General features: G+C 39.4%; 2 protein-coding genes across 4 annotated transcripts; both read left to right on the forward strand.

Moving 5' to 3' along the window:
* Positions 1–6209: 6209 nt before the first annotated feature.
* Positions 6210–75271, forward strand: LOC121517332. The gene is made up of 9 exons (XM_041799036.1): positions 6210–6477; positions 53159–53372; positions 58253–58307; positions 58443–58533; positions 58640–59067; positions 60881–61045; positions 64021–64182; positions 67658–67792; positions 72315–75271. Exons 2-9 carry the CDS (start codon positions 53212–53214, stop codon positions 72825–72827), a joined length of 1710 nt encoding a protein of 569 aa, XP_041654970.1. The 5' UTR covers positions 6210–6477; positions 53159–53211; the 3' UTR covers positions 72828–75271.
* Positions 75272–79694: 4423 nt separating this feature from the next.
* si:rp71-79p20.2 (zinc finger protein 704) lies at positions 79695–136423 on the forward strand. Of its 3 annotated transcripts, XM_041800246.1 has the most exons (9): positions 79695–80153; positions 81773–82008; positions 111676–111776; positions 115187–115425; positions 120231–120331; positions 121997–122270; positions 123223–123363; positions 125457–125584; positions 127685–136423. In XM_041800246.1, the coding sequence occupies exons 1-9, from the start codon at positions 79893–79895 to the stop codon at positions 127794–127796; spliced, it is 1593 nt and encodes a 530-aa protein (XP_041656180.1). In that variant the 5' UTR covers positions 79695–79892; the 3' UTR covers positions 127797–136423. The 3 variants fall into 3 exon arrangements, with proteins under 3 accessions (XP_041656180.1, XP_041656182.1, XP_041656183.1); XM_041800248.1 differs by lacking the exon at positions 123223–123363; XM_041800249.1 differs by lacking the exons at positions 79695–80153; positions 81773–82008 and adding an exon at positions 105140–105269.
* Positions 136424–137716: the final 1293 nt, after the last annotated feature.

Below are 137716 nucleotides of genomic sequence, written 5' to 3' on the forward strand. Positions count from 1 at the left end.
AAACATCGTGATGAATTTAAAGCAGCTTGAGCATCACAGATATTCCCGCCTACACCTGCTATGATGTAACTTTGTATATATTGATGGATTGTATACACCCCAATAATTTTATTCAGCAATTTTTTTTCTCAGACTGTTCAATGCAAAGTAAAAACTTTGATATGGCCTTGTTTTATTACACAAAGTAGGGGAGAGTGGGGTAAGATGAGCCAGTGAGTAAGCTGGCCCACCCCCTGTATCTACTGGTAGCTGGCAAATGTAATGGTATAGTTAATAGGCAGTATCACGGTGACAGAGGCATCTCAGTTTGGACATATGACGGTCTCAGACGAGTCTTCAGAGCAAAGTTACCATCGGCCCTTTGTGCTCCATTCACTTGATCTAACAGTGCGAAAAAGGTGGATGCAACAAGTGGCGAGGGATAACCGAGTGAGAGTTTTTGAGATTGTGAAAGCTCCAGCAACTTTTAAGTAATTAACTAGGGATGTCAATGCATATATCGATTCACAATGAGTCTTCATAAGGACATAATAGATAAAGAACAGCTCCAAAAAAAAGCACCTTTTTTAAACAGCAGATATCAGAGTGCAAAAGCTTCTTATTCTTATAGTGCCAAAGAATAATTTGTACCTAACCTGACATGCCAGATCAACTGTTTCAAATATCCATTGCATGGATATATTTCACATTCATCTGGGAAAGCTCCCTGAAAAAGCGTTTGAGGGGGCATGACTTTTTAAAAAATTCTCAGAAGGTGATTGGAGGAACGTTCTGTCTGTCACATTCATGACAGGCCACTCAGAGCAACAAGACGAAATGACGTTGTACACATGCACTTATCTTGAGCTGACAGGTTATCGCTGCCATAGACCATGAATGGCAGAGCTTCTCGGTGAATAAAACTGGTGCCAAGACTGATTGGAAAACGTGCAAGAATGTCTACTGTGTCGAGACAAGCTTTCGTTGTGGCTCTTTGCTCTTGTTTTGAAAAGAAATGTGGTTCCGTTCCGATTAAACTGCCACTTTCCCACTGCTACAGCGGAGCAAACAGCCACCACGGCAGCAGCCATAAAATACACAACCCACTTGTAAAGATTGCAAACCCATGCTGAAGCAGACCAGGAGAAGAGTGAAAACATCATGCAAAGCTTTCAGTGTTGCTCTCTGCATTTCTTTTAATAAAATAATGTTGTCTAGTTCTGACAAAATTGCTGCTGTGGCTAAGTCGAAGCTAATCACTCCCTTAGCAGCCAGTGTATACATCCACTTACACAACAGCCAATCCCTTCCCCCTATAACTCTACCAAACTCATCCTGAAGCAGGTCGGCAGAAGAGCAAAAATATCTTTCTCGTCATGAAAAGCTTTTAGTATTGTTTTTATTCTTTATTTAATGCAGAAACATGGTCAAGTTCTGGTAAAATTGATGCTATACTCGAGCTACATCCAAGCCAATCACAGCACTATAGGCAGCCATTGCAAACTGCTTTGAGTACACCTAAACCTGCCTGTTACTACGGCCTTGTTCTCCTCAGATGATGCTAATTGGTCCGAACAGTGTTCAGTTCGGCACAAATTGGATTGGATCTTTTTAGGATGGATTTGCCTGCTGTCAGAGATGGAGTCATGAAAACCAATCTGCTTTGCAAGATTAGTGCCAACAACAAAATTTAAAAAATAGTGAGAATGGTCACAACAAAAAACATTAATCAAGAGAGACATCCTATGACAGCAAGATCAATAACAAGCGGAATATACTATAATTTGAGCAAACTATTAGTATTGATCTCACACCAAAAATAGGTACACAGGTCACCTCACTATAAATGCAAACAAACATAATAATGATAGACAAAAACAGAGCACAGAATCAGTCACATCCCAAACTGTGAAGACAAAGGATTTTTAATTACATTAAAACACCTCCAATCTTCAGTTTTGACTTCCATTTCTATTATAGACTATATTTGCAAATAATCTGGCAAGTCACTCTTTCATTTTTGCTGTCTTAAGTTTGTCCACCTACCCTGAAGAGAACCTGATTCCGGTTACCTTTTACCGACCCATCCTCCTCTCTCTTAACTTTCTACATGTCAGGAATAACTAGAAAAGCACTCAGAGAGCACAGACCTCCACCATAAGCTCTATCTCCCAATAGTGAAGAATCCTTTATAAAATTCCTGAACCCATCCCCATGTGTCCCCCACAATGGCATTCACCAACTGCCTACTCCCTGCTGGGGTGAAAACGTGGCAAAGCAAAGCTTTGGCTTCCTTATGAGTGGGCCGTCATGGTGGAAGTATTGCCTACCAGTGCCATCAGATGCACTGACTGTCTCACCCATGATCTCACTGGATGACTGGAAGTCATGGAAGAGGGTGAAAATTCCTCTATTCCATCCAGCATTGTGAGTATTCACTGTCTTTCTCTCTGTTATGCTCGGAGTCATCTCCTTAACTGGGCGTGCCTCTTTCAAACTCTGTAAACTCCAAAACTTTGAATAGAAATACACCCAAAATGCTGCTAGGTTATGAAGTTACTCATGTCTGCCATCTCCTGGTGTAAAGTGGTAACAGCGCAGCCCTCCGCCATTAGCCCTATCTCCCAATAGTACAGACTCCTTTAAAAAATTCCTTGATCCAGACGGTGATCCAGATCAGTCCCCAAATCTAATCAGTTCTTCCTTATGCCATTTCTGACACTTCCTGAAAATTTCATCAAAATGCGTCCGTGATTTTTTTGAGTTATGTTGCTAACGAACGAACAAACCCAACCGATCACATAACTTCCTTGGCGAAGGTAATGACTGTTATATCTACGGAAGCCCATTTTCACCACTTAAAAAAGAAATATGTGGAAGTGAGGCAATTAAAAATAAATAAATAAATATAATAAATTAAAATTTTATCTCATAATTTTATCTCAATATCCAGTTCTTATCTCATATTTATGATTTTTTACCTCATAATTTCAATTTTTTAACCCAGAATTTTGACTTTTTATCTCATAATTTTGTCTTTTTGTCTCATAATTATGACTTAGGATTTTTTTTTCAAAACTAGGCTTATGTTCACATTTTTTTTTTCATTTGGCGAAAATGGGCTTCCATATATATCAAAGTAAGTTTATCCATGTCTTAAAAATATACTATATTACACCATGTAAATTACTTGCAATTACTTACTGAATTGCTACAGATTAGGCTGAATATATGCATTATTTTCCTAAATGGTAGCCATGGGGCAAAGAAAACCTTTTAAATGCCAGATAAAGTCATAACAGCCACAGAACTTACGTGCCTACAATGATGACAAAGACTGTGTAATGGGTAAAAACATTAGCAGTTGTAAGTGCACATCAGCATTTTACATCCAAATCAAGGTTGCATGTTTGCTATCTTTTTAAATATCTTAGCTGTTATGCCCAAAAGAAAGCAGGCTTCCAAAAGCTGGTTACACATCCTGAGATGGTAAGAACTGACCCACTGTCGGGGGCTAACACTCAAACCTTTGGTTTAATGTAGGAACTATTTTTGTGTGTGCAGTCAGTGGCATTAACGAATTTGCTCATAACATCTGTCATGTTTTACAGTTACAACTCAAGTAAGTGCAAGGGTCTACTAGTAGAATCCATCTGTGTCCTGCCCTTCTTCCATGCATGAAGCTCGCTCATTCACAACTGCATATCTTATGAGTACATGCTTTCTGAATGTGTGCCATAAAAACGTGCTTGTGTGTGTGCTGGTTGGTGGAGGGGAGTGGGTGAGACAGAAAGAGGAGAGCCAAGGCTAAAACAGGGTCACTGTTATAGTTCTATAGAAGACTTCATAGAGGTTCTCCTCATGTTCTCATTTTAACCAACACCTTCTTATCGACTCACTCTGTGTGTGTGTGTGTGGGGATTTGTGTGTGTGTCCAGAACATTTCTTTCATGACAAGTGTGTCTCAGCCCTCAGGGCGGCTGTTCTCCACCAGGATGCTAATGTGAAGTGACAGGACAGCCAGTGGTTCGCTGCTCAGAGGGGACCTGCTTTGTGGAGGAGACCCAAGAGTCTGGCTCATAGTGGACAACAATGGCAAAAAGACCTCAAAAGGACAAGGCCTTTTCTCTCTTAGAAAGCATCTTAGGCTGTCGCTTCTTGTTCCCGCTCCTTCTTTTTTCCCTCTCTGTTTCTCTTGTCACACACTTTGGTGCTCAAACATACAGAGCCAAACATAATATATGCTTTCTTAGACTAAAAACAAGTTAAATTATTAAATTTCCCAGAATATCGAAGTAGAAAATAGAAGTTTTCTTTTTCTGCTGCCTCAAAAAATCCCATTATTCAGGCGGAAAGACCCCCTGTCACCTGGGGAGCCACTGTGAATAACAGGACAACCTAAGAATATTTTGCATTTTTAAAAGCAGCATATTATGTGTCAAATAGAAACACATCATAACCAGCCTAAACTTAAATCAGCAAAATGAGAAGCTGTCTTCATCTGTAAAGGACATTTATCAACACAAACTGCCCTACATAGCTGCAAATTACAGCCACCACTGCCTGTCTGACAAGCATATGAATGCTTTCTTTATTTAGTCCCTTGCTCATAAAAATTTAACATTATGCATGTGCCCATGGAGCCACGGTCTCATTGCGTTTTCTCTTCACTATTTCTCCATGAAGAAAGTTCCAGACTCAATGAAGAATAAATACAGAGGCTATTATGAGGAGCATGTCAATAATTTATTGCAGGATTATGCTTTGGTGAAGAAGTAATGGTCCCCGAATCATTTTTTGATGTTATTTTAACGATGACCGTTTGGAGGCACTCGTCTGTGAGGTCGGATTTAATTGAATTGCCCCACTGAAGCTTCAAGTCAGACACAAACTTGGCACATACAGGAAATGAGTTATATATCCTTCAGAATAAAGGCATATCACGTGTTGTTCGTTTCTAATAAAATGTTGCCCAATAGTAAAATGCATCTCGTGAGAAGTGGCAAAAAACATATAGCTGCTTTGAAACACTACGAGTAAAAACTCCTGAGGAAACAGTCACCCACACCATGCTAATGAATGTTCATCTGGCCTAGAAAAGCAGACTTTATCCTTGCTTGATAAATTCAGACTTTATGTGAGGGAATATTTTGCAGTTTTTAAATCTAAACATTTGTGTGAACATATTGTGGATAAAATAATTTTCTTTTCATCAAATTTGATGCCTAAGTGTACGTTTAATGCGTTTTGGTCAGTAAAATGTTACGTTTGTGACTTGTATTGAGTAAATAAAGGCCCATCTATTAGGATACTGCAACTCACAATATTATAATGATTATAAAGACTGGAATATACATATAGCTTATATTTTCTTCTAACCGTTCTGGCTCTTTTAAACAGCCCATATTGTCGCAAAAAGGCTAAAGGACTCACTTATGCTAAAACTAGCTAGACCATTACATTAGCAGACACATGTTCACACAAGCGAGTGCTTTTTTTGTTTTTGTTTTTGTTTTGTTTTAGAAAATGTTGAATATTCACTCAGTTTCACAGGTATTTTGGTTCTGGATTTGGTCTATTTGGATAGTGGTATAACTCATGAGGGGCAGTTTTAAAGTTTTTCTTTAGTTATTATATCTTTTTTTTTTCTTTTTTTTAAAGAGTGACGTTAGCATCGTTAGCTCGTGTGAACAAGCTAATATAAATAGCACCAACACAGTTTACTATTTTTTAATTGGACTGGCTGATATTGACTTACATCTAAGTATTGTAAGATATTTAAACATTTGACATGACCTTTTAAAATGCTACTTCTCATATGTCCAACGTCACATTCACTTGATTTATTTTTTTTTACATTTTGAAATACCAAGTTTAAGGGAAAAAACAATAGCTGTTAATGATTTATTTTTAACAAGAAAAGTTTTCTAAGTTACGAATATAGTGACAATTTGAAACACATTGTCGTTGGTAAAAGCTCATGCAAATATTTATTTAGTGGTTTCAGTTCATTTAGATGTTATTGCTCTTTTTCTAATTATCTCCACCTGGTGCTTTATGACAACTTATTTTGTCTGTCTTATTTTGAAAGCCTTCACCGGAAACTATGCTGACATTGTGTGTCCCTTCACAGTGGTTTCAGTCACATGGTGCTGCTTACTGAGAGCTGATGGAGCCAGATGAGAAAAGCAAGAGGCGAGCCCCTCCGGTTGCGCGTCAGCATCCCCTCAAATAGCAACCCGCTGCTGTCACTAGTGTTCCACATACTGACAGACGGACGACTACAATCCCGAAACAACAATTAGAGGCGAATTTCATCCGGCGTGCAGCTGTTTTCTTCATGTGATGTCAAAAAAGAAGAGGTAAGGTGAGGCTGTGAGGAGGCTGCAGCTCTGCAAAGAATGATAGTGAGGATCAAGGCGCGCTGTCCCGGGAGAACTCATCTGAAGAGCTGGCCCTGAGAGACCGGGATGCTCCTCTAACACACCTGGGGGGCTAGTGAGTACAATCCACACCATCTGTCTTTCTCTTTTGGCTTTCACTTTGGTGGCATCTGTACAGGTTTGGAGCGTTTAGCGTACCCTCCCCTCTTTATCGCCGCTGGATTACTCTCAATCCCACCTGTCTGATCAATCATTCATGTGCTTCCTAGTAAGGTGCTGCATAACCGGTTGGTCAGCGATGTGTGAAAGTTGCCTTGCTAATTTAGAAATGGTGCGCTTGCATATGTATGTAACTTAACGCATGCACGCATCAAGGTTTAATATTATGCGGTGTATTGTGGTGGCTGATTGGGAGGCTGATCGTGTCCCTTTAAAGTTTGGATTAGAGGGAACATGTGTTGCACACTGCGACCACAGTGTCAGTGCCAGGCTAATTAATAAAGGCTTTGTGAGGGGCTCTCCTATCACATGCACTCATCATTAATCCGCTGATGGCCCAGAGGGCGTGGGTAGCTGTACAGTACGTGATGATAACAGAAAGGCAGCAGTCCTACTTATACAGCAGGGACGATTAATTATGAAGCCAGATCTGATGAACTCAGAGACTGTTAGGTGCACACAGAGGCATGTCAAACAGAGAGAATGCCCTTTGATATTGATTTAATGTTTCATTTTCCACCGTTGATTGGTGGCACTGAGGGTGTTTTCCCCCCTCCAGAATGCAACTTGAGTCTGCTAAGATACATGGTTAGCATATTTTAAGTCTGTCTGCTTTGAAATGATGTGACTTCTCAGTATATAACCCTTGCTTGTATATCTAACTCTGTGTGTAATGATGCTCTCACCTGTAATAAGCTGCGGTGTGAGATCCTCGCTGTGCTGCCGAATGTGTGGGTGTGAGTAGAACTTCCACAGCAGGCTCGGTGCATGTAGATGAATGAAACCCACTTACTATGCAGCAAGGGTTCCCAGCTCTAGTGTGTATGTGTGCGTGTATGCCAACTTGTGTGTGCGTGTAACTCACCTCATTACACTCATTGTGTTGACTTAAGCAGGAGGGTCACCCCTGGGGCCCGTTCTTTTGCCTTATTGAGGTGTGATGCCCTGAATTACATCACGCTTGACGTAGAGGCGCACACTGGGAGAGGCATTTCAGCTCAGTGCAAGACTGTTAATTTGACTGAAATCATGTATGAATATGATGTATATTCCCTGCACACATAAGTTAATGCACTGTACAGTCAGCGGTATGAAACTGTCTGCCTCTCACGACAAGTGTGTGTTGTTGAGAGGTGCTTAACTCCTGGATCTCGTATATTTCGAATTTGCGATGGAGCTCCAGCCCTGGTTCGAATTCTGGGCAATTATGTTCACAGCCTGCCCACGCACACTTTGTACAGGAGCTCCTCTATTCTTGGGTGTTCTACAAACCAACAAAAAACCTGTCTCCCTTACAGCATGTGTACGGCATCCTCCTGAGGCATTCTCAATACTCTCCCTGTGTATGTATTAAACATTAAGCATGTCCAACTGCAGGCGTGGGGCTGGGCACTTTAAGGCAGAGTCAGCCTTCTGTGGAGGGTGACAGAACAGTCAGATGGCCCCCAGAGGGCACACAACAATCCTGCTGCTGATGCACCCAAGGCGACAGGACTGGAGCACTCCTTCCTCCTCCCTCCCAACTCATCTACCCCTCGATCCCATCATCCTTCCCCACCTTCACGTCATGGAAGTAAACACGCTCTCTCGGGTTCACCAGCACACCTGCACATCAGACTCTGCACTCTATCTGTCTCCTTTCGTCTCCTGCACATGCAAGCATACATATACATTTATGAAACATTTACTATCTCGTAAAACACAGATGCAGACATGTGCCTAAGACGTAACATTCATCAGTGTCACTTTAAATCATACGTAGACAGACACAAAACACTTAACTTTCTGATATACATCATCATTTTTGTGCTCTTTAATTCTACATTCATGACTGTTCTCTCCAAGACACAAATGCTCAATAATCACCAACAATAGCTCCACATGTCCAATCCAAGTCTACAATTAAATGGCATATTATGTCTTTATCAGGCCTGTTGGCATTAATGCATTGATTTGATTAACTAAGATCCATATAAGTGCATTTATATTTTTTATCCCATTAATTGCATGCTTTATTGTCCCTTTGAGCCTGGGTCTTTGGTTAAGCTACTGCAGCGCCCCAGTGATGTTAATAAAGTCCACCACTACGTCTTAATGTCTTATTTCACTTTAAAAGAAACATCACAGACAGCTCAGCTCAAGTCAAAAGTCATCCACACTGCATTAGCAAACGTATACTCTTTTACTGTTCCCTTATTTCAATTTCAGTCCATAACAAGTTCCTTTTTCTGTGTTTAAGTGCATGCCATAATCTTCGAGCTACCCAAAGATGAGCTTCTGCTGAAATGAGTGTCGCTCTTTTACTGAGCTCCCAGTGGTAGCTGGGGCTGCTGAGGCCTCTTGAAATTTGTTGTGCCTTCCCAAAATTATAAAAATGATTGGCTGTTTATCTTGTCAGCCATTAACGAGTCATTTAAACATCTCCAAGCATTTAGCATATCTTAACTTACATTGGATTGGTATTACTAACTTCAATATCCTTAAGGTGAAGTATAAGAAAGTGGCCCAAACGTCCTTATATTTTTCTGTATGTGGCCCCTTAGTGGGCACCTCTGGTCTAGGCAGTGCAATGTGAACACAGTGATAGAGACAAGACATAGAAATTAATGGATGCAAGTTAATTAATGATTCATCATCAGAAAAAGAGGAAATGAGAAAATTCTGGTGATTAAATATGGAGGAATGATAACTTTCTTGTGCATTTTCAGGTCAGTTAGATTCAGAATTGTTGTACATACCTGCATGTCAGCTGACTCAGTGTACATGTGTTGCTGTTAGTTAGCAAAACATAGGGAAAGTGTATGGATGAAAATGATTATTCAGTTATTCCTCTGCAGAAACAAAACCGAGCTCAGTGCTCATAAAGCTATGTGTGGCTGCTGGTTTGTAAATGCTACACTAGCTAAAGTGTAAACAGACCGCACTAACTAACGCAAAAAAGGCTTCCTAGTTCTGCTTTATACTATACAGAAGTTGATGTCTCAGTGCCATATACACATTTTAGCCAGTTTGTTGAATATTTTTTAATGAACGAAAGCTGTCAGCACCAACTGATGAAGAGACAAGCCTGGGTTATACTTCTACATAATGCCATGTAAGAAAGAAAACTGAGGGGAGAGCAAACAGCTATTAATGCTATTAAGCCCTCTGCTGTCTCTCTTGAGTACAACAGACAGCAGCACATTGTGTTGATCAAAATACAACTGTCTTATAATTAACATATCAGCACCAGAACATTGACTGACAGCTGACAGGAATCCTGATATCATTGTTAAGTAATGTTAACTAGTTATTTCTTTCTAATTAGCACCCAAACTTTGCTGATGAAGACTTCTTGCCCTTTACTTCCCAAATAGCAGCATTATTGACCAAACAACCATAGCTTTGCACATTTTCATTCTGGAAGTTGTGTAAGGGGAAAGATTCTCCACTACTGTTGACATAGCAGTATGTAAACATCATTGAAACAAAGTTCTGGCTCAGACTTTCAGATTATAGTGATTTAAATAGAATACCAGGTGCTTTTAAAGGGCCCAACGTGACAAAGATGTTTATTTTTAGATAATATTTCAGTCTTTCTGTGGTTTTCAGATGGTGTAAACATGTAACCTGACATGCCAGATGGATTTGTTTCACACATCCATCTGGTAAAGTTTCAATATGAAATGTTTGGGAAAAGGCAGAGGCTTTGAAAAAACACTCGGAGTATGATTGGGTGAACGTTTTGTCTGTCACATCTCTACGGGCCAATCAGAGCAACAAAACACGTGACGTAGAAGCTATCAAGCTGCGCGTGCGCAGCTACTGAAGAATAATGCGAAACATGGTGACTATAGACAAGTACTCGACTTTTGTCATTTTTGAGAAGAAAACAACTCACTGCTGTTCTTTGTTCTTCTTTTAACAAAGAAATGTCATCAAATTCTGATAAAACTGGCACTTTAGCAGCATCCACGCTGATCTCTTCCTCCATAACTGCACCAGCTCTTGCTGCTGCTTGTTTACGTCACGACTCTGCTGCACCTGAAAGTACTGCCCCTCATTGCTGATTGTCCTGTCACTTTCTAATTGGGCCCAAACAATTCAGATGGGAGCTTTGCAAGATGGATTCGCCATTGGAAAAACAAGGTAATGGGCGTATCCATCTGCCTTGCAAGGTTAGTAAACATGCATGTTGTTTTGAAAATGCTGGTGCCGCAGAGCTGTGTTCAGTGGTAGCTTCCATTGCTCAAAGCTTTGTTTTTGGCCTCCAGGTTATCAGGTTATCAGTGAAAATGCAGAAAAATGATACTTTGGAAGTGTGTGTTTCTCAACTAGGAACATAGAGATATTAACCCTCTGAGTCCTAAGCTTTTTTTTTTTTTTTTTTTTGTGTCGCCTGGACTTAATGTCATAAAAAGCAATTAAAGCATCAACTCTTTGGTGCACATTTAAGCTCTTTTTTCAGGACAGCCTGGGTGTTAAGAATATGTGTGCTGCAGTAATGTTACTTTAATTCTAAAAAAATTATGGGACTATGAAGACAACACAAAAAACTACATGGTAATGAACAATAATGACAAAGCCTTTCTGCACCAGAGAGTGGACAAAATATTAATTCTGATACTATATATAAATATATATATGTTGTTGTTTTTTTAACAGAAGACGTCCTTGCGCTTCTTTGTGTTAGCTAAATTTGTGCTGCTATTTAAAGCAATTCCTGTCTCCTGCAAATATGCCCAGCCAGACATGTGCAGTTTGGGGTGATGCAACGATGGAACAACCTGTTAGGGGTTGTCACAGCCAATCTGAACAATATGGTGACTAATGCTAAGCTAAGCTGAAATGATCAAAAAAGGATTTAAAAAAGATATTTAACACAGGAGTTACTCATGTTCATTTAATCTTTAAATGCCCCAAAAAGTCCCTCAAGTTCCAGGCTTGCTAGAAAAGGTACCTTAAAGGCTATGAAGGCATGGATAGCATCATTAGAACAGCTCAATGGTAGGCTGCAAAAGGGGGAACAGCAAGTGGCTGTGATTTATGGTTCAAAAGCTATTAAAGCTTTTGCAAACTTTGTCTTTTCTTGTTGTATATGACAACAACGGTCTCACAGTTGAGTGATATTAAAGAAAACTAAATAATAAATAATGTAATAATTTCCATTGCATTGGTGGCACTTTTGTAACCATTAAGGCTTTTCTGCAGGTATTTTTGTGGACCTCTCAAGTACTACTGAATACTAAAACAATGGCAGCCTTTATAAAACTAGAAAAGCACTCAGAGAGTGCAGACCTCCGCCATCAGCCCTATCTCCCAATAGTGAAGAATCCTTTAAAAATATTCCTGGATCCAGACGGTGATCTGGATTACTCCCAAAATCTAATTCGCCGATTACTGTCTCCCCGTTGGGGTGGAGACATGGTGAAGACAAAGCACTGGCTACGCTACTTATGGACTGTCATGGCGGAAGCACCCATGGTCTCACTGGACAACTGAAAGTCATGGCAGAGGGTGAATATTCCTCTGTTCCTCCAGGCATTGTGAGTATTATCGCTACAATTCGCTGTCTTTCTCTTTGTTACGCTCTAATTCGTCTCCTCAACCGGGCGTGTGTCTTTCAAACTCTATACACTCCAAAACTTTGAATAAGTTACTCATGTCTGCCATCTCCTGGTGTAAAGTGGTAACAGCGCAGACCTCCACCATTAGCCTTATCTCCCAATAGTACAGGATCCTTTAAAAAATTCCTGGATCCAGATGGTGATCTGGATCACTCCCAAAATCTAATCAGTCCTTCCTCATGCCATTTCTGACATTTCCTGAAAATTTCAGCAAAATCCGTCCATTACTTTTTGAGTTATGTTGCTAACAAACAAACAAACAAACACACCTGATCACATAACCTCCTTGGCGGAGGTAATTATGCAATTGCATAGCCTAACATTGCAATTGTGATTAGAGTAATTGTGCAGCACTACTGTGTGGTCACATGATTGAAAGCTATGAATACCAGTCGACAGCATGGAGTGTCTGTTTTTGATCGAAACAAAGGATAGTATACTTTATCTAAGAGTATATCTTAGATTTGCTGTTTGAGTAAGAGATTGAAATGTAAATAGTGTTGCACTTCTAGTTGATGCTTGACTCACTGTCTTTTAAACCCCACAGTGTTGAAGGTATGTAATCAGAAAATCGAATGTTGGTGACCTTGCTATTCTAACAAAGTTTTGAAGTCGTCCTTAAACATTCTGCAGCTTGATTTAAATTCTCCTTCAATCCTGAGCATAGCTAGAAATGCCGCTCAGAAGATAGGAACAGGTTGTTTCAAGAAACTTCAGAAACTTCTTAAACAGTTGCTAAAACAGTCCTTCCCTCTGTCTTGGAGGTTATTATACTCTCTCACATAATCATAGTCTTTTACACTCTATCACTGTGCCACACACCTTTATTCTCTTAAAGACACTGCAGTTCTTTCTTTTACAAACTATCATTCTGACTCATAAACACTGTATTGAGGGAGCAGGATAGGGTGTTTGTGAGTGAGAATTATAGAGGACACAGTGCTAAACTGTTATTTAGGTTTTTGTAGATGTCAGTCATTGTCTCTGGTCTTTGGTTGCTGGTAAAAGGTGCAACAGTGTGACGTAAGCTTAACAGATAGTTGAGTAAATGGCGTGTGAATCCTCCATGTGCGCACATGTGTGTGTGTGCATGTCAGCTGTGTGCATAATAGTTCAGGGATCCAGAGGCAATGAATTGGCCAGTCAGCCAGACAGATGTGCCCCGGCCTGGACTAGGAGGGCACAAGGGCCCTCAAACTGGCCTGCCACCCAGCATTAATGCCATGGATCTATGACCAAAGAGCTCAGGGCACCAAAACTCACTGTCTGCATAAAATGCTTTCAATTATTAATGTTGTGTATAGGGCGATGCACGGGCAGAGAGAGGGAATGAGGAAATGGGCACTGAAAAGGAGAGGATAGAGTTAGAAGAAGTCAATGAGAAACCATGAGATGAATGAATTAATGTATGAATGAAGGGAACATTTTTTGAATAGTGTTTTTACTTCAGGGTCATCACATAGAGGAATGAGCATTGATGGTTTTGCCTTAATACCATATTTAAAGAAAATAAGATCCCCATAGTAACCAGAAATCAAAAAAGTGATGTGATGGTACAGCTCTTTGTTGATGCTCTGATTTCTCTTGTCTTTGAAACACACTCTTGTGTCAGACCATCTTTTTCACATCGCAGTACCTGCATTTCTTAGAAATCACCCACTGAATGTCTTGATTTTTCAAACATTAAAACCTCACAGAACCTCACTCATTATTAATTGTTGAATGTACAGGTAGTTTATTATCCAAGATCTCTGTTTGCACTAACTACATTTCAGCTCTCGGCACAGCATTGCAGTAGCTTGCCATTAGAGTGGGAGCTCTGTAATTCATAAGTATTGATTCATGTCTGAGCGGCATTACAGCACAATGTTCCTGAACACGGCTGTATACAGAAGCAAGCACAATAAATAAAGCAGCAGAGAAAAGACAGTGATTTACATGAATATGCTATCAACTGCCCATTATGTCTAATCTGGTACCATCACATGAGCATGCAGTAATATGCGTCTGCTTATGTTCTCAGCAGTCCATTATATCATGTTGATAATGTGCTCCATTTTCTGCTCCCATTTAGCAGCCAACATCATGAACCGAGAGACTCCTGTCCTGAAAGTTGTGCCAGGGTTTTTTTTTTTTGTGCTTTATTGACAACAACAAATTCAGTGTGTGAGGAAAAGGGAGCACAACATCAGGTGAAAGCTACAGTGTCTACGTGCACAGGAACATAACTTTAAACTGACTGGTTTTGAAAGGCTTTCAAGCCTTCCAAGGTCTTAGCAGCAATTTAAGCTTGAGCTAAAAAATATGTTCTCTACTGAGGAAAAAGCCCTTCAACCTTCAGCTCATATTCAGCATCGCTTTTTTATTTTTCTGCCTTAAAGTCATGCATATAAGCTTCTTCAGTTCACACATATGTTCAAGTCATTATTGATTGTGGTTGTTTTCACCCATGCTTCTTATCATATGAACTTTGAGCACATATAGAAGCTGCTGCAGCTTCATTTTGTGTTACAGGAAATACAGCCCCAGCTTTGATAAAAGTTAAAATTTCATTTTCTGTTTCTACATGTTTCCATTCAGATGGACAGAGGAGGTTTTGGTGCTACAACAGAGGAAAGTGTCCAGTATTTGTTGTTAGTCACATGGCCTTGTGACAGACGTGCTTTAAAGCACAAAGGGAAAGAGGTGTTGTGGTAAATTCAGTATAGCTTTGATGCCATGTCCAAAAACATCAGAGTCAAAACAGACATACGGTACAGACGAGGATTAACTCTTTACACAACAAATGCTTCCTGGATTTTCTGAAAGCCTTTTGTAACAGCATAAAGCCACTATTTTAAGCAATGTCAGATCAATCTTTTAGTGTTTATTGACCTTGTAAAATTTGACTTACAGTATCCTGACCTCTTTCAGCTCTGTGAATACAAACCACTGTGACCTCCATGTCCCACTCTCTGTCACTGCCTCAGTGAAAAAGCCTCCCAGCTGCAGTACAGCGGGGCACTCTCTGTATCTCTTCTGAGAAAAGAGCCAGATTTGTTTCCATTCTTAAAGTTTGTCACTAGCCAGATTTGTTTCCATTCTTAAAGTTTGTCACTTCTTGTGGGCGGAGAGGTGTTTATACCAACAACAGTTTAATCTGCGCAAACACAGCGAATCATTGGGGTCTCAATAGCAGAGACAGGATGCTCCTCTTTGCGGCACTAGGGCTGGGTGTTTTATCCTGTTAGATCGGCATACTTGAGCATGAAAATAATGCCTGCTCTTGCTTTAAGGAACGAGGAGAGTTATGTAAGAGCTCTTCATGCTCTGATTTTGGTTTAATGTCATAACCTGGAACACTCTGGCTAAAGGTGTGTTTCCTCAGACTTTGCGTAACACGTCTGTCACACAAATCTGAAATCAGAATACCTAATAATGAACTTTAAAGCCACATGATCAGCAGGCAAAGACAGCTGTAGTTAGCATTAGGCCTGTTGTATCATAGTCAGCAGCTGGACTACAGCTCTCTAGTGAGTTAATATTAGGGCTTAGTCCATAGCCAGCTTTTTTAGCGCTGATGGCGCTTATTTTTAATACAAGACCAATGTGATCCAGTGTTCCGAGCAATCAATGCCTTGGGCAGAAAATGTCTTCAGCTGTTTTGGCCATGCTTAAAATGCTCCTGGTTAAAAACCGTTCAACTTTTAGAACAGAACTGCACTTGTAAATGTCACTTCCCCCTCACTTGCCAGTGAAAATCAAGAAGGAGCAGGACTTCTGACGTAGCTGAAGAGAAATCAGGGTAACTCATCTTTCTTTGCCTTTTTCCCAGGGAAGTTTTTAGGTCTGCAGCTGCTGCCTGTGTCAGGACAGGATTCCTTTATATCGTTTGCATGTCTTCTGTGTAGCATTTCCTTGAATTACAGAAATATGATGTTGCATACTCTATCGAGAAAAGTGGAATCCTTTTTTGTAAAGTAGAAACAAGCAACACTGGTGAGAAGTGCTCTGAAAATGAGGTTATCTGCGCTGTCAGCACTAAAACAAAAACAGCAATGGACACAGGCCCTTAAGGATGGGTCATGATTTTTCTAATAGTCATTAATTCATTTTTTTTTACATGCATCTCTTATCTTCTTCTCATCTCTTATATTCTGTTAACGCCTCTTAACTCAAGAAACTATCAGTCATACCAAACATTGTTTAGTGAAGTATGTCGTTTCATAAGTAAAAATGAACTTACATATGCTGCTAAATCTGTTAGCCTGTTAAAGGAAATTTCTTTAATGTGTTGGCATTAAGCTAAAATCCTTAGATAAACATCCCGGTCCATCTTTGAGTAAATGAGTCAAAGAAAAACACTTGAATTTTTCTTGAAAAATTAACCTTTTAATCATGGGAAGACAACAATTTGAGAGAATCAATCCAAATAGGAATGGTAAGATGTCTGAATGTTTTTTCCTTTTTTGGACCACTCTCCATTACCCCATAGAGATGGGTGTGCATGAATATCCCAGTAGATCAGCAGTTTCTGAAATACTCAGACTAGTCCGTCTGGCACCAACAATCATGCTGGTAATCAATCATGCAATCAATCATGCAAGTTCAAAGTCACTTAAATCCCCTTTCTTTCCCATTCTAATGCTCAATTTGAATTTAAGCAAGTCTTATTGACCACATCTACATGCTTAAAGGCACTGAGTTGCAGCCATGTGATTGGCTGATGAGCTATTTGTGTTAACAAGCAATTGAACAGTTATACCTAATAAAGTGGCTGGCGAGTGTATAAGTCAAGAGTTGAGTAGAAGCCTGATCTCTGGGATGATTTTTAAAGGTGGAAGTCATGAAAATGACATGTTGTAATGATAAAAGTTATTTAATTACTTAATTATCACTTTTATTTTCACTTTACAGGAAATGTCATCACTTAAGATTTTAACTCACATGCATTTTTGATTTATCATTCAAATCACATTCATTTTTATCACCTTGATTTTTATCATTACTTTGTGTGACTTTCACCCTTGAGGCCAATTTCCTTAAATAATAAATGAAAATTTTGCACTGTTAATGATAAATGATGAATGAAAAACAATCAAAATGATATAATTTGACACTATTTTCATCAAATTGCAAAAATTTTCATGAAATCAACTTCAACTTATCACTTCACTTTTCTAATTTGAAAGCATTTTTATCACGCCATTATTCAGTTCATGTGAGTTTATATCAGCTCCACTTTTATCATCTGATTTTTGTCAGTTTCACCCTCCATAGAGGAAGTATGAATTTGTGTCACAGTGAATGAAATAAGTAGGAAAATCTGTTTATATAGCTGTATGTCTTTTAAATTAATTTGACGACCAGCAACCTGAAACTGTATCAAATGAGACAGGACTGCAGTATATTGATATTTTGTCCCAGAGCTAGATGCCATAGTTACATGCCTTGGTCAGTGTTACAAGGCAACTTCTTAAACACTGAAATCAAGAGCAGGCAGGTAGAAGAACATTACATCAGTCATATATTGTGTTTATTTGTGTAACTAGCATGTGTGTTTTCTGCACCTTCCTGAGCCATCTGTCTGTGTTTGTACATCAACAGTGTGTGTTTTTTCACTAATGGGCATCACACTTTTACTACTTACATACTCTGTATGAGGTGTGTCACTATGCCATAAATGTCCCTTCCTTTTAGAGATGCAGACGTCCCGCAGTGTGCTAGCTGGTGGCTGAATACACCTTTGCAACAGTATCTGTTTATTGATTCGTGTGACAGGCGCACAGGTGTTAGCGATGGAGGATCAGCCTCTGCACTCAGAGAGCGCGAGGACAGCGGGGCGTTCATGCTGACTGCCGTGTTTATTTATTCATTAACAGGCGGTTTGCTCCTCAGCGCTGCCTCACAGGACCGTTTTCACCTGTTTCACCTCCTGAGGTTTGAGATAGCGCCGCATTTGGTATCAGATGGGTCTTGAGTTTGCAGAATCACAGGAGCAGCATCCAGCCTTCTTCCTAGCATGAATGAGTGAGTGCAGGGACAGCGAGAGCCAGAGGAAGCAAAGAATAAAGGGTGGAGTCGAGGACTCCAGGGGCCATGGCGAGGCAGATCCTATATTGATTGGTTTAGTAAGAGAATCCTCCGGCTTTTAGTGGTGCTTCTTAATAAGAGTGGCTTGTGGAAAGAGAGATCGCATCAGCTGAACTCCACTCCAGAGGCTGCCTTTGCCTTTAAAGAATAGTTCACAGCAAATATCAAAACATAAACCAGAGATGAGGCTAATCCTTTTCGATTACCGTTTTCTGCACTCTGTAACTTCAGAGATTTGGAAACATGTCTTTTAAATCTGACTTTTTTTGTGAGACCAGATGTAGTTTTAGCTTTTCAAAAGTGATATAAAGGTCACAAACTTTTTCTGCAAGGCCTTTTTTGACAGGTATGTGATCTTCCTATAACTCAAGTATAGCAGCAAAAACTCTGCATGTACCTATCACACCCACAGCGGGATCACACAAAGCCAATCTCCAGTGTGTTTTTACGCCTGTCGCAGCATGGAATTTTTTTTTTCTGTTGCATTGACACAGTCTCTTCTGCTGCACGCACCCTATCTGTCGATCTTGGTGTTAAGTCGCGGCTTCAGAGAAACGCTGAGCTATTTTAGGAGGCAGCAGATTGTGTTAAGCGAGGAAGTGAAGTGACACAACTAGGGTTGAGATTTGCTCTTGCCTGAAAACCTTGAAAATATCTTTATTTAGTGCTCTGCTCCCCAGACACCTTGCAGATTGCACCTTGCCTTGCTACCATCAGGTAATGGGTTGCTACAGAAGGAAGCAGCGCATCAGACCACAGAGAAATAAAACCACACGTCTGACAAGCATTCTGCTTCTTTATTTAGTAAAACAACATTTGTAAAACTTCTGCCCCTATAGGTCAGTTTAATCTTTGTGTTGTATGCGCTAAGAAAAGAAATTTTTGTCATCATCTTGACATTTTAATGTACACATTATTGGACTTGAAGACACAGAGCAGCTCACATAACTTTAAAGACTGTGAAATGTATGATTCTTTTTCGTGGGTATAATTGAGAGTAGAGCTTGTACTATTTTGGGCTGTTTTTGATGATTTAATTTTATTATTTATGTATTCACCTCCACATGAAAGAGAGCTGAGGTCCCTAGTGGTCTCTGTCTTCTTCTCTCTCACACATTTTTCCTCTCTTTCATGCAAACACACACTCACAAAAATCCATATTTATTGAGACATTTTAGATTTTATTAGTTATCCGGCTCTATAGGCTCAAACATACGACCCCATCACTGCAGCAACTTTGGATGTAATCTGACACATGTGCGTCTCAGTTCGTCTTGTGCTTCTTTAATGAAAGCACCTGCTGTGATTGTGCCCTTCACTCACACACCTGATTGATTGTGAGCAGGGGTCTGCCAGCATGTTAGCTGTCACTGGATCACTGCTAAACCAATTAACCAAACTGTGCAGCAGCCCAATTAGTAGGACCTCTGCACTGTATTAACCTAACACATCCTGTCACACAGTGGCATCAAAAACATGCAGCGCCAGGAGGTCAAACACAAGGTGTAAACATATGATTCCTGTCATTCACAGTGTGCTACAACGCCTGTTAAATACGCCCTGTAATTTCATGTTAATCAGAACAAACTGAACCCAAATCCTTTTTGAAGATAAATTCAATTATATTTTTTTTTTCAGTATGAATTTGTGCAACTAATAACATTTTATTTTAGAGGGTATGCATAAGACTGACATGACATGGCACCTGTCATTCACATAAACAGAAGGCTTTATAAACCTTTATGAATTTGGTTATTAAATTGTCGTTTGGTCTATTATGTCACCTTTAGTGCAATAAATTACGAGCATACCCATTTCTACCCACACCCTTGCACGACTGGAAATCCTAAATTAAGAGTGGGAGTTTCCAGTGTACCTTGCACTCAGTCTGGTTGCCCTGCAGCTTTTTTTCTTTCCTGGAGAGCCACATATATAACTGGATCTCAACCCCCTTCCTCCCTTTTGTTTTCAGTCTTTATGCTAGGCTAAGACAGCTTCCTTACTGCAAAAAGAAACAAAAGGGATCAAACAACATGAACTATTAAAGGTAATAGGTAAAGGTAAAGGTGATATAACTGACCAATTGACACTTCATGACAATATTCATCAACATTCATAAAACCTTCTTGATGTTAGTGGCAGGTGTCATGATCAGGACAGTCATGTCAGTCTTATGCATACCCTTTCAAATAACATGTTACCATGCAACTTCTCAAGCAAGAAGGAAAAAAGGTTTCTTGCTTATCTGCTGTGAGGTTTTTTTTTTGTTGTTGGACAATGGACGTGGACTTTTTGATGCCTTTTACAACTACACACTAAGTGTGTTATATTCAAATAGAAAAAATTGCCCTGTAACCCTATTCACTAGTTTACTTGTACGTCTACACAGTTTCTCCTTTTGAACCTTTATACGTACTTGTTGTGAAGTTATATTACATTTAATGTTTTGCTACTATATTTTTATCTGTTTAAGTTTTTAGCCACTGATTATTTTTATTAGCCTCATAATATTTTTATTCTTCATTCGCTTTGCACCTCGTCAGAGTCCTTGACTGTGAAAATGGTCTTGACAATAAAACCCATTTCAAATGTATACATTTTTAAGTTTATGACTTGAGAGAAAAGAAAGAAATCAAATCAAGAAAATAATCTTTGGGACAATAATGCAAATAAGTAGGAAATAATCATGATAATACACTAATTAACAAACTTGTCCTTAATATAGGACAAGATTTACAGATGATATAGGTAAATATTTAAAGATGATATAGGCCAAAATTTATTGATGAAATAGACTACCATTAACTGATGATATAGGTCAATATTTACGGATGATATAGGCCAATATTTACAAATGATCTAGGCCAATATTTACTGATAATATAGGCCGATCTTTACTGATGACCTAGGCCAGTATTTAAAGATGATATAGGTCAGTATTTAAAAATGATATAGGCCAATATTTATTGATGATATAGGCCAATATTCAAAAATGATATCGACCAATATTTACTGGTGATATAGGCCAGTATTAACTGATAATATGGGCCAATATTTACAGATGATATAGGCTAATATTTAATGATGATATAGACCAATATTTACTGATAATATACGTCAATATTTCCTGATGATATAGGCCAACATTTACATATGATATAGGCCAATATTTAAAGTTGATATAGGCCAATATTTACAGATGATATAGGTTGATATGTAATGATGATATTGGCCAATATTTACTGATGATATACGTCAATTTTTACTGATGATATAGGCCAATATTTCCAGATGATATACTGTAGGTCAATATTTACCGATGATATAGGCCAATATTTACAGATGATATAGGCCAATATATATGGATGGTATAGGCCAATATTTACAGATGATATAGGCCAATATATATGGATGGTATAGGCCAATATTAACAGATGATTTAGGCCAATATTTACTGATGATATAGGCCAATATTTAAAGTTGATATAGGCCAATATTTACATATGATATAGGCCAATATTTAAAGTTGATATAGGCCAATATTTACAGATGATATAGGTTGATATGTAATGATGATATTGGCCAATATTTACTGATGATATACGTCAATATTTCCTGATGATATACGTCAATTTTTACTGATGATATAGGCCAATATTTCCTGATGATATACTGTAGGTCAATATTTACCGATGATATAGGCCAATATTTACAGATGATATAGGCCAATATATATGGATGGTATAGGCCAATATTTACAGATGATATAGGCCAATATATATGGATGGTATAGGCCAATATTAAGAGATGATTTAGGCCAATATTTACTGATGATATAGGCCAATATTTAAAGTTGATATAGGTCAATATTTACAGATGATATAGGCCAATATTTACAGATGATATGGGCCAATATTTACAGATGATATGGGCCAATATTAACAGATGATATAGGCCAATATTTACAGATGATATGGGCCAATATTAACAGATGATATAGGCCAATATTTACAGATGATATAGGCCAATATTTACAGATGATATAGGCCATTATTTTTTGATGATATAGGCCAATATTAACTGATGATATAGGCCAATATATACAGATGGTATAGGATTAAGGATTTAAGGATTATGTATTCCAGTATTTACTAATGATATAGACACATTTATAGATGCTAGAGACCAAAATTGACAGTCGATGTAGGCCAATATTTAAGTTAATAAGTATGTTCTTTTTGACAGTTATCATTTTCTTTTATTTTGAGGCAGCTTTGGTTTAAAAGATGATGGAAGATCTGGTTTTTCTGAAGCACTGGTACTTTTCGAGATCATTAACCATTAAGATAATGGATATTGTCTCATCTTAAAACACAGGGTCTGAAAAAGTATTGAAGTTTCAGAAATTTTGACAACCTTAGTTAATGCCTCCTGAACTTCTGTCAAACTTTTCAATTACATAATGTTGTGATGTCCTTGGAAGTGAAAGCTTTAGATCTGAATTGAATTATGTGAATAGCAGCAAATTGAAATATGTGTAACCAGGTTATATATCACCCAACATCAATAAACAGGGGAAACATTACATTGTGATTTTATCCGCTCAATAAAACTTCTGGCTTTCTGCTAAAAAACACACTGAGTGGAGCAGAAGGCATTTCAACCAGATCAAATTAGTCATCTGTGACTTTTCTTCAGTGTCAGAGCCTGTGAGGAGTGTAATAGATGAGAAAGCGTAGTAACTTGGCAGGAGCTGTGCTGGAGTGGAGGTGTAAGGTAGGTGGCCTTGGACAAGAAGTGCAAAGAAAGGCATCATGACTCACCTCAAGAGGAGCCTGCGTACTCCATTGAGAAGCAGCCCACAGATCTCCCCCTCTCCCTCTCTGACTCTTGTCTCCCCACCATCTGTGGTGCCGTGCAGGGTAACATGAGAGAGAAGACAGAGTCGGAGAGTGATGGCAAACATGTATGTAGGTTAACGTTTCACAAATCACCTGGGGTAATGGTTTTTCCATAAGCCGCCATTGTTGAGGCTGACCCGGCTTTTAAGACTGAATCAAATCGATGGCTTCTCCGTCTGAGGCTGGGAGGAGCAGGGGAAGCCTCTCTCTGTCTGCACTGGCACGATAACGCTGCTCAATGGGCACTAACCACCTTTCAAATGGAAATGGAATATCCAGTACAAATTGGACGCAGTCATCTGGATTGTACTGGAATGTGAATGGGAGATGCTAGCGTAACGGGTTAGGGGTGTGTCGTGCTTTCGGCTTTGTTGTGCCGGAGCTTAGCTAAATGAGTTTCATGTTGTGCTTTCTTTGGGGTTTGCAAAAAAATTACACACACAAACAGAAACTGTCGTGCATATTGAAGCATGTGAGATTTGATGCAAGCTTGCAAGTGCAGAGAGTGACTCACCCAAAACCACGGGGGCTTGTGCTTCAGAAAGTATGCTAACTTACAGTATGCACTCATCACAGCGCCACAGCATCATCTCCCTCTGCCTCCCCTCCTCTCTCTCCTCTCATCTCTTTTTCTACATCCCTCTCTCTCCATCCCTCATTAGCTTGCTTGCAAACACACGCAAACCAAGACAAACTCAGGCTGAAGGGGAGGATTCATAAAGTGCTGACACAGCGCTGTGATCAGATTGAGCACCGGCTCAGTCCCGTAAAAACCCCCAGGGAATAGTTGAAAATAAATCACTCATAGATCCTGCCTGCCCTAAAGATTAAAGTGAAGGAAAGTGTGTGTTAAGACGTGTAAACTGAGACAGCTGGGTTTGTCTGTGTTTGTCCTTGTGTATGATTTTACAGTGTTTGCGTGCAGTGCTTGTGTCCATGTACGACTTACTGACTGTAAAGCTAATGAAAAGAGCCACTAGGCGGGTGTGTGGTGGTAAATGGTTGCATGGAAGTGTCGACATGTGTAACTGCTTCAATTGGCTCTCCGGAGTTTGTCCTCTGGGAAATAAGGAGAGCAGCACAAGCACAGATAGGCGGCCACTGACAAAGAGTTATAATTCTGTCCTCTCTGTGCACGTTTTCACTTGTTTCAAGTCAAAAAGACATGTCAGGAGGTCGAAGCAATCTGCAAACTGTGCAAAACATTTTTTAAAACACTTTCTCTTTTTCTTCTCTTTTCTCTCTCTTTTATTTTAATAACAAGACCAAAAGCTACACAGAGCAACAACAGAAACAATAACTTGATACCTGGACAATTAAAATAGAACAGTTATTGATTAATGATGAAAGTTTGAAGTGGAAATAATTTGAGATTAAGAACAAAACATAATAAATTAAGGCATATGTGACCAATTATAAGAGTGTGCATATTCAGGGGAATGTGTCAAAGGCAGATATGTTAACTCTTAGAGCTCATGCAGCATGGATCCGTGCCACAGGCACACCCCTTTGTAAATTGCTTTTTAACTTTTAAACCGTAAGTCATAGACACCAACTTAATTTTTCCTGTAGAACCCCTGTGTTGTGCCTTTCTAAATATGTACTTCATGCATGTATCTCTTACGGAACATTTTCTAGTGAGCCTGGAACTTGGCTAACTTCCTGTGGTCTCTGAGAATAACATTGTCATATATAAGAAGAAGTGAAACAGTTTTGACAAACGTTAATAACTTTTGAACCATAAGTCAAGACATTTACTCTGAAAACTGATCATTTTGCCGTTTGTTTGCTACCCTCGATGTCTCTGTAGCCCTGAAGGATGCCGATCTAGCGAGCCCCGAACTTCGGTGACTTTTCAGGGTTTTTAAAGATTAAATCCACGGCATCCGATAAAAGCATATTTTTGTCCATTTTTAATCCATTTTCGATCATTTACTTTGGCTTTCTTGGGTAGCGCCATATTTGTTGAGGGCAACATTTAAATGCAATGCATTGTGGGAGGGGCTGTCCTCCAATAGCAAGATGTTGCGTCTTTACTGCTTAAAGGAATGGCACAACTGAATCCAACTGCAAAAAAGCCGTGGACTTTTTTTGTATAGATGTAAATATTTTGAAAACCGTTAGTCACAGAATATTTTTTCTTTCACAATTTTGTCCCAAAGAGATACACGAACAAGTCGTTGCAAAAAAAAGCTTAGTCACTAATGTTTACTGTGTGTTATCAATAAATATTTGAGTTTCATATTCCGATTTGTTTTTTCTTTTGTCTTTAGAGTCCTATAACTTTATCAAAATTCATGTGAAATTACTGTACTAGATATATTCTTAAAGCCCAGGTAAATTCAGTCTGCAGATTTTGGATGGATGGATTCTGAGTGATTAGAACAACAGGCTCATCCTCACATCTTATTTTCATTGCAGAATGAAACGTATCGTATTGCATTGTATCATGTCATGTTGTATCATATATCATGTTATACCATATTGTGTCACATCATCATGCATCTGATCTTATCTTAGCTTATCTTACCTTATCTTATCTTGTCTTGTCCCTCCCCTATGCATCATCATTCTCTGTACAAGTATTTAAATTCTGAAATGAGGATTTCTTTTCATTTGCTGTGTTTTTATGAATATGCATTTAACTAGGTGTCATTTTTAACAGTGTCTATGTGTATTTGTTTTTGTTTACCTGCAGCATGTGTGCATATGCAGGCTTATTTTTGTGTCTTTGGGCTCTGTGTTTGTGCGTTGTGTTTATTCAAGACTTTCTGGGACTCCATATGGTGTCAGGGGTGATAAATGTGCTCTGGGGGCAGCACTCAGCAGCTGTTTATGGACTCATGGCAGAACACACTGAACCTCAGCCCGCGGCCTGTACACTCTGATGTGTAAAGGTCTGAGGCCAAGTGGGTGTTTACCTGCAAACCGCATCACATACTGCACAGGAGACTCCCTATGTTGTGGGTGTATTTTCACCCTTAGTGACATCTTAATGTCTTCCGCCAATGAAACACTGACTTGCAAAAGGCACTGAATAAATAGTGTTGGAATAATAAGTAGCGGCTTAAACTAGTGACTCAGGATGTTCTGCTTTAGTTTCAAACCACAGGAGCAAGACTGTACAAGGTGCTTAAAACCCCTCCTGTGCAGAAAGGTTAGCTGAGTTTCAGTTTTGCTGCTAATTCAAACTGTCTTTTTCTTTGTAACAGTTTATTGAGCTAGAGAGGATTGGAAGCTGCAGTTGGCTTAGAGAGAAGATAAGGGAACTAATTCCTTCCCTCTTCTGCTGCTGCTCTTTGATCCTCACCTCCCGCTTCATATCTCTTTGATTGCCATGTTTATGACAGCTCCTTTGCCTTTTTTCTGCTCTTGCTCTCTTTCCTCTCCTACTGTGTGGTGTGGCATGTCAGCGGTTCATCTTCTGCTGGTGGTCCTCTCACACACGTGCACGCACTGTGAGGCCCTCATAGACATGCATGCATAGAGAATGCACAATCTGAGCAACACACATCAGGCGCTCCCTCCCTCATAGAGGTAAAGTGAGTGCACCAGCATCCATGATGAATAATTGAGTTATCTGGCTCCGCGCAGAAATAGCAATCTCCTCGCACAAGTGTGAAAACATCACTCGCCACCCGAGACCTGGGAACGAGTGATGCCACGTGGGTCTGCACGTGCATGTTTCTGTTTGTGCTCAGCGTGTCTGACTTTTGTGTATCTGTTCAATGTGAACATCTCTATTTAAAAGATTTTACTCTGATGCTGTGACATTTGACTGACACGCAAGGCTAAGAAGCAAAAATGTCAAATATATTTTAAATTAAAAATAGGCAGGTGCATACTGAGCCTCTCCCATGAGCCATTATTTTTTTCATTGTTCTGAGTAGTGATTGTGATCCCTGAAGACTGACATAAATGATTTGTGGGAGCATGGGACTCTGGGAATACTTTTGACTTTGCAGCAAGCATTGCGGATGTATTTTTGCAATTTAGGCATGACGTGGCTGACAGATTTGGATGTGCAGATGTTTCCTGAAATTGATTGATTCATTCCTCTCTGACATATTTGTACTAAACTGTTGAGTTGCAGGACTTTCAGTATGGTTCAGACATGTACTAATCTGACCAAGTATGAAACAAACACTTCATATCTTAGTTTCCACACAGACTGCAGGAGTGCAACAGACACAGCATCATGGCAACCACAACAAAAAAGAAGCAATAGCCTGAAGTTACCTGCTCTTGTTAAGGCCTCCTGCTTTAGAACCCTTTGGTTTCCCAGTGAAATGTAACAACAGACAAAGATGGGTGCTGGTATGATCAGTTGGTAGGGCAGGCACCCATCTACAGAGGCTACAGTCCTCAATGCCAGGGCTTTCTGTTGCCATTTTTGGGCCCTAAGCAGGATTACAATTTGGTACCCCCATCCCCAGCTCTTTGCAAGGAAGTTCACTCTCTAATAAGATTTTTGTTCTGTTTTATGCCTGTAGAAAGAAACATTTTTCATGTGAAATGATAAACAGGATTTCAGTAGAGACCTTTCATCATGGTTTGAGCGAATGGGTGTGCAAATACATGAGGATTAATGGGCCCATTTACTCTGATATATGACAGGAAGAGACACAGGCTACAAAAAGTTAAATAACTTTTGAATCATAGCCACTTACTGTGATGTATCCCTCTGTGTCACTGCAGACAGGAACTGCTTTGAATAATAGCTCAAATAAAGCTAAGACAAAAAAGCACAAGGTCTTATTTTTTAAAAGTGCAAGTATTTTGAAGGCTTTTGTCACAGAATGATTATATTTTAACTTTTTGGCCCCCAAGAGATGGAGAAAAAAGTTTGTGCGAAAAAGTCTTAGCCAATATTGTTTATTGTATGTCACACATAAAAATCTTTCAATTTCTGTTTAGTTTTTTCTTTTGTCTTCATATTCCCATAACTTTTTTAATTTAAGTGACAGTACTGCAGCACACATATTCTTAAAGCCCAGGTTGTCCTGAAAAAGAAAGATGTTTGGAGCAGTAGGAGGTCTCCCCAGGATTTTTTAATTTGAAATGTGTACCTGAAATTTGCTTCAGATCCTGTATATTTTAATTTTTAATGTAGAAAGTTGGAATTTCTATGCATTTCTTTGATCACTAGTATAATGAAATACATTGTAATTATCATTATTACCTGTATTATTTATTATCCGTAGCTGACTTTCCTAATTCACAGGCACAATGTGACACAGTGTTTTCCTGCAATTTTTAGCCTTTATCAACTACCACTGTCTGTTTTTCATCCCTTTCTTTATACTGCACTGCTCCATCTCTCTCCACTGTATCAAATCTCAGTTTAATTACAAGTCATATAAGTTAAAAAATACTCATTTTGTTGCGATATCCATTTTTCTCACACAATAAAAAAACTCATTCACTGCCTACAGTAATCCCAAGATCAGTGTTAGTAGTCCTATCTACAACAAAGGGCTGAAACATGATCAGTAATGTCTACTATCATCTGATGGCAGCAGTGTGTTTTTTGACTGCATCGTTTGATCTCATAAGTTAAGGTGCACTTATTAATATTAGCACGTATGAAGATAATCATGACAGTTTAACATACATAACATCATTAATGAACCTCATCTATGCTAGTACTCACTGCTGTTTTGAAACAGTCAGAGGACACTGGGTTGTTTCTCTTTCAGGATAAGTGATCACTCTGACACTCTGCTCTGCTCTCACTATTGCGGGGAGGGTGCACGCGCTTGGGTGTGTGTGTAATTGAGAGAGAGAGAGAGGCAAAGTGAGATTGGGCGGGGGGACGCAGGGAAGAGACGTGCAGAAGTTGACAACCTGTTACACTGGTGCTTCATTCAAAGTGTTCAGCGCTCACGTCCGCAACCTCTTCAGTGTGGCACAATGGGTGACTTCCTTTTTCTACTAAGCCCAGAACCGGCTCTGCTAAATGCACTGGTCACAGGATATTTCCTGTCTCTCTTCAGCTGTTCTATCAAATAATGGTAAAAAGTCCAAAAAATAATCTCAAAAAAATTATTGGGTGGGGATCAGGTATGTTGCTGACACCACATCCTACTAATTAATGCATTTGAAGCATGAATATCAACCAGCAGTAAAACATCATAGAGCAAACACAGCTGTGTTTGGCATTTAAAATCCCTTTGCTGGTAGTTTTGAGGAGGCTAAAGCTGTAAAAATAAGCATGGTTGGCATTTTTATAGCAGTGGAGCTATGACCATATCACTCCTGGAGATTTCAAGACTTAAACACATTTCCAGGGTAACTTAGATGTTACATATAACATTTGAAGTAAGTCCCATTAGTAAGAACTGGTGATTCAATTTTAAAAACTGTAGGAATTGGCGGCATGATAGTTAATTAGCTGACTTAAGGAGCTCACACCTACTTGGATGTTTTACCCTTTTATTGATTTTATAAATCAACAATGGTCAACACTGCTTTTTAACAACAAAATAAAGAAACTCTTTAATGTCAAAGTGAAGACAATTTGTACGAAATAATGCCAATTTTGTACAAATATGTAATGTCAGGCGTGCACATCTGGACATTTCAACTTTACTCTATCCTCCTCTGTGTGAACAGCCCTTTTCAAGTCAAGGTTTTGGCTTTGACTTCTGGCCACTCCAGAACATTCACCTTGTTGTCTTTAAACCATTTTTGTGTAGCTCTCACTTTATGCTTGGGGTCATTGTCTTGCGGGAAACTATATCTTCTTCTAAGCCGTAGTTCTCGTGCAGGCTGAATAAGATTGTCCTCCAGGTTTTCCTATATTTTGCCATATTCATTTTACCCTCTACCTTTACAAGCCTTCCAGGGCCGGCTGCTCAGAAGCATCCCCACAGCATGATGCTGCCACCACCTTGCTTCACAGTGGGGATGGTGTGTTTGTGGTGATGTGCAGTGTTTGGTGTCCATCTAAGGTAGCGTCTTGTCTGATGGCCAAAAAGCACCATTTTGGTCTCATCAGACCAGAGAAGTTTCTTCCACTTGGCCATGGAGTCTCCCGCTTGCCTTTTGTCGAGATTCGTTAGGGGTTCTCTTCAACAGTGGCTTTCTCTTTGCTACTCTCCCATAAAGCTTTGACTGGTGAAGAGCCCAAGCAAGAGTTGTTGTATGGAGTGTCTTTCCATCTCAGCTGCTGAAGATTGTACCTCTTTCAGAGTAGTCACAAGTGTCTTGGTGGCCTCTCGTCTGTTCTGTGGGCTTCCTTGATTTTCTTCCCCACAGCAGATACATCCAGTGGACAAACTCTGCACTGTGTGTTTGTGTGAGCTAAAGACACACACAAAGCAGAGCGTGTGTGAGCTTAAGATGCACACAAACTAGAGGAGACTATAAGTTCAACACAGGGCTCTCTCTGCATGCTCCCTCCACTTAATGCTGTAGGACTGGCATATGAAAGCACACTGCACCTATATGTACACGCTTCCACCGTTTCTGACTGTCACACGTGTGGGATGGTTGGCATGGTACGTTTATGTAATTATTATTTTGGTAATATCATTTTCATGTTGAAGCCTTCCTGTGAGCGTGTTATTATAAAGACTGAGCATCCATCAGACGTATCACTTAAAAGGAAATAAAGATCAATTTTGATAATTAGCAGATTTAAAACATGATCAAAACTTCTTGCACCCAAAAACCTGTTCAATTAGAGAGAAGGAGAGAGGAGGATGTGTAAACAATGTGAAACACATTATTTTATTTATCAGTTGTATCTAAAAAATAAAAGGGATAAACTTAGTGTAAATCCTTGTAGAATGAGAACTTATGAAATTAAATCACATATTATTCAAATACATAATTCAATATAATAGCAAATTAAAAGTTAGTTTAATATCAAACATATAAAAATATATTCTGGCATAAATTAGAAAATAAAGGTAAAATGGAATAAAGGATGTAGCACACAGTTTTCAGGTGGAATTTAGTATCTGTTAAAATTGGAGATGATCATGTAGGTCACATAACCTACATAACCAGCTTTTAAGTTTGGGACCAGTTGGTGTTTTATTATTAGTCAGTCAGTGATTTATAGTGGACCTTAAATTGAACAACCATTGAATTAAGGGTATTAAAAGGTTTCTGATTTGATTAAAAGTTTTTTAAAGGACAAAAACCGGTATTATCCAGAATCTTTATCAGGAGGGCAGACCAGGAAACAGTGGGAATTTGAATTGGTTAGTTGAATTTGAATCAGTGTGTCTCTGGTTTAAGTGGCTCCAAGAGCACAACGTTATTTAAAGAAAATTTTTAAATAGATTTTGCCTCTTAATTTTGCTCTCAAAGTGCACTAGTTAGTAGTAAACTTTAAAATGTAACTTTTTTTTTTATCCTGAGGGAGCACGTTCAGTGTCTTGGATTTTTTTTGTTTGTTTGTTTGTTTTTTGTCTCCTTCCCCTGACTTGAACTTCTCAATAACATTTTCTTTGAGTTGATTGTAGAGTTCTATTGCCTTCATGGTGTAATGGTAGCCAGGATACTGATCAACCAGTGACTGGACCTTTCAGACAGGTGTCTTGAGACACACATTAGCACTCAGCACAGCACTAACTGTGAGTCTACTAGCACAAATTGGCTGGACCTCTGTTGAATAAGATCAGTCACTTTAAAGGGGGTGAATATCTATGCAATCACTTTATTTTACCTTACATATTTTTAATTGACCAGACAGTTAAAAACTGTCCATAATCAGTGCTTTCCCACCAGTACTGTGTGCATTTTAAAGGCACTAGTATCAATAGGGAGGAACATATCATTTGTTAAAGTCTTAGTTGTAAAATCTGTATGGAAATGATATCAGAAAACATCAATTAAAGCACTTCTTCTGCAGTGCGAATAGGCTGTTTTTCTGCATATGTGTACTGCATCCTTAACAGTAAATAAATTGCAGATGCTACTTGAAGAGTGAGACCTATTTTTACAGAGCGCTTTGCTTCTGATGACAGCACCTCCTGAGATTATCATGGCAGCTTAAATCGGCATAAACTTGTGTTATTGGTGGAGCTTTGGCATCCTTGTCCATCTCTGTTCAAGACTGACCTGATGTAAATCAGCTCAGAGTCCTGGCATATACTCTCCATGTGTGTGACTCCTGGGAGCCCCCGAGAAGCAATCCGAACGGTGACACGACAAAGCTGAGGGAACAGAATCACTGCAAACTGACAAATAGGGCCAAATCTGACAGGCGAATTCTCAGAACAGCTTCGCAGTTTGACGGATCCTTCAGCAAGAGGAGCGCGGAGAGAGCCAACGCCCTTCACAGCAGCAGAGGCAGCAGCGTTCATTAATGCTATTTCATAACTCTACAGTAGGGATGATCACACAGGAGTGAGGCTGCATGAAATAGTGAACCCTGCTTCACATGTCAGATGTGATACAGACAGTGAATCATGTACAGTGTTCATGTAGAGAGGGGTTAAACAGTGAGAGATTCTAGTCACTGCTGTATCTCAGACCTGGAGTGGGGGGGGGGGGCACTACCAGCTGTTTGGGCTAAAGGCTCAGAGCTCCGTTGTGGGGATACGACAGCAGATTAAACAGCAATCTGACTGATCCAGCCCACACACTCGCCCTCCTCACACCCCTTCCCCCCTCTCTGACACATCCATCATGCTGAAGAGGTGCTGCTGTCTTTGAGTGACCACTTTATCTTCTGCTGAGCTATGATGCTAAAATGCATCTGGCCTGGGTATGTGACAGCCTGTGCCATTATAGGTAACAAACCTATGAAAGGGGGGCTCGGATGAGACTGTGTGAGGTTAAATCTGGGGCAAGCTGTCCCAGGACAGACTGAATCAGCAGCTGCCATTGTAGAAGCAGTGATAGAGGTACGGTCCAGACATTATGAAGCAGAGGCGGACTCAAGATGTGTGAGGAGTAGAGACAAAAATGATATAAAAGGCATCAGTGCAGGAAAGTTGTAATGCAGTTATAGTTTAATACTACAGTATTTTGGCAAAGATTAAACATTTTTAATATATGATTAAAATTACAGCACTGTAATAAAACAGATTGAATATTTAGCTATTTAACCAATTATTGTATCTATATATAATTTGTATTAAGTTTAACTTCTCCAATTTTGGCCACAAAGGATGTACCGAAGAGGGCACCCTATCACATTTAATACACCTACAGGGAACCAAAGATGGCACTTTGTCTAATTTTGACCAGTAATAATGATCAAAAGAGGGCATTTTGTCAAATTTGACCTCCTACAGAACACCAAAGGAGGCTCATTATACGATTTGTTCAACTATAGGGAGCTCAGGAGGGCACTTTTTCAAATTTTGTCCAAATATAGGGCACTAAAGTCGGCACTTAGTCCAATCTTCTCCACATATAGGACACTAAAGATGGCACTTTGCCAAATCTTCTCCACATATAGGACACTTCAGAGGGCACTTTGTCCAATTTTCTCTACGTATAGGACACTAAAGATGGCACTTTGTCAAATCTTCTCCACATATAGGACACTTCAGAGGGCACTTTGTCCAATTTTCTCTACGTATAGGACACTAAAGATGGCACTTTGCCAAATCTTCTCCACATATAGGACACTTTAGAGGGCACTTTGTCCAATCTTCTCTACAAACAGGACACTAAAGATGGCACTTTGTCAAATCTTCTCCACATGTAGGACACTAAAGATGGCACTGTCAAATCTCCACATGTAGGACACTAAAGAGGGCACTTTATCATATCTTCTCTACATGTAGGACACTAGAGAGAGCACTTCATCAAATTTTCTCCACATATAGGGCACTTGAGAGATTGCAACACTTTGGCCACCAAGATGTCACTAAAGTAAGCACTTTGTCAAATTCTCTTCACATGAAGGCGCTAAAGAGGGTACTTTGTCAAATGCTGTCCACTTACATGGCACTAAAGAGGACATTTTTAAAAGTTATACCCATTTAGAGGGCACCAAACTAAGCTCTTTCGAAATTTTATCCACTTAAAGTGGCCTATTGGTTAAGTCGCACTCCATGTACGTGGGTGGCCCAGGTTCAAGTCTGGCCTGTGGCTTCTTTCCTGCATGGGTCTCCCCCACTTTCTCACCCCTTTTTACAATTCTATCCACTGTCCTTCTCTATCAATAAAAGGCCCTGAAATATGTTTTTTTTTTTTAAATTTTCCACTTACATGGCACTACAGAGGGCATTTTGTTAAATTCTGCCCATCTTGAGGGCACCAAAGAGAGCATTTTGTGAAGTTGGGCTTACTTTGTGGGCACCGGAGGGTACCTTATCAAGTTTATCTGCTATAAAGACATCCAACAAGGCACTTTAGCAGCACCCCATCTGCCCCCCCCTCTGGGTCCGCCACTGTTATAAAAAGTCTACATGATGGTGAGCTAACACTTAAAGTTTCTGGCATCCTTTTGTACTTGATTAAATTTTGCACATGTGTTGTTTTTGCATGTTAGTGCAGCGGGGGAGATGCAGCAGAAATGCACAGTTTCAGGTAAAAAAGCAGCGAGCTTCAGGCCTGAGGTCTTTGCTTGCTCTGTGTTTTCAGCAGGGGTTAGGAGTCTTTAACATGGAAATCATCATTAATCTGCTCAAGACGACTCAGGCAGAACTGGGAATATCAAAAAACATATAGGGAAAAGTCTCCCTGGATCATTTGAAATCCTGTTTGGATATTTCACCACATTGCAGCTGAGAGGTTGAGCCGATCCCGCTCCCGTTTTTTTCTCCCTGCGTCTGTCTCACTATTTCTTTTGTTCTGGCGTTTTCCTCTCCCTCTCCTCCTTCCTTTTCTTCTTCTTCTTTCTCCTTTTCTGACATTCTTAGCTTGTGACTTCGTTCTCTCTAGTCTGCCTGTCTCTCTCTCGCTTCTCCTCTTTTTGGTGCATGCTGGGGGATTGGGAGGGTTCCTCCAAATTGGCACACAGATGAATAATGCATCTAAAGCAAAAGCAGAGAGCCGGGGTTGGATATATCTGTCTGTCACACTCTTTCTCTGTATTACAGTTATGTTGGGAGTTAGGCTGATACTTCTGAGGAGAAAAAAGATGTTTGTCGCTTTTCACCCGGCGTCCCATTTGCACTCCTCTCTGTCATTAGCTCTCATTGTTTGTGATATTTTGTGCATGCGTGGTCACAGAGCCCTATGGGTGTCATGCAGCTAACATGCTGTAAAACATCTTTAAATTTGGGAAGTTTTTTCACAAGGCTGCTGTTGTTTTTTTTCTTTTCCTGTTGCAACACATTCATAATGCATATGTGGGATTTCATTTGATTCTCTGTCGCTGTATGCATGAGTTTGTGCAATGCGTGTGTGCCTCACTAATTCTCGCTATTCCCAAACTGCTGTGTTGAAAAGCAAACTGCACTCGTGAGCATAAGCTCGCCGTAGCACCATCATTAAAGTAATGAGCAGAAAGTTAGCACTGAAGTCAACCATAAACAGAGAAATAGAGAGAGAGAGAGATACAGCGAGAAAGAGGGAGAGAGAGATCCCCAATCCCATAAGGATAAATCTTAAATCCTGAATGTTGCTTCTGACTCATTCTGGTTAATTAAGTCGAGTCAAGTGAGAGGAAAATGGGGTCTTGCCTTGGCTGAGTGTGTAGGATCAGCACTATACTGTATTTGCGGCTTATGAAGACTCTCACTGGAACTGTCCTCTGTGCACCCAGAAAGCACAGATAGAACAGACTGTATCCAGTCTATTCCTCCGATTTTTATTAGGTTGACCCATACCGCCTCTTCACACAGGGAAAGTCTCACACTCACTTCCCCTTTGGTTTTACATTTACATACAGACTAAGAGAAAACCCGTCTCAGAGTTTTATTTATAACACTTTAACCCTCATTTGGGGCAGTTCTTTTTTTTTGCTTAGTGCATCCTGCGGTTTAAACCCCCCCCCCCGCCCCCCCCACCCCACGAAAGTCAGAGCAACAAAGAAATCTGTACAGCAACCTTTGGGATTTTCTTTTGTTGTTTTTATGGTGGAAAGATTTCGCCATGCGACACAGGATGAGGCAAACGAGTGAAATGTCAAAAATCCTGTGTAACTCCAAAAATAACACAACACAAGGGTTGCCATTTGAGCACATCAGAGGCACACGACCGGGTGTGGAACAGATAAAACAAACAGAGCTTTATACCCAACAGCAACCAGAGTGGAGCTGCCAACCGTCCTCTGCTGAGGATAGAGAAGAGTGGGTTTTTACAAATGTTTATGTGTTTAACACCACAAGATCTGAAGTTTGATTTTACAGCACTTATCGTCAGTGCATACGCAACAGATTAACTGAAGAAGGCTTTGCTTGGTTAAAAATAGCATCACAATGTCAAAGCAGGTAAATGTGCAGATATACAGTACCTATAAAAAGTATTCATCCCCTTAGATGTTTTACCCTTTTCTGAAAAAAAAAAATCCCTTAATGTCAAAATGAAAACAGATTTCTACAAAGTCAAGTCAATTAAATAAAAACATTTTAGGTAAAATAGTTGACTGTATGATTATTCACCCCCTTCAAGTCAGTGTTTAGTAGATGCACCTTTGGCTGCAATCACAGCACTGAGTCTGTGGATAGGTCTCAGTCAGGCTTGCACATCAGGACACTACAGTTTTACTCCATTCTTCTTTGCAGAACTGCTCAAGCTCTGTCAGGTTGCACTAGGATCAGGTGTGAACAGCCCTTTCCAAGTCCAGCCACAAATTCTCTATTGGATTGAGGTCTGGGCTTTGACTCAGCCAGTCCAGAACATTCACCTTGTTGTCTTTAAATCCTAATTGTGCAGCTTTTGCTGTTTGCTTCAGCACATTGTCTTGCTGGAGACTAAATCTTATAGTAGATAATAGTTCTCTCGCAGGCTGAATAAGATTGTCCTTCTTCTTTTACCCTCACTTATACAAGCCTTTCAGGGCCGGCTGCTAAGAAGGATCCCCACAGCATGATGCTGTCACCTTTGTGCTTCACAGTAGGGATGTGTGTTTGTGGTGATGTACAGTGTTCGGTGCCCACCAAACGTTGCCAATCTGATGGCTAAATGAACCATTTTGGTCTCATCAGACCAGAGAACTTTTTTCCACTTGGCCTCCCACATGCATTTTGGTGATATCAAATATGAGTTTTCTTCAACAGAAGCCACTGTCCCATAAAGCTTTGACTGGTAAAGAGTCTTCATGGTGTAATGGTTGCCAGGAATACTGATTAACCAGTGCCTGGACCTTCCCGACACACTGTGTTTTTATAAACATTAAATTCTTCCGTGTTTGGTGTTTAGTGGTGAAACAAGCTGACCAAAGAGCTGTGTAGGCCTAAAATAAATTCCAGAGCAAAGGATACACTTTACAGGTGGTTTTGCTTTGCATTATCAGTTTTGAGGCTTTCTATAGAGTGCTGGTTGTTTTTCTAAATCATGTCTAATCAGTTCAGTTTACCACAGATGGACTCCAATCAAGATGTAGAAACATCTTAGAGGTGATCAAGAGAAATGGGAGGCACCTAAGTGAAATTTCAAGTGTTCATGCAAATCTGTTCACTGTATTGTTTAGTGATATGCACTGTCCCTTTTTAAATAAGCATCATTATTATTATGATTTGTTCTAAATCATGGCCTTTGGTGATGAGATCAAGCTGTAACCACAGGACAAAAAGCTCAGCAGGTGTTTTTTTCACTGGATCTGTTATGTGAACACTTGTGTCAGGTCACTTTGGGAGAGGCACTGAAAATTTCTGCCTGAATTTCTGAGTGCAGTTACAAGGCCTGAGTCCTCGCTGGATATGTGTGTGAGGCTTAGAGATAGCCGTTGCAGCTGATGGCAAAAAAAATGTCAGAGGGTTAATCCGTAAACCCCCCCCCCGCTCCCTCCCTTCCTCCCTCTGCTGCCTCACTGTCTCTCTGCCTGCCTCGCCTGCTCGCCCTTTTTTTGCCTCTCTGTCTCCCCATCACTCCATGTTTTTATGCACAGTGCAGCGGTGTCCCGCGGGGCTGCAGATTGCCGTGGACATGATGTGATTTCTCGTCTCCTCTCAGATGTAATATGCTGTAGTCCAGGGCCTCTGATGAACTTGCAATGTTTGGAAGTCATGTTGTCCTCTGCCTGCTCCCTTCTTTTTCATGCTGTCATCGCCATTTTTACTGTCCGTCACAGATTATGTGTGCATGGTTGCCTCATCTTTGGACGGTGTGATGGATTGATTCCCAGGTGAAGCAGATAGAGAGCAGGTCAGTGTTGAAGAGGTGATGCCATTAAAAAGGTTTCACACTGCCTGATGAGCATTATTAGCCTGTCACTGATGTAAAGGCAGTGTTAAGCCTGTGACGTTTTGTGTACTTCGTTAATCTAATTCAAGTAAGAGCAGCGCTTTATTCCCCTCTCACACACATTCACAGCCGTCCTCACATCTCCAGGGATCTACTCTTGCTGCCCTTGATAATAATCACTTAGTTGGATTTGGCCTAATGTGATGACAGGGACTGAAAGCTGCGTTCAGGAACATGACGAGGATGTATCAGCCTTGTGAATCTCTTGCCACATTAGGAAAATTGCATGGATGCTAGCTCCATTAATCCGATGTGGGAAACAGAGGGAAATGAGGCTTTTTAATGACTTTTTATGTAACAAGTGCAGGCAGTTTTGGAAGAGAAGAAAGAAAGAGTGACTAGGTTGCAGAGAAACTGAAGCAGGAGTTTCCTGTTTCAGGTAGGGAAAAGCACTGGGTCATATAGGTAATGATTTTACAGCTGAAATATTTACAGTGGCACCAAAATGTCCAGATATCCCAGTTTAAATGAGACATTTCAGAGCCTTATACCTTACTGTAGCGTATGCTGCACTTTAAAAATTAAAACAGTTTTTGATGAATTATCAGGAGCTGTGGTCGCCAGAGTATTACTGTTGAAACTACGGTACAGCTTTTCATACTCCAACAGTAAGAGGTCACCACAGTTGATTTAAGGTTAAGTTTGTTTTTAATTACAAAGTCTACCATATAAAATAGAGTTTCTACAATTTAAGTTTTTCCAACAAATTTTTAAAACTACCATAAAAAGCTGTATTGAAATAGATTTTTACATACTCCTTACTGACAGTAAAATTCATGATTAAACCCCACCTTTACAGAACATCAGCCATACTGATACCCTCTTACTGTAGCAGTGAAAAAAAATGTTTACATTTGTAATTGAACCCCAGCCTTCACCATATAACAGTGTTAATTTTGACAGTTGTTTTATTATTTTATCCTTATTCTTAGCCTTTGGATAATATGCCTTTTAGTTTTAGTCATATTTTAGTAATTTCTCCCCTTTACCTTTTTTTGGTTTTCATCTAGCTTTAGCTGACAAAAATTCAAAAACATTTCAGTCTAGTTTTAGTCCATGAAAAGTCGTCACATTTTAGTCTTAACTTTTAGTCCAAGCATTCAGTCTCTTGCCTCAATCTGGTACCAAATCATGGTCTTGTGTTCTATCCACCCTGGGGTCCCTGCTTTTTCAGCGGAGAGGCAGAATAGCCACAGATGCATCGTATTTTGACAGATTTACCAACAGTGGAGAAATAGCATGGATTCTGAATGTCTGACAAAAACTAAATTACGTTTTAGTCTATTTGTAGTCATCTCAACGAAAACTAAATATACTTTTAGTCCATTTTAGTCATCAAAAATCTATTTTTGGTTAGTCTTAGTCTAGTCTTTCTCATGACAAAAAGGCTGTTGATGAAAATTTTCAGTCACTTCACTTCTGTTTAATCAGTGTTACTGAAATCCTCTTACCATGTAGTAAAAATGGCTATACTGCTGTTTAAACAATAATCATCTGACAGCCACATGCTGCTGTTTTTTTTACCATAATTTTTATTTTTTTACTGTTAAATTTATAATTAAACCCCAACCTTCACACGATAATCAGCTGTACTGTTATCCTCTTATTAGTGCAAAAGGCTTATCCATAGTTTTCATGGTAATGCTTTACCATGTAAAATCTGCTTTTAAACAGTTAACTTAGTTATTAAACACCTGTCTTCACCTTACAGTAAGCAGTGCTGATGCCTTCTTACCATACCTGTGGAAAATGTTGTACTGTATTTTTTATTTATTTTTCTATTTCCTTTAATTATTAACCTTTGGGCTTTTTTGCCTTTATTTAGACTGAACAGTTAAAGAATGACAGGAAATGAGAGAGAGAATGGGGATAAGACATGCACCAAACAGTGCTGAGGCCAGAAATAGATCCTGTGACTTGAGCTGGATGATTATAGCAAAAATCAAAATCATGATTAGTTTAACTTTTAATTTCTATTACCATTAATGAATAATTATTCCACTCAAAACCATCTACTCTGTTTGTTCTGAAAATACTTGTTTAATTTTAAAACAAATAACTAAAAGAAGCAGGCACAGATTAATAATTTATGGTTATCTATTGAAACAATTTAAATCGAAACACACATCAGCTGAAATGAAAATCTTTTTTGTAAAAAGTCAAATTTTCCAAGAAAAGTAGAAAATAAACAACTTGCATTTGTTGCTAACAAAGTAAATTATTTTTATGCTGATGTGTAAAAAGTAGAAAAACTTTGGAAGAAAATTGAAATAATTGACACAGCAGGTTTATGTCGGTTAGAGGCTCTAAATGTTGGTTTTGATTATTTTTAGATTAATTGCCCAGCTCTACTTGTGACCAGTCTGTTGAAGGCTATAGCCCCTGTACATTGCCTCCTGTTTTACTCACTGATCCAAAAAAACAGTACCTGTATTGTAGTTTTAACAATGATGCTCTGGCAACCACAACTGCTGGTATTTCACCGTAAAGAAGTATATTTTTTTAAACGGTTAAATTCTTAATTAAACAGCTTCACTGTATTAGCATTGGTACTGATACTCTCTTTCTGTGTTACCAAAAAGCTGTAGTGTAGTTTTAACGGTGATGCTCTGGCAACCACAACTGCTAGTATTTTACTGTGACAAATATGTTTCTTAGCAGTGATGCTCCATATTATCAGCATTATATTGGTATAAGTAGATATAAATGTTCTGCCAGTTTTTACTGTGGTTATATTGGCTGTACTTATCAACAGTATAAACCATATATTGGCCTTCAATATTGGAACAAATATCCAACTGTCCCATCACGTTTAGGTGGTGACCCTGGCCCATCATCCTTGAACATTTTGAATGAACCCCCAAATGTAAAACAACCACCAGAGTACCAGACTACTCCCTCACTCCTCTTTCAGCTCTGCTTGGCTTGGCCTGTCAATCACAGTATCGTGCATTTCTAACTAATTCCTTCTATTGGAAAACAACCAGAATCCTTAAGGAGGAATTGATTAAAAAACTGTAATATAAATGTGTACACCCCTAGTCCAATACTGTGTTGAAGCACCTTTTAAATTCATTACAGCATTCAGTCTTTCTGGGTCAAAGAATTGGTGTAACCTCTCTTTTAACCTGAAAAAATTGCCCACTTTTCCTTGTTAGAGTGCTCTAAACCTGTCAGATTACGAGGGCATATCCTGTGCACAGCCCTCTTCAGATCACTCCACAGATTTACTGCAGGATTTAGGGCAGGACTCAGGCTGGGCCATCCCCAAACTTTTATGTTCTTCCAGTTCTTCTGTAGATTTGGATGTATGCTTCGGGTTAGTGTCATGCTGAAAGTTGACATTCCCCTTTATCTTCAGCTTTCTAGCATACGCCTAAAGATTTCTTTCCAAAATGGACCTTTTTTTTTTGCAGTTGTTTATGTTTCCCTCCACATTAACCTTTGTTCCAGCTGAACAAAAACAGCCCCAAAGCATCATGCTGCCCTACCATGCTTCTCTGTGGGTATGGTGTTCTTGTTGGTGATGTGTTGTGTGGAAAAAGTTCTGAGATGATATGTTTTGGCCTTATTCTTTACATCCAAAAATGTGGCATTTTCAGAGGGGTGTTTAGCTGCATATTTATCAAGGCAGTTGCATCATAATCCTTCATTTATGTGTGACAACATTTAGCACTGACATGCTAACTTTTGAAGATGATTGTAGGCTGATGATTTAATACATTTCTTTACATTTTATGGTGCTCAGTTTCCTGTATTAACTACAGATGCACCGATTTGAATATTTGGGCCAATATTGATGTTTTTCTGTCACTTTTTATGTGTAAGTCTCCCACTGTGCTGATATTTTCTCCCATGTTTGACCATGAAAAAAGTCAAGTTTGTTTTACTTGTAACCAGTGCAAAACACTAAAATAAATTATGTGGATGCATGTCTACTTCAGGCTTCAAACTGTGACCAACAGAGAAACAGCTCCCAAGCCAGCGTTTGAAAGGGGTAGAGTATTTACAGTTAAAGCTTTAGTTCACATTTACATGTTGTGAACCTAGTTTTACCCTCTTAAGTTGTGTTTACTTAACACATAAACATGTGTTCAGAAAATGTATTATTCATTAGAGATTATGAAAAAGGGTAACCTTGCATAGCGGATGGATATGCCTGTTTCTGTGTTTCTCACAAATCCATCTTGCAAAGCTCCCGTCTGAACCATTTGGGCCAATCAGCAACGAGGGGCAGTACTTTCAGGCCCGGTGGAGTCGTGACGTATGCAAGCAGCGAGAAGAGGCCAGTGCAGATATGGCGGAAGACATTAGCGTGGATGCTGCTAAAGCGTCAGTTTTATCAGAACTTGACGACATTTCTTCATCAAAAGAAGAACAAAGAACAGCAGTGAGTTGTTTTCTTTTCAGAAACGACAAAAGCCATGTACTGACATGTCTACAGGTTCTCGTTATGCAATTCTAAGTGGAGTTTGCATCTCAGTAGCGCTACATCATGTTTTGTTGCTCTGATTGGCCTGTAAAGATGTGACAGACAGTTCATCCAATCCCCCACCGAGTTTTTTTTTTCAAAGACTCCGCCCTTCCCCAAACGCTGTGTATGAGTGGTTTTCCAGATGGATGTGTGAAGCAAATCCATCTTGCGTGTCAGGTTAGAGAAAAGGACTGTGATGTAAGAAATCAGAACTAAGTGGAATAAATCACTTAAGTTCAAAAATAGCAATGCTTGTTGCCATATTTGCTGTGTTAAAGAACAAAATACATATCTGAAGAAAATTCAGTAAAGTAATGAGCTTTTTATGCAAGTTACATGTTGCATATTACCATTTATACAACTCTATACAGCATGAAGACCCCTTTGATTATTTTTACAGGAATTTTCAAATTTATCCCGCAGAGCATCCTTTCATCTTCAAATAAAGTGATGAATAATTTACCTTTTTTATTAGCAGTAGAAAAGGGTTTTCTTTCTTAAAAACAAAGAAGTCTCTTCCTTTTGAAAGCTACATATACAGTCTCTAAAAATCCCCAGGTTAGCTGAATAAAATGTCATCACAAAATGAGACTGGGCTGCTTCTCTTAGCTTGAGAAAAGAGGACTTTTTACAGTCTAACTGGAAAACACCCTTCAGATATACTGTAGTCTCTGACCTTTTCTTCAGAAAAAGTATTTTTTCTTTCGCTTCTAACATGAGTAAATTTAACTAATAACACCTGCACACTTTCCCACTTCAAAGAGTTGAACTTTATCTTGTAGTGGATGTTTTTCTGGCGGTTATTAGTGCTTTTAAGTAGAAATATCTGAATATTTATTCTGTCGCTGCAAAATGATGGCTTTCATTCAAAGGTTAGTAGTCAGTAGTTCTCAGCCTGGGGTCTGGGCATCCATAGGAGGGTCACCAAAGATCTCTAGAGGAGCATGAGGCCCCTTTAGGAAAAAAAGGAGGATATGTACATTTTTGAGAAAAAGTTCAATTTTTTGAGATTATTAAAGTAATATATTTACAAGAAACCAAACTCATAATTTCTGAGTTTAAAAAAGTTGTTGATTTTGATATTATAAGCTCAAAATTTTAGGTCTGGAGCCAAACTGAAAACAGTAGTTAGATAACCCCAGTTTACAAAAATGACTTTTCTAAGCCCTGGTGATGATTTGATGATGATTCTGGGCCAAAATCACAGCTACTTTGTTAGTCCTCTCAGCTACAGTTGTCATGCAGAGAAAACAGCTTTATGTGTTGTGATTTTCTTCCACACAATCGTCAACTTCAGAATCATGAAAAGTTTTAAGTTTTGCTCCAGGTAAATTTGTGATTTTCAAAGAAGTTCCTTTGAGGTTTTTTTTCTTGTTAATTTCTAACTGTTTAAACTTGAAAATCTTGACATTTTTCTTTTAAAAAATTGACATGTCCTCTTGTTTTTTTATTTATTTTTTTACACGTTCAAGTACTTTTCATAAAGCTACATGTTCTTCACCCACTGCAATCTTCCCTTATTTCTTTCACATACTGTAATCTTGGACATTCCAGGTAGTCCAGCTTAAGTCAATACAAGTGACAGTAACTGAAAGTTGCAGACTGAACCAGGAAGTCCTCTTCCATCAAGTTCTGCCTCACAGGTTGGACTTTTCTAACTGAGTCAGTAACTTCACTCATGATGCAAAACTGTCAAACACCCAAAGACATTCTTGGTAAACTACAAAGTTAAGGGATAATTGTCAAATAATATGAGCACAATGACAAAGACACTCAAAATGATTGAGTATTGTTAATCTCAAACTAAAAATGTGTTTAATCAACTCTAAATAACCTGTTTTTTCCAGCAACCTTCAACTGTTCAGTCTTAAAGTGTAGAACATGTGTAAGTATTATGTTTGGAGTTTGTCAATCAAAAAAAATTAAAGCTGATGTTTTTCTTAGATTAAAGTAGGGGGGTATAAAGAAAAAGCTTGGGAACCACTGATGTAAATGATGCTGCAGTTAGACTGATTAACACTCACTAACTCAGACTGTTATATGATGAGCTCGATCTCCCTAAAACTCTCTTGTCAGTCAGCTATAAGAGTAGCTGTGATTGTGATTTCTTTTATGAGAACCCTTCAGCACACAAGACTGCAAACAGCAGCTGAACGTATGAGCTGAACAGATTTCTTTAATTTTAGATGACTGTGGGGAATCACCTGAGAAATGCTGAGGTTAACCTTAATATACTTCATATACCCTCAGCCTCCTGGAAGCTGTCCAGTCTGTGTTTGTGCAGCGTTTGGCTCCGTTCTTATTGAAGTCAGTTCTATTGAGTCGCTCTGCTCTTTCAGTAAAAGCTATTCGACACAGAAAGCTGAACCAACATCTCTCAGACTACTGAAAGCATTAAGAATTTATTACGTCCCGTGATGTAATTCAGAATGTAACTGTAAATGTAAACGTCAGGCCTGGATTGTAACTGAAATCAGGTTATGCTTATTTTTAAACCAAAGGAAAATGCCCCACTTTTGAGGTGGAGCTGCGTTTCAAGGGAGCCCTGTAAAAGAAAGGCGCTGTTCACACAGAAGCTTCATGGTAATTAATTACTCATTTAAATATCTAATTAAACAGATGAAATGTTTTTAAAGCATGGTTATATTCATTTATTTGCAGAAGAGAAGCAGCAAGGCCTGATGAGTCCGGTCAATAGACCTTTTTCTTTAGATATGCTCTTGTAAACTAGTTAAAGGCACACTAAATTAATATGAAATGGGGTCTGTTCAAGCCAAGAGCTTGAAATTAAGCACATAAACCTCTTAGTGGCTGGAAAACAGTTTTTAGGGCACATGAAATTTAGCTGATTTTCTTTGCCACAGTCTATTTAAAGCACAACTTGAGGTGGAAAGTACAATTAGTCTTTGTTGAGTTGCATAACAAAGAAGCTGCAGAGTCTGTTAGACCTCACTTTTACATCTCCACGTCACTTTTTGACATTTTGTTGCAGGGTGATTGAAGTTAGATTTGCAGCACAAGAGTTTTCTGCCAGTGTGTGTGTGCGTTCTTCTTCTGTTTGTGTGTGATCACAGAGACACAGAGGAAACCTTCCACCCTGTGGTTGCGCTGCACCGCTGCATCCTGCTCGCTGCTCTGCCAGCTCTGCTGCCTCTGTATCCGCCCCTCGACGCGTCTTCGCAGCTCTCAGTTTGACCTCATTATCACCGTCATTACCGTCGATATTAGTGGCTGCACCCTTCATCATCATCATCGCCGCCGTCTTTATGATAATCATCACCAGCAGCAGGCATGAATAGGGCTATCACCAGCATCGTTACCAGTCTCACTATTATCTCTGTCATCATTTTTTTACTCATGAAATGAAGACAGATGTTGGATTTTTTTCTGTTTTTTTTTTTTGCATGTCGTCGACTGCTGCAGGGGCGTCGCACAGAAAACTGCCTCTCCTCCTCCCGAGTCTCGTCCGCCACTTGTGCGCTTCACATACTGTTAAGTACGCTGTGAGACGCGGGTGTGCTCCCATCCTGCTTTTGTGTTCGCTTGCAGACGCATGTGTTTCTCCTCTGAATATTTCAGAAGGGGGGGCTGACAAAATGCAGGCAGAAACAGACCGCTGATGACCTCCTTCTCATCGCCTCCTCCTCTTTTTTTCTCTCCCTCTCTCGCTGCGCACATTCTCCCAGGCTTCCCCGCTATTTCTCTCACTCTCTTCATCTTCCCCGTCTCATCACTCCATTCTCTCCCTTCCCTCCCCCACTGTTTATCCCACACTCTCCTCCTCATTCCTCCTTCATGTTATAAGTGTGCGCCCCCTCCTTTTTTTTTTTCCTGCTTTCCCCCCCAGGTTTCTTACATCTTCCACCCACCTGTCTGTCCTTTCATCCCACTCATTTGCTCCTGTGCCTCATCACCTCTCTCTTACCTCTCTCTCTCTTTCATTCATCCTCTCTCGCCCTTTCCTCTGTTCTCCTTCTCCCTGCCTGTCTGTCTATTCCATAAAGGGCTGTCTGAGGCCTCTGCTCTGCTAATTCATTCGCTGTGCATCGCCTCACATATCTGCAGGGTCAGGCAGACAGACAGCAGGAGAGAGACAGAGAAAAGAGAGGAGGAGGAGGAGGAGGAGGAGAGGAGATCTGGAGAAAGAGAGAGAGGGAGAGGGACCAAGAAAAGAGGACATGGAAAAAAAAGATGCAGTTTTATCTCCAAGAAACAGAAAGCCAGAGCCAGATCATGTGGTGGTGTATTCCACAATCTCTCTCTCTCATGTACACACAACATGCACTGTAGCTCGCCATGACCTCCTTCTGCGCACGGCTTGCTTTTGTCATTTGGATCCGTTATTTTCAGCTTTCTGTCTAATTAAATACTCCAACCACATTGTGTCTGCACATGTAGAGTGAGTGTTTGTGTTCTTGCTGTGCACCTGAGGAATGTGCAGGTATGGACAACTGCTCCACATTGCAGTCTCATGTTAATAAGTCTGTTTTTAGAACCTCAAACTGAACCTATTGTTCAATCAAGCATCATTTTCTGAGGCCAGTCTCAGGAGTCAGTTGCACCAGCTCCTTCTCAGCCTACATAGGATGTAGGTGTCTTCTTATAAATACTGTATGATGAGATTTTTGCATCACTGGTTTAAAGGAGGTTATACCACACAGCTAGTTCTTTTATGAATGTATATGTTATTAAATATTAACCTCTAGGTCAAACTCCAGCATGCTAAACCAAGCTTACTGACTTCGATAAAACTCGCATGAATTGTGGACCAAAGTATCCGGTCAAAATGCTGTTTAAAAATGCTCTGGATGAACACAGGAAATCATTATGAAATACCATATGATAAGTGATATATGGCCATGATTCATCCACACCCTGCAATAACTGATATGTTGTGATGAATCACACTATGTTATTAACCGAAGGAATATAGAATGCCCCTCAAGAACGCAGGATTAATGTATGTCTTCACTGTCATTTGATGCCAGTTTAATCTCTTTCTCACTTCGTCCTTTAATGTCTTTCCACTGCTAGCTGACATTATCCCACTGACATAAAAATAAGTCCACACAGGCACAAACTCTGCTTGTGAACAGAATAAGATACTGTGACAGGACAAACTGAAACCCAGTCATATACAGTGCTTAACAAATTTATTATACCACCCTAACACTAACCAAAGTAAAGCTTATGCCACAGCTGCCCTAAATTAAGAGCATTGGTAATTACCAAAATCATTTTTTAATGTTTCTGGAATGGTTAATACACCAATATGTAGAAGCTCTTTAACCCAAATGATATTTTTAATGCTAAAATATAATTATTATTCTTATCCATGAATTTTCAAGTTTACTGATTTACAAAAAAACTGAAAAAATAGTAAATCACATTAATATTTCTTGATTAATATGTCAAATTATAGTTATTTACTTGCATTACTGAACAGAAAAATTAGTTTTAGTGGTTGAATGTTATGCTTGATTAATTTCTGACTTCTCAGAGAAGCCCAGTGAGCCGGCTCAAATTTGGGTGAATTTAGTTTGAAATTCCTCATTCCTGTTCAAAATGGTAAAACGTGGAGAGCTCACTGAAAAATGAAAGAGTCCGCATTAAAGCACTTCATGATGCTGGATGGTCTTTGAGACAAATATGACAGGTGGTCTAATAAATTTGCTAAAGCAGCAAATAGGCATATTCTAGAGTTTATAGGGGATGTCTGTGTGCATTACAATTGGGAAAACCAAGGTAACTCAAGATACAATACAATACCATTCAATATGATCAAGCCAGATCAAGTCATGTCTGTTTTCATGGCTGTATGGCATTTAAAGGTCTGAACCAAGGATTGGCAGCTTTGGTTACCCAGAGAGCTACATTAATTTTATCCTCACTGCCAGAGGGCCAAGTTGATATAAATTGAAGGATACTCTTGATTTAGCAAGTTATGTCTTAAAGGAGCAAATATGAAGCTTTAAGAGGATTTATTAAATCAACATTTATGTATTCAAGCTCTGTAGAGTATTTACTGGTTATTTAACTTAATTTCAGTCACACATGATTTGCAGCTATAGATATTTCCCTCTATTAGCAGCTATTTATTTGCACTTATTTCTATTAAGCAGTGTGGCTGCTCTGGGATCCCCATGCCCTTCCACAACCCTATGTCCAAAGCATCAAGCAGGAACAACACATGTTTTAGCCTTTCCTGTGCCTACAAGGAAAGCCTGAGGCAGGAAGCAGCAAAAGCCCAGAGCAGAGCAGGCACCAATGACAACAGAATGACATTGATTTAGCCTGAAGCAGCTAAAAGGAGGAGCTGGGATGGAGGAAGGTTGCAACAAGCAGCTTGCAGAGGGGGCAGCAAAGCGTGATCTCAGTTATATTTACTCCATGGCCTGCATGGACTAACACTGTACACTTGACTTTACGTACATTTCTAGAATACATTTGTTATGTTGATCTTTTTTTAAGAAACAATCACAGACAGTTATTTCTCAGATTCCTTTCAAAATACACTTTTAACCTTACTCAAAGGTTATTATGAAATGACTTCTGCATTCAAATTTTTATGGCAGAATTTGTCATGTTTTCTTCATTTACAATTTACTGATATTTGAAACTGACCGGTGGACTACAATGACTGAGGAAGGGGAGGTCACATGAGGCCCCCAGTCCATTTGAATAAGATGTCCTCTCTTTTTCTGATTTTTCCCAGAATTGATTGAAAAGGCACAGAGACATATTGAAACCAGGGAATTTCATTGTTTTTGGAACATTATCAGAGGTGGATTTTATCATTGAACAAAAGCAGGCGCTTGCCTGGGTCCCAGAGTACTAGGGGCCCCGTGGAAACATAATTAAGTTTCTTGCCAAGCCTGTATTCTGAGAAATTTTAAAGACATAAAAGCCAGCCATGAATTATGAAATGTAAATATTTTTGTGAATTTTGACATCCGCATTACTTTTCATTTGAGGTAAAACATGGCAACAAAAGAAAAAATATCCAACATCAATCCCTTTTTTAGAGGAGTAAATTGTCAATTGTTATTGAAATATGCATGCAGATTTAGTATTCCATAGCTCTGATGTAATTTGGTTACCAGGTTTTAGTTTATGAACAGTATGGATTTTTGGAGGCCCATGCCGATACCGATATCAAAAGTCCAATAACCAATATATCAGCCAAATAAATGTTCCTTTTTTTTTTATTGAAGTTAGAATTCATGATAGAGATGTTGTTAATTATGTGCATTACATTGCACAGATGTGTCTAATGAAGTGGTCAGTGAGTGTATTTACAAATGATGAATTTATTATTATCTATAATGGGTAAATTGACATAAAATTCACTGGTAAAACATGACTTGAAATGCTCCCCTCTGATGTCCTCTACACCAGTGGTTCTCAACCTTTTCAGCCTGTGACATCCAAAATAAAGGTGCCAGAGACCGGGGACCCCCACTGTTCCTGATGTGGCTGAACATAGCCATGCACGTTGAAGAATAGTCATGTGCAGACAAGGCCGTCCATAAGGAGGGATAAAGGGGGAAGTTTCTGGGACCCAGCCAAACTGGGGGCCCATGGAGGTTAGCAAAACCATGGTACATTGTGAAGTTAAGCTGTGAAAACCATATTTTATATTTGACCTGAATAATAACCACTTACAAAAGAAAAAAATCTGTTTATTTATTCATTTAGCCTTCTTTAGATGAACTTTTGTTACAAACATAATGTAAATAGGTTAATAATTGCTAAAATTGGTTAGTAATGGCAAAAAATGGTGAAAAGGTGGTGAAATTGGATTTTTAAGAACATTAATGGGTTAAAAGTGGCAAGAAATAACCGTAAATGGGTTAAAGTGCCAAAAATGGGCACAAAAAGTGGTAAAAAGGGATTTAAAAGTGGCTGAAATGGCTTTAAAGAGCAAAGAATGGAAAAGGATGAAAAATTGATATCACCTGGGAAAATTTGGTTAACTGTGGTTGAAATTGGCATAAAAGGAGTGTAGAAAGGGGTTGATAGAGGCAATACCAGGTCAACAGAGGCAACAATAGCTAGAACGTGGCAAAAATTGGTTTAAAGTGGCAAAAAAAGTGATGGAAAGGGTTTAAAATACACAAAAATGGGTTTTATGTGACAAGATGTGCTTTATTGGCAAAATTGGTGTTAAAAAATGATGAAAAAGGGTTAAAATTTGGTAAAATTGGTGTAAAGTGGCAACAGTGTTATCTAAAAAATATTGGTAGTTTTTTTAAGGCATCTGGTGACCCCCTCTCAGTGTCTTGCAAGGTTGAGAACCACTGCTCTAAACGTGCATTCACATTTTCTTTCCTCCATCTTTCTGAACTATGAAGTCATAATTAATCAAACTCCGACCACAAACACCCCCCACCCTCCCCTGCTGGCCATAACTAATTTGCTCTGGTCTTATGTGGCAGCATGCGGCTGCCTAAGAGAGCGTAATATTACTGTGAGATATTTCATCATTACGTTCATGATGTCGTTACTGACTTGGCTGAAGTTTATGGCTAGCTAATGCTAAGCTAGGTTATCCTAACTTTGTTTTCTAATGGATAAGCATGAACAACACAAGGCATGTCATGACTCACGGACAAGCAGGTTGAATTGAAACAAGAAACTTAAGGAGTTTATTTCACAAACTTATTAAAAACTTACCATTTAGTTAAACACATTCTCTTCAAAAAATTTGATGCTCAGTCTGCTCTAGCGTGAGCCATGATAGGAGTTGGAGCTTCCTCTACTGGATATTAATAGAACTCAAACATCATGTTTTAGTTAAACCAAGCGTTAACATCCACACTATAAGCCATTGTTGGCGATTAACGATTATTTTTGAAAGGCTATAATAAGCCACTTAAATTAGCCAGCCATTTAATAGCTTGGCCCCTATTTTATTTAGAGTCTCTGAGTGGACTTTAAGAAATCCGCCAGGACATTTGTATTAAAAAAAAACAAAAACAAAACAGTCATTTTTTAATTTGTGGTAACAGCACTCCTACAATTTCCTTGTATATTCCTGTACAATGACAGTAAAAGCTATCTATCTTTTTCTGGTTGGTTTCACATGAAGTTACAAGACTGACTTTTATTGATAAATAAGAATTTCAAAAGAGGGATTACAATGGATGTGTTGGGTCCCATGCCTGTGCTGGCCTAGGGCTGTAAAACTGCTAAATCTGCCGCTAAACATTATACACCTGCTATGAAGTGATTCCAGCAATGTCTTCCTTAAAAAACTCACAGTGTTTGGTACTGAGGACTAGATTATGTACGCTTAATGTAGTGCATTCTCCCTCCCTTGGATTTTCAGTGAAATCACACAGTGCCCTACAGTTGTATTTAGGGACAGTTTTATTATTCATATGCTTAGCAGTACTTACACTCCTGGCACCAACTTATCTGAACTGCCTACGTGGTTTTTGCAGAACATTGCGAAGTTTTTACTATCGCAGTTATTTGAAAATGAGCCAAAGTAAGAGAAAAAATAAATTAGACTAATCCAACAGTTTAGGAACAATCTCCTCAGAGATAATTTGGTCTGGCATGGATTGTGTGTCTGCAGAGTAGGTGGTGATGGAGGGTTATTTTTCCCCCAAGTATCAGAGAGATAGAAGAACTCGAGGCATGAAAGGGTAGAAACACTACCCTGTTTGTAGTACAATGCTGACTAAATTATGTTCCACTGTTTAAAAACTTAAAACCTTGTTGTGAGCATTTGAGCCCCGATTGATCAGAGGAAAACGAACGTGCTCTGCCAGGAAATGAAGTGTGACAGCAGCTGATCTGGTCTCTCTGTCAGTGAGACACTACACTGGGGAGCTCAGTTGGTTTTTCCAGTTAAACTAACACAAGAGTCTCTTCGGCTAGTCAAATGAATGTTCCGGTATTATTTGATCTTTTTTTAACAACAGAAAAGAAAGAGTGTGATGAAACCTTTTTTTGGCATGCTTGCACCGCCTGCCTTGTAAGGTGTTCTATTTTCTGTGCATTATTCGGCTTCTAATGAGTCGAAAATAGAAACAGATGTGTCAGAAAGAGACAGTGACAAAAAGCCAGAGGCAAACTACACACAAACACACGAAAACTCATCCCACTTTCTGCAGCAGTTTCTTCTTATCTCTCATGTCACTCATATGTTGTTTCTTTTTTCTCCTTCTTCCACCGCTCCTGTTTCTGCAGGTTTTCCTGTGCAGACGGTCTGTGTGGCGGAGTTTGAGCTCAAGTGGAAGTAAATGAGTGAGCCAGAGGGAGCGAGTGTCATGGAAAACACTCGGGGGAGTGATGTCGAGGAGGACCCCACCTACCAAAACCTGCTGCTCCTGGGAGCCATCGCAGCAGCGTCCGCCTTTGTGGTCACCATCCTGATCGTCCTCGTCTGCGTTGGCTGCCAAAGGTAAGAGAACAGCCGCATGAGTGTCAAAAAAAGTCAGGGCAGACTAAAAAGAAGAGACAACAGAGTTTTATCATCTGGGCTGGCAGCCTTTCATGCCCTCCCAGATCACTCTCATCATCCACTCCTTCTTTTATGTGCCCCTACTTCTTCTGAACTCCTCTCCTCCCTCCCTCTCACCATCCCTCAGTCCCCCTGTCCGTCCTCTCTGTCTCTTTTATCCCCTGCTCTGAGCAGAGTGGCAGTAATGAATGTTAATGGCTGTGAGTGTCAGATCAGATGAAATGATGTTTACAGGACACTGAGGAGACAGGCCAGAGTCAGAGCGGCCTCACGCCATTCCTTCCTCTGTGTAGACTTCCTCAGGAGAAGGCAAAAGCAATGGAGCGCCCTGTGGTTTAAAGAGGATCAGAGTCTGAGGCAGGCAGGAGCAATGGAGCTGCCTTCTTTGCTTTCTCTTTTTTTTAAACCCTCAGGGACCAATCAGAAGCTGCACTGTGGCTTTGTTGCCATGGGATACACAGATAAGGATGTAGAGAAATGTCAAAGCAGTTCATGCCATGGAGATAAAACCCCACTTTTGTTTGGATCTAAAGATGAAATATGTGCTCCTCAGTGTTTAGTAGTTCAAATTCAAAACATCCTGGAAAATGGAGACCTACTAATATTGATTTTTTTTTCTTTTGACTTAAAGATAAATCAATTCTGCTCTGCTTCTTTTGTATTCTAGGGATTATGGTAGAAGCTTGGAAGGTTTTAATCTACACCCATCAAAATATTACTGCCATTCTTTGAGCCCTTGTGAAATTTTTACTTAAAAGCCCTCCTTTTTTATGTTATTACCCATACTCCAGAGGGAGATTTCTCACCTTCTCATAGCCCCCTTGGGTTATGATTGCCATATGTTTGTTGAGTTCTAGCTCAGTGGATAAGTGGCTCCAGTAACATGCCTCTGACACGATTGAATGTGGCGCTCTATACAGTTGTGTTAAAAAAAACATAGTAGTGTAAAAAAAGTGAGTAAAGCTCAAAATCCTTATAATAGCTTTAATTTCCATACACAAAAATGCATTGGGAACAATGCACATTTTATTCCAAATCAATACCTGAAGAAAAATGTGTTAAATTTTATATTACTTTGCAGAAAATGAAGAAAAACTTCCAAAAAATAACAGTCTGCATTTTTTTTCAAAAATCAAACATCTTCTATATAAACCGAAAAATGTTTGAAGATTTAGCTTTCGTGTAAATCACTGAACTAATATTTAGTCGTACAACCACTATTTATAAGAACCACTTCACATCTGTGTTGCATGGAGTCGACCAACTTCTGGCAGCTTTGAACAGATATTCCAGCCCAGGATGACTGGACGACATTCCATTATTCCTTTGCATTTCTTGGTTTTGCCTCAGACCCAGCATTTTGTGATGTCACCCCACAAGTTTTCTATTGGATTAAAGTCCAGGGATTGGGCTGGCCACTCCAAGAAACAGCTGCTCGCTTACTGGTGTGTTTGGGGTTGTTGTGTTGTTCAAACACCCATTTCTAGGTCATTTCCTCTTAGGCATTAGGCAATATGACCTCTTTCAGTATTTTGATGTATTCAAACTGATCCATGATCCCTGGTATGTGATGAATAGGCTTGACACCATACATTCCCCTCCAAAAGTATTGGAACAGTGAGGGCAGTTCCTTTATTCTTTGTTGTAGACTGAAAAGAATTAGTTTGACATCAAAAGATGAATATGAGCAAAGAGATCAACATTCCAGCTTATATTTCACCAAATTCTTAGACGAGCAAAAGTATTGGAACAGATAGATGTAGAATGGATTGAAGTAAATAAGACTTACTATTTAGTTTTGAATTCTGTGACCTGTAAACATCACCAAACTTTAGCATTCCTTTTATGTGATGCTTTTCCAGGCTTTCACTGCAGCCTCTTTCAGCTGTGTTTTTGTTTTGGGGGGTTACTCCCTTCAGTCTCCTCTTTAGCAGGTAAAATGCATGTGCTATAGGGTTTTAGACTGGAGATTCAGTCTAAAACCCTCCACTTCTTGCCCCTGATGAACTCCTCTGTTGTTTTGGCAGTGTGTTTTGGGTCATTATCTTGCTGCATGATGAAGGATCTCCCAATCAGTTTGGCTGCATCTTACTTGAAGTTGGCTGACAAATTGTTTCTGTAGACAAATTGCCTCTGTTCCTCTTGGCATATTCCATCCTGGCCTTCCTGTTCTTCTTATTCTGAGTGATTTGCATCTTCTGTGAACAGTAGATGGTGATACCTTCACTCCTGTCCTCTGGAGGTTGTTGCTGATTTCACTAACAGTTGTTTGAGGGTCTTTCTTTACAGCTCTCACAACGTTGCTGTCATCAACTGCTGCTGTTTTCCTGGGTCTGTTCGACATCTGTTACTGAGTACATCAATGGTTTCTTTCTTCTTCAGGACATTCCTAATGGTTGTACTGGCTATCGCGATGTTTGTGCATTGGCTCTGATTGATTTTCACAATAGCTTGTTTTCTGATACTGAGCATTGATATTCAGTTATATTTATTGTTTGAATAATCAATGTAATGGGACATCTAGGCAACAAAACACATCTGTTATGGGTAGGTTTAAACAACAGTTGCTATCTTCTAACTTGTGTATCAGTCCCAGTAAATATATGGAGATTAATGATGAAATGTTGATCTCTTGTCTCATATTCATCTTTTGACCCAAAGGTTTTCAGTCTTCAGCAAAAATGAAGGCATTTTTCTCATTGTTCCAATACTTTCAGAGGGGAGTTTAGCATCCCTGTATCATGATGCTTGCACCACCATGCTTCCCCTAGACCCAAAAAGAACAATCTGGCTTTCATCAGCCCACAAACTGTTGTGCCATTTCTCTTTAGGGCCAGTCAGTGTGTTCTTTGGAAAACTGTTACCTCTTCAGCATGTCGTATTTTCAACAGTGGGACTTTGTGGGGTTCTTGCGAATAGCTTGGCTTCATATAGGTGTCTTCTAATTGTTACAATAATCAGAGGTAACTTTAAACCTTCTTTAATCATCATCATTGATTATTGGCTGAGTCTTTGCTATCATTTTCTGTACTTCTTTATATGTTCTCCTCTCTCCAATCAACTTTCCTTCAAATACACTGTTTTAAGAACATTGTCTGGAACTACCCATTTTACTCAGATTGACACCTGTTTTGTCACAGAATGAATGAATGATCTCACTAATTGAACTCCACACTGCTATTATTTATTGAACATGCCCCTTTCAATTAATGATTCAATTATACAGATTCAGCAGCATACATGCAAGGCTCCCCATAAGGGGAGATAAAGAGATTTTGTGCGGCCCAGCCAAATGGGGAGCCCATGGAGGTCCGGAAAATCTTTATCAATTGTAAATTTAAGCTTTGATAACTGTAGTATTATATTATTTACCTCACTAATAACCAGTCTTGTCAAAGGAACACATTATGTATTTATTTTGGCTCTAGTGCAAAGCCTTTTTCATAATCTCAACCCCCTTTCTTAAAACATAATAAAAATTTGTTTAAAGTGACAAAAGTGGGTTAACAGAAGCAGAAAAACAGGCAGAAAGTTGCAAAAATGTCTGAAGGATTAGAAATACCGACAGAAAAAGTGGTGGAAAGTTATGACAAGTGGCAAAAATGAGCATAACAAAGAGTGAAATGCAGTTATAATTGGCAAAAATTGGTATAAAAAGCTGTGAAATTGATGAATAGAGGCAACAGAAAGCCCAAAGTAGAAATAATGGGGTTAACAAAGGAAAAATTGACAGAAAAGTGGTTAGAAATGGTAGAAATTGGTTTAAAAAGGATGTGGACAAAGTGTATAGAACTGATGAAAAACGGCGAATAAAAGTGCCAAAAATGAGCTGGTAAAGTGGTTAAAAGAGGTTAAAAAGTGGCATAAATAAACATCTTCAACATCAGACTCAGCTTGGCACACTTTTCAGCGCCAAAATAAGGTAACTGTTAGCCAGGATGCTGGCACCAATGCTACTGATACAACACACATACATTGATATCATCAGTAAATCACAACAACTAGGGAGGGCCCATTGTCTGGGACCGTCAGCCAAATCTGTGTGCGGGCATGCATACATGTCATGGCTGTTTGGTCTGTTGGTTTTCTATTATACTGCACCTACTATTAAATTTTGGCCATTTAGAAATATAGTTTCAACCCAAAACAGTGATTGATCCAATTAGTGATGTTGGACTGCTACTATTCTGAACACAAGTGTATGTTCAAGCCCCTTGAAAAATTAGTTATACGTGTGATTCCTGCATGAGCTTGCGAGCTAGAAACCGCTATTTTTTGCTTCGCTGTTTTTGCACCGCAGCAGTCAGATCTCACATGAAATGAGATGCAGATTCTCATTCTCCAAAGTGAGAAACAAAGAGAAGGGGGGTAGAGGAGTTCTCACTTTCACACCTGCACCCAGGAGCTTTTGTCTTCTTATTTCATCTCTCTCCATATCAACAGTTTCCTATAGCTACGACCTTCAGGGATCCACATGGATATGTAACAGATCTCTTTACACATTTGTTGCACAAGATTAATACCAGAGGGTGGTAAAGTAAGATGGCAAAGGGAATTAGCATTAAGAAAAGAAAAAATACTCGCTTTATTGTAATAAAAGTGGAGAAGGAATGTTTCTAAGTGAAGGACAAGCTGTGCTTCTGCATAAAACCTGAGTCACGCTCAACTCACTGTTTGACTGGGCTTTTGTTACTAACCAAGGACTTTTATGCCCTCTCCAGAGTTGGGCGCTGATAGCATCTTTCTGCTCTGAGTGTGTGTATGTTTTTGTCTCCGTCCATCGGCTTATGTTGACCTTCCTCTCTTTGATGTTGTGTCAGAAAAAGCAAGAGCAAGCACCCCCCAGCCGGAGAGAAAGGGACATCTGTAAATATGGTGAGACGTGCTACCATTTTACTCCCCTCCGTCTCCATCTTGTCTGTTTTTTCTCCCCTGATCGACTGTCTTTTTTAAACAGATGTGGTCTTTACATGTTTTATACTTTTAATAACACGCCCCTCTGTGTGACAGCAGGGTACTCTTCGACATCCAAAACTAAACTCCATGAGCAAATCAGACACCAGGCTTCATGAGATCAATCGCTTTCCCTGCAATGGAAACTGTAAGTGATGAGTGACATTTGTTTGTGACGTTTTGTCTTACACAACCCTGAGTTGTTGCACTGTTTCACTCCCCCCCCCCCCCCCCCATCCCTTCTCTTCATACAGCTGTTAGCAAAAGCCGCCCAGCCAGCATGGACCTCCTGCTCCTCCACAGCCGGCGCTCCCAGACAGACCTGAGGCCCTCCCAAGGGCGACAGCTTCCCCAGATCCCAACCAGTCCCCAGGGATCTAACCAGGGAGGGGGAGGAGGGGAGTCGGGAGGAGGTGATGGGGGAGGAGGTGGAGGGGGTGGCGGAGGGGAGGCTAGAGATCACACCTACACTGAGGTAGGCATACGAAACAACCCTACTCCCACCCACTGCCTGGATGACGGCTTGTATGAAAGTGTAGGTGTCCGGGAAGGGGACGCTGGCCCTAAGATTCCCCCCGTCCCCCCATCCACATCCTCTAACAGCACTCCGGCTTCGGTCAGAGCTGCCCAAAGCCCCCCAGCTCAGGCCAATGGAGGTCGCAATGGGAACGGGCATGGGAATGTGAGTGCACACACACACCCACACACACACAGATTTGATTTTTGTGAAAGTAGAGCAGTCGAAAGAGCTGACTTACCCTCCAGTGACTCACTGTTCTTTGAACAGAAAGGTCCTAAATGGTTAACTGAAGTCCTTTTGATGCAAACCTGTGCTGCCTAAAGACAATAAAAGAAATGTAGAGGCGGGAACCACTGTGTGGCTCATGATACAATACGATAGGACACAAATTTATTGATATAAAGCAAAGTGATGCAATACAATTAGAGACAATACAATACAGTATATGATGCATTATCATATAAGATATAATACAATAGGATACAATATTATGTAATGCCACTACAGAATCAGTTTTAGGATTGATGAATTTATTCTTTTTAATTCAGTGCCAGATTTATTTATTTATTTATATATTTATTTGAAATGAATACATTAATCAACATTCAGGCAGATGTTAATGTACCTGAGTTAGTCAAAATATATCAAAATATGTTTAACAGAAAAATGATAGTAAAACAGACTTTTACAGCACAGTTCATTTATGAGAACAGTTCATATTTAATACCGCACATGGTACAGAAAGTGTTGATAAGGATAGCATCAGTGTTGACAATTGTCTCAATCAACCATTTCTTAGCATTTTATTTAAATAAATGATGATGATAAATGATCGCTGTAATTGTTTGTGGTACTAAATTCCACTTATATGATGCTCTGAAGGAGAAGACAGCGTGGCTCTACGTGTTTGAATTGAATTGTGCAGTCTCCTTTAGCTGCACCTCTAGTGGTTCTTTTTGCAATAGAGATATTAAAGCTACACGGAGGAGGAGATGGAGTCAAGCCATCAAGAATCCGAAAGACTAGACAGACGTTTTTGTATTTAAGTAGGTTTCCCCTGCTAAACAGACTACACTTCTTTAAAGGAACTCTGCATGATCAGACAAATTCACCATATTGGATAGATATTTATATCTCATGCGTATATTGAACAAAAAAGTGTTTATTTTGAGAAAATAGATATTTGAATTCATTCAACAGGATGCTGCCATGATTTAGTTGGCACTGCACTCTGGGTAGTGTGACTTCATCTGATGACAGCATTCGCAGCCTGTGCTATGTCTATGCATTAGTCACCCATTAAGTCCTTATAATATGAACATACTTGTACCATTAGTGAGTTGAAAAATCATGAAGATGTAGCTCTCAGTGCAAATCAAAGTGAATAGAGTCACAGAGGCAAACAAATGCGGTTGGAGGTGATACTATAGTGTGTAGTGTTCTCCTGGTGAGTTTCTAAATTCAAATTCTCTCAAAATACAGATATCTGGTGTGTTTTGTTCAATGTAAGAGATATCAATATCTATCCAATAGGAAGAACTTATCTTATTATGTAGGGTCCCTTTAAAGGATGTGGCAATGACAAGAACTGAATGCTTTCTAGTCTAAAATTTTAAGTGGTTGTTTATACAATTATTCCAGCTGTTTTAGTGCTGTAGTGTGAGTATTTGACCAATCATGACAGATGATAGGTTATAGATTCAGCTCTTTGTCACTGTTGGACATTATCTCTGTCTTCTCCTTTTTTTAATCTGCTTTCATTTGGTTCGAGCAATTTGAGAATTGCCAGCATGAAGAGCGTATTGTTGCAGCCATATTTTGTCCCACCCTTGGGTAGAGCATTTTTAAAAGTCACAAAGTAATTGAACAGCCTAATGCAAAAAGCTGGTGAACATTTATTTTTTTGGTTTGCCACAAGATAATTTTTGTAACTCACATCCACACTATTTTTGTTTCTTTGTTGTCCCTCTCAAAGGGTGGCAGAGGGAATGGTAGGGGCAATGGTACCATAAATGGACCACTGTCAGGAAGAAGTAACGGTGCAAGTGCTATCAACAGGTCCCCTCTGTCCTCTGTCAACTCTCTGGCCACCCATGAACCAACTGCAGCTGAGTATGCCTCTATACGGAAGTTCAGAAAGGTAAGCATAAATCATTAAATAATTAACGGTTGATGTTATCAAAGCTGCATATCAAAGTATTTTGATGCTTTTCTTTCTGGTTCAGCTTAATGAGTATTTGGGTTTCTTTCTTAGCCAGCCTTGGATCAGATCCTAGATTTCTTAAGACTGTTGTAGAGCAAAGTGTTTATATGTCAATACAAAAACAAAAAGATATTTTAATGTCGTATACAGATCTGCTGTCACTTCACATTTAAAAGCTGACGGATCATCTGAAGTTGTGAGATTTGGAAGAAGTTTGTGGTTTAAGGTGACTTGTGATAGTTATCTGTAATGTCATGTGATGGTCACAGATGACAACTGGAGCAGGTGTTGGTGTGATGTTTATCAGATTGTAGGTGAGCTGGAGTTTAAATGAAAAGTGTTGCAGCATAGTTTTCCACAAAAGTCAGCAAGTTGACAATGAAAGCTACATACTAGTTGTTAAATTAGCTCCTAGGCCACAGGTGTCAAATTCAAGACCCGGGGGCCAGATCCAGTTAAATGTGGAACAGTTAAATCCGGCCCGCTGGATGACTGGCCCATCAGTCTGAGGTCTGCAGATTTCCTCCAGTATAAAAAATGTAAACTTATCCATGATGATTTATGATATCCTTACAAAATCTGAAAAAATGAGGAGTAAAAATATTTAGATAAGAAGTCAGAAATGTGGGAAAAGAAATTAATTTGTGTTTTAATTTCACATTGTCAATTTAGCATCTCACAATTAGGACTCAAACTTAGATTTTGACTTTTAGTTTCATACTTTGAGCATTTCAACTCATAACTTTGACTTCTCATATAATATATATTTTCAGCTCCAAACTTTGACTTCATAATCCCATAGTTTGACCTTTTAGACTCACAATTTAAATTTTGAATCATATTTTGATTTTTAATTTCATGATTACAAATTTTATTTCAGGTTTTGACCTGTTAAACTCATGATTTTGACTGTCTTTCTAATATATTTGCCATTATAAAAAATTTTTCAATTTTATGTTTTGGCCTTTTTGATCGAATACATTTACTTTTCTCAGATTGTGAGCATTTGAACTTACCTTTTTAAATGTCAAAATCGTTTATTATCAGTGCTGAGTTTTTTTCATATTTTATTATCGGTGAAACAAGGTTGACAGTTTATGGTTAAAAAGGTGACCCTGTTAGGCCCTCAGGTTAGTCCTGAATTCAGAAACCGGCCCTTGCTGTGATTGAGTTTGACACCCCTGTCTTAGGCTAATGTTTCTGTCAGGAAATCATGGATTTTATTAGCTAATACTACATGTTTAAGTGTTAGAAAGTTTATTAACTTTGACTGAATCATGTTACTGCTTATAAAGTATTTGAAATGAAATAAAGAGGATGGAGAAGAGTATTTACCTGCTTATATGTACATTTCAGGGTTGGAAATTAACTTTTTTGCCTACTTTGGCTGGTGAATTCAAAAATCTACCAGCCACTCACATTTTTATTTCAACAAACTGCATATTTAGAAGAGTTATAAGAAGATAATCAAGGATTATTTTATTAAGTATTAGTATTTGGTATCATAGTTTAGTTTCGAGATCTTGTTTTTCAATCACATTTTAGAGATTAAGTGGGAGTTGTTGCAACAATGATCCAAACTGTCACTAATTTTAAACTATGTTGTTGACCAGTTTGTCCTGTACCCGTTCATGCAAACGTGTAGTGGTTGACATGCCAGGACACTGTAAATCCCTGCTACATTTTATGATGTATGATGTAATTATGAGTGTCATGCTTAAGAGAACTGAAGATTACTGATGTTTCACACCTTGTTTTACTATCTTGAAGTTAAAACAGGTGAAAAAAAATCAGTTTGATGACCAATCAACAGTCAATCAGAAGAGTTACTCAGAAGACCATTAAACAGTCACTGGAGTAACTTTTATCTTTGTTACACTAAAACACCTTTTTAACCCACTTCATACACCTCTGTTTATATTTTTATTGATAGATTAAAAATTTAAATTAAATTTTATTTTATTACATTGCCACCACTTTGTTTATTGTATTGGTTCATTTCACATTGTTTATATTATTTATTTCCATCTGAAATCATGGTTTCTTTGCACTACAGCCATTCTTGGCTTTCAGTTTTTCACTCCAATTTTACAGCTTGTTTTATGTATTTAAATGTGGTTTCTGTCAAGATCTGAGACCTATATTTAAAATCATCCATTTGTACTGTTCATTTTTTTGATAATTTAAAACTAAATTGTCCTTATATATTGTTTGTATTTTAAATTGTGATGTATATTTTATTTTGTTAGACTTCTGCTCCCTGCTTTTTGTAATGCTAGTGCTCTAAGTGCCTTGAATTGCCCACCCTGGAAACAAATAAAGGTTTTTTGTTTGAACTGAAAACACCTTTAGCAGGTAGACCAGTTGCAGCATTACTCATATGAAACTGGATCAAACAAGTCCAGCACACAGCCGACTGTAAACATTTGACAGCAGCTCTGACACAGGAAGGTGGAGACAGGGTCCTTCAGTCAATTAGTGATGAGGTCTGCTCGGTTCTGGTCATAAAGTTGGCTGAAACAAGCAAAAAGCTGTTACTAAGTTTATGTTGTTTACCTTCACAAAGGATTCCTGTACGTTATTTTTATTTGCCTGCCCCAGTGGCTGGTAGGTTGAAGAAATTCACCAGACACTGCTCAGAAATACCCACATTTGGCTGGTGGCGGGGGCTGATTTCCCACCCTGATACATATATGTAAACCAAAACTGCATCATAACATGCAGAGCTCAATATTTACTTTCTGGTGAATTACTTGAAGGAAAAGCTGCTTCTAACTTACCATATTCATCATTAACTTCCCTGCTTCCCTACCAGACTTATTTATGCAGACCTTTTTTTTTTTTTTTTTTGCTGTCTTCTTTGACTGAATAAGTTGTATGTAATGTTTTCACGTCTGACTCAACACCTCAAGGTTGAGAAGACAAACAGGAAGGAGAACAACGGGGCCGACAGCCAGTCAGACAGCCAATCGAGCGTGAGTGATTCACCCTCTGCGGCTCCTCCTGCGCTCCATCGCAGCCAGGAGTTTCCACGGAAACCTCTGGAGCCGTTTCACCTTCACTCCTTCCCAAAGGTATGAGAATCATTGGATCAATACGCTGTAGATTAACCCCAGTAGACTGTAACTGTGTATGTGTACCACCAGAGGGCACTGTCTGCAAACAAACAGCTCTGGTGACTCTTGAACATCAGGATTAATGCCATTTAATTTCTTCTTTTTGGATTTCATAGCATATTTCTTCTTTGAAATCATTCTTTGAAAGCTATTTTTGTAGTTTGCTGCAACGTTTGACATGAAAATGAGTGGCTCACAAAGTTAGGACCTATGATTATAAGATTTTTTATTTCATATCTGAGTGTTTTGGTCACGTAATTGAGGTGTGTGAGTGGGCTGGGACGTGTTTGTAACAGTCAAGGCCACAGTTTGGTGCAGTTCTTTCTTAGAAGGGAACAGAGGAACAATTATCGGATGGTGATCAGCCTTTCCTGTGGGTTTGCTGGCACATATATCTATTTTTTATTGCATTGTATTTGTTTTTGCATGGGTGTGTGTTTGCCAGTGAATAAAACAGGTGACTTTGTGTTTGTGATTCAGGAAGGCTGATCTTGTTGCTTAGTCTCAGCTGTGGATGTCTGCCCGGTCGTTGACTTGCACTTTTAATCTTTCCTGCTAAATCCTTGATAGGCCGTGTGTGTGTTTTTGTGTTTGTGTATGTGTGTGTGGTCTTTCTGTCCTTTTGCGCTGTGCTGTGTCGCGCATGTATTAGAGTGGCCAGAGTGAGGAGTGGAAGGATTGGATTATGTAAGAGCCTGGCTGCCTGCCAAGCTGCCTCTGTATGTGTGTATGTGCATGTGTGTTCCCACAGAGCCTTTCTGCTGCTCTGTGTGGAAACGGCTAACAGGTAGCCAGCAGCCAGAGTGGGGATAAATAATGTTCCCATATTGAAGCCATTTACTCTGGCCCGACTTCTATTACTCACTCTGACTGCACAGGAGGAGCATATAAAAGTTTAATCATCCTGGGTTGCATGTGCTCACACCACTACATTCTTTCTAATTGGTTTCTAATTGGTTTTGATCACCAGGGGTGCTAAATATTTAGTGCAGTGACTTGTTTGGTTATTTTTTAATATGAGGCTAATTTTTGTTTTGGACTACTCTGTTTTCACATGAATCAGCTGCTTGGAAAAGCCAGAAACATTAGGTGGTAAATTGTAACCATCAATTTAGAATTTATGAAAGTAAGGAATCTAGTCTGAATAGGAGTTATAAAAAACAGAGTGATCTTGCTTCACTTGATAAAGTAAGTGTCCTGTTTACTGGGCAGTGTTGTCTGTGTGTCACTGGATCAGTCTATCAACCTGTCATGAGGGTATTTTTAACCAAAAAGATTTGCATAAAACCTTGTGGAACAGTTGGTCACAGTGCAAGTAGAAACTGATTAACTTCAGAAACGTAGCAGGCCTTACTTGACACTTACGGACACATTTGTAAACCTAGAAGTATTTTTGGTATGTCATTCTTTTTTGATTGGTTCTTGACATTAAAGCTGTTCTTTGAGAGGATGAAGTTCAAGGCTAAACCATTTAGCATGGATGAAATAGTAGGAAAGCATCACCTCTAAGAGACAAAGCTTGAAAGGGGTGTTTTTATGACCATATCCTATTTCACTCTGTGATTTTATGCCAGTAGGACTGATCAAATTTGAGAAAAGAGGTCTTACACAGTGTGTCCTACATTTACGACTTCAGACCTTCAAAACAAATGCATTTATTCTCTGTAATGGACATACATACATTATTTGCATGGGCAACTTGACAACTGTTTACCTTCAGAGCTAACTCTCCAACTCACAGGTGTTTGGATACAAGTGGACCCACCAAAACACTCTTACAGTAGTTTAACTACAAGGGTTGTCAACAATAACATTTTTTAATGCAATTAATCATAGAATTCCTGTCTATAATTGGGATTAATCTCTCTATTTTGAAATTCAACTATATATGGATTTTCGTATTGTCCTTAACTAAGGGTAATTGACTTCCTGTTAAGATACAGACTTGCTTATATTTTGAAAGAACACAAGGAACAATGGGTGGATTGAAGATTGTGGCATGGATTTAACCAGGAGAAAGAAACTTAACAATAATCATGTGATTAATGAAGCTTCACGTTAATTCATGCAGGACACGGAAGTCACACACCCCACTGTGAAAAGCTAACAGCCAGGTGATTCCAATGATCACCTCCTAGCTCCCAGAACCAATCAGAGCTCTTTTGCAACATAGCGGTCCATTTAAATATGATGGACGTCTCACTTATCCCTGCTTGCATTCATACTGATGCACCATGCTGTGGCTGCTGGCTGAACTTCACCTCCACCACCCCAGCCTCCTCCTTTGTAACATAAAGATTGTTGCACCCTCATCCAATTTCATGCTAATTCTTTCCATTGTTTTTTATTTGTTGTAGTTAATTGTGATTATTAATGCATTGATGCTGAGAGTCCTACGCTACATTTTCAGTCATTTGTGATAAAGTCACTGTTTTCTTTTTCTTTCATAAAGCCATTTTTTGAGCTTTATTATTATCTGATAAGACAGCTGAAGAGAGAGAGGAAATCTTGGGCGAGAGAGTGGGGGAAGATGTGACAAACGTATGCCATGATCGGGATACAAAGCTGCAACCAGTGCATTGAGGACTGTTGTCTCTAATTTAGTGTTTTTTATCAACCAAGTGGTGCAGCAGCATCCAAGCAAACTACATTTTACCCTGTAACAGTGTTGAAATGCAGTTTTTATTCTTTTATGGTTTGATTTTGGACTGTGAAAAATACTCCACAGCTCGAAAATGGAGCTTGCGGGCCACTTCTGCACCACTTTATCAACAAAACAGCTTAGCTGCTGAAAAGCTATTAGATTCAGGAAACAGCAACTCTACCACCATGCTACTGAAAAATATTTTTTAAGTGCTCATGCTGCTATTTGTATTGACATTACTGCCATACACTGCTTTTTCAAGAGTACCTAGCATCTCCTCTGACGGCATTGATTCAAAGATTGATTCTGATAGATTCCACTGGTTCAGATATGGGCCAAATGAACAGTGAAGATGTAGCCAACATTCAGAAGTGAATGACGGCTCAAATCCATTTACATTAACAGTTACCTACCACACATGGCCCAAAAGTCAATTCTATTATCTGAGTCAAGTGCAGAATAGATATTCCCTACAATTTTGAAGGTATGGAAAAGTGTGTTTGGTTATGATGTGGCATCATACTGTTTGCCATTTTGCTTCTCAGCCAACGATGCCAGAAAAATGCCACATGTGGCCCAAAAGTCAGTGCTATCAGGGTCAGCTCACTACATTATATAAGTAGCTTTCCCAGTACCTCACTTACACGGACACAGTCTGACAAGACCAAAGCAGATTTCCACTAATGTATAAACATTCCTTTCCTAATTTTGAGATCGTTTTTGTAAACACGTTTGAATAATAGGTGCAAAATGTTGTCTTAGCCTCTCAGTCCCTTGTGTTTCTTTCAGGAGGCAGTGTTCATGGGCAACGGGGAGCAGTACATCTGGAAGCCTCCAGAGGAGGATGACATCATCACCCTGCACCCACCTCCACTCCGTGGAGAGAATGGACAGGGGCACCCATCACCCCCGACTGCAAAGGAGGTATCGTATACATGCATGTGTGTCTGTATGCTTGTGTCTATTTGTGTGTGATGGTTGTGAGGAGGTCGGATCACTCCACAGGCGACTGGAAGCTCCGCAGGCAGATGGACGGACAGGTCCCTGATTTGTGACTGCTGTGTTTACTCATGGGGCGCCCATTTGATTGGGTGCACCGTCATAACACGGCTGCCCTGTGACCCGCCTGTCATACGAGGTTTCTGCTTACAGCCAGAGGTTACGTTACACGGACGCAGCACCCCCAACCCCCTGCCTGAACCCTGACCCAAATCCCCCTGCCCCCCTGCTCCCTCTGTCTGTCTCCAACGCTCATATCAACAGACACATCGGACACCAGCATCACCTGCTGCCAGATAATTAAGTATCACTTTGCATTCATGAAGATGTTTGTTAAAGGTTAACTGTTGTGTTTCATCAGCCCACTCAAACAGGAGAAGCATGACTGGGATGTGGGCTACAAACTGACCTATAAATACAAGCACACACACACCCATGCAAGTGCACACAAAAGTGCACACACGTGTTTAAATGTATAGTACATATTTATATGTTTTAAAGGTAGAGTGTCTATTGGGTCGAAGGGGAGGTCTGCACTCACCAGTCATGTCAAACACACCCTACCACAGCAGCTTCCAAGCACAGCAACCAAATCCACCCCCACCTTTTCCCTCTCCTCCCCCTCTTTTCCCCCACTCAGTTCCCCTTTTTTCTTCGCTCTCCACTGGATGCAGTGTACAAGTGTACAAGTTCGGGAACTTTTGTCCTGCCTCTGAGGCTGTGGGCAGTTAATCTGAGTGGACAGGGGTGTGTCTCAACAAACAAGACACTGGGTGTCATTAGCAGAAGTAGATAAAATGCAAGACTGTTGTTCTCAGGTAAAAGTCCAGTTACATTTGTTAACATTTACTTAAGTAGAAGCAGAAGTACTGGTCTATGAACCTACTCAAGTAAAGTACAGTGCCTGTAAAAAGAAGTCAATCCCTTGGATGTTTTATCCTTTTTTTATTTTATAAATCAGTCATGGTCAATACCATTTGGCCTTTTGACCAAAACAATTACAAAAAATCTCTTTAATTTCAAGTGACAACAGATTTCTACAAAGTAATATCAATTAAATAAAAATGTGTAATGTAATATATGTGACTGTATAAATACCCCCCCCCCAAAGTGACTGACCTAATTCAACAGAGGTCCAGTGAATTGGTGCTAGTCTCACAAAGAGTGAAATGGGAATCACCTGAGTGCAGTGAATGTGTCTCAAGTGATTGTAGTATAAAGACACCTGTGTCTGGAAGGTCCAGTTACTGGTTGATCAGTATTCCTGGCTACCATTACACCATGAAGAACACTCCAGGCAACTCAGAGAAAAGATTAGAGTTCAACAAATGGAAATATGGCACATGTGTAGATCTACCTAGATCAGGCTGTCCTCACAAACGAGTGAAGGAGGCTAGTGGGGGAGGCCACCAATACACCTAGGTCACTCTGAACGAGTTACAAGCTTCAGCAGCTGAGATAGGTAGATAGATAGAGACTCTTCATACAACAACTGTTGCCAGGGTTCTTCACCAGTCAAAGCTTCATGGGAGAGTGGCAAAGAGAAAACCACTGTTGAAGAAAACTCAGATTGAATCTCGGCTAGAGTTTGCCAAAAGGCATGTGGGAAACTCCATGGTCAAGTGGAGGAAAGTTCTTTGGTCTGATGAGACCAAAATGGTACTTTTTGGCCATCAGACAACCAAACACTTCACATCGCCACAAACACACAATCCCCACTGTGAAGCATGGTGGTGGCAGCATCATGTTGTCCGGATGCTTCACAGCAGCAAGCCCTGGAAGGCTTTTAAAGGCAGAAAGTAAAATGAGTGTTTCAAAATATTTGAAATCCTGGAGGACAATCTTATTTGGTCTGCAAGAGAACTGCAGCTTAGGAAGATTTATTTTCCAACACAAGTGGCTGAGTCAAAGCCCAGACCTCAATCCAATAAACCTCCTCATTTTGACTTTTTAAATGTTTATTTTTCTCTGTAACTGATGCTTTTCAAAATGTAGTAACGTTAAAAACACTTTATACTTAAGTAAAATTAAAACTACTGGTTTTAAAATCAAAGCCATACAATTACAGTAATATGAGTGAATGCAATTAGTGACTTTCCAGCCCTGGACATTGGTCTGAGGCTGTCAGACTCTTTTCATGATCATCTTCATCATCAGTGGGAAATCTAGTAAATCTGGGACATCAAAGCATAAGCTCATGCAGCTTGTCGTGGATGACATAGGAAAAAAAATTTTGTTCACAGAATATTCTGAAGTTAAGAAAAACAATGAATAGAAGATTTATTTATCCTAGAAGGCATGTAAGAGTTAAGTGAACCAGCAGCCCTGACAAGGTTTAATCCAGTGGTAAGATCCTTGTCTAAGCCAGTGTTGAGCCAAGAGTTTGGATGTTGTATGCGGAGATTAAAGGGTTAAGGCTTTGCTGTTTGGCTTATGAGTTTAACTCCTCCTCTGCAAATCAAACTGGCACACAGAGCGACTGGCCCTGAGAGCCTCCTGCAATCTCTCCCTGACAATTTCTTTCTCTCTCTTCAAACTTTCTGTCCTGTTTTTCCAAACTTTTCTTTCCCTCAGCTGCCGTGATTTTCCATTCGAGAGTTTGTTGTTGCCCTGACATGCCCCTGTACTTTGTATCCTCTGGAGTTTGTCAGTTGCAGCCGTCAGGAGGTGTTGAGTTTCCCCTCCCAACTAAAATCTCCTCCTCTCTGGCACTCTTGCTCCTTCTGCTCCACTCCCTCCGTCACTGTAAGGAGGCGCTGCCCTCTCTAACCAATCGCGTTGCATAAAGCATGTCTCACCAGATGAATATTGACTGCGAGCAGACCACTTAGAAATGTGTGCCATATTTGCTATTCATAAAGTTGATCACACACAGATGCATCAGTCATGCATACTGTTGTGTTTTCTGTGGATAATCAGTTGTTGCTGAAATTAAACATGACTCCTCAAAGCCTCGGCCTGAGCGGAGAGTTAAAGCAGAATCAGAGGAGACAACAGAGAAGAGTACAGGCAGAGGGGAGGAGAAAAGAAAACATACAATGCACAAGCTTCCTCAACAGCTGCAGCCCAGTTTTGAAATCCCCATCATCTTGTGACTTCCTTCCTCTGCTGCACAGAGCTGCAGAGTCTGTGTGCACAAATGCACAGACGCACTCTTGTAGCATGCGCTGGGGTCTTTGTTTATCCAAAAAGGTCACACTAGAGATTTGTGGGGGCAGGGTCTGCGTGTCACATGAGGTGACTGAAAAGAGATCCCGTTAAAGTCACAGTGGTTTTTTACTTGATTTGTTTCCCCACTTTAGTAAATGTTATATTTATTCTGTTAATCTAACATGAAAATCTGGTGGAGTAACCGCACACATCAAAAAAAAAAAACGGCCTTGATTGCTGGGTGTGCTCTCAGGTTTCAGTTTTTTGGGAGCAGAACAAAAACAAGGCTAATCTGTGAGAGAGGGTTTGCACAGCCAGTGTTTCTCAGGGCCGCTGGAGCAGAGCGGCTGGTCTGGGTGTGAACGCGGAAGGTAAACATTGCCATGTCCCACAATCCTCTTCTCTTGCGTTCCTCTTCTGGAATTTTGACACAGAAATGCCAAAGGTCAGAACACTGGTTTGTTCAAATTCCCCATAAGGCCTCACACATACCTTTCAGTGGTGATATCACTTCTGACATGATTCAGTGCCGACACTCATACAGTAAACATGCAGATACTGTACATTTTACACATTTACAGACACATGCGTGCGCTCTCTTAAAAGAAAACATGTAAATACATCTAATTCAAAGCAAATCGATGTGAGCAAAGTCCATCAGACTCAACTTTACAATTTTTTTAAGCGAGTTGGCTGTGATCCAGATCTCTCACACCATAGCTCGCTGTTCTGTTGCCAAAGCAGTTGTGGTGAAATTTTAACAGGCCCGTCCTTTGCAGAGCTAACTCTGCCTCTCTGCCTAGACCTCAACAGACTGATAACACAGTTTACTCTGTCTTATCCTACCCCGTCAAAATAGGTCAGGTTACAGCACAGAGCAGGCTCTGTCAACACATTTGAAAAGTATGGGGCACACACCCACGCAATCCAGGCTCACATATTCATTTGCAAAAACCAAATTAGCAACATTATATGTTTTATTCTTATGTTCACATTATGTACCTATATACCAAGCAGGAAGTGATACCCTGTATATATACACAAGCAGGAATTCTGCACTTACTCATGACTTATTTCTGAGTTATAGCAGATGTAGGAAAGGTTAACTGTTGAGTGAATGTGAGCAGTGCAGCATGTGTATGTTATATATCAGCTGTTGTATACAATGCTGTAAATGAAGCACAGTCTCCTCTTTTCATGGTCTGTCATCCATTCACCGTAGGATCTAGTTTTACTGTAGGTCAGTGTCATTAACTGACACCAAACTCTGCTGTCCTCTTCTTGTTTGTGTTCTCAGATTGCAGACACCTACTCCATCGTGTGTAAATCCCAGAAGAAGAAGCCTCCTATGGAAAACAATGGAGCAAAGACCCTCCCTCGCTCCTTTGGCGGAGACAGAAGTGCTCGTGGCCGGGGCCGAGGAGTCCAGGGCCAAGCGCGCTCCCAGGAGGAACCCTGCTATGAGCCGGTAGGAGACAGGTCCTGGTCCACATGTGCCATGGCCGAGTCCGACCCGGCATACGCGACCATCGACCCCCACCGAAAGCGTGAGCAGGCCGGAACCAATAACAGCACAGCCGGGGGAAACGCCACACTGAAGAGGAAGAAGCAGACACCACTGCAGCAGCAACAGGCAGCGCCAGTGCCACCTCAGGGCTCAGGACCCACTGGCCTGCCTGTAAAAGGCCTCCCAGGCGGAGAACACTTCTATGAGACCATCAGCGATGTGAAGCAAGGAGGCAACAGCTCCAGCACCACCACCATCTTCACCTTCAATGACGGGATGGAGATGTACGTCACCGGCCTGTAGCTGGCTCCGAGGGCCGACTGGTACAGAGTCATGAAAGGGACCCTCCTGTTCACTGGCCATCAAGCTGCTGTACATAAAAACCAGACCCTCTAAAGACAAACAACATGACAATCCTCTTTGTGATGACATCAGGTATAAACAGGGTCTTAATCCAGGTTCAGACTTCCCTTCATTGGTCTGTGCTTCAGAACCAGCCTAAGCCTAGTCCAGCCCAAATATGGACCAAATGTGTTTTAAATAAAAAAGAAGAAAACTGGAAAATACATCCTCAACCTACTGTGTCACTGACAATACTCACCTGTTTGTGCATCATTTTCATAATAACTTTATTTTTATATGAACACTGTACTCTTTGTCGAGTATGTGGTGTATCTCACAATCTTTAATATCAAGTTAAAAATAAATGTGCATGCATTGTGCTAACACAAACCTGAAAAAAAACATTAGTAGCAAAGGATTCTGGGCATGTTTGGAGTATAAGGCACACAGTTAGCTGTTGTCACCCACATAGATACACACTTGCACATATATGCCTCATCTTCAGGGGGACTTATGTAATATAAGCAGATGGATGTCACAGAGATTTGCGCTGCTTAGCTCTCCCTAAGCAAACATCTGAAACAGGTTCTATGCGCACACTCGCCTGTTGCCTGGCAAAAGGCATTGTGGTGCTTTGTGTAAATGCTGGGCCTGCTTAAACTCAGACGTGATTAAATGCTGTAGTTCCATCAATGTGACCTAAATGTATGAGTAGTTATCAATTACAACATCTGTAAAAAATGTCTTGATCAGTGTAATCTTCTCATAAATTATGAGATTAGTTAACAACCCCCTCTCAGATTTGACAAACATCTGTAGCCAGAGGCATGATGACACACCCCAGCACTCCCACATGCACATACACTTATATACACTTAGGAGAGTCATGCAGGGTAAAGCCACTAGGCCAGGGCAGTGAGTGGGTTGTTCAAGAATTTCCCCAGAGGGATGTGGGTGATAGATTTCACAATGTGAGACCTTTAGTGTATCAAGATATGAAAATATAGTTTAAATATATAAATGAGAGGAAAATATTCAAAAATTAAGGAAGTGAAAGTGTGTCCACAGGCTTCATCCTGTGCAGTTAATACTTCAAGTCCTTTGGGCACTGTAAACATGTGATTTTATGACCATTATAATTTTGCACAGGACAGCTGCAGGACCGGCTTAATTGCGCATTAATATACTTTAAAGGGTGTTTCCTATTGCAGTTCTGATTTGCTCTGATCTGAAGTTAAATCCAGAGCTATCTGTAGCTCTAGAGTCAAGAGCTGAAATAGCTTCAAAAGTTTGGGCTCCAAAGAAAATAAAGAGCTGGGCATGAAATTACCAGTGAGTGTCTTTTGGAAGTTTGCCCCTTGCCTTGTCTCCAGCCTCTGCACTCAGTTCTCTTCCATTATAAACAATGGCTTTCCCGCATAGCTTTAAGGAACATTATAAAAAGAACAGAGGAAGGAAACAAAATATTAGAGGCTTGATAAAGGGACATGAATAAAAGAGGGGAAGAAAGATGCACACTGCTCATAGGCTGAGAAATGCATCCTGATGATTGCACTGTGAGTCAACAATGCAAGGAGAAGACGGGTTTAGAAAGGTTAATAACACAAATTTATAAATGCTACTGTGTCAGAAAGTATGTAAAAACAAAAATGCACTCTGTATTTTAATGCACTGTTTATTTTTTCTTACCTACTGATAATACCATTGGTTGAATAGCTCATGCCACTGCCATGAAAACGATATGTTTATGTTGTTGGTGCAATTTTTACTGCTTGATCAAAAAAGTGCATGCTTTGATATATGGAGATGAAAACAGATATTGTGGTACTTAACTGATCTCTTGTTTGTTAATCTTTTCTGTTGTAATTTTTAACATGTGATGCAAAAAAAGCAGCATTCAGTTTCAATTTTTAAACTTGGAGGAGGAAGAGTGAGAAAAGAGAGAAGCCACTGGGAGTTTTAGGGCAGAGCTTTGTTTATCCTGCACTCTGGGGGAGTAAAAAAGAGGGATAGAGGTGAGGAGGGGGAAGCTGGATGAAGATCACTGCAAATGGACACAGACTCCAAGGACCCTGCTTCTTTCGATATATGTTTGCGTGCTTGCACACACACACACACACTCACACAAATGCACATGCATACACCGACAGGCACATGCACACTCTGCAGCATTGAGCCATGTGTGTTTCCAGTTTAGGGAGGAAAGCACATTTTGCTCCTAGATCCTCCCTCCCCCCAGCTGGGTTCATCCTCCAATAACTGACACAGACCTCTCTCTTTTCTCTGCCTCACCTCTCTCCCTAGCTGTGCAGGGGAGGGGGCTTTGATGTCCAATTCTGAGGGACTCAGGGAGTTCTATGAGGGTGGTGGGGTGGGTGGGTAGAGGCTGTGGGTCAGGCCAGCCCCTGTCTGATATCAACAATGCACCAACGGCTCAACAACTGCCCGATATGAGAAATGGCGAACAGCTGATACGCTTAACAAGCTCTGTTGAAGCTTCCCTCAGACAATGCTGGCTGCAAACCGCTATCACACTTAATCCTTTTTCTCTGGCTGTCACTTTACGTGTCACATTTTGTTTATCCAGAGAGAAAGCACTGATCTGATATATTTTTTGTTGAGCGCTGTCGTACGCTGATGGAGACAGATGTTCACTGCACAAACAAATACAGTATGATGATGTAAATGTGTAAAATACTCTGTTGCTGTTCTGATGTTGTTCTGATGTAACATACAGTATACAGTATATTTGTTTAAAAAAAGATGGTTATCACAGACACATTGTACTTTGTGGATGCAAATTGTTCCATGCTTTCCATGCAGATACAGATGCTGTTTGTTAATTGTCTTCAAATATAATTATGGGCCAATACTGCTGTGACAGCTGTAGCCAATGTTGTATGTTCTAAAGCACAGGGTTTAGTTAAAAAATAATGAATATATAACATATAGTGTGACAGTGCAGATATGCAAAAGATTGTAATGTTTTATATTAACCTTCATAAAATATTAAAGTGAGTTTTTACTTTTCTAATAAAGTGGCACATTACAACGTGTTTGTCATTTGCCAGCAGTCTTATTGCTTTGTGTATCAAACTAGGCAGCACAACAGCCTTGAAGTAATAACTGTAGCTTCCAATAAATGCAGCGTCCAATAAAATGAGTTTGTGTAAAATTAAGCAATAAAACACAGCTTTCAGGGGTCAGGAGGCCTTTTGAGACAAAGCATGCCAGCACCCCTAAGAAGGGAATAATTGGCAAAATACTTGCAAATATATTCACTGATGAATAGCAGCTTCTTGATCATGTTTACTTCCAACAAACACTACCGTGCTAACTGAAAGAACACACTTTAAAGAAGATACACTTTGGTGAAAAAACTTTTCTTTATGCCAGAAACAATGGTTCTCAACTGGTGGGTTGGGACCCAAAAGTGGGTCGTGAAGATGTTTCCAGTGTATCGCAAATGTGTGTCAGGACATTGTACATACTTGGTTAGTCGGTTCTGGTTTCACTCTGTAATGATTGCAAACAGAGTTAGGCCCGGTCCACATGGAGACGAATTCAGGAGTATATGCAAAAGTTTTCTGTCGTATTGGCGTTTCATTCACATGGAAACAGCATTTTGGGAGGCTGTAAATGCTACTTTTTGAAACTGGGTCCCAGAGTGAACAAATCTGTAAACGCTTACCATTTCGTCTCAGTGTAGATAGCCAACCCCATCTTTCTTGAAATGATTACCTCATACATAGCGTAACCCACTTAAACCACACGCGCTGTCGAACCAAAACAACAATGGCGGATTATGGTGATGTGTGCGTGCTGCAGAAGCTACTGAGCTTATTATGACTTTTACAGCAAAATCTGATGCTCCTTTCCACCACTGAGAACAGCAGACACCAGATGTTCTTATATTCAACGCTGAAAACAACCAGAAGGGCAACCGGGAAAAAGTCTGTGGCAATTTTTTGTAATCTTCTTCTCTCTTTTGGTGCATTTCCATGGCAGCGCTACAGCACCACTTAGAGGCTTGGCATATATATGACAGCGTTTTCAGTCATCTTCAGTGATTCTGTGTTTATGCGGACATTTCCTGAAATGATCCCATATTTATGGAAAACTTTTTCAAAACAAAACGGATATAGATCGTTTTCATCTGTGCGTGGACAAGGCCTCACAGACTTTTCATGATAAACCTATGTGATATCGTCATCAACTGCCTGTGTTGCATGTCTTTAAAGTTTGCATTGATTAGCTAGTTGGCCTGAGGGTGTCTGACGTCAGCACGTTGAATAATGTGCGTACCTTGTATGTAGAAAAAAATGATGACAAATTTATCGTCATAGACAGGGAAGGAGATCATATGCAAGCCTACGAGTCATTGCAACTGACTCAGGAGGAAAGGTGAGTGGTCAGTTTCTCTATTTCTTCTTCTTGGAAAACAGTTGGGAAGTTTCCATATTTTTTTACGTGTTTTTTTTTTGTTTTTTTTTTTAATAACATCATCTCCTCTTCTCCCCATGTGCCTCCGCGGCTGATTTTGTTTTGGTGCTGGATTTCCTGTTTCTGGTTTTCATGCTGTTATTTCCTGTCATTAATACAAAGCTCCAAACCTTTCAAAACAACGCTTTCACTGTGGGCATGAACTGCACCGTGGTTCAGTTTAGTCTAGACTGAGACTACCTCTTTTGGTCGGACCAAAGTCAGGCATTTTGGTCCAGACCAAAAGAGGTAGTCTCAGACCATGGTCCAGGGGAGGTTTCACACCTATTATTTCGGTTCTGATCAAACTGAAAAGTCTGAAAGTCTGGACCAAAAAAAGAAATTGTAGGATGATTGCAATTTAACAATTAAACTATTATTACTTTACTTAACATGAAGAACTTTCAGCAGAATTTAATATACCACCAAATAGTTGATTTAACAAACACAGAATTCAAGCCAATTTTAGCTATTTTTCAAGCAATGAACATAACAGTCACAGTCGATTATATCTCTACTTCAAGCAAAGAACCAAAGTTATACTAGTAATCAATGATAACTATGGAAATGTTTCTACTTTCAGTGGCATGATTTCTTCATATTAACAACATACTGCTATTCTAAATTTACTTGTGGGCTGCATTGAGTAGAGGGCCTGCCAGTTGCCTGCATTGGATGGTACATCCATACATTTTTTTTTTTTTAAGGTTTTCACATTATTTTTTTTCGAAGTTTCCAACTTATTTATTCCCTTTACCTAGATAACAAAGCTGGTGCCACCAAGATAATTTAAAATATTCCTTGAGAAAATCCCAAATGTTCATGCTGCCTTGGGAAAAATCAAGTAAAATAAATGCTTGGATATCCTTCTGTAATGGTTTGCTTTTTAAACTTGTATCTTACGTCCTGTCTCTTTGATCAATTTAGGGTCAAACTAACCTTTTTTTAAACAAATACATCTGAGTGGTTGGATATTTTGAAGAATGTGGATTGTGATTTCTCATAAGGAGGTGGTACTCAATTTATTTGACTATCATCCCTTAATCTGCATAGTTTTCCAAAAATGTCTGTGGCCATTAAACCCTTTTGCACCACGAGTGAAGTTATCTACTCAGTTAAATAGATCCTGCCTGTGTAGAGCAGCACCGTCAGCATAGTCTAAGTGGAATGGCAACTTAAAATGTCATTTTAAAAAAGTGTTTTTTTTTCACTGAGTCCTTCATTTTTTACAAAGTAATCAGTTACCCATAATAACTTGAGTTCAATGCACTTATCAGGATTAACTGTGCACTAAAATATTAAAGTATTGCACACTCAGTATAGATGATTTTGTTTAAGTACTGCAAACTCAAATTCACATTTAAATCTCAGTTTTGAACACTTAAAATAATAAAGCAATCATCAGTAATTATTAATCAGAAATATTAAGTCAGTGAAATTGCAGTGCAATTAAAATAAAAAAAGATATTGGAGCTCACAAAGTCAACTTTAGTTTACCTGTTATTTCTGAGGCAACTAGTTTCCACATTTTTTTAAAGTAAACTCAACTCATTTTATTTTACAGTGTGGTCTAAACCGTTGTGGGTGTTTTATTTGTGTGTTTCGACATGAATATCCTGACAATATAAAAGGAAATAAGGGAAAATAAACATTTTGATGCTACAAGTGCAATAGTAATGCAGCCACTGCATTGTAGCTATAGTGTAGAGCAAATAAATTAGAAGTAACCAAACTAAAAGATCAAAATATTAGACTATAAGAGTCTTAAGAGTCTCTTGGGCCTGAACCTAGCTGAACAAACTCCATTGTTTAAGGCCAAGTATGTCTCTGTTGCATTTTTATGGAAGATGAGTGTTGTTTATGTGAAATAATATGTGTTTAAACTAATACACAATGCGAATAACTAGCACATTAACAGAATTTGGGTTTTTATAACTCTCAAGGGTCAAATTATTTGACTAAATGTATTCATTTCCTCGATTGAAGCCACTCGTACAGTACGGCTCGCACACCACACGATAAGCCAAAAAATATAAATGCGCAGTTTGTGTCTGAGGCCTGCAGGCTGTTTTTCTCTGCTCTGCCTCGCCGGCTCTTCATCGTCGACAGACACCGGCCGGTAAACTGTAGGACACACCCCCTCCCATCTTCCACCCACATTACTTGGATCACAAAAACATGATTGACACGGCAAAACCAGCCAATCAGAGAGTGAATCAGCATGGACGCGTGCCAAAGTGTAATGTTTATGTACGCAGTTGACCAATGGGAGAGAAGTGGAGGAGGCGTGGCATTCTTTTGGAGGAAAGAGGCAAAACAATCTTTTATCCTTCTGACCGGGCGGCTTTTTGGATATCCTGGGTAGTGGTAGTGGTGGCGGCGGTGGTGGAAAACTTTACATGTAGCTTAGATAGAAGTTAACACACAGACAGACACCTATCAACTCGAGACAATCCTGATAAATGTATCGAAGTCCAGCAATTTGCACTAAAATCTATAGAAAGCTGGTTTTCTTTCTTTAGTCTCCGCTCGCGCTGTCTGAAAATGGATTCGAGATATATAATGGAGAAGTCTTCGGTTGGGACAAGGGTCGGTGGTGCGGATTTCAACTGCCGGGCAGAAAGCTCTGTGCTCCGCGACATACGGGTCGCCACGGTGGAGAAAAACGGTCCCATGCCGGCGTACACAAACGGCCCTGTCCACTACAAATTTGTAATGGAGGGCGGCACGGCGACGGAGATTAAAAGTGAGGGGAACGTGAGTGGACTTTCTCCGGGCGGACGAATATTGCACGAGGTGGAAAAAGTAAGTGCCGTTTTACCGTGTGGTGTGCATATGCACGACGCTATTAGCCGGTAAAGCATCTGTACACTCAAGTTACAACGCATAATATAACGAACGTGACTAACCTTTCATTACATCATGTAAGAAGCCGCCTGCTAGCTTAAACCTCAGTTAAACGCCATTATTAGCGATAACGGTTAAAGTCAAAGGTTGTAGAATGTGAGGCTAACGCACGAGCACATCAACTGTAACAGTTATGTTGTGTTTAGCAGCGTTACCGCCTTTTAACTCTTCACCTACTTTTTTTTAGTGTCAGTTATTTGGCCAGCTGCTGTCAACGCTTATTCGACATTTATTACGTCGTATCAAAACGGCTTTAAATGGCGGCTCATTTTGTGTGCAAAGTTTACAGAAAAGGGGGGCAGGGACTTCAAACTACAAGCCGGACCCCCTCCCCCATTACTTCAGGGTGGAGCTATGAAGAGGGCTTCCTGGGCTGCACAGCACGACCCGGCTTTTCGCATAAGTTGTTGTCGACTTTACATATGTGTTCTTGTATGTTTTTCTCCGAATTAAATTCTTTGATGCTTACCTGTATAACATATTATGACTTTGCAGTTGAATATCAGCAATTTATATTCCTTGTGTGCTTGTAGGTTAAGGAATTTAATCATCTAACGCAGTTAATTATTGACCCAGTAACATCACATTTGCGTAGAAGGTTGCAAGTCCTTTTAAATGGAGCAGATAGCATTTATTTAAACAAATTAGGTTGGTCTGTTTATTTTAAAATAAGATACTAATAGGACCATTCATTCACTAAACAAGGAAGCCCTCTCTGTGAACACTTTCTTTAATATTCTTTAGATTTCCAATAAGTCAATGAATGCTTTAGTCAACAGGGTTAGGTTTCTCTTTTTCTCATGTGAAAGTAAAAACAAGTAGATTTGGATAACTGTAAAACAAACAAGCACATTTCAGAAAAAAATGGGACTATTTCTTTAATAATTTCCAAAGGTTTTCTCATCTTAACCTGCATGGTTTATATTTGAAATAAATGGCAAATTGATTGGAAGTTTAAAAAATCTAAGTCCAAGGCTGAATATAAGTCCTTGTAAGTCCCAGTCTTGCTCCCATATGTTGTATGTGTTTATCTGATGTGTGTAGAACTTAGAGAGATAAATGGCCCACAGCAACTAATACTTTCTATGCTTTTTACTAGGGATGCAAGATACTATCAGTATACCATGCCTAATAAGTGAATAATTGATATTGGCAGAGATGAAAATTTCAGCTGATATTTACAATCAAAATTTGGGCTTCAAAAATATGCCTATGTCAAATATCCAACATTATGCATCCCTACTTTTTACATCTTTAAAAACTTAAAAGGGAAGCATAAAAAGAAATGGGTGTCCCGACCCTGGACTCTAAAAAGTAACGGTCATACTCTTGATATCCCATGAGAGTTTATGTTCCCAGCCATTAGTAATTTGAGGTTTAAAATCAAGCAAGAAAGTTATGCAATGCCTTGTGTTTTCACCTGTAAAAGATACCACATAATGCTCCAGATGCAGGCACACTGACAATTGCCCAAAATGTATACTTTGACTTAGCTGTGTCTCTGCTTCATCTTCTAGACAAACCTGGGGGACCAAAGAGATGCTGATTCCTCTGGGGTCCTGAAGAGGGCCAGTCCTACCCACTGCCCAGGCCTAAACGGGCAGCTGCCAGGCAGCTGCATGCACTTGGACATCAGGAACCCTGGGAAACAGGCAGAGCTGGCCAACAACTTCAGGGCAGCACTAGGGCGGAGTGTACCGCTGACAGAGAGACAACCGCTGTCCTCCAACCACATCCCTGTACCCAGGAACAGGTATGGAGAGGCTAACAAGCTCAATAGTCTTACACCACTACTCTTTCTTTATTTATATGTTCCAAAACTATGGTTGGGCACCTAAACATTAACTTGAGGCTGATGTATAATCACCTCTTTATGACATAGGAATACTTAGTTAACTGTCTGACCTATTATGTGTGTGTGGCTTTGTTTTGAATTTGTTTTGATAAAAATAATCAACTTCTGGAGTTTTCATATGCCCTCTATAAGCAGAGTCTTCTCTAGAAGAGGAATTTACCCTCTGGCTACGACTGTACAGTGGTTTGGGCATGAATGGTGTGGGGGCGTACTGGTCAACAGACCACATGTTTGGTGTTCCATCCAGAATAGTTTTGAAATCTGCACTAAGAGAGCCAGAGATGAGGGCCAGCATTACCCAATCACTTAACAGGAGGAGAAGAGGGGGAAAGTATGAGAATGTTACGGTGTGTTTGAATTTTTTCTGCCCATGAAAAATATGATTTATATTGAAAGATTTAAAAGGATATTTTAATGGCATGGTTAACTTTCGTTTCAATACTATCCCTTGTATTAGTGTTTTGTGTTTTCTCTTTGTGTCAGGCAAAAGAAATACATCTTTTGCAGCTCAGAGAGCCTAAACTCACATTGTTACACTTCATTCTCATTTACCACATGGCATTCTTTGATTGTCCTCAGGCAGTCCAACTTGCGCAAACAGTCTTTTTCCCACAGAAGGAGCTGAAAAAGCATCCAGGGACTAGGGTAGTACACTGATAAGTGATTATGTAACAGTAAAAGATGACTGGGAGAGGCTGTAGGTGGTGCCTAAGCATTTTTTTCATCATTAAATACAGCTGATTGGTTACTGCCTGTGTCAAGACAATGTCTGTCTATCAGACAGCATTTACACATTAACAACATGCCTGCTGGCAGTACAGTACACTACATTCTCCCATTGAGCGCTTTTCATTAAATCTGCATGAACTCCTGCTGTGTTTTTAAGCCTCTGTTGAAAATTTTAAGCAATGTTAGGATATTAATAATGTAGACACAGATCATAAACTCATTACATTCAGCAGAATAGATTTCAGCTGCTGAAAGAGACTTGACAGGAATGTGCAGGGTTTTTGGGGGGCTTAAATTATTCTTTCTTCTTTCCTTCCTTCTCTCATCATCACGTGAACTTCACGTGCAGCTGGTCATGTATGATGCGAGGGTGTGTCTCCAGGGAGCATGCAAGACTGAACATGCTTTTTAAACCAGAGCGCTGTCGGTAGTGCCTGCTGCTTCTTGAGTGCTTGTTGAGGTGTGTATCGCCCACTACAGACAACAAAGCGTCTGCTCTCACCTCTTCATCCAGATCTTCTTCACAAGACTGTAAACATCTCTTTTTCACAGCACTGTTACCACAAGAAAAAACTCTTAATTCCACACTGTGCAGCCGCTGAAAAAGGTTGCGTAACATTATATAACTGAGTGGTCCTATTAGCCAGGCCTCTCTTTTGTTCCATTGACCTTACAGATTAATCCCTGTCTTTACCTCGCTTAAATTGGCTTTTGTTTTGCAGTCGCTGACTAGAAGCTTTCCTCTCCTCTCTCAACATGAAACACTCAGCTTCTTACCTGTCGTTCAGACTTAGATTTAAAATGTTCACCCCTGTTTGAATCATTTCAAAAATGCATTTTGCAATACCTTAGTTCCTGTTATCCAAAAGAAGTGCTGTATGCATCACAGTTTTGTCAGAGCATTTTTAAGAATGGATAGCAGTTGCCATGCAGATGTGCTAATACTCATATTAGTTTTAAATAGTTACAAAGTAAAAGACTCGTAGTAATAGACTCAAAAAGTTTTGGACTGCTTTTTTAGTAGCCTTTTTCCCCAGGTAATGGTCCCAGTGTCAGAGTACTTGACATCCCAGTATGTTAGCACACTTCAGTGAATGTGGGTGTGACCCACAGTGCATTTGCTGCACTCTGGGACATACTTTAGATTGTGTCAACAAACCATTTATCTTCATCCGTTCCCAACCAGTTTAGGTTATTCTGCCATTGTGTTTTAGGATTAAATCTGTTTGAAGAGATCTTTGTTATAAGCCATGGGACTGTGTGTTTTAAACTAACTGCTGTATCACTTGTGTATTGTTTCTTGCATAAAATGTACTGCTTTCACACCTTGTCTTGTCAGTTTGTAAATGCTGCAAGTAGGTCATAACACTTTAGACATGCCCGGGCAGAGGTTTTGCTGGAAGAAAGAGCAGGAACTGATGCATTGACTTGCTTGCGCTTGTTAATAGTCAACTAAACACTGTCAGCCATACGCTGTATACTTACAGACTCCGAGCTGTCTTGTCAATTTTGTGTATATATGATCTTGTTCTTCTTTTTCCTTGTGCTGACTCTGATTTAGTCTCTCACTCCCTAGAGCAGAGCATGTCTCACCTGTCAATACTCATCAGCGTTGGATCCAACACAGAGATAAGAGAACAAAGAGCAGTTTGAATGAAGAGAAAAAAAGAGAGGGGTAGTCTTTTCTTCTTATCTGTCCTTGTAGAGGTACACTGTCACCACAGTGAGGTTTACATGAATGAAAAACACAGAGTGTGCATAAACAAGACACCAGAGCAGCCCACTGCTGTTAGAGAGAGGAGGGTTTATATAATTACCTACTGATTTTTGACTCAGTCGGTCAGTCTGACCAAGAAGGGCTGAGCAGTCAGGAGCAGGGTCTTCCATCTCTCCATCCCCCTCCGACCACCTCACCACCTATCCGCTGCTCCCAAAGGACACATTACAGCCGGTTGTTGAAGGTCAGAGTCAGAGGAATAGCTACCCACCCCCACTCATGTCTGGGGCCGCCTAACCCACATCCAGACTGCTGACATGGCTTGTCAAGAGGAGAGACCCACCTCTCCTCAGGTGTTCTATATTTTTCCATATATTTATCCTCATGCATTTAGCATATCAGTGTTGTCATAAGTCACAAATTCCCCCTGAATTTGCAGCCCCTTTCCCATTTCCAGAGCACAAGTGGTTAACGCTCTCACTCTGACACAGGCAGGGGTTAGAGGTCAGCCTCAATGAATGGAGTCATGGGAGACAAGCGAGTCATATCAGGACACGAGCAGGCATCTGGCACGTCCGCTTGTTCAGCTTCAGGATCTAGGTTATGTGCTGCATAGACAATTTCCACAGAAGAATGTAGCAGACAACTGTCTTTCTTACCATGAAGCTTTACTGTCTCCTGACTAAGAGGTGTGTGAAGAAAGTGAGCAAAACGTTATCTAATCTGTGTTTTAAGGGCACGGTGCTGCAGCTGGCTTGGAATCATTCATTCTTTAACGCTAATGAGGGTCTCTAAAAGACACTCCGGCGGGTGAAATATGTTCTGCGTTTGAGTGTGTACGTGTACAATGCCCTAATGAGACATTAATCATCTCCTGCAATGCAGTGAAGAAGAGAAAAAAATCAATTGCATAAGTGAGGAGGAGAGTAGGAGGCACGAAGGAATGTTTTCTGCAAACAAGCTGCCTTGTTGCAAAAGTAATGTTACAAAGGCAAAGTTTCAAGTGGCTCTGAAATATTATGAACCAATTATGTTTTAAATGAAGTTTTTATAGCTCACGTTGCTCATATATTAGTTGAACACTGTACAGCTGTCCTCTGGCGGGATGCCTTAAGGACATGGAGAGAAAGAAACACTTATGAACAGGGAAGGAAACTTGTTGCACAGCTCTGGCACCACTGCAGTAAAATGCTTTATGGCTTGCTCACCCACACCAATAGGCTCTTACATAAGGCCTCCTGTTCTGCCTCAATAGCATTTAGAGACGACACAGTCAACTGTCTTTCCTCTCCCTTCAACCAGCCCTCCTGTCCTTCTTCCCCACTCTTCATACCAGCCAGCAGCTGCTCTGGGGCGTTTCCCCTCGGCCCACCTTTCTCATCTTTCATCAGATCCCGCCCACGTTTTCTTGATCTTTGAGGCAAGTTTTATCACACTCTTGAAACAGATCACTCTCTGTCTTTAAATTTATTGAAATGCTTATGAAAGTGCCTAAAATTCCTCCATGTGAGCTTTGCCCACATTTTCACAAAGCAGGGGTGTGCAAACTTTTTCACTGAGGGCCACATGCATAAAAAATTCAGACTAAAAAGGCCACTTTGGTAACCTCCACCTTTAGTATTTAAAGTTAGGAAAACCAATTCAATATGCATAGTGATTAAAAAAAACGGCCAACATCACAGTTTTACGTTAATGGCTAACAAGACTCTGGCTACCACTGCCCCTTCCTCTGGTCAGGATATTAATGGTGTTCCATGTAGCTGAAAGGGGAAACCAAGGCTCCTACAGATCCTTAAAAAGTCTCAAATTAAACTTTTTTAATTTAGGCACTTTTTATCCAAAATTTGTTATTTTGATTGTTGTACATTTATTCTTTTTTGAGTATATGCTTGTGTTGTATGTTATGATTAGGGCTGTCGAAATGAATCATAATTAATCAAGGTTCGCAGTTAGTGCACAATTTTTTTAATCACGATGTCATGTTTTATTGGGCCTTTGAGCACACTTTGGTTAAGCCACGTCAGAGTCTCCCTGCAGAAACAGAGATATAAAATAAGTCCATCACAGCCCTTGGATGTCCCATTTCCCTTTAAAAACCTCACAGACTGCTCAGCGGTCAAGTCAAAAGTCATCTGCATCTTCCATTTCCTTTTCAATCCATAACAAGTTCCTTTGTTCTAAAGAAGTTTATGTTATAATTTTTCCATCTCCCTATGAAAACAGGTCTGTATCCAAACAGGAAGTGTGTCAAGCCCTTAGGTTAAGACAGTAGAAAAATCCAAAATGATACAAAAACAGTTTTGATTTAAAAAAAAAAGTGTAACTCTAAAATGGGTTAAAATGGATGGAATTAATCACACTCAACTACAGAAAATCTGAGCATCATCGTGATTAAAAAATTTAATCTTATGACAGCCCTATGTATGATAAATATCACAGTAGCATGTATTTATAGACGAGCCATTAAATGTTCCAAAATCATCAAATTGTGGTGTTCAAGACTAACATCTCCTTGTGCTATATCACTTAACATTTCATTAACAGTGAATTATACCAGATAATTCAGCTCTGACCGATATGCCCAGAAATCTTTAAAAGTGTGTAGGAACCCTTGGAAATGCTGATGGCTCATCATCTCCACATTCAGACACAACACAAGAGCAAACTGCAGAGAGCTGCCAAACTTTACTCACCTTATGTAGCCCTGCCAGCTTGACCCACTTCTGTTCTGATGCAACTGTCGTATGACTCCCACTCTGATGACTTGTCCTGCAGTTATAGTGACATTGTCTCACAGAACAAATAATAATTGACATAATAAATGAATACTTATAGAAAACTTGATTCAAATTAAATACTTTTTTGTCTGATTTCCTAAATGTTTGCACAAAGTCAGATCTAATAACTTCAGTGTCCAGTGACTCAGGCTGCTGTCATTGCTGCCGCTGGGAGTCAAAGGACAGTTGGAAGTACGAGTGTCTTGTTTTCATGGAACATGCTTTAAGATGAGGTGAGTGATATACTTTGTAAATCAGACCTTGATACGGAGCAGATAGTGCAAATTGGTGCCATTTGTAATGGTATTAGCTACAAAAAAAGGATGTCAAAATGTTTGTTTTAACTCAGCAGCACTGCCTAGTGTTGAAACCAAGAGCTTGGGTACCCCTCTTATAAAGCTTCTGTCTGTAGTATGTTGTGCTGTAACAGTTAAACATTATTTCCAGTCTCAATTTTGGTATATTAGTAATACAGTAAAAGGTATATTAAGTCCATTTTAACCTCTCTGCTTTGTAAAGTGTCCCCGCCCTCACCTTTAACAAGTTTAATTAGCTCCATACAACCTTTTTCCATTTCTCCCCCCGTACCCTTTGTTTGAAGAATGACCGGCTAAATCCTATTCAGATCCAGAGAAGATGAAGCCCTCTGAACAATGCAGAGTCTCTCTATGCAAGGAAAGATTATTCCATACTTCTAGAGAAAATAATGTCAGCTCTAATCTGTCTGATGTAGTTCTTCATCTTAAACACATGTCTGTAGCAGGTATTGTTCTGTTTTTTTTCCTCTCTTTTCCATTCGAAAACAGGAATTTGATAGCAAATGCATTACTGGAGTATTAATTGTATTTCTATTGGCACTAAAATCCAGATCTGTAGATTAAATCTCCCAATCCAAGAGCCGGTTTAGCTTTGAAATTTGCTCTAATATTCATTGTTTACCAAGTTGAAAGCTTTATTCTTTTTGAATCACACAGTCCGATTATGTTATTATACATTAAACTTTAGATTATAACACTAAAAGTAATCTTGCTGGTTGCATGAAATCTTACTATGGTAGTGTAACGAACAACACAACTGGAGAGAAAGCACCAGAATGTTCCCTGTAATGCTTCAGTGAAATCTGATCCTCGGTGGCTGAGAATAAGCCCATTTAATTCTGAAGTAACTGTTTTCAAAATGTTCTGTAAGCCCCCAGTTTCATGGGGTTGCTTTCTCCTGCTCCCAATCACTTAAAAATATCCTCATACAACACACACTCACACACAGTCTTGCGCAACCCTTTTATAAGTCATCCCAGGCCACTGATGACAAGCAGTGAAATTCAGTCCAGACTGCAAACAGAGACGAATCTGAGAAACGCCTAACACTTTGTACTGCACCGAGCTGAATGGCTTACATCTGTTTGATTGTTTTTGGTTTCTAATTAGCGCTCAGCGTGTAGTGGAAAGTTTTCTCCTTTATTATTCTGTATGGAAACCTTATTTTCCACTAGAAATTGTTCTTACAAAAATAGCAATCTGTTGCCTTTTTTCTGTATCTACCTACACCGATTTAATGAATTTCTTTAAGTTGAATTATATGTGAAGAAAACCTAGCAACCATCTCCTTAGATGCCATGCACCAGCTCAGCCTTTTCTCAATGCTTACTCATTATCCCTGGGAACATCAGTGCTTCCTATCTCTCTCTGTGCCTCTATATAGGACACAAATATGAGCAGAGTTTCCTGAATGGATTCAGCAGAAAATCACACAAACTTTTAATTAAAGAGCTCTGTCTCTTAGTTTAGTTTTGGAAGAGAGTTGTACTGAGTTTCTGGCCTTCCAATTGATTTTTTTTTTGTGTTCACACAGTTTAGTAATGTGAGTGCTGACCTTTGAAAATGCCTGCGCCTGCAAGGGATTGAGTGAATCAAAGCCTGAGTAAAAAGCCAAGAGTGCTGCATGGATTGAATAGCTAATTTAAAGCTACATTTAATATACATTTCAGTAATGCAGCCTGAATAAACAGTTTTAGAATAGCATGCCACACCCCAGCTGATAAAACCAGCAGGCCCAGTTTTAAATTAGCTTTGGAAACCCCTTTTTCTCTGCATGTGTGTCCTGTGTCGACATGTGTGTCCTTAACAATAGAGCTGTGTGGGCTGGGATAATGACTTATGCTTGTGCCCACAAGTGCAGGGAGTTGGCGGACAAGGCATTTGATCAAGTAGCTCTCCAAGTGAGGAGATTTGTGTGTATTTCTATTCAGTATTTAAATGACCCTTTTTGTCTTACCTACCCACATCACAGACTCTTCATTAGAAGGAACATATTTGGTGTGGGGAATTAGTTCTGCTGACAACAAAGCAAAGCCCTGTGATTTTTTTCCAATACGTTGTAGCTCCATTTACCCTGACATAGTTTATTAGCTTGTTTATTTCCTTTTCATTAGCTTAATTTTGTGGAGCAAATGACCCTGTCTGCATAGCTGTATAGTTGGTCACTCCTTAAAGGGGCCGTGACTGGCATCTCCTATGGCTTATGTACTTACTAATGACAGGTCTGGAACACAACCCACACTTTTTCATCTAAAAAGTTGCCTGTGGCTTATACACTGTTATGACTTGTGTTTACAGTGCTAAGACATTTCCGCATGTGCATGCAGCTGCTACTGTCACACACTGCACGAGACCTAACATGATTGAAAGTTCAATATGTTGGAATACATACAAACAAACCACTCCAGCAAGGTTGGCACCGTTTTTTTAACCGCTTTCCCTTCTGATCATGTCATAACCATGGATTTAAAGAAAACAGGAAGTATACTTTTAGATAAATAAACAGTGTGCAGCACTGGTTTAACAGAACACACTTCTCAGTGAGGACAAGAGGTGACTGAATGGCTTTAAGTCTGTCTCATCACTGCATGCTGAGAGCTCAATTACCGTATTATAGCTAGTAGATGTGCAGACTCCATACAGCAAAAACAGGCAGTAATACAAGAGCGACACAGATGCACAGAAACTGCAGGTCCTTGTGTGATCAAAATTGATTTCATCACACAGGAGGACTGAACAGATTAGTTTGTCAAATTAGCCCAAAACTAACAGGAGTTCTGCCATCACATTTTTGGCATCTTCATACACAGGCAGGGGTGCTGCTGTTAGAAACTGACAGTCTTAAAGCATTTGCTATAAACATCCTCCCATTACATACACCGCCTTCATGACAGAAATTAAAGTGATGCTGTGGCTATTTTTAAATACTCAGAGTTTATGGTATTATGGCTTATTTTGAGTGCACTTTATGCACCATATGACAAAACTGATGGATAAAAGGAGTGTAGCACGTAGTGCAGTGATCATTCAATCTCAACAGGCTTCTTTTAATGATCATTTAAGGGCAAACTAGTGATTGAAATTGAACCTCAATAAGTTGCCCAGCTCTACCCAATTAAAAAAATACAGAACTATCATTTATAGTCTTTCATTATTTAACATACAACAGCTAATAGTTCTGTTCTACTGTCACCTCTACATCATGTACTACTGCAGTGCTGTACCCGACTGATTCAGCTGGAAATATTTCACATATGCCCACTTGTATGAATTTACATTAGCTGACCTCTCATGTGACAGGCTTTATATACTGTTCATGCACCCTCTTTAGTATACAGTGCCAGAGGAGGAAAAGGAGGCTGACAGCTTCTTTCTTTATGTGCACAGTGTTTGTTTTTTCAAACATTAGCTTGAGATCTGCGGTCTCCCTGCAGCTATAAACTTGTTTTTAAAAGATAAAGACAGATTTAGCATAGCGCCTCTCTTATGACAGACTTTACCTCACAAATCCAGTTGTTTTATACCTTTTAGTGGTCCAAGGAAGACTGAAGAGTAAGTTTAAAATTGAAATAAGTTTAAAAAATCTTTCGGTTAAATTTTGTTTTAAGGGTGTTTTCAGTTTTCGTGAGTTTTCAATCCTACAAGTCTCTTTAAACAGGAGCAGTAACATATCCCTGGACTCCTTCGACAGCTGCCAAGATAATGTGGAGATTTCCGGTCCGGGGGGAAGTTAGAAAGTATCCCTTCTTAATTTTAGTAGTGGTGGCTTCCAGCAGCAATATACCACTGCACAAAGCATCGGGTGTGTGAGGCTGTCCAGCCAGGTGGAAAGCAGAGCAGTGATCACGGTCTAATAGACTCTCTTAGCTGTCCCAGGCCACGCAGACAGACAGTGATTTTCACAATGGAGTTATTCTTACTCTTCTCTGATCAGCTGCATTTCCTCCCACACTTGTTTTCCATCCAAAGACGGAAATGGGCACATTTTTTTCTTGTTGTTTGGTTGATGTACAGTATGCACTGGTGTAGTCCTTCGAGCCAGACATATTCCATGAGGTTTGTGTCGATGTGATTTACTCAGAGGGCAAGGCTGATCTCCAGTCTTTTGACAGAGAGAAACTGCTTTTCGTCGCCTCTGTCAGAGAAAAAGCAGATGCTTTCATACTTGCTTTTACACTGGGTGTTGTTTACTGTAATTACACCATGAGAAAATGTGGAAAAGCAAGGACAGAGGACACAGGAAACATTGACAAACTCCTTCAAAAAATGTTGCCTTTTGTACAGTGAAGATAGAAATGTTCTTATTATCCTTGAAAAAGTCTTGGTATTGGTTTAATTGTTAAGATCTACATGCAGTCTACATTCATCACAAAATCATTTTTATGATTTCTTCACATTCACATCTGTTGTCGGTCATGTGTCAACCACAGAAATACTCGAAGGAAACCCTCATTAACATGTAGATTTAATGACTCAAGTTCTTTTTTGTTGACATATGACATGCATTGTAAATTGCCGGGAATGTAGACAAGATGTAGATTGCGGTAAAGGGGCTTTGGTGAAGTGACAACAATATTGTCCTCTAAAGCTGTCAGATTATGTCAGGGAACAAGGGCAGAGTTAAACAGGGCTCTCTGTACCTATGTGAGTTAAGGGGAACCAGGGGGGTGTTATACATTTTATAGGCATGCTGAGCAGCTGTTTCTGTCTCTGGTTACACTTCAGCCCTCCTTAAAAGGGGGGCGTCACGTCTGCTCCTTTACATTTGGCCAGATTTACTAGAGAATGTAGACTAAAGGGGAACTGAGGATGCATGTTTTGTGTGCCTCTGAAGTTTAGCAAGAATTTCCTGTCAGTACTGCACTGAAGCGACCCATATTACCCTCTTTACATATGCAGACGATGAGAGTTCTTAGGATCGAGTTAGATATAGCTCTTGAGGTTGCTTTGTTTTTCAATGCATCGCATTTAGGACAATATTAACCCAAATTTGACACTTAAGTAACGGCAGAAAGGAGAACAAGAACATAACAGGTTAGCTTTCTTAATAGACTTTTGAGCAGATTGCATGCACAAAATAGAACTAAACATGTTCAATTTAACAATCTGAAACACAAACACTTGTTACATTTATATGACCTTCCTAAGTCAGCAGTTTGGATATTTTGCTAGGATGAGTAAACCCATCATTGTGTCTATGTAATTCTGTTGTCTCAGCTCTGAACGTGAAGAGTGTTGGCAGTGGAGAGGCCTGACTGTTCAACAGTAGAACACTTGAGTCTCACAAGGCATGACTTTCAACAGGCCATGGCTGCTAGCTGTGTCTGGCATGCGCTCCCATCTGTCTGCCTGTCTGTCTGTGCAGGAGAAAGAGTCTGCCCTCATTTGACCATTGCCTGGGTTTGGCCCTGATAGAAAAAAAAGCACAACTCGCACAGGGAGTCCTGCCAGTTGCATCCAACTGGCATGCATTCTGATCCATTTTTGTGAAACGCAGCCACCATATTTCAACATGTTTGTAGCTAAAAAATACGAGCAGTTAGGAAGAGAGTCTGGTTGAATTTTTTTCCCATGTATCTCACAGATAAGCTGCTCTCTGTGTCTCCACAGCTGCCTTTAGGTAGATGTTAGTTTTATCATCATGATCTCTTTGGTGTGTCCACGATGTGCTTTAATTGCCTCCATTAATCTTCAGACTGTGCCACTACTGGCATTGATGGGTGATAGACAGGCCATTTTCCTTCCCGTATCCCCCAGAGTGTCACAGCCTCCTCCTGGAGGATGGGGAAACATTGATAAGTAGGAGTACGAAGACTGGTTCTTACAGGCAGAGAGCCAGAGGATCCACTGGGAGACCTACATTTTTAAATAATTTGTTCTGTATGAAACAAGTTTGACGTGGCTCGTGGGGGCCAAGAAGGGGCTGGACTGTTCTGTAACTTAGGGAAATGACTACATCAACAAATTTACAAATTTATCTACATCTGCAAATCTATTATACACTAAAAAGAACCAGTTGCAAATCATTTTTAGTTTCCATATATATAAGAAGTATATTACACAACAAAAGCATAATATAGTAAAACATGTTTTTATGGGGAGCCACTGTACTTTTTTCCCCCTCTGTCATAATCATAGTCTCTGGGAGTAGAACATAAGTCTGAATTCATGCTTCCCAGCAGGCAATAAAATTAAAATAGCCTACTTTATTTTTGGCAGAAATCTGGCCAAAGTTGGCTGTCAAAGTACAACGTGAATATTTAAATCAGACAGCTTACGCTGCTTTTCCTGACTGCACAGAAACAGGCAAGCCTTGTACCAACATTCTGTTGATCTATTCTTTTAGTAGACTGCATCTATGATTAAACAGGTGTAGTTAATTTTGAGTTACAGTGTCCAAAGAAAGATCTTAAATGATGTAGGTCACGTAACTATCTAAGAAGAGTTTATTTTTACTGGTCAGGAGAAATGGCCTCTTGAGCAAACTCTGAATCGTTTTCATTGTCAAACATTTAGGACTGTGGTGGAATAGAGGAAGTCCTGCACCAAAAATGTATTAACAAAAAGTTGGAATACATGATATTACAGACATGGCAGTGGTATCAGCAGATGTGAGCGAAATGAGGTAAATATTGGTTTCATATTTGTTAGCTAAGGGGAGATTAAAGAAAAGCTTTGTGGGGCCCAGAAGAATTGGGGGCCCATAGAGGTCAGCAAAATCATGATCCATCGCAAGGTTAAGCTGTGATTACCGTACTTTATTTTTTTACCTGAATGATAAACACTATTATTAAAGCAACAATTTTTTATTTATCTATGCTGTAGTATATGGCATTCTTCAAAATGTAAACCCCTTTTCTTAGATAGGATTAAAATGGGCTAGTAGCAAAGTAGCAAATATGGGTTAAAAGAGGACAAAATGGGATAAAAATGACAACTAAGGCTGCAAGCCGCACCTTCGGGCATGTTGGGGTGTGTCGCAATCACTGATATGTGGGAATAGCGGGATGTTGGCAAACCCAGGCAGTATGATACAGCGTGACAAAAATGTGAGAAAAAGTGGCACAGAGCAGTTTGTGTATGAGTTAATACTGCCCTGTAACAATAGGTGGCAGGATGACAAAGCGCTATATTAATATATGGAAGCCCTTAAAGTAGGGGGTGCTACAGCAAAACCATAAAGCAACCATTTAAATACATAATGTGGCAGACCCTGATCATAAATCTGAAATTTGAAGCATATCAGTTGTCTGAAATCAATCTTTGAAACATAAGAAATTATTATCATTCATCCTGCCCCCTCACCTCTTGGCCCTAACCCTTATGAGCTAATGACAAGTCAGTGTACTGTAACCAACTTGGGATAGATAGGACTTTAAAAGTAGAAAAATGGGTTGGAAATTGCACAAAAAATTAGGAGTTAAAAGAGGCAAAGATGGGCAAAAATTGTGCAAAATGTTTGAAAAGTGGCATAAATGGGAAAGTAGTTTAAAATTGCAAAAAAGAAATAGTTTCAACATCCGAGCCTAATGAAGTTCTTACACACATTTCAGCTCCAAAATTAAGTAACCCTTAGCCAGGATGCAAGCAGCAATGCTACTGATCCAACACACAAACATGGACATTATCTATAAGTCACAACTGAGGAGGGTCCATTCACTGTGTCTTTCAGGGGCCCAGCCAAATATTTGCAACGTAAATCCGTATATCAGTGTTAAATATTTGAAAAATGTACAACTGTACCATCAGGTATAGACAATTGCCCAGGAGGTCCAATGTGAATAAAGCCCTGAATGTAAAAACAACTACGAGCCTGTCATCCTCCTCTCTCAGCTCTGCTTGACTCAGCCTCTCTTTGCTTTGAAGACACTTGGTAAATATATTTTTAATAAAATCTGTGAATGGGTTGAGAAATGCAGAAATCCAATGTTCTGCATGGTGTCAGAAAAAAAACAAACTTATGCAACTAACTAAATTGTAATTTTTAACAATTACTGGCCATTTACTGACACGCCATTACAACATTTACTTTTTGCAATTGGTGCATCTTGCTTAGATCCTGTCTTCATCCAAATGGCATGCTTGAATTTGTTTTCAGTTTGGATATGCAGTGTCTAAGTAACAATTACATCAGTATACTCGATGGACAGGTCCTCTTTTGTTCATAGCTCATGATAATGCAGCTTAGGCTTCAGCCTTTTAGGAAAAATGTATTGGATCAGTTGTAACCCTCCATGGAGGAAATTACTGTTTACTGTTTACTTGAACCCCTTTAACCTCTTTGTTTTATCTGTCTAATTGTATTATTTTGACTCAGTTTTGTAAATGGTTAAGAAAGCTGCATCCATGCAGGATTATAGGTTTGAAACATCCACCAAAAGCCTATCTTTTTGGTATTCTGAGTTAATCCTTGGTTCACTGTTTCCTGCATATTGTACTACAGTTCAGAGAAGCACAAGTAAAGCCATAATAAATGTCTGTCCTTACTTCGTGTCTACATGTCTGTGTGAAAGAGGAGTCTGGTAAGGTTCAGCTCATTCACGTCTCATCACACTCCCTCAGTCTGCAGCCAATCTTCTTTTAACTGATTTTCTTTTAACTCTAAGCTCTCCTTGTTATGAGATCCAGCTTTCTCTCACTTTCTCCTTCTAGAAAAGATACTGATCAGTTTATTTTACTGGCTGAAGTCTTTGTCTATCTGTAGCTGCCCTGCAGATATTTGGCTTCATGGGAGTGAGTAGAGCCGAGTGCTGTATGAACAGCATCGGTTTGCTTTCGCAAAACACAGGAAACCAGGCGAAGGCCTGCTCCGGCTTGTGATGGCAGAAGGGCAAATCTTTAGAGCGGGAGGGAGAGGGAGTGGGAAGTGAAGAATGAGGAACAGAATAAGAGTTTTAACACTGCAGAAAGAGGACTGACCGCTCTGTTCAGGGCTTTCCGCCATTTTAATTTGTCATACAAGATTCAAGAGATGATTGTTTTAGTTTACTTTGGTTCCTAACTGCATTTTGTTAATGTGTAAGGATTTCAAATCTGAGTGGAGTTTGTGATTTAGTCCCCTGCCTCTCCTCCCTTCTCTTGTAGTCAGAGGGAAACAGACTTACTTGGTTACACACAGATTGAACCCTTCTTACTTGATTTGTTCTGGTTTCCTTTTACATCCACAGAACAAACAGCAAGGCAGCCCAGTTGTTGTTAAGGCACAGGAGATGCCTTGTTTTTGTGATTTTGGAGAAGCAAAAGTTCAGTCTAGCCCAGAGTGGTTTGGATTATTTAGATCTATGAAAATATGGCTTGAACGGATGTCAGACAAGGAAAGAAAAGGTTTTTCAGAGAGAATGAAATAAAAAGCAACTGGCTGTGTCCGCTGGCTCACTGCTTCAACCCATGACTCAAATGAAAAACGACAAGCATTTTTGATAAGGACGCAGTGTTTCAGGCAGAAGAGTCTATCTTGTTTGCTTCCTCTTGCAGAAGAGGGTGAAAAAAGGCCACTACTCAGGAGAGACTGCCCTGTTTTCCCCTAGCAACAACGCTGTTATTGGAGGGGATTGACAGAAGTTGGGAGGGAAGTTGCTATAGCTACAAGTTAATCTTGTTGTGTGGCCTGAAGCGACAGTGGGGCAATAAAGTGTGGTTCAGCTTGTGGTTAGCAACTTTTCTCTGAGATACTGGAGCTGTTGTCTATTAATATATTATACACAATGTTTTTTTTTCATTATGGTTATTTTTAAAAGCACAAATATTGGAATCAGTATTTCTAGAAATTAAAGACCTAAAGCAAAGTAGAATAAATAAAAAGTGAAATACGCATATTTCCCCTGTTAGAGACATTTTGAAGGATTTTAAGGGAAAAGTAAGATTTGCCTGTGTTGCTGTTTTGTTCAAACTGTTCAAACATACTGGTGTGAAGCTCACCCTGAAAACCTAATGAGCCACAATATCTCAATCATGCCTTTTCCACAAGATGCTGGCATGGCATTCAAGTCAGGTTGTGCGTCAGGATCTACTCTGTCGTCAGTCGGTTAATTGCTTGTGCTGTGTCAACATTTTCTCTTTGAGGATTGTATGTTACTAACAAGACTCTGATCTTGAGGGAAGATGTCCATACAGGTTGCCACAACCCTCTAAAGTGCAATGTGATCCTTTTTGTGTTGTTTAAAACATACATATGGAGTCAGACACTACATGGAAATCATGCCTTTTGCTTCATGTCTATCCTCTATTATTTTTCCCACACAAAGCTACCCGTTGTTTGTGCATTGGCCTAAGGCTAGAGATTGCATTCGAGGATCAAGAGACAGAAAGAGAGGGCTTTTTGTCCCGGCGCTGAATAGCCAATACATTCACAGCCCACATTAAAGAGACACAGCTCCTGCCTAACAGCCTCTCCCTCTACAGGGGGTTCAGAGCCTGGGGACTTACGTAAGGGGCAACATGTGTCCAGGCTGCCCCATCATGGCTGAATAAAGAAGATGCTAGCCACATTTGTAGGAATATATTTCAATTTTTTTGTCTATTCACAGAATGTGCTGCCATGTAGAAAGAAATTACAGAAATGCAAAACAGAGGATCACAGCTGTATACATGGGGGACTCAGGCTTGTGTTGGGCCGGGTGGGGGATGACTGTTTACTGCCAGTCATGACCATCTGCAAGTGAGCGAGTGAGACAGAAAGAGAGAGCGAGTGAAACGACAGGCATTACGTAATTCAGTCGAGTTGAGGCAGGATGATGGGGGACGGAGGGATTGCAGGATGGAGAGCAGTGGGTGTTCTATTTATAGAGTGTATGTGGACAGGGTAGCTGTAGGGGGTGCTCAGTGGGGATGACGATCATCGACACCGGCCTGGTCAGTGCAAACAGCATCAGTTGTCGCTATGTTATCCCATTAGACAGGATATACCAGTTCAACCACAGCATACCATCCCTGCTTTGTTTCCTTTTGCTTTATGTGTCTGAACTAATAAGTCTCATTTTCATCTATGATTTTTCTTGCTCATGCAAACGGTGAACAGACTAAATTCTCAATCTGAGCCTTAAAAGGTTTGAAAAATAGATGCATATCAGAGCACATTACACTATTGTTAACATTGTACATGTTTTGTGGCTCCCATCAGTTTCTCTGTCATTGCTCTCCCCCTCTGAGTGTCATATTTTAAAGATGAATAAAAGCCCTTGCCTTAGGAAAAGTCTGTCTTATGACTGGAAACCCCACTTCAGTTTTAGGTGTACATATCTTTACTGCTTATCTGTTAGTGGGTGATAGAGAGCGAGATAAAAAAGCACAACAGCAATAAAAAAAGAGATTAAAACAAGGTCAGTAGTTACTGAATGTGTTTCACAGCTCAGACAACTTAGTATAGGTTGGTTGCAATCACATGATCCTGAATGTCTGTCAGGGGTCAGGAAGTGGGGGACAGCTGTAATGACTAAATGGGAAAGGAGTTAGTAACAGTTGTAAACAGATCTCTACACTGCAGTTATCATTAGAAAATTTCTAAATGCATTGAATACGATCCCTATTCTTAAAAAAAAAGACTTTTCCCTCAGTTTACCAGATTAACCTGGTGTGAAGGCGATCAATATCACAATTTACTTGGTCTTGCAGACATCCTAGCGCAGGGGTGACCAAACTTTTTCCACTGAGGGCCATACTGGAAGATATAAGGATAATGGGGCCACTGTCATACACCTCACCTTTAGGATATTGAAGTCAGAAAATCCAGTCTAATTTAGGTAAAGATGTGCTTAATGGTTTAATATGCTTAAATGGCTAATTAATGTAACCTTGCAAAGTAGATGGATACGCCCATTTCCTTGTTTCTCACTGGCGAATCCATCTTGTTAAGCTCCCATCTGAACCGTTTGGGCCCGGTTAGAAAGTGACAGGAACAATCAGTGACGAGGGGCAATACTTTCAGGTACGGCGGAGTTGTGACGTAAGCAAGCAGCAGCAAGAGGCTGGTGTAATTATGGCAGAAGAGCTTAGCGTAGATGCTGCTAAAGCGTAAATTTTATCAGAACTTGACAATAATTCTTCGTTGAAAGAAGAACAAAGAACAGCAGTGAGTTGTTTTCTTTTCAAAAATGACAAAAGTCGAGTACTTACATGTCTATAGTCGCCATGTTTCGCGTTATTCCTCAGTAGCTGCACACATGTAGCTCAATAGCTGCTATGTCCTGTGTTTTGTTGTGCTGATTGGCCCGTAGAGATGTGACAGACAGAACGTTCATCCAGTCACCCTCTGAGTTTTTTTCCAAGCCTCTGCCTTTTCTCAAACGTTTCCTATTGAAGCTTTCCCAGATGGATGTGTGAAACACACACATCCATCTGGGGTGTCAGGTTATAATTAATGGCTAACAACGCAAGTAGTTAAACATTTTGAGGATATTTAAAAGGCCTATCAGATTTCAGTAGAGCCCTGGTAGGTCCTGGCTATCACTGGATCTGTCCGGTCAAAATGAAAATGATGCTCCTTATATAAGAGAATTTACAGTGTTGTCTCAGTTTAAACCCCCCAAAAAACATCAATAAATTTATCTATCAAAATGTTTGTTTACAGAATGAGCACAGTAGCACTGCATAGTGCTGAGACTAATATGTACACTAATCAAATTAATTCTTAGTGTCTTAAACTATATTTTTTCAGTGTTTTCTTATTGACAGACAAGTATAGTTTTGTGGTACCATCTCGAACAAAGTAACACAAAAACTATACTCATGGTTCAGTATGGAAACAGATCAATATTCATTTCAGTCCCACACAAGCTTCATGTTCTAATGTAGGCCATTTTTCATTTGTTATAGAATTTGAAATTAAAAATGGGCCAAGGGCCACATTTGGTCCCAGGGCCATAGTTTGGACAACCCTGTCCTTGCATCTAGTGTCGTCTTTCTAGAGAAGAAGAGACAAGAGTCATGAGGAGTCTTGTACTGAGCTAAGAGGCTATGAACCCCTTTGACATAAAAAGTCCTTGTTTTGTCACAAACAGACCAAGTGATGATGAGCCATTCATGAATGAGCCTGTGCTATTAAACAGCTCTTTTATGTTAGCAGTGGTAGCTAGCTCCCGTTTGAGTGCCAGTTTATTTTCCTCCATCCTTGGTCGTTATTTAATCCACATTTAAAAAGCCAACCTGTTACTAAATGAAGAGCTGTTTGGGAGCCAAACAACCAGCTCTACTGAGCTGGGCCAATTGATCTGGATCTCTAAAAAGAGAAAGATTTCCCATCAGAATGAGCGAGGCTGGTTGGTAAGACCAACATCAGCTGAGGAAACACAAGCGTTGTATGACACAGCTTGTCCACGTAACAACTGCCTGTGAACATTTCTCTGTGAGTTTTTAAGCTTTTGAAAGTTTTGCCTGAATATTTCACTACTTTCAGAACAGAAAGTGCCTTAATCAATAAGCGGGTTTGTATTTTTGCACCTTGAACGGATAGTCATAAACAGCTCAAAACATGGCCTTTTTGGTAGCATTTCTCTATGTAAAAACCAGTTTTTGTCCCCCAAGGGATGTTCTCTGCTTCTGCATGACATCCTCTACAAAGAACTTAAAAGAAAATGTAAAAAAAATTTATGTTTGTTTGTCAGTTTTTTATTCTGATACTGCCAAGGTCAAGCACCAGTCACCAGGCCAATCTGAAGCTCACACAGCTGCTGTGTGGTAAATATTTGTACGCATACAGTACATACAGACACAAACCCACCCTGATGCCTTTTTTATGCTCACATGATCACATCGAATGGATAAGATCTATTAAAAGCAACCACCATTAGGCCTGAGAGGGAGGTCACAGAGTAACACTGGCTGCGTAACACCAGAGAAACCTGGATCCACTGCACTACATACTACTTTGAGTCATCTTGATACAAAATTGATAAGCATTGTGGTCAGCCAAGTCAAAAACAATGAAATCCACTGATAGAGCCCAGCCCCTTCCACTCTGTCTTCCTCTTGACCTTTTAATACGGCTTTCTTCCAAGCACTCTGTGTTACATGCAGCATTTTCCTGGTAAACAAGATCCAGGGCTTAAACTTCAGTTAGTGTTTTTTTTTAGAGAGAAAGAATCACACCCTTGTATCTGGAGACTTCCAGGATTGCTGTAAAATGTTAGTTTGTCCCTTCAAAGACAGAAAAGGCTGTGTTTAATAATTGTATAATGCTTAACCAAATATTAATTGTGCCAAACAGTTAGGATACAAATGCAAATAGGGGAGTGATGAGATTTGGTTATGCTGAAAATGCAATGAAAGATACAACTCAGGCCATCGAATACAAAACTGATACACTCAGCAAGATTTAATGATGTTTAGAGATGCTTGTATTTTTAATGGTTGTCGTGTGTGCATTTTGGCAGATGGACTGGACCTCAAAGGAGTAGTGTGTAGGATTAAGTGGCATCTAGTGGTTAGCCTGTACATTACAACTGTCCACCATCCCCCTCAGTTTTGTAAGAGAATCTAAAGGGGTTGCAAAACTTCTGAAAAAGCCTGTGCAGAGCCTGTGTTTGCCCATTTTGGGTTAATTTTTTTTGAAATAGATCTGAATTATAATGGGATTTTTAAGACTTATGATGACATCTGAAATTAGATTTTTTTTTACAAGTTACCTTTGTTGAAGCCTATATAGCTCTGAAATAGCTTTAAAAAATAGATAAATTATGTATTGTTCAAGGGGTCACTAAGTTTGGTATTCAGCACTAATACTTGTTAGAAGGAACCTAGACACTAATAAGTGAAATTTGGAGCCATTTTACTGACAAGTTAGTAAGCCAGAGGAGAAGACACACCCTGTAGGGGAGCCAAAGTAGGCCACTTTTTAGTTAATGAATTTTATCAGCTAACAGTAAACTAAAATGTTTTTACAGACCTTCAGCCAGATAACAATATATCGCCCCTGACAGGTTGCCTGGTCAATAAATACTGTAAGACCGAACAGTTAAAGTTTGTTAAAAAATGAGTTGTGTTCACTTAAAAATTGCAAACAGCTATTTCAGTTCTATTTGTCTGAGTTGATAGAACACATTTTTAGATTTAAGTAAACACTGCTCAGTCCTTCATGGTATTTTTAGTCATTTTATTCAAAATATTTGACAATCATCCCCTAATCTGCATGATTTTCCCACAATGCCTTTGGTATCAGACACTTATGCACCATGAGTGAAGTTGCTAACTCAGTTAGAAAAGTCCCACCCATGAGGAGCAACCGCAGTACACAATGTATGGTATACTGAACATTATGGAAGAGGACCTCCTTGTTCAATTTGATGGAATCAGTGTTTAAGATTAAAGTATTGAAAGGGAAATTGCAGTTGATGAAGAGCATGTTGCTTTACGAAAAATACTTCAGCATGTTGTTTTGAGTTGGATTGAAATCGAATTAATTGTGGGAAAGTTTATATTGTGTAGTTTCACTCCTTGGTTCCAACCTGAGGTCCAGGGCCCCCTTTGGGGGGTGCCAGAGATTTCAAGGGGGTTGTGTTTGCCTGTCTGCTCTGAGGTTGTTAGAATTAGGTTCACTCAAACTACCTAAAATCAGGTTGCCCTAGATATGTGAAGGAGGGGGGGGCTCAATGGAAAAACATGTCGGGAACCACTGGTTCAACTTAAAATGTTGAGTTAACCTCAATACAAATAAGACTGAGTTGATGTAACTTAAAATGGCATAGTACCTGCTACTAAACAAATACTGTTTAAAATATTAATGTAATCAGTTGCTTATGATATTTTGAGTTCCATTAATTCATTGGAGATTACAGTGTTAATTATGTTTTTTAACTTGAGTCTACTCAAAATGTATTTCCACTACTTAAAAAGTTTTGACAAAATCAGTTTCAGCAAATATTTTGAATATTTTCAACTTGTCTGGTTTTACAGTGTGAACAGCTGATCCCTAGATTTTACAATAATTATGCATTTAAATATTATGTATTGAAGTTTTTAATATTTTTGCTTTATTAACAAATAACTGTATTTTCAAATGTTAAAAATGCTGTATTGGCACTCAAAATAAATCATTCACACAGATACTGATATGTGTGATACGCCAGTGTCAGCATGGTAATACCAACCAGCCAGTAAGGTTTTCACAGATATAGTCCTGAAAATTTCTAGAAAACGTCTTTGTACATCCTCATTTCTTAAACTTTTAAGTATGCTCTAATAACTAAGGTTTTGTTTTTGTTTTTTTTTTCATCCCTAAACTTTAAAGTGTATTTTCAGGTTGAAGGTTAAGGTTTAAACTACATTCATAAATATCAATATGAAGTTCTAAATATCGGCATATCAGATACTAGCAAAAAATACAATGTTGTGCATTTCTAGTACTTTAAACTGTGAAGTTATCCTTTAGAGGCCCTGCTGAGGTCTCAGGAGGCAAAATAAAAATTTAAGACACTGTAAAAATTAGAAATAGCAGAGGAAGCAACAAAACTTGACACTAAATGACATTTTTTATTATAATTTCAGTGCTTTGTATAGTTAGATGTATCCACCTAATAATGAAATGAGTGAAAAAAAGATATTGGTGGTGAGCAGAAAAGAGTATGTAGCAACATCCAGAGGTGTACTGGTCATACACTGATCATGTGATCTAAGCGTCAACACTCCCAAACATTTGCTCATAGAGAATTTTACTGTTACTATTTCCTTCACACATCGGCTCACACAGGGAATGTAGCTTGAGGGGTAGGAAGGAAAAAGTCCAGGTTAAGTCTTTGATGAAAAGTGTGTCTGTTTGTGTTTGAACATGCAGCTCACCCTGAAAATGTATGGAATTTTCAGCTCTTTTTGTAAATGTGTAAAAACACCAAAATATAAACTTGTTATAGCAGTAAAATAGATCGGTGGAATGAGTGCTTACTGTGAGATAACAAAAACAAAACTGTTTCCTGAGTGACTTTCCCAATAAATCTCCCTCTTAATACAAACTGCTCCTGTAAGGTAGATTTTGCTAGGTCTAAACTGAGGCAGACTATGGTAATTCCTGCTGGGTTGGTAACTGGAGTGCAAGTGTTGAGATAAATATAGAGGGAAGGCCTGGTCGTCTCCCCAACAACAGTGGAGAACCCACTGGTGGTGGAACGGGGGTGCCAAACATCAACATGGCACCAAGGTATCACCATTTGAGGTATCAGAGTCTTAAGTGTCTCCTTGTATGACCTGGTGTGGAAATCTGCTGTGTTTAAAGTTTCCTGCCATCTGTATCCAACTGATGACAGAGTTCATCTTGAAAACCAGACTGGAAAAAAAATCTGTGTTAGCCTAGTCTCATTTTCATAAGATATAAACAGAAAAAATTGAATCCATTTGTTGTGATAATACAAATTGCAATGAAACATGTTATTCTTCCTCTTTCTGCTCTCAGGACTTGTTGCTGTTGCTACTTATTCCTACACTCAGTGGCAGTCTCTCTCTCTCTCTCTCTCTCTCTCTCTCTCTCTCTCTCTCTCTCTCTCTCTCTCTCTCTCTCCTGCTCTCTGGCTCTCTCTGCCTCTCTGTATGTGCCTGGGCCTGGCTTGTTGACTCTAGCAGGCCTATGTGTTGTGCTGCTGCCAGAGGGGTTAGTTCTTGGCCCAACCAATGCCAATACCAGGAGAGGGAGGAAAGAGGGTGAGTGTGTGTATTTAGTGTGCAAGTTTGTGTGGGTGTGGGAGAGTGAGTATATGGTTGTGCTTCTGCTGGAAAGGAAATATTCCAATCCCACTAGAACCATTAGTACCACACACACACACAAAAACACAAATACAGTAAAAAAAGGGGTTCAGACATCCCTTCTGAGCGACTGTACCTGTCTCATGAAACACACGTTTGTCAGTGTCTTGTCTCATAAAATTGACAGCTCCCGCTATGAATAGTGTTGTTACACAACATTAAATACCTCTGTTACCACAGAGCGTGTGCATGTGCTTGCACATGTTCATCTGCATACATGGGGAAGGACTTAAATGTTTATCATGTCATCATTTGATTTACAGCCACTACCATAAATGTACCACATTTAGACTGAGGTTCCTGTAAACATCCAGATTTTAGGAGTTAAAAACCCAGACCCTAAAACACCCTCCCCCTCAAGCACACCAGTACACATATATAGATGTACCGCACACAGTCCACATTTGTTGACAGCGATCTTTGCTCTCCAATCAACTCTCTCCGGACACTAAATAAAGATTTCCTCTATTTAACTCGCTCCAAAATAAAACCTCTCTTAAGGAGATGCAGACAGATTTACTGTTGCGTCAGTGCAGTCGCTCTTTAGCCTGTTCTTCTCTCCCACCAAGTTTAACGGCTCTGTAGTCATTTCACTGAGAGGTGAGAATGTAGCTGGAAGAGAACCAAAGCATGCAATTTCTGCAGGTATCTGCAGAGGCTGGTGTAACAAGCGAAATATACCCTCTCCCCAGACTACACCTGGGGTTAAAGTGGGCTAACTTGTTCCTAACCCTGGAGCATAAAACAAGGCGGGCTTTTTACTGTAGGCCAGATAATACTCCACCTCTGAAACCAGCACGATGAGGGTTGTGTTTTAAACACAATGCACTTGTTTAAATATCATGTCATTTTAATTAAAAAAACATACTAAAAAAAAGTAAAAAAAATTGCAAACTGTTCTAGAAAGAAATGAGCACTTGAATGTTTGCATTATGTGTGGAGCACAACATCTCTGCAGCAAATTTAAACTGGTATTTTGACCAACATTCATTGATTGCATCTTTTGCTATTTGGAAATATTGTCATCTATTCTAAATTTAAATTAATTTCCCAGCTTTAATGTAGAGCTCCTGCTGTATTGTGGTCTCTCGTGCTCTCCTACTGCCGTAATGCACTGTGAATTAACGGACAGGGGCACAAATATCCTGCTATTGTGGTATTGATACAAAAATCTCAACGTGTCATGATGACAGGGCTTCATTCAGTCTAACATATGATTGGGTTGGACAATGAAATACAGACTAGGGATTCATAAAATGCATCAGTTTAACATCCGTATCGTCTAGTATCAGCCGTGCTTACACACTTACGGTACATCAGCAAATAATGTGGCATGAGCTGTTTCATGCTGGTGTCTGGTATACCAAACCTGGCAAGGGCGATGGCTTGGTTGGGTTCCATGTCTGTCATCAGGCAGGTTGTCTTGCAAAGCTTCATGCTGAAACCAGTTCCCAGTCAGAGAATGAATAAACTAATCAGTGCCATTTGAGGAGAACAAGGCAGTAGCTGTGGGTGGGGTTTAGTTTACTGACTGATAAAGAGATAAAGAGTTTTGTTCTTCTCCTGGCTGACTTCGGCAAGAGTTTGTCAAACCAACTGGCTCCACTGGTAGTGAACATTCATAATGATTGCCTACCAAGGTTGCAAACTACCCCACTGGGCTGCACAAGCCTAATTTATCACGTTTTGCTGCTTTGATGGGCCCATAATTAGGGCTGAACAATTTGCAAAAATAATCTAATTCCAATTTTTTTCCCCAAATATTACGATTGTGATTTAATATGCAACTATTCTTGGGTCAATCTTATATATTTTTCAACAAATTCAAGCAATAAATAATTCCATAAATAAGACCATGTGTTTTGAAAACAGTGAAATTATTTCCGAAGTAATTAATCCATTGTAGCATGAATCTGAATATGTAGGTGCAACAAGCCTTAAGCTATAAAGGAGGCGGCTGGAGTGGGGGAGGTGAGGCTGGCTACCAGCTGATCGCAGCTGGGGTATGACTTTCGTAAGGTAACGCTAGGTTTCATCAATTTTATTTGTAATGAGTTTAATAATTTTTGCTCGTGTTGCACATGTGAAGTCATTTGCTTTGTTTAAGGGCATTATCATTTTTATGTCACTCATTTTGACTGATTGGTTGAAAAACATAGTACATAAAACAGAAAAAGGAGGATTTTTGTAAACCATTATAAAAAATTGATACTTGAATGTTTGCATAATGTGCATAAAATCTCTGCTCTTGCAAAAAAATGATTTTTTTAAACCGGTATTTGACACATTTCAAGTTAAAGAAATATTGCAAATCTGTGATTTGAAAATTGCAGCAGACCATATTGGGATTTAATCTAATTTGCGATTAATTGCCCAGCCCTACCCATAATGAATGTAACAGAATGTTCATCCAATCATCCTTTTGAAAAGTTCTGCCCTTCCCAAAAAGCGATTATGGGCTGTGCCCAGATTGATGTGAAATATATCCCATGCAATAAATATCTGAAACAGTCTATCTGGCATATCAGGTTGTGGTATACCTTCCTGATTAATCAAACAAGAGATTTTTTACTGGGGAGAACATATCACCTATAGAAAAAATGGATCTGTGTTCTTGGTCAAACATGAGTTGGTATAGTGGGAGTGTTACGACAAAAGATGTGATCAAAAATATTGGTATTTGTGACTGACTAAATAAATATCAGTTTTTGCCCTAATTTTCAAAATCGGTGCATCTCTAAGATGTAACTATATGAAAAAAAAGAAGGAGGTATAATCTGGACTAGAGATTTGCCTGGGTTTGACAATACTGTACCCTGGGGTATGGCCAGGCCTGCCCACTAATTTGGCCGGGTCCCTGACAAATCCAGAGAATGGGCCCTCCCCAGTTGATCTATTGATAGTATTAATGAATGTGTGTTGGATCAGTAGCATTACCTCATTTTGGTGCTGAAAGTATGTCAAATGATGATGTTGAAATGATTTATTTGTGCCATTTTTTAACCACTTTACCACCCTTTTTTGCCACTTTTATTTGCTACTTTTCATCAATTTTGCCTAATTTTACTAATTTTACCACTTTTCAATGCCTTTACACCACCTTTTCTGCCTATTATAACCACTTTATGCAAGTTTGCCACTATCTAAACATTTCCACCAATTTTCTGCAGATTTACCTTTTTTCTAATTATCCATTTTTGCAACTGTTAATCCCTATTCACTAAATTTATGCCTGTTTTTCAATCACATTTGATTCTTTATTAAGCCAATTTAAACACATTTTGCCACATTTTAATCCCATTTTGACACCTTTGCTGCCCATTATTGCCACATTTCAGCCATTTTGCATCTTCCAAAACCCTTTCTGTCACTTTTTCTGCACCCTTTTGTCCCTCAGCAACTTCTCACCTTTTAATCCCGTTCCATTTTTCTGCAGATTTTTGCCATAACACGTTCTTGCCACTTTCTGCCTATTTTTGCCTCTGTTAACCCATTTTTGCTACTATCTATGCCCATTTTTGCAGGTTTAATTTAATTTCACTATTTGTTAAGCCACTCTTGCCCCATTTTTGCCACTTGTACTCCATTTTAACTCTGTTTTAAGAAAAGGGGTTTACATTTTTAAGAACGGCCGTGCTATAAATAGATAAGAAGTACATGTATTGCTTTGATAGGAGTGGTTATAATATTTAGGTAGTAAAATAAAGTATGACTATTGCAGCTTAACTTTACAATGGACCATGATTTTGCTGACCTCCACAGGCCTCCCATGTGCCACCCTTATCCCTCTTCATGGGCAGCCTTGGGTATGGTTATGCAGGAGGTTAATGTAGGCTACTACACCAGTATTTTTCGACAGAAAGCAATGAACTGGAATGTCAAGACTGTTAGCTGTACACGTTTCTTTTATGCCAGCAGTATGTGGCAGCCATATGCTTCTAACAGCACATAAACATTGTTATCAAATACAGTCAGACTAAACTGTAAATCACTGTCACCACAGGCAGCATGCAAAAGAGTTCATCTGTAGTGGTGACACACAAAAAGGCATCTAATTCATGGCATTTGTGCCATTTATTAGTTAACACATGTGCACACAGATAGACACAAATGCTTGCAGCAGATGTACTGAAACTGCGGTGGGGTATCATGGTTCTGCCGGGAAGCAGAGGAAGGAAAAATCTCAATGTCAGGAAATCACAGTGGGTTGGGGGTGGGGTATTAATAATGGGGTCGGCTGTGTGTTAGTATTCCTTGGTGTGTACGTAGGAGAGAAAGAGTGAGAGTGAAAAGGATATCAATAATGGAATTAGCTCTGGAATCAGCTAATAGAGTTGCTGTCTGTAGCTGTTTGTGTTTTCTGATCTGTTTCTCTAAGACACACAGCCACAGTCTATACGCTCACACACAAAGCAGACATGCATGAATTTCAGCGATATGCTGTAAGTAAACCACTTTAGGCAAACCCAATGGGACTTTACCAGGCCTCCAAAGCTCACATTTTTTACCACTAAACACATGATTTTTTTAACTCTAGGGCCGCACTAAAAACAAGTTAAACACACTGGCAAAAACAGCGTAGAAATGTTATTAGGGAAGTGAAACAGGCTCATAAATCATGAGTGTGTCCCTGGTTGGCCCTGTTTAGCACTGAAAACAAGGCTAATGACTGAAACAGGACACGGCTAATCTTGTTATCTCTTTATCTCTCGTCCAGACTGTGTGCATTTGTGTGTGCATTTATGTGCATGTGTGAGTTGTGGACATGTACATTATCTGCCTCTCCTCTGGCTATGTCCTCTGTCTAAGCAGGGGTGTTGATATTATGTTTTGCATACAGCGAATCTCTCTGAGGCATTTTATAATTGCACACAACTGTTTTGCCAACTGCCTGCAATGGTATTCTGAGTGCAGAAACATTTATGCATGCTTTTTTAGTGTGAGAAAATTGCTGTGTAGTCTCTGAGAGTTTTCTTCATATTTTTTACATTCCCTCACAATCTGTTTGCTCCACCATCCCGCACATTCCCATCAATGTGGGGACTGAGACAGTTTCTTATCCTGCTTCTGTGTTCATAAAATGTTCTTTTAAGGGCTGCAGCTTAAAAACAATGTTTTTGTTTATGTGAGCAGGTGCACTTAGGCTCACTTTCAGACTTACTTTTGTATTTGTTTTTTAAAGTGAAGAGTAAAGTTTCTGCGCTGAGTTTGAGTGAGTATGCTGAGGCTCCGAGTGGATCTCTGCCAAAGCTTAAGGCTTGGCTGAGAGAACGCCTCAAACCAGTTTACGCTGGTTGTGTAGTGAAGTCTGGGGGCGGGACAAGGACCTCTTAAAGCTGCAGACCATGTGGATCTGTGCCTCTGTCTCTCTCTATCTCTGTCTGTTTTGAATTAATACCTCTGTGCTCATGTATGTGCTCTTATTTCAAGGTTTGTTTTTTTTTTAGCATTTTTAGTGCTTCAACAGCTTACTTTTTCAGGATTTACATTGGGAGACTGAGTACACATATGTGTGTTTGCAACTTTGCTCAAGTGTGTGGGTGAATCTTGGCCCTGCCTTGTTTTTTTTCCAAATTTCACTTTCAAGGACGGTTAAGAGTGCAAAAGAAAACAGATTAAGAGAATAAGTCAGCATGAAGCACAGAAATTTCTGCTTCTTTTGCAGGGTGACACAAACATTTTTGTTGCTCTGCGACCTTTTTATTTGAAGAGTGGATGCCAATGCACAGTCTTTGGGCTCACTGTGCATGCATTAGTGAATGTGTGCTGTATGTGTGGATGCTGCTGATTCCAGAGGGCAGTATGAATGAGGTTTAAGCTGAGAGTGGACTGCTCAGCATGGGGTGTACAGAGCAGGAAGGGGGAAACAAGCGTTGTTGCACAAGCTGTGCAAAAAGCACACCGCAAAAACCTTTCACTCTAGAGGTTCCATTACAGCTTCATGAACACACACGTGCCCCTATTTATAGACATACCGTTAGACTAACAGCAAGTTACCCAAGATTTATTGTACGAGTAACGATGCATCTTTTTTATACTCTGGCCACGTCTTTCATTGTTGTTGCATCATCAGATTTCTATAAAAGCTTGATATTTTGGTCGCTACTGAGATTTATTGTTGTTTTTCAGGGGACATGGCCAGGGTTTTTACTTAGAAATAATTCCCCTTTACCTGGAAAGTCCAGAGTTTGATTTGTTCAGAGATGCCCAGGGTTATAAGTGAAGTGGAAACAATAGCATCAGTAATAATGCATGTCTCCTGACTTAATACCATAAGGTAAATCTTTCTTATTTTGTTTTGCAGGAAGCCCTCAGGTCATGCAGATAAGGAGGTGATGGCTGCCACCGTCCTGACCTCACTGTCCACATCCCCTTTGGTGCTCAACCCTTCCTCTGCGGCCACAGGTAACAGCCTCAAATCCATGCTGCAAACAGACTCATCCATTGTAACAAACCACTCAAGGTCACTCTCTTTACATTCACTTGTAAACAACTAACAAAAGAGTCTAGAATTGTTATTAGCACTATTCCCTTATGTCACATGCTTACCCAAGTCCTACCCTCACTGCCATTTGCTCAGCCTTGACCCAATCACCACAGCTCCATTTACTGTTTTCACCACTCCGGTGGCCATCACCATGCCAACACTGCCAGACGGTCAAAGTCCAACCTTTTTTTTTTTAAGCTTAGCTTTAAACCACTGCTTTTGCTCCCAGCAAAGATAACAAGTAACAATTCACATCCCATGTCACCTTGTTTGACACTGCTGTAACATGAGGACAGCGTGGAGAGAAATGTATAGCAAAGTGCATTTTCTTCTTCAGAGGGAGGATACTGTGGGTTTGGGAGCGGCTTAGCTTGATGCAGAGTGTACTAAACTCTAAGTGTTGCAGAGAAGGGATGTTGATTGATGTCTGTGATTTATCACAGTTTGGTCAAGCCTTACAAAAATGTCTTTGTATGCCTTTAAAGTGTTTTGGAGTTCCTTTAGATTCTCTATCCGCCTCACCTCCTCCAATCCCCGTGTATTCCAAGCTTAAAGATTAAAACCATCAATCAATCTGTATGACTTATGTAGCTTGGCATTAAAATATGTTTCTGGGATATTACACAATTTCACATATTGTATCTTTTAGGAGATGAAATTGGTCTGGCCATACTGGGATTTGCCTCTCTCTTATGGGGGTGAAACATGGTCCACCACAGAGCCTAAGTAATTTGGTTACAGTAATCCTAAAAAACTGATCTTTGTTACGTTTCATATGAACTCAGATTCACCCATTGGCGTTTCTATGGGAGACGGTTGTCAGTAGGTATACTCTAATTCCTGACATACATGATATTAGGCTTTTCTTCCATGTTGGGGTTTAGGTTTTATCTTTAACCAGGTTTTGCCACATTGAAAGTCCGATCAAGCAGGTGCAATTTTCAAATCCTATAGATACGGTGTTGTTGGATTGGTCAAAAGGCCAGAGTGCATAGAAAAGGTTTGTGGGTCAAGGCTTTTCCAGGAAATTAAAGATGTGTCAGGCTTAATGGCCAGTCTGTAGCCAGATGAAAATGTTAGGATGGTAAAGTATCCACTACATGTTAGATATTAAAGATATTAGAAAAAGTTAAGGTATTAAACAGGCTGTCATTGTTTAGGGCTTTTGAGAGATTTTACGTTTTCATTTTCCTAACATAGTGAGGATTTGGGTCAGGATTGTCATGCATACTATCCCAATCATAGATATGTACACATAGATGCTGCCTTGGATACTATTGCTCACAGAAGGCATACATTTATGTCTATTGTGTAGAGGTTAGCTGCAGTTCATAATGACTGTAAGTCAATGACTGCGGGGGAGTCTGTCCACAATTAAAGTATTCAGAAATTGCTGATTAAGTCCATTTTATGTTTGTTTTGCCCCCCCCCAAAAAAATTGAAAATAAAAAATAAACAAAAAAAATTCCTAGTAATTGATAAGATAATAATTAAATGATCATATTCTGTACATTTAAAGTAGCCTTTGCAATAATCAAATGGAAGGACTATTGCAAAGGCTGTTTGTTCTATAGAGAATTGCAGTCATCTTGCATTAGAAGAATCATTTCTGTATGAAAACCTGCATTTTTAAAATTTTAATCAAGTATCCTGAATCTTAAATAAACCATCAGACATTTGTGAAAAAAACAAACTGTTTGAAAATCAATTTATATTTCAGCTAGTTATGAATATTTGAAATGTGAATAGACCTCCTGCTGTCACAGACTTGTGAACATTTCAAGCTGGGACCCCCAGCTTGGGTCATCGTCTTGATGGAAAATAACTGTTCTCCCAAACTGTAGTTCTCCTGAAGACAGAATAAGATTGTCCTCCAGGATTTTCCTATATTTTACCTCATTCATTTTACCCTCTACCTTTTCAAGCCTTCCAGGGCCACCAGCATGCTTCACAGTAGGGATGGTGTGTTTGTGGTGATATGCCAGGAAGCATCATTTTGGTCTCAGCAGACAAAAGTAGTTTCTTCCATTTGACCATGGAGTCTCCTCTATGCCTTTTGGCAAACTCTAGTCCAGATTCAATCTGAGTTTTCTTTAACGGTGTCTTTCTCTTTGCCACTCTCCAATAAAGTTTTGACTAGTAAAGAACCTGGGCAATAGTTGTTGTATGCAGAGTCTCTCCCATCTCAGCTCAGAGTAGTCATAGGTGTTTTAGTGGCTTCTCTCACTAGTCTACTTGCATGGTCACTCAGTTTGTGAGGGCCAAGGTTATGATAGCTTTGGATTTTTCATTAGTTACCTCCACCAAGGAGGCTATGTGATCGGCAGGGTTTGTTAGTTTGTTAGTTAGTTTGTTAGCAACACAACTCAGGAAGTTATGGACCTATTTTGATGAAATTTTCAGGAAATGTCAGAAATGGCATAAGGAAGAACTGATTAGATTTTGGGAGTGATCTGAATCACCATCTGGATCCAGGAATTTTTTTAAAGGATTCTGTACTGTTGGGAGATAGGGCTAATGGTGGAGGTCTGCACTCTCTGAGTGCTTTTCCTAATTTTTATTTTTATTTGGTTTTCACTTTCTATGTCCAATTTCAATTAAGTTTTAATCAGTTTTTACTGCTGGTTTGTTTAGTTTTTATTTTGCAAAAATGCTTCGTTTTAGTTTAGTTTTTATTAGCATTAGTGTTGGTTTTAGTTTTTTTCTGATACATGTCAAGGTTAAGTGAACATTATACATTTTTCAAAACACATTTGAACAGTTTACTCTTCACTTATCATTTATTTATTGAAAGATGGTGTTTGAATACAACTCCAGACATAAAACTACCACTGTTTGAAGTCTTAACCAATCAATTCTGGCAATTTTACTCTCCCAATACTTGGGTGTAGGTGCCAGTCTGTATGGTTGTGTCAAAGACTAAAACTAAGGGTATTTTGTCTCTTTTCATTTTATTTTACTTCGATTAGTTTTATAGGCACACTATACAGTGTCAGTTTTTCTTTTGGTTCAAGCTTAGTTTTTATTTAGTTCCAGTTAACTGAAACGATTTTTGAATTATAGTTTTAGTTATTTAGTTAGTTTAAGTTAACTATAATAACCTTGGTGAGGATGGCCTGATCTAAACAGATTTACACATCTGCCCTATTCATTTCATTTCATTTCTTGATGATGGATTTAACTGAACTCCAGGGGATGTTCTGTGCCTTGGAATGTTTTTTTGTATCCATCCCCTGTCTTGAAACTTTTCAGTAACCTTTTCAATGAAGTGCTTTTTAAATGAAATTTCAATCCTATCTTTAATTGTGTTTTTTCTTAAATTTTACAGTCCCAGAGTCAGCTAGCAGGGCGTGGAAAGAGGTGCTATCAGCCAGCTACAGCAGTTCAACTAGCGGCAACTGGAGCTGGGATGCCAGCGACCAGTCAGTGCCCTCCACGCCGTCCCCACCTCTTTCCAACGATGCCAACAAGAACTTCTTGCTCTCGTCCCAGTGTGATGATGTCAATGAGGATGTCACAGAGAGCACACACTTCATGTTTGAGGACCCCATACCTCGGAAGCGAAAGGTAAAGATGAACTTCTAAGCACTGCTGGGAGAGACCTCTGAAAACCCTCTAGAATCATTCAGAAAATGTAAGCACCAGGCAGTTAAAATGCACTGATGTAAGGCCTGTCCCTGTCTGCTTATGTGGATGATGGATTATGCTCTCTTTCATTTTTCTCCCTCCTATATAGAAACAGTACATTACCTTAAGTGTTGTCCTTGTGAAGATTCTGTCTCATCCATTTTAAGTCTATTCAGGGGGAAAAAGGTGGGGAGATTCAGTAAGAATATAGGAAGGCTGAAGATTGAACAGGTGGGGGAATCAAAAAGTTCAAAGGATGCATGAAAATTAGGACCTTCACACTCAGGGGGTGTAGAGGAGGAGAGGGGAGTCAAGACAAAACAGCAAGCACAGGAGAAATGAATCTCAGTATTTCCTCCAGCCATACAGGGACAGAGGACAGCTCATATACTGTACAGTATGTGGGAGTTTGCAATTCAATCTCCCCTGAGTGGGGCTGCAGTGAAGACTACTGAGCTGCCAAATATATAAAAGCATAAAGACTCTGAGGACTATGCTGCCAGAGACCAGTGCCATACCATAGATAAGCAGACAGGAAATTAAGGAGGATGACACTGGGGGAATACACACACACGCAAACACACACACGAGTTGTCAGGAAAAGGGCTAAAACGTGAGCTAGCTCTGTGTCGCAATATAGCTGACGCCAACTCCAGAGGTCTAAGCCCTCTATGAGCAGCTGCCCCTTGGATTGAAGGCAGTTTGATTTTGTGCAGGCAGTGGGTTAAGAGGATTATCAAAACATGGCAATCACCAGTCTTACTGTAACGGTGTTAAGATGCAAGGAAAACGCTTAGGGAATTAAGTGATTTGTGATTGTTTGTGGGATTAATGACTAGCTTTGCTGTGTCACTTTTATTAGGAGGGTTGTTTTAAAAGCACGGTGGGAAATGAGCATAAATCCAGCAAAAGTTAAGCAGTTGATTTTTTTATGTGTTAATTTATAGTGGAAATGGCTGTAAGTGTGCAGCACTGGAGTCTAAGTCAAAATTGCCCCAAGGCACTATATTTTATAGTTTTGTAAACTATCTTACATCAGTGCTACTGTATGTTAAAATGGACTTCAAAAGGGCTTCTTAGACTCATTCTGTTGTACTGCATTGAGGCCAAAATACCCCTCCATGGAGCTGACATAATGTGCTGGTGACATAATTTGAAGCCGAGACATGCACAGCAGTGAGCTGGCTCAATGGGACAGGAATTTAGTGCAACTAGAGATGCAACAATATTAAAATTACAGTTATTAATATTATCACTGTTTTTCTGAAAATCTTTAAAGGTGCTGGTTCATCATCTCAAATCATTTCATCAAGTTTTGATATTTAAAACACTATAAATCAGTCACAGAGACTGAGAGAGAAATCTTTTTCTTTGAATAAACATTAAAAATAACCATATAAACCTTATCAAATGTGCATTAACAAAGGTACTTCGTTAATAAGGTTGCCAAAATGTAATTCTTTGTTGATACCACATGTTTTAAATGACATATCATCGATTATTTTTTATGTTTGATAGGACAGAAAAGCACCGGCTACCAAAGAGATATAAGTTATATTTTAGATCTAAAGCCCCCTTATTGATTGGAGTCCTTATCATTACCTTTATTGATGCTTTTCTTTTGTTTGGTGCAAAAACACACAACTATCCATTTTAACAGATGTGGTGTAAAATGAGTAGATTTTGAGTTATAAAGTTAAAAAAGTCACCATTCCGTCTCATAGCTATATTACATTACAGAAAAGCATGTACATTTATTGTCCTCACAACTGGATGTGTTCAGTTTTTTTGTCAAAAAACTGAACACATCATGACATTTTATACACATTCTGCCACAATCACATAATCCAGCTTAAACAAGTGAGAGCATACTACTCCTACAGTCTAGGTCTGTTTAGGGTTTTTTTGTCAAGCTGTCTGTCAATGGTAGGCTACTGCATTTTTGGTTCAATGTGATTCATAATGCCGATGTGTTTTGAGCTTATGAATTGATTAACCTATGGCTACTTGTCTGTCTGTGTCTCTGTACTCAGACAGTCACAGTAAGTGGTACAAAGAACCTACAGAACAATAATGTCCACAGCAAAAAGGATTTTGTGCAGATTTGAAGCTGGCAGTCACTGTTATGGAAAATGTTAAGCATGTATTTTTAGTTTTAATTACATTTTCTCTGCTATGCTAATCTGGTGGGAAACTGCAAGGAAATGCATTTGTGAACAGAGCTATCAGCTATTATGTCGCATCTTATCTTTTTTATATCAAATGGCAAATTAAAACAAAGTACCCAGAAAAACAAATTGACGATTTGAAAAAAATGTATTTGTTGTATTTTAACTATGAAGTTTGAAACCATGGTCAATATGTTATAATTGATGCAGGGTTAATGACCAATACTGCAGCAAGACAGCAGGAGGAGCTATCTTATGTTATCATATTGTATCATATCGTAAAGTATCTACTTGTACAGTATCTAATTATGTAGTATTATGGCTTGTCATGTCACATTACATCATATGAGACTCAGTTGTATTGTCTCTTAACCCACTGTACCAGTCATATCATACTATGCCATTATTAATCTAATCATACTGTATCAGGCCAAATTTTCTCTGACTATACTGTATCTAACTAAATGTATTTTTTCATTCTATATCATTTTTTCGTATTGCAGTGTAACAGCATATTGCTTTTGGAATCAGATGAAGAGAAGTAGTTCAGTGGAACAGTAACGCAAGATAGAGTTAACACAACCATTGATAAAAACCTGTTCTACTCTCACCTCTTTGGCTTTGTTTCCCTTTTCTGTTTCTCCTGCTCCCTCCCTTCTTTCTCTACACTCTTTTGAAAGGTAATGAGAGTACGCACCCACTGTCTCTTTGATTAGTAGTGATGCAGGCTCCTGCCTGCTCATGGGACAGCTGCCAGCCCCTGTTATGCAAAAAAAAAAGAATGAATTGAAACACCTCCTCCACCTATCCATCCATCTTCTTGTGACTTGCTTAAAAAATGAGTTAACCTTGGCTTTGTATTGACTCAGATTTAAGGAGGATCAGATATAATTCATATTTTAAATGCTACTTTTGTGATGTGGGATTAAAAGTAGGTCAGTGTGCTTAAAATGTATGGATGTTTTATTGTGTTTTTGACAGGAGGCTTAAATGTTGTGTTAAGCACTGGGGGCACCCCCAGGCTGCTCCCTTTCAAAAAAACCTATTTCCGGTTAGATAGATTACTGCTGCAGCTCGCAGCAGGCACAGACAGCAGGAGGAGATCCAAATAATACATTTACTCTGCTCATCAATCTGTCAGTGAAAATGAAAGTATTGACACAACGTTGTGCAATTTTATCTCTGTCCTTTTCAGTCTCCATCCTTCTCCTTTACCTCATCCATGTCTGAACATGTCACATATCTGGTTTCTATTTTTATAGGCTTGGTGCTCTAATGGCTCTCTAATGAGGTGTAGTGTTTGGACCCTTGTAGAGTGGCATTCAATCCTCCATGAAGGCCTTTCTATTTAGGCTGCCAGTGAGATTTAAAAGGGATGACATGAAAATGAATGCTGCATAAAAATTTATTTCCCGTGAAACACTCACCAGTGTTCTAAAGATGAAAGCTGATATTCTCTTTCTTGTTAAAGGTACAATGTGAAGAGTTTTTACGCTGAAGAATAGCCTTAACCTATGCCACATGTATTTTTAGTTGCTTAATTGCATTATCTCTAATATTTCCAACAGTTTTCAAAGCCAGAAAAATCTTAAATTCTGATAGCTGTAACAGAAGAACATGGCTGGTTGGTCATTTAGATTTCATTTTTTGTTAAAAGTTGTGCTGTTATAATTCTCTATCCATGCTCATAACAGTTGTTAGCAGTGATGCTACAAACTTTGTTTGCTAACTGACATAAAAGACTGCTAAAATGAAGAAAAAAAGAGACGAAGGAAGAAGAAAAATCAATAAGAAGACAAAAACCACACGTGTATTGTTACAACAGAGACAGCCACATAAGGAAGCAGGAAGTGCTACTGGGTGCTGCCGCTCTGTTGCTGTATCTAATTTAAGTTTTGTGCGGCATATTTACGTTGGGCAGCGATTGTTCTCGGCCAAAGCGAGTCCCCCTGCCCCTCTCTCTGGGGATAGGCCCTATGCACTGTGCGGGGTCTGTGCATAGAGAGGGCCAGGCCCTTGGTGCCATCTTTGTTGATGTTTTGATTGAGAGCCCCCTGGCATCTGCATTAATGACTTTATTTTACATTTAAGAATGTAGCTGATAACCAAATTTGGTAAAGATCATCTCATCTGATGTTACCTTGAAACATTTTTTCTGAGACTCAGTGTTGCTTTAGTGATGACGCTTTCGACTGACCAAATCTGCTCAGCTGTTGTTTGACTCTTACTGTCTTACTTAATAGCAGTTAGCTCTTATGTTGTTGTTCTTCTTCTTCTTGCACTGTTATTGCTAATTTGCACATCTTCTCACTATACTTTGCATTTTTTGGTAATAATTTCTATTTTGATATGAGCTCCAGACTGATTATATTGCCAGTTGTGTGTATAATGTTCTTTATATTGTGTTATTTTTTGTGTCTGACATTTAGACTTTTTAATCAGGTCTTATTTCACTGCTGATATTGTCCTTGTTTATGTTGTCTTTTGTGTTCTCCTGCTACAAAACTTATTTCCTCTTACGATAAAGAGAATCTGAATCTTACTCATAATGGTTTTGTGGTGAATTGTAATTTTCAGAACTCCATGAAGGTGATGTTCAAGTGCTTGTGGAAGAACTGTGAAAAGGTCCTCAGCACCTCCTCAGGGATCCAGCGACACATCCGCACCGTCCACCTGGGGTGAGTCAGCGGTCATTAGTCAAAAAACGGTTCAAGCTGTCCCATTATGGTTACATTATGAAACTATTATCACAATCTTTTTTTCTATCATTTAAAATGTTTCTAAAGACATTTAAAATCTATTTTGAATTTAGAACATTTAAAATTCTTGTCCTCATACTTTCCTTTGGATAAACTCTGACTTGTTTGTTTGTTATTCATGTAGACATATCTTAGCTGAACCACTACACACTCCCACACACTAATAGCCAGAAGGCAGAGTGATGATCCGTGTGAGTCACACTGATGATCTTTATTATGACACTGATGTAGTTTTAAAGTTTGTTTTCATATTGATCTTCTTTGTTAAAGCAGATTGAAACACGACATACATTTGTTTTATAGAAGCAGGCTTTTTTAATGCTGTGGGGCGACCTTCACTTTGTAGGTGTCTGTGAAGTAATCTTTATTACACCTTCAGAGAATCTGTGTCAAACCTTTACATGATGTGGTAAGACGAGAATAGTGACACACATCTGACTTTTTACAGCCTGGACGCCGTCCAACAGCGTGCTTTTATATCAGAATTAGAGCGCTTGTAAATTAGTCTGAGCTCATGTGCATCTATGCTTATAGATATGTTGTCAGTTAAGATGATAGAAGTTATTAACACGGTTTAAAGCATTCCTGTGATACATTCCTTTAGCTTACAGTGCTTTAAAGACTAAATACTGATGTCGAAATTAAAGGTGATACCTTAGTCACATTATGTTTTTTTAAATTATTTTTTTAACTCCATGCAGCATATACTTCAGACAGCATCGTCTATTATTCTTGGAAACCTTAAAACAACAGAAAAAATGCATTGTTGATATTTAATTTCTTGATGCTGATATAAAAGAGCCAGTGGTTTGAGAATCGTGTTTATATTTCTTGTAAGAGCAGAGAGAGGGAGCTGGTGCAACTTTTACACCACACATCAGTTTCACCTCATACAGTTTTTGATTGAAGAGTCATCCTGTGTGTCTTCATTATTGACATTTCACAGCATGTTTGCAGCACATTGGCTTTTACTGCCCCCTGCTGCTGAGCAGAGAAACAAGTTCCTGTATTTTCTGTGCTTTAGCTGACAAACAGCTGTTTTCATTTTATAACTTCACAGGCAAAAGATCATACCTTAAGAGCCATTAGATCCAAAGACAGCCTTTTAAAGTATTTGTCTTTTTAACAGCGTTTAAAAGAATTTGTTTGTTCACAGCTCATCATAAAAGCATACATATTTTGTAGAAATGAGCAGAATTAGTTGGTGCATTTTTGACATTTCTGACTCAAGTCACCAAAATATTGGTCAAAGATAAGAGGGAAGACTCAAAACGCTTTTAAACTTGTGACATGGGCATTATCTGGCGCCTTAGTTATGTAAATGAAATAAAGTGAAAGGGAACAACTCTATTTAATTTGGCCGACAGAGGGTAAGACCATGCAATATTAAAGTTTCTGTAATCAGCCAAATTTATGAAAGAGTTGCAACATTAAAGTTTGTTTTTCAAAGGGAGCTTTTAACAAAGTTAAAGAGACCCAATGGTCATTATTCACACCTATAAAGTTAATCTGGCTCAAAACTTAATTATATCAGCTGAAGAAGAAGCAGAACCTTTGTTGAGTGTTTTTTTTCCTCTCCTGCAGGCGAAACAGTGACTCGGATTACAGCGACGGAGAGGAGGACTTCTACTACTCAGAGATCGAGGTCAACATGGACAGCTTGACGGAGGGCTTGTCCAGCCTCACACCCACCTCCCCCACCACGGCCGGACCCCCGCCCGTCTTTCCTCCACCGCTCACCAACGTCCCTCATTCTGAACACATCAACATGAACGGTTCGCAGAGCCACGCGCCCACACTGCTCAGCCAGTCCGCTCCATCCACGCTCTGCCACATCCGCACTGACCACGCCTACCAGGTAACACACACGCACTCACACACCTGGCCATAAAACACACTCACACAGACATACAAACAAAACTTTTCCTTTTGAGAAGCGGTGCCTCTGCAGATAAATAATAATAAAACATTAGTTGGTGTGTTTCCAAGCCCCAAAGTTTCAGATTTTTCGATCTTGTTGAATGTGCAGAGGCTGTTTGTGAGATGAGTGTGGGAAAAAGCTGTAGGGTTAGGCTGAATTACTTAACTCCTACACCAGTGTGGGAGTTTATGTGAGGGAGAGAAAGAAAACCAAACTTTCTTCAAGGCACTCACACAAGGTCACACCGAGAATGGAGTCTGAATATTTTTCTAGTCAAACAAGTTTAGTCATAACATTTAATCAAGCTTAAAATCCAACTTTTTATTTGAACTGTTTGATCTTCTCTGCTGCTGCTTCTGTTTCTTTTTCTTCTTCTTTTCCTTGTAAATATATGGATTCATGTGTGCGCTTCACTTATATGCCTTTGGAGGGGAAAAAGTTTTTTTCAACCTAGATGGAAAATCAGTCTTTTACAGTGGTTTATAAAGTATTGAACTTAGTTGCCATGACAACATTAATTGCACATAAAAATAGATGTACAGTTTGCATCCAAGGTGAAACTGCAATAACTATTTGATTTATTTCCTCTTTATTCCACTGTAATTCAGTACTGCTAACTACATGGTTTTTAGGCTTTTCTTTATACTCGCTTGGAAGCTTCTCAGTACCAAATTCTACAACAGCCAGCCAGTTTTGTTCCTCTAAATTTCTTTAAATTATTCTTTCATTTTATGGCAAGCATGTTTTTCTTTCCCAGAGTTGAAGTTAGGTTGATTTTTGATTTTCATTCATTTTTTTCTCCTCACATTTTCTGTCTGCTCTTTTCCTCCCCTGTTTCTTTCTCTCTTGTTCTCCTCTGGCTTCTGTGGGGTGCTTGTCCATGTTCCAGGCAACTGCCCCAGTGAGTATCCCAGTGAGTCCTGATTTGGCTGAGTTAGGCAGTGGTAATGGGACCAGGCCTGGAATTGGGACTGGGAATGGCATCAGTGTGTCGTGGCAGTCCCCTCCTGTCATTTTCAAAGGCGCTCCGGTGAGTGAGGCTTTGTCTCACGCCTTTTTTTCTTAATCTAAGCTTTGATCCTGCTGTTTCTACTCGCTGCCTTTGTTTCCTTGATTTTTCACCCCCTTGCATCCTCATTCCAATTTTCTGTTTATAGACAGAGGCACCTGATTTTCTTTTTAAGAATAACTCATACAAAAGAACAAATTTAAAGTGCTTGACATGCACTGTATGGACAAAAGTATTTGGCCACACCTGTTTATTTTAATTCAAGTGTTTCAATCAGGACTGTTGCCACAGGTGTATAAATAAAGCACCTAGCCATGCATTCCTTATTTGCAAGATAAAAATGGGTCGTTCCATAGAGCTGAGTGACATCAAGCGTGGTATTGTGATGGGTTCAACCTTTGCAATAAGACAGTTTGTGAAGTTGTATCCCTGCTGGATATTCCAAGGTCAACTGCAAGGTTTTTTTTTTTTTTTTTTTAATAAGAAAGTGGAAGCACTTAGGAACAACAGCGGCTCAGTCATGAAGCGGAAGATGATGTAAAATTACAGATCAGGTTAAACAGCTGCTGAGGCGTATGGTAGGTATAAGTCACCAAGGCTCTCCATAGCTGAAGAGTTCAGAACTTTCACTGGCGTTAATGTAAGCACAAAAATCGTGCTTAAGCAGTGAAGATGAATCCTAATACCAAGACATTTTGGACAATGCTATGCTTCCAACTTTGTGGCAACAGTTTGAGGGAGGCTCTTTTTCTGTTCAGCATGACTGCACCCCTGTGCACAAAGCAAGGACTAGCAAGACATGAGTTCAGTGTAGAAGAACTTGACTGTCCTGTACAAAGTCCTGACATCAACCCATCAAGCAACCAGCTATTGTGCCTGTCCTCATATATGCTCTTCAGAATGAATGGGCAAGAATTCCCACAGAAACACTCCAAATTCCTATGGAAAACCTTGTAAGAAGAGTGTAAGCTGTTATAGCTGCAAAAGAGGGGCAACTGGATATTAAAGTATATGTGTTTGAACACAATGTCATTACAGTCCCTGTTGGCATAATGGTCATGTGCTTTTTACTTTTGTCCTTATAGTGTGCATTCAAGATAAAACACCTAAAAACAAAAGCGTACACAAGGACAGCATTAAATATGAGCCATGATTAAGTTCCCCATAGGGTGTATCCAATCATATAGCAAAAATATATCAGTTTACACTTTTTAATAAAAACTTCAAACTACAACATCTTGACGACATTGGAAATGAGGGAAACCTTAATGTCCTTTCGAGAATGAATAAAGGTTTGAATGAATAAATGAACAACAAAAACATATTTTTGTAAAAGATACCATAATGTGGGAATGACAGGGTGGGCTCATGGGAGAGCCAGGAGACAGTCACAGCACCTAAGGGATCCAGAGGGTGCATATTGCATCTTAAAGGCACAGCAGACATCCAGAGGCACAGAACTGTTGAAAGATTAACAAGCCAATAAAAGGATCTGAAAATCAATAATGAAACTGGCAGGCAACCACAGCAGGGACATGAAAAACACATGTAATGTGAGCTCAGCGGTTGTAGAAAAACACGTAAAGATGATTTTTATATCAGTGGTACTGAGCTGTGGATTTAATATAGGGCAGACCAGAGAGAATTAATGCACAATTGTCTCACCAGTGACTGATCTGTCCGCGTTGGGCATGGCAGGACAATTAGTCACAATCCTGTATTGAAGTGATTTTGTTAAAACTCTTACAGACATATAAAATTCATTGCATTGTATGGCACCTACTCTGATGATAAACCCTAACCTGCACCGGCTATGGGTTTCACCAGCTCTATAAAAATGTGTTGCACATTTCTGTATTTTTAGTGAAGAGGTTTTAGCCAAGCTTTCTGAGATTGTTAGGAGACTGGTTCTTATCGGTATAACTTTAGTTTAAACAGTGATACTATGTTTGATGACTTTTCACACAGGTCCAGAATCTAAGTATTAAGACGTTATACTGGTCATAAGACTATATTATAACGTTGAGTTGTATCACTGTTGTTTTATCATTGTTATCAATTGTTGTATCAATGTAATAATTGACAGTCCACTGACGATGCCTTAACACCATCAGGGTCCTGTGACTCATGTGCGGACAGTCAGCATTGGTGAGAAGAGACAGCCTGCAGCCAGCACGCACACCACTGTCAACAAGAACCATGCAGTAACAACACAGGCTGCTAAAGCAACACCAGGAACCAGGTATGCTGCAGCATTAAGCTGGTTTAGAATCCCTCAGTTATTGTGGTCAAATCAAGACAGTGAGCCTAGTTTTGCTTCAGCCATGATCAAAAATGAGGGTCTGGGCATCATCCAAAACATTCCTGATTCATTCTTCTCTCTTCCTTTGTTTGACATATCACTGCAAATAAACACAAGCTGTTTTCTTTTGGGACTGTTGTTTTGTCAGTGACAAAAAGGTCAATTACAGATACAAATTGCTCTGAATTCTTAGCTTTAAGGGCTAATCCTATTCATGAACCAACAAAATATTGGCCATTACCTTTCTGATAAGGATTCCAGAATTTCCCCTCTGGGGATCAATAAAGTCTTATCTTATTCATCACTTTAGTCATTTTCAAGCTGGATTTTGCATTGCTGTTTCCAGCTCATATTTGTGAAGATTTGCTACTTTAGCTGGTTTAAAATGAGGCGTAATTTATCACTCTTACGACCAGATTTTTCAGGGTTTGTATTTCCTAATCTGGCATTTGCCTCTGGGAATTTCTGGATAACTGCATATTTTTCTTCTTGTGATAAATTGATGCAAAATTATTCATTACTTGACACCCTAAAGTGGTCATTGTAGTGCAGATTTCATTTCATCATAACAAGTTTGTGGCATTTACCATTTACCATTTACTATTACCATTTGTGGCATTTTTATTTATTTAAAGGCTAAAATATTTTAGTAAATGAGAGTACTAAATGGAAGTATTTCCACAGTGATGCAGGTTGGATATGCTCACATTAGGGCAATGCTGAAGCAAAATTGTCTTCCCTACCCGGTCCTCCACTGGCCTGCTCTCACATTGCTCCAGGCTTGATAGAATCTGTTAATTTTTTAGCAAAAAAGTAAAATTTTGATTAAAAAAAGATTTTTAAAGATTATAAGCTGTATACTTACATGAAAAGAAAATCAGAATTTCAGAGTGAAAAAAGTTGGACATTACGAGAAAAATATGTAAAATTCAGGTTAAAACATCTTAAATTTTGACATCAGAAAGTATGTTTTGAAAAGTATGTATGATTTTAAAATTGTACATTTACAACAGTGTAAAGTCAAAAATGAACAAGAAACCAAACTGAAAACAGGGTTTGATTCTGGACGTAATCATCTTAAAAATTCTTTGTTTTGGCTCACATACATTTACTACTTTTACAGTCAAAATTTCTATTTTCTTCTCGCCTATTACTTTTTTAAACTTGTGAATTTTGGGTTTCCTTTTTTTCTAGAGTGGCACTAAAACAGACATGATAATGGGTTGTTTGTTCATCTTTTGTCAAAACAAATGTATGTAGGCCTATTTTGCTGTTTCTTTTGTCAATGCTGACAACACTGAAGTGGGGCTTTATCTTTTCTAAGATATGAGTAGGTGAGGCCCTAGGGAAAAAGGTTGGGAGCTATTGTGTTACAGTGGTGTCTTTACTGTGTTATACAGTAAAATAGACCCATTGTCCTTATATGAAAACATACATTTTTTTACATTTTGAAAACTATTTGTTGAGATACAGTGTTTAGTTATTATACTTACCAGGCTCTATTTATCTGATATAAGTAGGAGATATTAAAAATGCATACCATATAAAAGCTCAGGTCTCAGGAGGATGAAAGGTTATGAATTGGATTTGGTTCCCCTTGTAACTGTGATATTTTTGATGGCTTGCTGTAGATGAGCTTGAAAGTTAAGATATGAAGACTCTCTGCCATAATGCTAATATTAAAGTTGAAATAATGATGATAATAATAACAGCAGTCAAGGTCCATGACACAGACTGTATTTTCAAACCCTGAGCTGCTCTTAATGATGATGAATCAGGATACATAAAAGGAGCATGAACAACTGTATCAGACAGCCTCCCTTTTCAAAGATGCCTTCCTTTGTTAACAGTTTGTTTATATTGACTTGTTCTAAGTAAAGTCTGTTTTGTTCCTGTGACCCTGATCCTGCCTCTACATGCCCGTGAATACACTGGTCTGCCTTTGAGCGCCTCTGTACATATATGTGTTTTTATGCCCGTGTGGGCGTCTGGATGTCTGTGTGTGCATGTCCTTATGCTGTCACATCTGCTGTTACCAAGGAAACCCCGCGGGGAGGCGAAGAAGTGCCGAAAGGTGTACGGCATGGAGAAGAGAGACATGTGGTGCACAGCCTGTCGCTGGAAAAAAGCCTGTCAGAGATTCACCGACTAATCCTGCCCCTTTCCCGCGTCCATAAGATGAACTCTTCCTCACTCAGAGCGACAGCGAGGTGGGCTCTTCCACTGAGAAGACGGAGGGGAGATGTCATCTCGATGGAGCTTTCAGTGCTGCTTCCTTCAGCCCAGCAGGGGTTTCGCCTTCTCTATTTCCCTTTTCCAAACACAAAGAGAAATGAAACTGGTTGATAAAAAGAAACAAAAAAGAAAAATCAGTTAGAAAAAAGAACTTTTATGCAGGATAGGAGACTTTTTCTAAGACTGAAACAACTCAAGAATTTGGATACTGATTTGATTTTTTTTTTGTTTTTCACTCGCCATTTTTCACAGCCTAAACTCCAGGCTTTGTTTAAAGACTACAGATAAGCTTTTGGTATACTCTGTTCATTATAGGATCATCATGTAATCTGCTGTTTATGGCGTGGATCATGACTCTTTTTTGAAAGTTCAAGGGTGAACACCAGTTTTGCTCGGTAAGACCTCTGTAGCATATCCGTTTTTATTGTCACTGTTTAAGGGACTTCAAAGCTACCAAAGGCTTAAAGCCTGTTCACTTACAACCGACAGTATAAAAATCCTTAAATCAGCATCACTTTGCTCTGCATCGTCCCTGGATGATATGGACAGTATATCTATCAGTATCTAAAGTCTGTTCTTTAAGATAATTCAACAGCCAGCTAGACTTTCTATGATTGTGCAAAGATGCACAAAACCCTCAGAAAAAAGTGGTACAAAAAGTTTCCCATGGACTTTTCTGAAACATTTTTGAGAGACATACACAATATATGAGTTCTATTTCCGTCTCTTCTTCTCTAACACTTGTACCCTAAAAGATATGCACCTTGAAGAAATGAGTTGTCTTTTAGGGAATCACTGTAACCACAGCGTTTGTCTGAGAGAGTGGATTTGTATTTCTTTAGACTTTATTTTCAGCAGTGACATGCTGAAGCAACTAGCAGTTGCACTGTGCAATCAGCAGAATTACAGCATCTAATATTGTCGTTCTTGCTTTGTGGTTGTCATTGTAGTTTAGGGGAGCAGTGGCTCAGTTTTTCCCCTATGACAGCTGATATGCTTTAAGAGATTGTTTACCACAATGAATGATCCAGACCTTTGAAACTCTTACACACACTTTGATTCATGTCAATTGTTTTGTTTCTTTTTAGCTAATTAACTGAGATTGTAACCCACCAATCACTACCTGACTATAAGTCAGGCGGTCACTTCACTTCTTACAGTTTCAAATGGAGAGGTTACCCAATCTTTAGTCTTTGAAAGAAACTTTCACTAACCAGCATTAATACAGACTATGATAGAAAGAACTGACCTCTGTTATTTTAGAAAAAGTTGTGATTAGTCTTGTAAAATGATCCAACATTCGGTCTTACGTTTGATAATGAAAATAAGAACTGAAACTGCATAAGCAGAACTTTAAAAACGTTTTTACCAAAGTGGAGTTTAGATTTTTGCAAAAGGCCTTTAATGTTAAGTGATGGTCCTGCTTTTCAAAACTTTAGATAAAATGTAGATGGTAGATTGTAGATAGTTAGACGTTTTACCTTTAGCTTCATCCCTTTTAATCTATTTTCTTATTTGAAAAAAAAAAAAGAAAACTGATTTTTGAAAATAGAGTCAGACTTGAAAAAGAAAATAGCTCCCTTTTAATTTTAAAGTCCAAGCAAACAGAGACAAGCATTAAAGAAGAAGTGGAGTGTTAGAAGCTTTGGTTTTTAATTGGCCCACTATTTTTCCTAGGCCTACAACCAAGGGCCAAGAGTATGCTATTTGCATTTAAATGTATTTGGCTCAATAAAGAAGTATGACAGCTTAATACTGATCCCTTATTCGTGATAAAAATGTCAAAAAGTAAAAGACGTAACTGGAAATTGTCACTCTTTTGTAGCAGTCCTTTCATTCAGAGACCCTCAGGAGCATTTTTATTAACTTGTGCTCAACTGACGCAGATAATATTCAGGTTTGATTCGTAAAATCCTCTTTTTTAGGTCAGTGGTTCTCAATCCGTTGGACATCAGGAGCCATCAGCACCTCCTTATGAGAAATTACAACCCAAATCTCAAAGATTTTATAGCCACACAAATGTATTTAATAGACAAGGTCACAATTTGGTCCTTAGATGGAACAAAACATGATTAAATAAACAGGACAACACAAATATGTCTGAAAGGCATGCTGTTACAGAATGGCATGCATACACTTTATTTTTACTTTTCCTAGAATAAATGGAAATTTTGGCAATTCCTCGAGGAAGTACTACATTTTCTTGGGAAAACCAGCTCTTTTTATTCGATGAAGATGAGATAAATAAGGAAAAATCTTGTGTAAAATTACTGAAATTCACCCCAGTTCAACCCACTTTGCAAATTATGGCTTACGCTTTGACAAAAATGGAGGAAAAAGCCCCAAATTTCCTCAGCTTCATGAACATTCTGCCCTCTGTCTTTCAAGATGATGTCCTCTTTTCAAGTTTATGAAACATTCCATCCTTGCCTTTGAAGGTGATGCCAGTAGTCCCTGTAAAGTGATAAAAAAAATCTTTATTTTAGGTTTGTTGTATGACAGACCACTGTGTTATGATCCACCAGGCCAAATTTTGATCATAGAAAATGTCTAAGTTTATGAAATTAAGCTTGAAAATCTTTTGAATGAGGCAGTATAATCTCAGTGTTTTCACATGTTTACATCAACCTCATTCCAACATATCTAGTATGTTAAGACACAAATGTTGGATTTCACTTTACAGGGACTTTAAAGTATTGGCCTCCACTTCTGTCCATTATAGACTGTTAGTCCCCCTTTTGTTCCAGGCACACATTCACACTGGAAGCAGCTTCGTGAGTCCTGACCCACCAGTTGAGAACCACTTTTCTAGATTATACCCTGCTTCTCATTAACAAAATTGAAATATCCCCAAAAAGTCCTCTCTACTGTCACTGTGAAGCCCTTTCTCCTTAGATGCTGATTTAGACGAGGAAAAACTCCACTTATTAGAAAAAAAAACAACAGGTGTTTTAAAGGCGAGTATTCATTATAGATGTTTATTTTTGACTCTTTTGCAGTTTTTTTGAACTCCCTCTTGTAAATTCTGCTGTTTGTTCTCTTTTGACACTGATCTGACCTTATTGTCATATACATCCACACTCACTCTCACACACACACACACACACACCCACATACACACACACACACACAGTGCCTTTCCTCTCCTCTATAAGCCGGCTGTGGAGCATCCTTGACTGAGGCACAGTCCTCTGTCTCCATAGAAACACCTGTGCTGTCCTTTGTCGCCACAGGGTGACTTCTGTGGTCTGCTGGCGACCAGTTATCACCTAGCGATAAAACGGAGAAACACATGCTCGAGTGTTAATTGGTGTCTTCAAGTGATTGGGCAAAAATGTTAAGCACTCGTCAGTCATAAAGAGTGAATTTTAACTGTCATTTAATTCTGAAAAAATGATGAATCCTGCCTGGAAATCCCCAGCAGCATCCCAGATAAGCTAGGTCTCTCTCTGCAGGCCTCCTCTGGTCAGAATCTTCACAAAGTGCCAATGAAAAGAACATAAAAAGAAAAAAAAGGTGAACCAACCTGATGAAATTGCACTACGTTGCACTGCACAAAGATATGTTTTATACGTGGACGTTTTATATACACAAACTTTTCAAGTGAGAGGATTTTCTGTTATTTCTGAGGGCGTCGTCACTGCCTAGTTGGAATAAATGGGGTGTCAGGGAGAGAGGTTCTGTACCTCTGAGGTCCCCCCATTGTTAGCAAGTGATCTTGACAGCTATAACTTGCTTTGTCAGATTTATTGGACTTTTGTGTGCTGGCTGTTTTCACCGGTGAGTGAGAGGTACTGAAAAGTACAGCTTGGTACTAAGTCGGTCACTTGCCTTTCCTTGGAGGAAAGAAGCACCAGCCTTGTTTTAGTGAAGGGAAAACACCGGTTTCAGCTACACATTACAGATGCTTTTACACTGATTATCCTCTGGGATGATATTCTTTTTTACCCATAATTCTCATCTTTGTGCTTTTACTCAAACAGGTTCCTGCTTATTTACATTTTACTCGGCTGAGGTAGTGACTGTATCAGTGCTGAATACCACTTTTCATTCTTTTATCCCTGGTTTGGTCATGGTTTGATTCAGTACATTTACATGCACTTAAACAAGCCAGATTATTGTGTTAGACTGGCTAAAACTGGACTTTTATAATCCATTTAAACATCTTAGTGCGACTGAGAATGTTGAAGATGAATGAAAACACCAAGATAATGCAGCTGGGGATGTGGTTTACTCTTGCTTGTTTGAACATCAATGGGACTAGACTGGAACAGGTGTTCTGCACATGTTCCACAGTTTCCATGCAGAGTGTTGATTAGCATCAATGCTAACCAGAGCAGAAGGTACATTGTTGTCTACCTTCAGATATCTTAAGCTAGAGAGTGGTGTGCATCGCATTTTGCCAAAAGTAAAGCATAGAGTCTTTACAGAATGTATGGAGCCAAAAAATGTGTCCATGTTTTCATAGAAAGGGTCTTTTCAAGTAGTCCTTTTTGGTTTGGAAGGTTCCTAACTGGGAGAAACGACCCAGAAGTATGAAAAGAGCTGTTTCACTGAATTCACTAAAAGATACAAGGCAGTCTGGCTGCAGACCATTCATCTCTGACGGCCACTCTCACAGGCCGTTCATCTGAGACGCTGTACTTCTCAGAACAGAAATACAACCTAAAACCTTTGAAATAAAGTCAGATTAAACTTCCTTTTAGGGTTAGGGTAAAGGTTAAGGTAAGGGTTAGGATACCAAATGTTATAAGTCAGTAACCTGGCCTGCAAAACTTTATTACAATACGTAAAAAAAAAAAGCCGAGTAAACAGTCTGCTTACAGGAAGAAAGCTCATCCTCCATGAGACATTCTAACACAGCCAGTGTGTAGCTAATTAAGCTACTTAAGCAACAGAGTTAACAGCGCTATTTAGGCAACATTTGTTAAGCTGAGCTTAAAAGAAGCTACATAGCTAAGTTAGCTTTAGTTACATTTGCTAAAGCTGACGTTGCTTAAGATAACTTGGCTATCAATAATGGAGCTATGTAGCTAACATAGCTGTGTAGCTAATGTGGCTAAAGCTACGTTCACAAAGCTTTAGCTACATAGATATACTATCTAGATAACTATGTTATGTTTGCCAAAGCTTATGTTGCCAAAGCTAACTATGCTACATTGGCTTGCATAGTAATGTTAGTTATGTAGCTAGTGTAGCTATGTTAGCTTTAGCTAAAGCTAAGGAAGCTTAAGCGAGCCAGCGCTTGTGTAGCTACTTCTCTGACAGGTCTAAGAATAATTTAAAGTTTGATTTCTGGTATTTGTATGATTCTAAAAGTAGCTTAATGACATAATGTAATTATTCCAGTTCACATCATAGTAACAAAAAATACGAACAGAAAAGATTTTTCTGTATTAAAGGAATGTTTTTAGTCATTTTCATTGTGCCTTTAAGTTAGCCAAGAGCTGAAAATCAAAGAGAGTCTGTGTAGACTTAAACAGCTTCGAAAGAAAAGAAAGTTAAAGCTATAACAGAAAGGCAGATAATAAAAGAACAGATCTTACTTAAACAAACACCTTAGCAAAAAATGATTTAATGATGTAAGTACAATAAGAGATCCTTTCAACTGTTCTAGATGTTCAGACTGTCATATTGTCTAAAAGCTGCCCCATGCTGATAAACAAAAAAAACTTAGTTTGCTAATTTATTTCAAAGTTTTATGTTTTATTCGCTGCACAAAACATCACAGAGAACACGTCAGACAATTGGTACAAATTTTGTAGTTCATTTGTGGTAAAAAGTAGTTTTTACACAGTAAACCTACGTCACATCCTTAAAATTCACCTAATGTACGAGAAGTCTGATTCTTTATCACTGCCATTCTCTTAGCCTGTCCTTTTAGTCACACCATTCCTTGATCCTGCAACATTTTTCATCAAGGTCAAAGAAAAGTGGGAAAGGACTTTTTTGAACAGACCCTGCTTTTTTAGTAGCAACTTGTCAACAGGACAAGGTCCATCATACCTAGCTGAAAGAGGGGATGTCACCATCCACCATCCTCCTTTCAATACAATTGATTGTCCAGCTGTGCAGGTATATTGGGATAAGGATAGAAGTCCAGTCAAAAGCCTCATCAAGCGTTAACCATAAGTCGACGTTACGGTGCATGTAAACGTACTGAGTGTGGCATGCAGCCCATCAGCTCTCTCTCCATCCTCAGTGTCAGCACTTTTGGACTCCACCAGCAGAGTCAGAGTTATGTAAACAGGTTCCTGCATTTCAGCCTTTTTGAAAAGTTGCACTAAAAGTTGCCGGTGACTATCAAGGCTGAAGCTTTACCATCAGAAAAAGCTTGACTCAGTGCTGTAATGTTGGTCACTGTGGCCTTTGGGTACAATGGTTGTCACAATACTTTCAAACTAGTAGGAGTCTAGTAAAAGACACACCATGGCAGCAAAATCGGAAGCCCTAGGCACCACATATTGGGGAATCTCTTGTTTTCAGCCATGAAATATCGCAGGCAAATTCCTGCACACTGCCTAAGTTGCGCAAAAACAGTGAATGTTGCAAATATATTTGTGCAATTAAGATAGTGAGCGTGATTAATTTCACTCCTATGCACCTGCCAAATGAAGCAGATCTAGTTTTTAAAAATTTTGTTACTTTTGGGTATTATCAATGATCACGATAGGAGAGACTGTATTGGTTAAAGCATCTGAAATTGAGAAAGTAACCAAATATCAAAAAGTCTGACAACCTAAGTGGATAGAGAGTAGTTTTTGTGCACAGATAAGAGACCTTAATAGGTGAATATCTGGTTGTAAGATCAACTTTACTAACTTCCACTTAAAGAATGAGTGATGGAGATTGAAGCTGTGTTATGGCTGGAAGGCAGGCACAAGACGCGCAGTGACGATGTAAATGGATTTGCAGTTTCAGGGCTTTCTTGTACATATGCAACATAAAGAGAACCGTGAGGCTTTTTTTCATATATTGTTGTTTTTCTTTGTTGTTGTATCTTGTTATATGAAAGGTTTTTTTTACATTATAGTTGCTAAGAATATTTTCTTTCTTTAATAAAAGTCAATTGAGAAGCTATAGTGAACATAACACGTAAAGATTCAATGTATATTGTAGCTTAGAGGCAAAGGGGAGAAAAAAAAACTTTTGAATGTATAAAAAAAAAAACCCACAGAAAGAAACGTCTTTTGTTGTTGTTGTTTTGTTTGCTGGTTAGTTTGTAGTGAACCTGTAATGATTTCGGTATCCAAATCTTTTAACACCCACAGACAGCTGTCGCCACACTGCTAACTCATATCAAGTGACACAACCATGCAGTATTGCTTTACTATCCTTTACTTTGTGCAATGAGATGCTTTATAATGGAACAAGACCTAACCTTTGGTGACATCTCACTCACACTTGATGTTTGTCTCTCTCCCTGCCAGATAGTCATTTGTTTCTGAACGTGTGGTTGTCATTCGTGGTTAACGTTTAGTTGTTTCTTCGGCAGGATGAAAATATTAACCTTGTGGACTCTTTCTCCTGCCCTGCACATTCCAACAGACAGCACGCTTTCTAGTGTCTTCCACTTGTTTCCTAATAGACGTGTCCTTTCTGTTTCCTCTTACTCGCTGCGGTGATTTGTCTCTAATCACTTTGTCCTTTCCTATTTCCTCTTCTCCTGCTCTCCAGCTTTACTGTGGTCCCACCCAAGCCTTTACCCAGTATATTAAGCTAAACTAAACCCTTGAAATGTGCATAAAAAAAGCCTTCATATATATTTTTTCTCCACGTCAAAAGTGTATGTGCTGCTTTCTTGAATGTCAGTTTGTGTGTAAACCAGCAGCAGCAGCAAACCAATGGATCTCCTTCCAAATCAAATGTAATGTAATGCATTGCAATGGCAGCTCCACTCAGTCCTCTGCTTCCTCCTCTTCTTCTTCTTTTGTGCTCTTATTGTTTGTCCTGGTTCTTATTTGATGACCATTTTTCTCCTTGTGTTTTTACTGAGCCTTACACTGGCTGGTGTGAAAACTGACTTCTGCTTGTTGTATTTTCTTCTCGTTTTTTCATTGATTGATTGATTGTCTGGTTGAGTTTGAGGTTGTTTTGCATGTCTAGCATCGCTCACCGCCCCCCTTGTTCCTTTTTTTATTTTTCAGTCGTTATAGGAGATAAAACACTGAAGGGTTTTATATGTTCGATTTCCCCTTTCAGTGTCTGATAACCCGAGGCTGATGTTTGTTGTCCTAAAAAGTGAAAGAAAACGCTTATCACAGCCTGACACGAACGCAGAGTAAAAAGCGTTTTAAATGACGTCAGCTTTGGGTCTTCACTGGAGGGCAAGATTTTCCTCCTGTGTGTGGGCTCTGCTCTTCATCAGCGGTCCCACGCACACGGATGAAGCACTTTGTGAGGAGTGGTGCACTCAAGGAGTATTTGTGTGAATGTCAAGCCTATAACTAGTGCTCGAAAAAAGATGGATGACCATGTAAGATGCTGATAATGTGATCTATGTGATGTAATGTGATGGAAAGAAAATAAACATGAATGGAAGAAGAGGGCTGCCATCAGCTTCTTAATTTACCTCCTAGATATATGTACAGGACATACAGAAGGAATTTAGACCCCGTCTTCAATTTTGTTATGCCAAAGTCTGATGCTACAATTAAAAAACATTTTTAGTCTCATTAATTTACTCTCAGTACCCCATCATGAAAAAGTGAAAACAGAATGGTGTAAATTTTTGCAAATCAATTTAAAATAAACAAAATTATCAGTTGATATAAGTATTCAGACCATTTGCAACGCCACTTAAAATTCAGCTCAGGTTGTCTCCCATTTCTCTAGATCACTGCTGAGGTTTTTGTTTTTTTATTTAATGTTTTGCTAACATAAAAGGTGAAAGAAGTACAAACTTGAATCAAAACCCATTGTCAAGCCAACAAAGCAACATAATAGATGGACTGAGATCCCACTGTTATCATCATTCTCAACACTGATGTCAACAAATTCCATATGAGATATAAGCAGTTTACTCCAAAAGTCTGAGGTTCTGCCTTTATTCTTATAATACGTTTTGTCTAAGTCACTGTAGCTTGAAGTCCATTCCACAAGTGTGGTATTTCTTGGTTTTGATGCCTTCCACTTTAAAGCTATGCATTTCCTTGCTGCTAGTAAGGCCAGATCTACATTCAGAGGTGGAAAAAGTACATGACTATTGAACTCAAGTAAAAGTACAGTTTCTTTGGTAACCCTAACCCTAACCCATGTACTCAAGTAAAAATAAAAAGTAATTTAAAGTGTACTTTAAGTCCTGAGTTGCTACTGTGGAGTTGTACATTAAAATATATCCCCTTACTGACAAGAACAACAAAACCAGGTTGTTCAGGTAAAGTCACATCTCTACAATAAAGTCAAGTACACGGAATAATATCCGTGTCAATTATTGGTCCACATCACATACACTTCAGTTAAACTACACTTTTGAAATGTTGAGTATTTTACAATTTGACAAAGCTGCAGTAAGGTGGACCGTAATAAGTTATTTTCCACCCCAGCCTTCATTCATACTTGTCCACTTCTCTGACATGTTTGTTCCAAGGAGACATAAACAGACACATAAACATGGAAACACTGAGATGTCAATCTGATAACTGCTGTACAAAATGCTAAGAGGTCATATGACTCACCTCACTGTTCATTTTAGGTTTCTCTGGAGTATAATAAACCCTGTGTATTATCTTAAATAGTGCTAGTTTATGCCTTAAATTATAAAAGCACTTATGAATGTTCCTACAAATAAAATATCAGTCTTATTGATGGCCTTGCTCCCACTTCTGTCTTAAACAA

This window comes from Cheilinus undulatus, linkage group 11, assembly GCF_018320785.1.
Source record: "Cheilinus undulatus linkage group 11, ASM1832078v1, whole genome shotgun sequence".
Lineage (NCBI taxonomy): Eukaryota > Metazoa > Chordata > Actinopteri > Labriformes > Labridae > Cheilinus > Cheilinus undulatus.

Bases quoted from the DNA above. Each gene is read 5' to 3' on its own strand.
- LOC121517332 (XM_041799036.1), top strand. From the start codon at position 53,212: ATGAGTGAGCCAGAGGGAGCGAGTGTCATGGAAAACACTCGGGGGAGT. The intron at 61,046-64,020 runs GTAAGCATAAAT...CAACACCTCAAG, and splicing joins CTATACGGAAGTTCAGAAAG to GTTGAGAAGACAAACAGGAA. The intron at 64,183-67,657 runs GTATGAGAATCA...TGTTTCTTTCAG, and splicing joins ACCTTCACTCCTTCCCAAAG to GAGGCAGTGTTCATGGGCAA.
- si:rp71-79p20.2 (XM_041800246.1), top strand. From the start codon at position 79,893: ATGGATTCGAGATATATAATGGAGAAGTCTTCGGTTGGGACAAGGGTC. The intron at 120,332-121,996 runs GTGAGTCAGCGG...CCTCTCCTGCAG, and splicing joins ATCCGCACCGTCCACCTGGG to GCGAAACAGTGACTCGGATT. The intron at 123,364-125,456 runs GTGAGTGAGGCT...TAACACCATCAG, and splicing joins TCATTTTCAAAGGCGCTCCG to GGTCCTGTGACTCATGTGCG.